Below are 144,179 nucleotides of genomic sequence, written 5' to 3'. Positions count from 1 at the left end.
CCTGGCTGTCTATCTTCTGCCTGACCCCTGAAGCGACGCCTGCGGCTACGATTGCGTCGCTGGGGTTTTTTGTCACTATCATCTGCAATTGCAAAGTTGACCATGAACTATTTCTGATGATAAAATAAATAAATAAATTCTTCAGTTGCAGCATGGGGGATTTAAAAATAGCTTCTGTTACAGACACAGGCTAAACAAAACAGGCTGAAAGAAAAACATTACTTTATACCAAAAGCATACACAATAACACAAAAGCTAGTTTACTTTTTGCTCCTGGCTCATTAAAACATTTAGGCATATGCTTAATGACCTCAGATTTCATTTATTTAATAAGTACCCATGTCAAATTGTAGCCACATAACCCAAGAAAGAAGAGGGTTTGATTTTGGTGGTGTTCCCCCCCCCCCCCCCAGTATTAACAAACAGATTGTATTCTTGTCCCAGTAAGTATCAAAAGAATTTACCAAGGGAAAGTACTTAAGCAGAAGCTGGGTAGAGACAAACTGACTGCTACTTAAGCAGCTTTCTTACACTGAGACAGATTACCCAGGACAAAACAGAACACTGATCCAAAAGTACTCTTTGCATGAAAAACAACAGTACTAATGGCAAACAAATAGGCTAGCCTTGGGTGTCTCGTCAGACAGTTTCTACAAAAAAGAGGCACATGCAAATACTAGTGGAGCTCAGCGAACAGATTCGTTCCACAGCAGAGTCGTGGAAGAAGTCTTTAATCAGACAGCAAACTTTAACGGAACAATGACTTGTCACTAACAAAAATGAATGTTTGTTTCACTACACTTACATGGACAACCATTTCTGCTTAGCGTGTTCTGGGACTATTATCCAACTGTTTACATACCTAAACCATTCTCATTAACAGAAGCTGTATCAGACTCTGTCATCCCATCCATAAGAACAGCATCTTCATCAGTCCTTCGTCGACGCGACCTCCTGCGGCGGTTACTACTGTGGTGAGATTCACTAGCATCAGTGTCCACAGTCTGGTCTGACTCTGTGTTATCAAGCAAGCTGTAAGGGTTGCTGTCCGGATCTTTAAGCACTGAACAAACAAAAAGAAGTTTAGGCCTAAGATGCTGCCATTGCATCTAATTTAATTTGCAGGCTGACTCACACCTGCATGTGAAAGTTTCATTACAGAGCAACCTTACAACAAGGTTTAATACACAGAACTACAGTATTTATGATTTCATGCTAGTTCCTCTAGGACTCCAAACCCAGCAGTTAAGGCACCACAACAGGCATTTGTACCAGTTCATCACAAAGACTTTGAAGGTGACACTTAAAGAACTTTTACTCAAAGCTGTGAAATGTGTAAAATACACCTTTTGCTTCACAGCAGCATGGGACTTCAGACACTACTGAAGTAGTAGGAATTATCACAGTAAATTCTGATAAAGCATAGGGAAACTTCCATCCTGTGATCTCTTCTGTATTTAAGCATAAGCTTAACACAGATCAGCCATAGGTAGTAACATGCCCAAGATTTATAAAATGTGGTAATATATGATTATAATATGTGTAGCAGAGGAAGGAAAGGAAGATCACTGTGAGCAGAAGATAAAAATCTAATAACATAGCGTATGACTGAAAACTATTGTACAGCTCTACTGAAATCCAATACATTAAGATAATAACACAAAAATGGAGTATTTTAAAATACTAGTTCTACAGGAAATTGCCAGGCACAAGGACTAAGCTCAAGATACATGTGAAACACAGTACCAGAGCTAATGGATGACTTCCCACCACGAGGTCCACCGCGCCCACGCCCTCCAGACACACTCCGTCCTCGTCCTCCAGGACGTCGTCTGTTGTCACGCTGGTGTCTGCTTTCTCTGTCATCTTCTCCTGCCAAGGACCAGTCACTAAGTTCATCTTTTCTCTCAGATTCTGTTTCAGAGGGATTAGAGAGCTCAGAGTTTGTACCTTGTACAGGAAGGAAAGAAAATTGGAAATCAATATGAAATTTGGCACTCTTTCTAGTTGCATATCCTCACAGAAATCTTCCAACCAGCATGGCTGGTTACATATATCTACAATACAGATGAAATACATAAATACAGAATAGTAATATAAACTTCTAAAAGCATATAAGAACATATATAATTTTATACTATATACACTCACATATAAAAATATATGCACATATGAACTATATAGAGCAAAAGTTACCCAAGTTCTAACATTTGTTTGTAACAACATGCAAAATAAAGGCTCAAAGACTACCAGACTGTAACTTCCGTACACAGATAAGCCAAGGATGAAATGGTGTTCCCTCTCTTTGTGTCGCACTGCAGGCATTTGGTTGCTATTTCTAGGCAACTGCTCTAAAATTCCCAGGCACAACTTTGCCACCTTAGAGCGGATGGCTGTTGCTTAGCAACCTCTTCTGCCTGTTGGGATGCTGCCTTGAACAACTGAACCATTTGTATTCAACAGCATCTGGAATATCTTGCCCCCCTGAGGTAACGAAACCCACACAGCCTTACACTACTTGAAAATTCAACATCCACCATTCATTTAAAGCACCCAGGAACACCCAAATAACCGTTCTGGAGTAAAGACACATAGACCCAGATGTTCCTAACCTGCAGTTCTTGCCTTTCTTTTTTCCTTTGGGGGTGGGGAGAGGGAGGGGAGAGAGTTTTTCCAAGTCTGTGTGTACATAAACAGCTTTCATTGCAGTTTAATCAAACAATTCTTAGGGAAGGAGGAAAAAAATGACATTACAAACATCAGCATTATCATCAGAATAAACCTGACCAGCATGGCACAGTCCTGGAAGCTAGAGCCAGTGACAGACTGTAAATTCCAAAAGGTGGTGGTGTCTGATTTTGTAACAGAAGTGAGCTACAGTAGATGATCAAGAGTAATTTACTGTATTAAACAGACAGTTTTTCTCCCCCTTTGTTTACTGGAACACCTATATTTCTTTGTGAAATGTGTCTATATTGAAATGCAAACTGTCACCATTTGGGGAGCTGCTGGTGACTGAAAAGGGGACACAAACACCTCTAGGGCACTGAACAGCTGTGCCACCTTAATCTAAAAATCTATCGGAAAATTTCTTGAATAAATAAGTGACTTTGGTTTACTTTTCAAAAACAAATCCATGAGATGGCCATGCTCACAGACAAGCTTTTTTTCCTCCCCCTCAATTAGAACAGATAATGCTAATTCCAGATTTATTTTTTAATTTGTGTCTCCTGAGGAGTATCTTTCTCTCCAGCTTTGTATGATGTAACTACTACTGTTAAAGGACAAGATCTTACCAGAGTCTGGTTTGTTCAGTTTTTCAATTTAAAACTTAACTTCAACAAGAACATAAATCTAATGAGGTAGTTTGAGCTTTACGAAAAAGTAAAATGGCCACTCTACATTTTCAACCCTACCTTCACTCAACTATGCTGAGCACAAAATCTAGAGATAGTTCTGGATTCCAAAGTATTGCGAGGACTCACTCAGTAGATGCTGAAGGAAACTCACCGTAACCAGACGTGTAATTGGGGCCTCTGCGGCCTCTCCCCCTTCCACTGTAGGATCTGGAACCTTGCACAGACGAGAGGGTGCTCTCATCAGTCGTATAACCCTTTTCTTTTTCAGGAACTCTAGCAGAAGAGGGTCTGAAACCCATACCAATCTGACGCAACTGCTCATCAATCTGGAGCCTTTCCAGTCTTAGTTGTTCTACCTCCTACAGGAAAGGAAACAAAATCAATTGCTGATAAAGAAACATTCTTCTCCTTAGCAAAATACCAGTCATCCTGAAAGCCAGTGTGTGTGTGGGAAAGTTACACCACTTTGAAGGTGACTACACATAGTGGAATTGAGGTATGAGTTCTGCAGCCTGAGTTTTGGAAGAACCTAAAACCTTTCTGTTACACCACAACACAGAAAGACTGTTTTAAAGACTATTATTACTTTCCTTAACTATACTTCACCACATTTTCATAGAATGGTTTGGGCTGGAAAGGACCTTAAGATCATCTAGTTCCAACCCACCTGCCATGGGCAGGGATGCCTCACCCTAAACTATGTTGCCCAAGGCTCTGTCCAACCTGGCCGTGAACACTACCAGGGATGGAGCATTCAGAACTTCGGGCAATTTTTCCTTTTATCTAACCTGAACTTCCTTGTTTAAATTCAAACCCATTACTCCTTGTCCTATCACGACAATCCCTGATGAAGAGTCTCTCTCCAGCATCCTTGTAGGCCTCATTCAGGCTTAACACTTAAATTAATTACAGAAAAAAAAAGAAAAAAAAGGCAAACTATCAAAGTAACATGATTCTAATTCACTTTCTTTCTCTTAAGTCACTGCCACACCTCCAACACATCTAAATGCATAATTGTTCTAAATGGTCCCTAGTATGAGTGTGTCACACTAGAAATTCCATCCTACCCCAACAAAGTGTTAACTTCAGAACAAGAGAACACTAGCATAGACAAAAAAAATTTGCTTATCACTTCCTCAAACCCACTTACACCAGTGTTCTTTACAATCCAATCCTTTCAACACCAACAATACTATGTAACCACAATAACGTACTTACAGGCCTATATAATACCTCTGAGCATGGGGTGGGTTCAAGGCACCGAACCTTAAATTTCAATATACCAATCGTTTTATCAGTTTATCAATGCAAATCCCACTGAAGTCAAAGCTGTTGACCTAAAATTCTGTTACTCAACTGAAGTTTCCTCTACAGAACATTTCTTCTGAAATACACTTACCTTTAGATACGCGATGTGGTATTCTAAGAGAACTTGGACATTTCCAATGCTTTCTTTAGTACCAACAAATACAAACGGTACCATTCCCTACAGAAACAAAATGTCAAATCTTATTTTCAGGAAGAAAGTAATCATCAAAACAATGTTTTCTGTTCAAATTACATAGGGGGGAAAGGGGGGAGGGTGGAAGTCTGTTTAAATTATGAAAGTGAGCTAAATAAGCCCAGACAGTAATTGAATCTTGGGCTGCCAAAATGCACTAGAAATAGCTCAGACTGGGGTGATGGTAAAGGCTTATACATTAAGGACAAGACTGCCCAGCTTTCCCAACAACCTATTTTGGCAGCTGAGGTAACTTGACATACAGTGTTTATATTCCCCCAGGTAACACAACTGCTACACGGATTTATCCCAGGAGCTGTTAAGTGCACCCAGTGTTTACCAAGAAGTATAAAGTTGGTTTAATCAGCCACTGGACAAGATGAAGCACCTGTAGAAGATTTTATCGTATGTTCTCATAGATTTAAAATATGTGAACACTATTAACGTTATCAAAGCCAAATTAGTTGTGCAGCTGAAGTACATACAGGAGAGAAGATTCAAAAAAAGTCTTGCTTCAGCAGCAAAAAAACCCTTTCTATTTCATATAAAATTTACAAGATGCTAGTCTGGAAAAAAAAATAAAAAATCAAAACTGCTTTATCTATATCCACAGAACGGTTAGAAAACTGTTTTTGTTAAAACAATCTGTCCCTAAAAGTACCTAAATCCCAGACATCATGTGTTTCTAACATGGACATCACCACCATTAGAGGTTGGCCACTATGTTTTTATTGTTAATAAAAAGACTGCATGGGTCATGAAGGCTGTACTTATAAACTGCATAATGATGCAGAGATGAAACACTGACCCCTCTCTGAAGCCATAAAGAAGCACTTTAAGTAACATAAGTCACATTCCAGAAACTCTCACTTTCTGCATACATTCTGCTACGTGTTCTTTGTTATAAGATTCAGTGCGACTGGTTTCGAAAGTAAAAACCTAATCATAGGAAGAAAGAACAAAGTACTTACATCTTCACGGGGCAGTTTATTTTCATTATCTCCTTCAATTCTCACCCTGACGACTCCAGATTTGTCTACAATCTCCTGAATCACTTTTCCATTTTTTCCAATAACTTTTCCTTCAGAGGGCAAGAATGGTTAATTTTGCACCCATAGGCAAAGTATTTTAATGGATTTCTTGATACTTTAAGTTACGTATATGATAACGGTAACAATCACTTGACTCTCCTTTACTATTCACTCAGTTTCAAATGTTTGCACTACCTTACATACACAAAAAAAACTAAAGAAAACCCACACTGTGCCAGAAGAGACAGAAACTTCCCAAACGAAGCCGTGTATACATACATATATATACACACACACTGTTATACACAGTTATATTCTATGCATATATATGCATAGAATGACAATGATTGGTGAAGATCACCACTACACAAGTTTCAGACAGAACTAGACCAAGAGTAAATGACACCAGAGTTTTGCAAATACTTACTTTAAATTTATGTATCAAAATTATTTGCCACCCCCGACTTCACATGTACCCTCACTCAATCTTTCTTGACATTTTGACAGGCATATACAACATGTTTGTTGGGAGTCTCTATAATTATTATTTTTTAAAAAAGGAGTAAAAAAGTATGTAATTATTTCCTGAAAGTTTCTTTTGCCTTTACAACAAAGGAGTACTGCTCATACTTCCCGTATTACCTTTAGAATAATTATTCTGAGATCATGAGTGGGATCTAAACCAAAAGGTTCTTCAGAACTTATGTTTAAATCTCAAAAAAAAAAAGTGACTCCTTTGCTCCCTTACTAGAAGTTTTTAGCTCTTCCTTAAAGTTATGAGGACATATTTCTTCATTCCAGCTACAGATATCTGGCACTTAAAAAATATTTGTTTAAAGGGAGCTACAACTTCTGAAAAAAGGGTCTAACAGCCAAAAGTGCGTGACAGAATTCGCTGTAAGGAATGTTCTTTACAGCAGATATCAACATGATATAAAATGCAAACAGCATTAAAAAAAAAAAAAAAAATCACTTCTTTTCCTCAACAGTTCTAACAGTTCAGCAGATTTATCTTTTTTTCTTAAAAAACACAACCCAACTAATCATTCTGTGTGCCTGCAATTTTGTTTAGCACAGGTCTAACTAGGTCTGCTGGATGAGATTACAGAGAAAGTGTTCCTATACAAACTAACAATTAATTTGCTGAACATGAAAACAAGCTTTATCATTAGGCAGATGAGAAAATCAGAGTTGCATCAGATAATTTGCAGAAGTCCTATTAAAAAGACCCAAACCAACAAAACCCTACACCTTAACTTGCTCAAGCTGTAAAACTTTTAAAGTCTACTTTTCAGGAGTTTGCACATGAATTGTTTAAATTACAATAGTCTATATAATATGCAAGCTCCAAGCCCAAACCCATAGGAGGTTAAAGCACAGGTTTTAATTTCTCCTTTGGATAAGCCAAGCTGTTGAATCAGGTACAACACCTGCACTCTTAATACTGCCTTCATGCCGGCATTGCCTGGGAGATGGTAATGTCAAGCAGCCAGATCCAATGTAACAAGCAGACCAGGAGAAGGAAGGAAATGGAAAATGTATACTGGGAAGACTGGACTAGGGGAGGCATATTTTCTCTTCGAGGGGAATAAGACGAACCTCATCTTTAGGCAGCTTATAACATAGAAGATACCATAATATGCACTTACAAGTTTCAGGAAGTTATACCTTCATCAAGCTAAAGCATACAGAGAAAAATGCCCCTTTTTAGATTTTGGATAAGGCTGGTAAGCATCGCTGCTTGACACAGCAGCTTGACACCATCCAACCACAAGCTCTAACCACCTCAGCCCAGGAGAGAGCAGTAACATGAGGACTGTCTTGTGTCATTCTTGTGCCTCAACCGCAGTACGTCCATATTACATTTTGGAATTTAGTTTCAGCACTTCCAAGTAGTCAATTTAGCGACCCCCCCCCCCTTTTTTTTTTAACTAGAATGTGAACTTCAAATATTACCACTGAAGTCGATAGTACAAGTCTGTAATCAAACCATCTTAAGTGCCAAAATCCCGACAAAGTCTTATCCAATAACAATATATGTAGTTTCTTAGTAATTCCCTGATACATACTGTTTTAAAAGATCAATCACTTTCTATTTAAAAGGACTTTGACACTGGCATCTAAATCTTTGCAGAGTCATGACAATTAGGCTCCCTTCCCCCAAGTTTTTAAGTGTCAGCAGGATTACATACCAACAAGATTTCTGGGAACTTGAATAAAATCCTCCACAAATTCCAAGTAACTTCTAGCCTTTTTTACTGCATCAGCAGTCTGGAAATGAATTAAAAAAGTTTATTTGTGAATATAATATGTTAAAAATAAAGCCTTGCTGAACAGCTGCAAGGCTTCAAAACATCAAGCTTATTTTCAAAAAGAGAGGAACAGAGACAAGATTAATCTAACTTTGACCCGTTAAAAAATGAGTAAGATTCCAAGAGACAAAATTCATTAGGAAAGCATCAGTAATACATAGAACATTTTTCCATATTATTTCAAGATATTTTAAAATATTATCTGCAATTTCTCATGAATAAACCCCAGATGTAAAATATCTTATGGATATATCTTGAAGCAGTTTCCCTAGACATTGATGGGGAAAAACCAGCTAATTTTACTCTTTTTCACCAAAATCAAGACAATTTTCAAATCTGAAATCCATTTATAAAACCCAGTACTTATTACAAAGATTTTGCACTGAAAAGGAAGAAATTTGTAAGTGGTCCTACCAGAGTTCACAGAAACTTCAGCTTACAAGAATACTATGTTAACAGAAACTTTAGATCATGTATCTCATTTCATCTGACTTCACAGTGAATGAGTAGTTACATGGCTATGACAGATGAGGAAACCATAAAACTCTAGTTTAATCTCTGCATTTTCCTCAAAACTGCTTTGGAAGCACTCAGTTTTTCCTCCACAGAAACTGGGCTACCATCAGTACTGTCTGCAATGTAAATGTGTCTTGCAATTTTAAAGATTTTAAGCATGCAATACGCTATTATCCAGAACATGAAGAAAAACGGTGAAGGAGAAAATGAATTTTAGGCTCATTTGTCTCTTGACAGTGTCTGAAGATTATGTCACCTCATAAAGATAAGACACTTCCAAGGTTGAAGGACAAGCTCTGCACAGAACTTCACAGGCTCACTGTAAGCAGTGACTAGCTTTACAGCCTTTTCCATAAGCAAAGTGTACTGATTTTTCAGAATACCCTAAATGAACAGCCATTACAAGCTCTTTCCTCTATGAAGTTTCTGTTCTTCAGTATTGAAGAGGACAGAAAGAAACAAAAAAAAAAATCAGTCACAGAGCCTTTACTATAGCAGACAGATCCATTTTGCACTCGTCTTAATACCAAGTACTGCTTGCAAATACACATTAATCCTCAGTGAATAAACACTGAGAAAGTGTCAAATGCAGCTACTCCTGTAAATTTGCACACACTTACAAGGCTTGCCCACCTCTACCATCAGGAAAGATGGAGGAAAACTACAGAAAGGTTAAGAGGCTATGTTCAGAGTACGGAGCTCAACGGGAGAACTTGCCAGCAGTCAGGAAACTTCAAAGGAGCAACAGCACTGGTAAAAGTATTGGAGTGTACTGATAGGGCACACCAAGACTGCTTAGGGCTGGCTACAGATAGGAAGTTTTCCATTTTCTCTACAAAATTTTTCTTCTTCTGTTTCTCTCCCATCTTATACCTGACATAAAACTAAGCCTGAATAACCAGCACCTTCAGACAAACACTCTCTTCTAACTGCAGGGAAATGACACTAGTGCAACCTGAACTCCACAAGGGTTGCCAAAATGGTGTACTGCACTTAGAAATCTGTCGTAATCATACCACCTCTACATGCAAGTAATATTACAACCAAGGCACTCTCCTCCCAGAATGCTGGTTTCTGGCCACAGCTCATCTACAATATTTCCCAAGACAGACAGCATCATTCATTAGTGGGGAGAACTCCTATAGATGTTCTCTAACAGCTTTATTATTAAATGACAGAAATTAACTGACAGTTAATTGATGCTCTACAGATGCTGAAAGAAGAAACAAAGTTTCAAATCAGCAACAGCGGAAGTGCAGAATTAAGGAACAAGTATCAGCATCTGGTCAGTAATGAAAGATTTGATCACAGTTTCCATTTTACGCTCATGCCTCAGCCCTTTCATCTACCATTTTTTAGGTAATACGTGAAATAAAGAGTACCACCAGCTCTGGCACCTTTCAACCAAATTAGGGAAGTTTCAGAAGAACAAAAAATTTATAAACCTCTACTTCTAGCAGAGGCCAAATGACAGCAAAAGAAACAGTTGAATTAGATTTCAAGATAACGATACAAGAAATCAAACATTGAAAACAGATGAACAGGAAGTCCTTGCAGGGAGCAGAGGTTATGCTGCATACTCACAGTAACTGCTAAATGCTACAGACTTCAAAACACATTAGCATTTTTTTCACCTTCAATGATCTCTACAAATGGGACACAATCAACTCAAGAGTTCACAACGTCCTGCCTCAGAGGCATGTTCATCAATTCTTTCCAAAATAAAGACGAAGGAACAGCAACTGCTTTCACAAAAGCAGAGTGAGGATGACAAAACAAACAACTGCAAGGAACAAACTGCAGGATGACAAAATAAACAAACTGCACTTTGCCACAAGCACTCTGAATTTTTTGTGCAACCTGTAGGACTCATTCACACACCAGCATGAGAAGACTGCATACAAAGCTGATTTAGACAACATATTCTCAGCTTCTCCCAGTCAATTCAGAAAAGGTAAAGAAAAATAATTTATCTCTCTCTAAAAATTAGTGTGCACATGGATTAAGACCTCAAAGGATTCCAGTTACTAGTAGCTACTTTTCTAATTTTGTATTACAGTCCACATGTTTATCCATGCTCTGGTTACTTCATATAGTAGCCCATATAATCAAGCCATGTCCACATTGCTATATAGATCTTTAATAGAAGGATTAAATGCAGGGTATTTTTTCAAACTCAGCATTATACCTACCATTTCTGTAGCAAGACAGCTCTAAATGAGTGTGAAATGAGAACTGTATGGCTGCAAGTTTTAGTGAAAATGTTTTGTAACAGCCACTAGCATAGATCTAGTGGCTACACGCTGGTGGAGGGCACTGTGTTACAAACTGTGGACCTGCCTCAGGAGTTTCACACCAGTTCCTGAGACAAGATTTCAAAAGCCTCTTCAAAGTCTTGGAAGCTCTTTTAGACCTTCCCAAACAGAAAAATAAAACTACCTGGGGGAATCATCTGACAAAGTTTTATCCCCATGCAGATAAAGACAAAGTCCTCCTAAGTCACAGTAGAGAACACGCTGTTTCCATGGTGATAACAAGTTTTTCTTCAAGAAAAGAAAACACTTACTGGTCTCCTATGAAACTGACCTAATGAACGCTCCAAAGGGAAAAAGAGTTTTCTTGTTTTCTCCAAATGGAAAATAAGGAGTAACAGTCTCCTGAAAAAGCCATGATAGATAGGATCTTGCTCTCCTTCTATCCAAAGGGATGGTTATCATACAGTTAAGTACCTTCAAAATGGTGTAAGAAGCACAAAGCTCAAGTGAAGAACTGCATGAGAACTGAATGCAATTCAATTTTGCCTGTAACAAAGTTCTAGAGAGACTTTCCTGTTTCTGATATAACTCTACCCTCTCTGAGGAAGGGGAAGATCTCAGACAGCAATTCACTGTCCAAGTTCTGAAGTTTGCAGCACTGTGGTATTAAGCAGCAGTTTAGGCAGAACAGAAGGGTCTTGAAACCAAAGTGGTCTTGACCAGACAGGAGAAAAGCATGAGCAGCATCCTGTACAGTTTAGCTTCCTTCTAATCACACAGACTTTCAATGTTCTTAAAAATTTGTACCTTTGTTCCTTCCCCTCAAAGATTCTGTCCCTGAGACTGAATTTTTATTTGTATAAAAAAATATTAGTTACGGAGTTCCTCAGACCCTGACTATAATGTCAAGGACACTGGATCACTACTCCCACATGTCAGCCTAAAATTGTCTGCCCATGTATGCAGCCATGAGGGCCTGGCTGCTTGCCAACTTGAAAAGAGGAAAAAAGGAGTGGACAAGCATACCCAAATTCTGAAGCCCTCATCACATGGAATATTTAGGTTGCATGGCTTTTGTAGAAGCAGCTATCACTTCTAGGAAGGACAAGGCTGGATGTGTCTAAAGGCGTTTTTATTTAGGGCCATCTGCTATTTATAATCACTGGTCTGCACTACTGTAAGAGGCTGGTGACAGTCATAACCTTTCCATAGGTTTCAGCATCACATCCTTCATATTAAAGAGGTTGAAACTGGAATACACTAGACATTCTACTGCATTTAAACTTGCCTGAATCCTCTTCAAGAACTATGTGTAGTACTAGATCAAAGGATCTGTTGTCACCCTGGTACCCTGGAAGTGTTTTAAGGTTTCCAAAAAAACAAAGAAAAAAACACCCAACCGCACAAACCAACTCAAACAAAAAAAAACAACACCAAAAAAAACCCTAAAACAACAAACAAAAAAAAACGTAACTTCCTTTGATCCTTGCATCAAAACCAGGACCTACTACTGACATGCACACAGCATAATTCTATTTCAGGAATCTGTGGTCTTGAAGACAACCAAGGATTTCTGAAGGTGTTAACACCAGGTTAACACTCAGGTGTTAGTGACACCTATGGAGTTAGTAACATGGGATAAAAACCCTCAAACTGTTCTGACAATGCCCTGGTGACTTCTGCCTCCTACATGGATCACTCTTTTGGTCTAAACACCAGGAACATTTTAAGGCACTTGGGAGATTTAAAGCACATCAGATAAGAGTCATACAAATGGAATTAACTTTGAGCAAAACAGTATTATATTGCCAAAGCCAGCATTAAATTGCCAAAACAAAAAGGGTTAGAAGCAGCAGATAGAGGCTTTAACACCTATGTCTAGGTCAGAGGAGCAGACAACACACAGCAACACACACATGAACTTGAAAGGGGGGGTAGGCGAGAACCAACAAGAGCAGCATACACATCTGAAGGGGGACAGAAAAAGGGAATGAAAAAAATATCTGCAATCAAGTAAAGTAGCAGCAATACTTCCGCCAGGTTGACTGAGATGTACAGTGCAGCTGCCACAGAATTTGTGCAACAGCACATGGAGTGATTAAGACAGTACACATCATTGCAGTGGTGACCCGTGTAAGAAGTCTTGTATTTCAAATATACACAGTACAAGCAGCCATACTGTGAACATCTATATAGACACTCAGATAACTATCAGCTATTTCCAGTTCTTAATTCATAAATATACCTCTCACCACTTAAAGCAGATACAGAGCAAAATGCTCACCAGATTCATATAAAGTTTCCCCTTACCTCTCCATAGATTCTGAAAGTACCAGTATTCTCCTCAAGTTCAATGGCAGTAACTCCTGGAACCTTTCTGGCTTGTTGTATGTTACTGCCATGAGTTCCTATAGCAAGTCCCATTAAATCTTCTCTGACTACAAACTCCTCATGAAATGCTGCAGCAAGCTGCTTTGTGCACTGAAGGGAAAACAAAATAAGATTCATCCACATGCACTCTGTGTGACATACAGTTGTGTACTCAGTTTCAAGTAACAAGAATTACAAGCTATGGCTTACTTCTAAGTGTTTTGTAGCTTCTTCATTTCTCGACATAAGCATAAGTTTGGTGCGAATGCTGCGCAAATGCATGTCACTCAATATATTCACTCTCTTCACTGTTGCTTCACTGGCAGACTGCAGAAGAGAAAGAGCGTTAACTTTCATTTTTTAAGGAAGTTCACATTTAGAGGATATATCATGAACCAGTTTAAACTAAATCATACACGATCTAAATTTCCAGCACTTACATAGACGTTATTCTTCCTCAAAACAAAGCACAAGAAACTCAGCACCATCTCCACAAACCAACAATTTCCTTTTCTCACTCACAGAATATTTTAATCTGAAGATTTTGCTGCTGGATATACATGGTGACTCTTTCTCCTTTATGATCCCCCCCCCAAAATATTCTACCATATATATGTTACTCGCTGTCTGAATGACACAGCTAAAAAGATAAGCAAGGAAAATCTTTGAGCACAAGGTTCAAATGGGTAAGATTAAGTAAACAGAACTCTGAAGAGAAATTAATGCTGGAAAAATTCTATGTAGTAAGAGAAAACCATCACAGAAGCATCTAAGTGAACAAATCCTTAAAGGCTATGCTAAACTGGTCCAGGTCTTCACAGGGAAACACAGCTGTAGGTGGAAGCGCACAGGATAATACAGTACAGGGGGAAAGCTACTGGTCCAGAGCAAAGGAACGCAGAGTTAGCTTTGAGCCACCCTCACAAATCAGTGAAACGTCACTCAGTCATAAAAATGAGACTGAAAGCTGCTTCTAAATTTAGACTGTATGCAATGCAGTATTTGTAGCCCTTCCAAAAGGCCTGCCCCCAAAGATTAAAAATGTAGACGTATCTACTTATATTAGATTTCTCACAATTTACATAACTTGACAAGCTAAACCTTTTTCCATATGGATATACAGCTGGCTATATACGTCCCATAAATGAAAATTCATGCAACATTTACACATAAATAATAACTTACGAGTATTATTAGTTGAGCAGTTTCAGCATGATAAAAAATTCGACATGCTCCCACAGCTTTCTTGAAATCTTTATGCGCATTTTCATTAGCACACCTAAGAAGACAAAATGATTGCTATTTCTATAAGCTGCATCTAAACAGAAGGTGTACTATTAAAAATGTTTCAGCAGACTTCAGAAACTGGAAAATACCCATTCTCCTTAACATGGTTGCAGAGGATATTTCTCTGTGAACTGTATGCCAGCATGGTTATTTGGCAAGTCTCAGTATCAGAGGCTCCCTGTGAGCGTATCACCTGTACAAGACTAAAGCAAGACCTGAAGCTCCTGTCTCAAAACTTCGTTTTTGTCCTCACCCCAAAGGCTCAGACTCCAGTCAGTAGTTTTTAAACCAGCTACTGCAGTGTCACAGCCACCCTCAAGTTTCTCATGTACCTGTACACTGGTCTCAAATATAAGCCAAGCAGGGTTCCTCCCCCACAAATACAGTAAATGCCTTATTAAAAGGTACAGAGCTACTCACGCATCTCGCAGATCTTCAGGAACATCCACTGTGCACTTGAAAAACGTGTTCTTTTTGACAGTTTTATTTTGATTCACAGGTCGGAGTCGTTCATAAGTGACAATTTCATTGTAAGTGGCATCACAAGCAGCATATTCAATGACATAAAACTATGGAAGAATATAATTTTTATTTTAACTTAAATAAGGAGCAACAAAGACATAGTAACATTACCAGCATCGCCAAGAAAGTACACGACAAATACATAGACTAGAACATAAATCTGAGTTGATGCAATACTACAGCTCTACATAAATGAACCTGGATATACTTCAGTACCCATTTGATACCTCAGTGAGAGCAGGGCAGCATATCAATGTAATTTCAGTCCCCAACAAAAGCATCTTTGACTGATTTGCCTCATGCCCATTCCTCTTCAAATTCATAATTTAGTCCAGTTCAAGTTCCAAAGTTCAAAGTATTTGCAAGAGCTCTAATACTAAAAAAATACCTAACAGAAAAGCAAATTTAACTCATTCTTCACAGAAACATCTGCTCTGCCGATAGTTCAAACAGAACCCCCCCCAAAAAACACAAACCCCAAAACCCCCAAAAAAACAAAACAAAAAAAACCACAACCCCCAAAAGCACCAGGAGAAACCCCAATACACTGATACAATGGACTAACTACCTGTTAATCATGCAAGGTCAAAAGGACAATAAAACCTCAATGTTTTTGATACACACTATCCCAAATTGAGGAAGGCAAGAAAATTAAGAAGATTTAACAGGCACCAATAATCTACTCCTAGACTTCCATTTCACATACAAGCATAAAAAAGCTTGTGGGCACAGTATCCCCAAAGCCCAGCTCTGTATTAGGGATGCAGCCTTGTCCTATCTTCCCTTCCAGCTAGATGCTATTTAGGAGTGCAGCAGTACTTTCTTCTCTTCCTCCCTGAAAACTGGGATCTGGTTTTGTTAACACACTTAATTTACTCCAGTGTCAGGAAAAAGTAAATCACTAAGGTCATGACATACCTTCTCACCTGCTATTTTCCAATTTTAAGCTCAAGTTTAGCTTAGGTATAGAATCACAGAACCACAATGGTTTGGATTAGGAAAAGACCTTAAGATCATCCTGTTCTAACACCACTGCCGTGGGCAGGGACACCTCACACTAGACTACGTCACCCAATGCTCTGTCCATCCTGACCTGGAACACTGCCAGGGATGAAGCATTTACCACTTACTTCTTTAGGCAACCTGTTCCAGTGCCTCATCACCCTCACAGTAAAGAACCTGTACCTATTCCTTACATCTAATCTGAACTTTTGCTGTTTAAGCCCATTTCCCCTTGTCCTATCATTACAGTCATTGATGAAGAGTCCCTCCCCAGCATCCTTGTAGGCCCCCTTCACATACTGGAAGGCTGCTATGAGCTCTCCACGCAGCCTTCCCTTCTCCAGGCTGAAGAGCCCCAATTACCATCCTAATCATATAAAGCTGCTTTGGAACTTATCACAAAACAAGTAATAATAATGAAAAATAAATACTAAACAGACTAAATTTAAGAGAACTACCAATATATGCTTAAAAAGATTAGCTGCTATAGTGAAAGATAAATCTGATTATCAGAACAATCACAAAGCTAACAGTCATTAAACATATGGGTTATTTGTGAATTTCACATTTGAGGGGGAAAACTGAGTATTTTTTCCCAATGAACCATGTTAAAGACTGTACAAAGAAGCAAAAATTGAAGTGAGAGGTTTTGTGGGGGACAATACCACAAAACAGATAATCTGGCAATGCTGTATAAAGACACCAGCCATCTAAAAACAATTCCCCCCCCCCATCAAAATACTCGAAAATTAAGATACGGATACAATGGAATTTAAACTCAGAATTTTAAAAAAATTCTCTTCAGGCTTTTCTCTAAAATAAGTAGCACTGAAAGGTAACTGATGGTAAAATTCAAAATTCCTGTGACATGCAAGAGAAGCGGATTAGCTCCAAACGTCTCCTTTTCTCTCATTCTCTTAACAAGCTGTTCATCCAAAGATCAAGACACTGATAACTGTTTACCTTGCCCCTACAGAACTCAACAGCAGCGACTATTTGTTGTCAGTTTTTTAAAATCATATCAGAAATAGGACATTTTTTTTTCCTTAACCCTGTTTACTTTCAATTTAGTAATCTCATACAGAAAAAGCACTGAAAGACAGTATCTTTCCTACTATTAAGTTAAATCCTCTTGCTGTCATTTAAAAAAGTAAAGCTTTAGTAAGACTATGAGACACTGCCATAGCTCTATTTAAGTGGCTAAATCTACAAGTTACTTTGCAGCTGCAACTAACAGTCAACAGGAAAATTTAAACTTTGACCTATGTATAAAGCAAACCAACTAACCCCTGTCTTTATGCTACACTCAGTAGAAACACACAAAAAAGAACCTACAGCAACACAGAGATAACTACAGTATGCTTAATTTTTGAAGTTTAAAAATACTTCAACCACAGGTGAAGTGCAATGCTTTACTTAATTTTTAGCATCAAGTTCAAGTCACAAAGCAGGATTGTTAGAAGCCCTGTTCTTCTGCATGCATACAGTCCCCCAAGCAGTTAAAACTACTAATCATGGAAGCGACTTGCTCAGCTATAAAAACACAACCCCTCAGCTGTGTAATGCAGCACGGGTCATTGCAAAGCCATCTCAGGTTACAACTCTTGTCACGGTTTTGTACTTGTAGTACTTCCGTCATAGTCCTTCCACCACAAAGCCCTTTCATATTTAATGTATTTAACACAACGGCATGAAATCACTAGGTTTTAAAATAATTTACCTCTCCTTTCATCATTCGAACTTTTGCCAGCCACCAACCACAGGGCTCTTGGTCATTTGCCCGAGAGTAAACCTGAAAATGAAAACATTAAGAAACATTGACAGCAAATACACAATTCACTTTGCCAGCACAAACAATGAAGAATGAACACTGCAACTTGTTCAATTTTCATTAAAATGGCACGGTATTCTCCACAAAAGTAACTTTTGTATTAATTACCCAGGCACATGCTTCTTGCATAACTTTTTATTATTTTGAACCATGAGAAGGATTGTGACTTCATTTGCATACACCACTGGTAATTCAACAGAAATTTCTAGAGGAAACCTTGGCTCAACACTTACTTTGGAGCACTTCCTCACTAAATTCAGACATTGTCTTCACACTGAAGGTTCACACATAAAAGTAACTCAACAATTAAGACTTTTGTTTCGTCCTTGGCTTGCTTGATATATCTAGGGCTACTGAAATGAAGTAAGTTACCATATGACTACATATTCAATTTTTAACAAACCCTACCAAGTTAATGCAAGATCAGATACAGAACAGATGACTTTTGAAACTTTCCTCATCTTCTCTAAGTTTCATTTTCTCCTTATAGACTTCTAACAGGGCAAAGTAATTAGAACGCAGACTAAATAAGAAACTTTGTAGAAGTAAGGAGATAGAAAGCAATCCTTTACATTTAACCTCTCACAAGGACAACAAACAGCAGGTACTTAACCAAAAAAACCCAGCACCTGTACTACACTGTTGAAGAAATAATTAGCCAGTACCTATAAAGGAATCCTAAATAAGCCCATTACTTTGATTTTAAGAACAAGTAAAACAAAAAGCAGAACTTACACTAATTACTAAAGATAGCTACACTGACAGACTAATAAAACCATTACTGGACACATGTTCCATTTTAAATCTTCACTTTGGTAACGTACTTAAAATTGCCATCACCACTGTAATGGACTATCAATTACCTATCAGGAGAGCTCATTAGGCAAACTCACCTCCACTTCATCTCCTTCACCAATGTCTTTCTTGATATCAGGGGGGGGTGGTAATCGGACTTCATTAAAGGGTACCTGGCGCTCTGGTTGCCAACTGGAAGTTGAAGAAGAGACATTACACATTATTTCTTGTTTTTTTTTGTCATTCTCTCAGTTTTGTGTTAGAACTCTGAGTTCTCACTCACGCTATCCATATAATCAAGTCTCTTTCCTCATACGCAAGCTTTACACACAAAAGAACAATTCTGTCAACAAAAATAGTATCTGGGAAGTTATTTACTGACAATATTTTTAAATTAACTGAAAACTCTTGACTGGGTTCACTAAATGGCTTTCATAAAACCTCAGTAAGAAGACTGTTAGATGATGCATTTACATGTCTACTGTTCAAATCTTAACACCTTTATACAGACTTAAGCTTATCTTTGCAGGGCAAATGGGTTCATCCATTTTACCCAGGTCATAAAGGTATCTTTGCACAGGATTCATCCAATTCTTCACCTCAATATTTCAACTGCTTATCATGAATGTTTCAAGTGCATCATGAAAATCTGACTCTGATTGTTAACAAAATTTTGCATTTCTACCCACAAACTCGTATTTTTTGTATTGAGGCATCTGGCATCCCGATGCAGTTAAAAATTTATCTTTATAGCTGCTTATCAGTAGCAATTATTACTAGGCATATAAAACTTATACTTTACCTTCCTGCACCTAAAGGCTATTTCTTTTATTGTAGCTAGCTCTACAAAGCATTTTACTTGTAGAAAGGTGTATTTTAGGCACATTTTACAAAGACTACTGGAGCAATCCATACCCTCTGTGGTCTCCTGTAAATCCTTTTCCTTCTATTCTGTAAATGTCACAGGACACCATCAGCTGTTCCTCACTTCTTAAGTCAGAAACCCATCAAAGACTCTACACAGGTTAAAATAAAACCAGGGGAAAAAACACCCCTCAAAGAAACATACTGATTTAGAGCATCTGAGGGACTTTAACAATTATCTATTAAAACATTTCGATGTCCACCATTTATGCCCACTTTGAAGTTCGCATCAGGTACAGACAGCATCCAGAACCAACTTGAAATAAGGATTACTGCAAGTAATTGGTCTTGCTTACTCCCAATACATGCAGACACAGCAGCATACATTAGTGGAATAAGTCTCAGCATTAAGAGCAAAGGGTGTTTCTCTACGAGACGGATACATTTGTGTTTCCTCTGAGAAGACAGCTTATGCTCAAGTACCTTACTTAATAAAAACATGAGGTATCCATATAGCTTTGCTCTAGCCATCATTATACACTATTTTTCTTTTAGCTATAGTGCAACTTTGAAAAACAAGAAAAAAACATGAAGATTACGGATAGCTTTTGTTGAAGTTGGAAGGTATTTTGGCCATAAAATGTTATTTAAATCTCATTCTATTTCTCAGAAATGGTGAATGAGGCTGGCAAAAACCACTTGCAATTCAGTTGCCGTTGTTGCAACAGTAATGGTCAAACCTCAGGGTTTGGCCCTTTCTTTCCCCCTTCCTGCATTTGTGAAGTTATTACACTCATAGATGCAAACACAAACAGCAAGACTTGACAAAATCCATTTCTTCAATTATTCAATTATATTTACATAACTGAAGTTATGTAAAACTTCAGTTTAGAAACAGCACAATAATCATAACTGAACAACAGGATCAAAAATGTTGCAACCTCAAATGAGCCTTGAGAAGTCAGAGCCTTCTCAAGAATTTCAACTGTGGCTTGTAGTTAAAGATGGTGCAAATGGGAGTGTAAATACAGTTATGAACTGCCCACAATGAGATTGAAAAGACTCTGTACCTTCAATAAAATCTGCCTGAAGTTGTAGTAGGCTGAATTTGGTTCCATCTCTAATCATCTAAAGGAACTGCATCCACTACAAGTAGATGAATAATGACTTACCCCTATCAGCTGCAAGATGTTTTGGTATTTTTTAATAAAATAGTGGAAAAGTGGACAAAAGGCTCAGTTCTCCAAATATGAGGACCCACAGTTTTGATGTCAAAAAAGACCAAAACTGGAGTATCTCACTGCTGAAATGCAAAACAGGATGTTTTAAGAAATGACTTCTAACTGGCTACAAACTACCTACTAAGGGATGTGACAGAACTTATGCTTAATGGATTATCCCAAATATCTGGCATAAATTACACAAAAAGGGAGCTGCATGCTTCTTACAAGAGAGAAGTCTTTCTTCCAATATGGCTGCTTCAAATTCCCATGGGCCTATATGAAATTGCACCTGAAGATCCAATTTTCTGTTTTACACCGTAATAGAAGTTTCCAGTTCCTGAGGCTTCTGCATTCATTCTCACCTGCTTACCTGCAAAAAACATCTCTTCAAAGAACCTCTGGGCAGATGTCCTTGATAAACTACAGCTATGGCCACAAAATCATCATTATCAGTCTGTGGCAGTACACCAACTTTGGCAACCTTACAATAATTGTAACTAAAGACTGGTTAATGAGAAGAAAATGCAAACTGATCATTTAGTCTGCCTTTAGCAGAGCTGATGTTTTAACTTGTTTAGTGCTGATCACTATCTAACAGAATGATACACTCAGGACACACCACTTTCACCAGCTTCAGTTCTACTAAAGCCTTAATGAATTTAACTTGGTAAACATAATAATTTTTCAGACTTACATCACAGAATAATTTGGCTAGAAACATATACACATTCCTGGTAAGACATATTTTTGGTCAAAACGCTATGTATATTGTAGCTCACTGTTTTTGGAACATGCCTGCTGACAGACTTTCTGTAAAACACATGGATACTAAACACTAGAAACATATGTGCCAACAATAAGATCCCTGCTGTGAACCACAGGCACTTCTTTTAGCTTACTTGGTTTCTGATGTGAAAGTATATACTTTGAAGGCAAAGAGCTTTCTACCTTGAAGAAAAACAATATGAATTTGAATACAAAACTGAAGATATCTCTTCAGGCCATGGATGGGATGAAAGACCCAATTTGCTTTTTCTGTTTGTTGGGTTTTGGGGTGGGGGTATGAAAACCTAAGAGACAGTACTAACAAACTTCCATAATAACCTCAGTTAAGCGTTAGCACAGATTATGGTTGTCAACTCATTCTCTAACTGTTTTTCATTAAAGAAGGGCTAGAAAACACAGGTTAGAAAGAAACAAAGGCTGGATTTACAGGGTAAACCCTAGGATTACTTCCCCCCTCCTGGGACTTATTTTTATACATATATATATATATATACACACACACACATACATACACCCCCTAGGATTATATATTCAGGATTATAAAACACTGTTTATAAACACACGCTCACACACTCCCTAGTATTACCTTTATTACCCAGCAATCTTTCTTGAAGAAGGGCTCAAAGACTAACCTACAGTTTGGCACTAGCAGAGTTTTGTAACAATTTCCACATCAAAAGCAGACACATTTTTAGGATCTCCACCTAGCAACTGGAAGGGAAACAGGAAAGAGGATGTAGCTCCCAAAATAATCTTCCAGGTAATCCATGAACACTCAACAACAGGTATTCATTTATACTTTACCAGCCCATGCATTATCTTTGGCTTGCCACTACAAGTTCCTAGTAGGACTGCTGTGATTATGTATTAAATGAAGAGGGCCTCATGGATAATTCTTTCTCCAGATTTGCACTCATTTCCCACCAAAAAAAAAAAAAAAAAATCTGATCTTCACACTAGATATGCACATTTCAGTTAAAAACAAAAAGCAATCACTGTCAGGATGCTTCTACTTCTCTCCGGTTGAGAACACTGATCAGTATTCCTCAGATCAGACATGTAGAGAACTGTTCATTTAACAGAAGTATTTTGGTACGTTGCTTTAGTTTAGTATGTTTTTCTGCTTTAGCATAAGAGTGGCAGGTCTCTGCCACCTGACTATTATTTTAATTAAATTTAGCCATCACATATACAGGCATCAGTAATAATACCAGAAAATGTAAAGGATTAAGTAACTGATGAGCTGAATTCTTAGACAGTGATTCCAGAAGAGACTGTGAGCTGTAATAGTGAATAGTGAGTCCATACAACTGTACCTGTCTTATGAAATCTACTTCCTGCTGATGTCAAGACCAAAAAAGCCCCATCAAAACCAGAAACCCAAAATAAAAACCTAACACTAAAATGATTTTTCTTTATACTTACTTGTTTTCAAATACCACTGTGAGCGAGTCCTCATGAACATCTTTGATAAATCCCTAAAACAAAAAAAGTTTTGTTGTAAGAATGCATGCACATTTAAGACAAGGCAGCAATTTCAATACAGCCTGAAAATAAGCCAAACAGCAGACCACCATTAATGCTATGGTTCCAATCCAGCAAAGTTCCAAGGCACAAAGCCACTGTTCACATAAGGATGGCAATATTCTTAGTTGGCTATTCGAAGAAATACACAGGGATGCTGTGTATTTCTTAGTGCACAGGGATTTTTTCAATGACTGCTCAAATCAAGCCAGCACATTTACAACTGAAAAATCACTATCAGAAGTCATAATTTTATCTACAGGTGTGCACAACTGTTTTATAGGAACAAAATGAGATCTAGGCCTAGGGCCATTAGTACAACTCACCATACAATGTGAAATAGCTGTGCATAGCACTACTTGTTTTATACGTGTTCTTAACACAAAACTTAATCCCAAAAAACTCTGGTTCCTTTACAACAGTGTGACAGCAACTCTGGGTAAAATATGGCAATAGAGGCTGCCACAGAGCCGATTATGGTATCTGAAGTATCAAAACTGCATGAGGACAAATACCTGTAGGACCTCACAGGAAAACAAGGAGAATACAGTATTTCATGAGTTTTTTTGTGTCACATTATTAGGATCTCAGGAACAATTGATGGGAAATCTCTTGAAAAAGAAAGGTCTTCTTTGGGGGCTCTGCTTGGTGTCAAAACACTAAGGACAAATAACCTAAAAGATACAGTTGTACTTAAGTGCCAATACAGAAATTAACTTCCTGCATCACTTGGTTAAGGAAGGCAAGCATGTTGCAAAAAAAAAAAAAAAAAAAAAAAAAAAAAAGCAGATAAAGACATGAAAGACCTTTCAAACTACTCCCTCCTGTTTTTGCTACTGCCTGGTCTTTGCCCAAGCAGAAATCAAGGAAGACCCTGCAGTTTTAAGGGAGTAAGAGAGTTGCATAGATATGTTAGGAGAAGTTGCAAGAAATCTGCTGAATGGTTTATATCCACTTAAGAAGCTGCCAGCTGAGGAGGACAAAGAATGCATCTACTGTGCAAGGAGCAGCCAGCCCACAGAGGTATCGTATGTCAACTCAGAGAGAGAGAAACTTTGACACAAGAGATCCCTCAATGTGACTATGGTCAGTAAAGGACCCCATACTGATGGCAGGTTGCAAAAGGCCTATATAAACAAACCTTCTACCTCAACTCGTAATCGGGAAATGCTGTGAAAGCATTTGCTCAAACCCCACTTTTCTTGTCCCTGAGGTTCACTGAAAGCCATCTGCCAGCAACACAGAAGACTGGAGAACAGAAGGCTGCGTGGAGTCTTCATAGCAGCCTTCCAGTATCTGAAGGGGTGCCACAGGGGTGCTGGGGAGGGACTATTCATTAGGGACTGTAGTGATAGGACAAGGGGTAACAGGTGAAAACTTAAAACAGGGGAAGTTTAGATTGGATATAAGGAAGAAATTCTTTACTGTTAGGGTGGTGAGGCACTGGAATGGGTTGCCCAAGGAAGTTGTGAATGCTCCATCCCTGGCGGTGTTTAAGGCCAGGCTGGACAGAGCCTTGGGTGACACAGTCTAATGGAAGGTGTCCCTGCCCATGCCAGGGGGGTTGGAACTAGATGATCTTAAGGTCCTTTCCAACCCTAACTATTCTATGACTCTATGGTTCAAGCAGAAAGCATACTGGCAACCCTGAACAAAGCAGGTCACAGCAAATCTCTTTCTTCGAAAGGTAAACAACTGAAACAGCAATAAAATACACCTGTCATCAGGAACTTTTCAATTTCAAGGAAGTTTCTGGATAGGTAAACTGGACAGGAATACTGAAGTTACCTGTACTACTTACTTACAAAATGCTGCTGCCTGAAGTGTGTGCTAGCTATCAGTGATAAAACAGAACTCTTACTAAATTTAGGATACTGATGTCCTCTTTAAACACGCTCCAACATGGGGATGAATTAACATGGCATAAAGTGCAGATAATAAGAGTTGCTCTACTAAAATTCATTCAAAAACTGTCCAGGGACAAAACACCCAAGTCACAGCACTGTGCAACAAGTTCACGCAGTACAACATTCCACCAAATGACAACTTACCAACAGAAAGCAGTATTTACAGAAGGAGATCTAACTACTTACTATGGACAACCATTTATCTGCATTCCAAGAGTCTGTGAGTCAGTATTAGTCTTTGCCTCTTTATGCTGCTTTATTTCATCACTGAACTCTACCTCTTATTTACGTTATTATACGCTCCCACAGTCCTCAACACGCCAGGGGGCAGAATACGTATTTCATTTCTAAGGTCAGCCTACAGTAGCTAAAAACTTATTCTGCAGATCTGAACTGTTATCTTTGTTAAAAAAAAACAGAACTTCAGAATCAAGAGATATTCAAAATAGGGTACCATAAACCATCTGAAAAACATTCAGAACATAATGCTCTGCAGAGTTTAGAAAATCCTGAATACATTGAGTAGCTGCCAGTTTCATTAGTAAGACAAAAGAAGTGGAAAAACAGAATCCCAACCACACTGACTTTCCAAGATTTCAGACAACTGATCCACTACTAAAAAAGTCACGTTTTCAGTGTAATGGTACAAACAGGTTCAGTATTTACAACTGATTGCAAGCCAACTTCCTGCTGAAGAGTGGGAAAGCTTAAATGGAAAACTAATGCAGAGATATGACTAGCAGCAGACTAACAGCAGACACTGCACATCATCAGCTGCACAAACAGAAACACTGAACACTTTTCAATAAAATTGAAAGCATAAATTCTGATAGCCTGTACATTTTAAACTACCATGTGGGTTTCGGGAACTGCTTCACAACAAGAAGTCTTTCAGCATGCGTGCTGCTCTTCCCATATGAGAACATAATGCAGACACATGGCTGGCAGACCTGTATGCAGTAACTTGCTTGGAATTATCTGAATAGTGTTTTCAACTAGCATTCTCAAACTCTCTCACTCCACAGTATTTATGTATGAAAAACACTCCAGTGTTTATGAGGTATGCACTCAGGGTCACAAATGGACATATGTAAAGCATTAAATAAAATTACATAAATCAAATAATTATACTGTTGTAAGCCCTGAAAAAAGTCTGATCACATTCTAATTGTACAAAGAAAAGACTAATAGTGAAGGAGTAACATAAAGTAAAAATTCCCAAGTATAATTCTTCCTTTTATCACCGATTCTTACGCACAGCTGTAGAGAAAATCTTATTTCCCGTAACTGAAGCACAGGAGTCTATAAAGTATTACAGATTATATGGTTCATTTGTAAGACAGCTAGAAATAAACAGAATTCAATATAAACTTTAAATAGTTTTATAAGAAACTGTTCATTATTGCCAAGAAATATGCCCAAAGTATAATCAAAACATCTGTCAAAAGTGAAAATCCCCTACATACTACTTCCCTACTTACAACCCTGACCTTTACTATACACATTATCATCTGTTACAACTCCGAGATAAAAACAGAGAAATAGATGTCATGCATGTCAGGATGAGATTTAGTGTAATTTTGAAAGTATTCCAAGAGCCTAGGAGTTGGGTTTTTGGTTTTTTTTGCTTGTTTGTTTCGGTTTTGTTGGTGTTATTTTTTTGTGGTTGGTGTTTTTGTTTTTTTTTTGGGTTTGGTTTGTTTTGGTTTTTTTTGAAGCCTTTACAAAACCCTGTGACATTAAGATATCTCGCAATACCAAGCAGACTTACAATATTTGTAACATCCCCTTAATATCCCAGTTTTCAGCTAGGAGTTTTGAAGGAGTTCTTTAACCGTGAGGCAACCTATATAAATAGATCTGTACTCAAAGCTAGCCGTGTCTGATACTGTATCAAAACATTTTCTACTAAATTAAGCAATGATGCATCATCTTTAACTTTTGCTCGAATGAACAAGGTACTCCATTACTGAAATTTAGCAATGTTGCCTAAGATAGATAATGCAAATATCTAAGTTTGAAATAGTCTATGTTCCTTACACATCATTCCATATACCCTAAATTCCAAAGGGAGGTGACGAGGCAGAGCTAACAAACCACCGAACACATCATCAATACACTGGCATCAAAACCACAGTGATGAACTGTGTTACCAGGAAGCTAGTTTACACAAAACCTGTGTTTTTACTCATACAAAACTGTTGAGGGCATGAAGAGAAGAAAAACTGACATGACTTCACCTTGCCAGACCTCCAGTTTGGACTGTCCAGATATCAGTGTCAGTCATTTGGTTTATGCTGTGAGCTGGATCTCTGCAAGTCCATGTATGCCCTGCTTGCTGCAGCCAAGCTCATAAGGCAGACAAGACACTACACTGTACTACAGGCTATTAATGTCATGCTGGCTCACAGACACTTTAGTTCAGACCTGTCTCTGCCACTCACTGGGCAGAAGCCAGGCTCCCAACACCAGCACCTGTAACATGAGGGCTTATCACTAGGACTCTTGCCCAGGTTTGGGATCAGAGATTTTGCAAACCTAACACAGGACCACAGTGTTTTAAGTATGAACAAAAGGACAGGAAACCATGAATGGACCAAAATGACTACAGTTGAGACTTTATCTCACTCTCCTTTTTACCTGGATTTTGCTTATGGATTTACGATCTGCTGATAACATAAACGGATCAAGACTTACTGACATGCCCTTACAGTGAACTGTATGTCTCTGTGCACAGAGAGACACATACTTTTTTTCTCTCTAAATCCAGTTCCAGGCAAAGTCACAAAATCCATATAATAGGCAAAAGCAAACCAAGCTCCCTTTTCATCCTGCTTGCTTAAGTTTATCTGACCCCAAAGTAGGATGGCTGAGGCAAAAAAAATGAAATGTTATTTTAATGGCAAACATTCTTCCCATGATAGCTACTGAGTCACAAACACCTGCATGCTAAAAACTATATTAAGATCACCTTACCTACTACTAAGCAAATTTCAAACAGTAAATGCTTTGGCATCTGGTATGATGGACTGTTTCTGAATGAGTGATATAAAGGTCAAGAAACCCATATCCAATTACCAACCCTTTCACAAGTAAGGAAGATTAGTATTTTTAATTAACAGTCATATAAGTGCTTCATGTAACAACACATGAAATAATTATTGTTAAGGGATGTACCACATGCCGATTCCCCTAGGAAATAATAATAATAATAATAATAATAAAAAGCAAATACAGGCAACTTGTAAATAATTAAATCACTGGAAAAAAAGATGACTTCATAAAGTACTATTTTCATTACAAGTCATTAGCTGCACCTGCTTATACAAGGAACTGAAAAGAAAGCAGGTCTAGCTTGCCACAAAACATACTACAAGTATGTATCAGGTAACAAAGAAATCCTGAACTATTATATCAATTTTAACAACCACAGTTTAATTTATGACATTACTGCGTAGTTCCACACACAGCCATAATTATAATTTGTAAATTCAAGGGTCCTTATGACAGACAGTTACGCAAGAGCTTCAGTGCTGAATCCCCTGGTTTAGGCTTAGTCATGAAAGCCTAAATGACTCACATTACTTATACTGCTTTCTTCATATACATATTCCCAAAGGGCAAAACTTCTGAAAGACACCCTCCACTGATGATGTACATCAGCAGTCAATTATTGCAGCCTGTGGCATCTCCCTTTTACCAGCCTAAAAGGGGCAAGTAAACGGCTTATCAACAGTAGTAATGACTACGCATACTTTCTGCACTAGTCTATACAACTTTCAAGAGATCAGGCACAATTTTAAAACATCTGAAATCTCCCACCATTAGGTCTAGATATAATAAATAAGTGCTGACCACTGTAAGAGATATCTTTGAAGAAAATAAAATAAAAAAAAAAAGGCAAGAAAAAAGAAAAAAGTCATTCCAGCTACCACGTTTCCTGGTGCAGTAACTGGGTCCAAACAGCTGTGGAAGCTACACTCTTAATGACAGTTTCCCACCTTAATAACCACCAAGTTAAAAAACATTCAGGAGAATTCAATGTTGTTTTCAGAGTCACTAATGAAAACACGTAAGAAAAATTGGAACACTATTATATTTTCGTAGGGATGCACAAACTTTTTCTTACACCAAATAGCTCATCATGTTTTGACACTGTACACACGGAGAAATGCTGTGTGCTGCTCTTTCATCATTCCTCCCTTAGCAATATTTTGGCTAGTCTCTACCTTGAGACTGATGCCAACTCCTACTACCAGCACTTCAGTTAGTCCTGTTATCAGGACTGCACCTCTTGAAAGAGGAACATACCAAGAAGGAAACACTTCAGAACCTGTGAACTGAAATATTCACATTTTTATCTATTTTATGCTCCGACATAATCTACACAGCTACAATTCTAGAACAGAGAGAACGCAAGTGCATGCAACACACAAGTCAAGTTTTCAGCACCTCTGAGTCCCTACAATGAAAAACACACTGGATTTTTCAGAGGACATTATATGGTGTTCAATGTATGTACCTTGGTATCATTTTATTGTAAGGCCCAACCTGCTTCATGTAAGCTGACATCTGAACTCATGAATAATGTGCAGAACAGGGCTCTAATCTGCATACAAGTGGGCATATGCAGGCTGAAATACTGGACAGAACAGACATGTTTGTCTTATTCTTGCCCAGAGCTGCACAGACAACCTTCACATCTGGCAGGACCAGAGGCAATGGGCACAAATTGAAACACAGGAGGTCCTGTATGAACTTGCCTAGAGCTGCAGATGCCCTTCACAACTGGTAGGACCAGAAGCAATGGACACAAATATACAGGAGATCCTGTATGAATGTCAGGAAACACTATTTATTTATTTTTACCAAGAGGGTGACTGAGCACAGGCTGTCCAGGGAGGCTGTAGTCTCCATCCTCAGATACTCAAAAGCCATCTGGGCATGGTCCCGGGCAACCGGTTCTAGGTGGCCCTGCTTGAGTAGGAGTGTGGACAGGATGACCTTCCACAGTCTCTGCCAACCTCAACCATCTGTGATTCTGTGAATTACTTAATGATCTTAATGACACAGATAACCCTCATCCTGAAAACACTGCAGCCATGCCAAGATAAGGCTGGGAGTATTCAACTTTCACTTTCCCCAACCCACTTAGAGGCCAAACAAATCCAGATATTTTTAGCCATTTCACGTTAAGAAGAAATAGCAATTTAAAAAAATAAAATCCTAAAGATAAAAAAAATAAACCTGCAATCTAGCACTCACCTAGAAAACATCAACCATTCTGCCCTCAGGAAGTCCTAACCACACTTTTAATATATACAAATCCTTAACTGCTAGGGTTCATCAACCCTGTCCATTCTCCTCCCTGTTCCACAGCACAAACCTCACCTTTTTTTTTTCAAAAGACCATAACCACTCTGAACCACATCAGTGCCATCTGTTCCCTAAAGGCAGTGGGTGCTCAACATGATATATGCAAAGTCTTCTGAGCTGCAGGGAGTGGCTAAACACAGGCTCTCCTGTACACTCATTGCAAACCTGAGATAAAATACAAGGTAAATGCTGTCCTGTTCTCTGGATTATATTCCTTAAAAAAAAAACAAAAACAAAAACAAAACACACAAGCCCCTGAACAAACAATGATGCAAAACCCAAACAAACATCCCCCCCCCCCCCCCCCCCCCCCCCCCCCATTAAAAAAAAAACACAACAAAACAACAAACCAACCAACCCTTAAACTGGCTTGGAGATTTATAAATAAAGGGTTAAATTTAGATCATAATATTTTTTGTACAGGACAGAACATAAAAAGGTTAACTTGGGGTGTCTGCCACAACAACAGTTACTGTCTGCCAGTTTATGCATCATGAAAAATGTATTTAGACTTTTCATGTGTTCTAATAAAGAACATAATTTTTCTTACTAATTTATAACTACCTTTTATACATATAAATACACATACAAAAAATTCCCTGTTAAAACTGAATTTTACTAAAATGAAGAATTATTATAGGAACAAGAGAACCTATAAAGAACCTAATTTATGATGGTCCTATCTCTAATAACTAAAGACCCCACTATAATGTTCCAACAGATTTAATAACTACATTTATTCTACCACAGCTAAATTGCAGATCATATTAATGTCATTAAAAAAAAAATCTGACATGTAATTGTTTACACAATTATCTGGGATTTATCTCTGTTGGCATAGCAGGATCCTTCTCATCTCATTTACTGGCAGGTATCCTGTGCTAATGAATCTGAATGCAGGCTGTTCTGAGGACAAACCTCAAATTTCATCCTATCATACAAATTCTGCTTTTCAGAAAACTTCTGCCACCTTCTTTCTATACAGTGACACGGGGCTTAGACAAGATGAACCAAATCCCGTTATCTTACAAATGCTATTATCAATGCAATGCTATCAGTGTCCAAAATAGGGTACTTTCTAAGTAAGACTGACACACATCCCTCCTTTACCTCAGAAACTTTAAACAGAAAGTTACTAGTGGTGTCATGTAGTTCCAAAATGTGCATATATCCTCTGCCTACCTCAACTGTGAGACTCACAAAATGGAGTCACTCATTGTATGTAGCTCACAAGAATACCCTTCTGAAACTGTGTTTGGTTTATTATGTTCTCATTTGTTGGGGGGTTCTGTGGGTTTTCCCTGCCCCTTCACATTAACAGTGGATCACTGAGTTGGGGCTTTGGTCACTATGGGCCCGATCACGATAAACTCACTTTATTCCCCAGGAAGATGCCATCACTGGACTTACACCCCATTTCATTGATTTGAAAGCCATTAATGCCACCTCGAAGTAAAATTTTTGCTTTTGTTACTGGTCACAGGGCTAAAGCCACATGATAGTCTTGATCAAAGCCTGACAATTTTCACTCACTTTGACGGAGACACCATCATTGCAGATTTTAAGTCTGGCTTACTGTAATAAATCCTCTGCACAGACCCCTGCAGTCCAAGAATTCAGTACACCTTCTGAAAATCCCATAGTCTCATGTTTCTCTTAAGCAGAAGAGGCAAACAATGCACGGTTTATAAAAAAATCGCAAGGTAAAAAATGGAAAGCTAGGAAGAGTGTCTCCAAAATCTGGGCTTTCTAATGGGAAGGCAAAAGAAAAAAAAAAAAAAATTCTGTTTGGAGCATCCCAGTCTAAATATGAAAGATTCCGACGTTGGTTTCTGTGTATTTCAAGTCCAATTAAAAATGCATCCAATTTACAAAATATAAAATCTACTGATTTTGGTAAAAACTTAAGAGGTTTACCTCTTAAGGGGATATAGCTTACCCCATTACATTCTTTCCTCATAACAGGATCTCCTATTGGTCTCTTTTAATAGACAGCCAGTTGAAAGAACTAACTCCTGAAGTCAGCTGGTTACAATCCCTTAAACACCAACTGCCTTTACATACTGTACAATTACCACATGACTTCCAAGCCAAATCCACAGCTGCACACAGAAAATTCAGGCAGAAAATGAGGGGAGAAGGAAAAAAAAAAAAAAAAAAGACCCCCTATCCCACCCCCCCCCCCCCCAGCATAATGCTGCATGTGCAATAGCACACTGTGTAAGCGGTTAGGCACAATACCTAGAGAGAGTCCTGAGATTAATACTCCCAGATCATAGCTACTCTGCATGCTCACAATACTGTCTGGAATCAGCCCTCCTGGAAAGGAAGACAGAAGGCTATTGCCATAAAAAGAGCTAGGATTCTTAAATATCTGAAGCCAGGCTTAGGGCAAAATGACTGACGGGCAACAGCTGAGAGTATATTGCATTGATCCTGTAACATCCTGACATTCCAGGGAGGGTGATGGCGAAGGAAGCTTTCCGATGACATAAATAAACTGGAAATCTTTAAGATTTAAAATATTTTAGAATTATTATTATTATCGGCTCAGTTCAGCTCATCCCACCCAGAGCCCGTACTTCGTCCAAAAATACCCTCCCCACGCCCACCCGCACTTTCCAAAATGAAGTCTGAGCGAATCCCGGTGCCGTGCATCTGCTCTCCCCCGGCCTACCCAGCGCTCTCCCTCTCCGACACACGAACCTCCCCTGAGATGAGCACTTATCAGCCCTCCTCGTCCCCACCTTCCCCAGCCTCCGCCGCCCCTCTCCATCCATCCCCGCCGCCCCTCGGCCCCCTCCACTCACGCCGAACCCCCCCCCCCGCTCCTCTTCCGGAGCCCCCTCCCCTACCGCCTGCACCAAACCCAGACACCGTCCCTCAACGCCCTTCCCCCCTCACCTTCCCCTCCTCCGCGGCCGGGCGCAGGGGCCTCCCCCCCCGGCCGCTGCCGGCCACCCGCCTGCGGCCAGGTGCTGCGGCCGCCCCCCGCGCTACCCGAACCGCACCGGGCCCGCCGCCACACCCTCCCCAAGCCGATACCTTGTAGAAGGCCCCGTTAGAGCCGCGCACTTCCACCGTCAGCTCCTCCATGTTCAGAGCGCAAAGGACGCCGGGACGTGCTTCTAGAAACTGTCACCACGGGGGGGAGCGCTGCCGGACTCCCCCTCCGCCCGCTCCCTGTGGGCTTGGGGCTGCTCCGGCCCCGCCCCGCCCCGCCCCGCCCCCCCCTCCCCTCCTTCCCCCGCGGCGCGCGGTAGGTCTGCCCACGCTGCGGGCAGGAAGGGGGGAGCTTACTGCAGGCGAAGCGGGGCGTTCCCTGCGGGTAGTGCTGCCGGTCGCCGTCGCCTCCCCCCGCCGCGGCCGGTGGCAGTGGGAGCTGCCGGCTGTCGCTGGCACTCCGCTGGTGGCCGGCTCGGTGGCTGAGGGGGATAGTTGTTCGCCCGCACTGAGGAGCAGGTGGTCCGGTAGTCTCGTCCAGGCCCCTCGGGAGGCGCCAGTTTGTGCTAATGGAGGAAGTGGCGGCGCTGGCGCTGCAGGCCGTAGCGCTGCAGGGAAAACGCAGTGGTTTTTTTGTTTTGTCTTTGTGATTGCTTTGTGTTGTTTTTTTTTTTTAAATGATTCAAAAGACCGTGCCTTAGGAGACACCTTCCGTTCCCGAACTGCCTCAGGCGGCCTGGCGCGTCGCCCGGTACAATGAAGATGGTGCCTGTCATTCACCCGTGCACCCTGTTTTCATGTTGGCGTTACTCTGCTGCCTTTGTCCCTCCTGTGCTCCGGCCTGCTCCCCCTTTCCGCGCTCGATCACACACCAGCTGCTCCTCACGGGCCCGGCGCAGTGGCGAATCCCTCATCTGGAGACTGCTCGCTCTTCCTTCATGGACTGCTGCAAAGAGGAAAAGGCAAAACCTCATAGAATGACTTTGCTATTCGATGACCCTCACAACACAGCAGTTCCCGGTTTTGCTATGAGGTCAATGTTCACATAAGCTTAGTCATGCAGAGCTTGATGAAAGGCCTGTATCTTTGCCAAGTTGCATATATATGTATTTTTTTTAGTAGCATCAAATATCAATAACAGTACTTTCAAATGCCCTTTTTACTGATCTTTCCTATTAGATGTCAGCCCCAAATGAAGAGGGGTACATCATTTTATTTTACCCATCAAATGTTCTCATTTTTAAGTTTTTCCATGCTAATCCCCCATTGCAGCTTTTTTTTGCCAGTATTAGCCATGTCTGTCAGAGGGATTTCGAATAATGCAAGCCTAAAAGTTTTGGGAAAGCTGGATACTGAGCAAATGTGTCACAGCTGAGGGAAAGATGGGTTCAACATTGTCGGGCTCACTTGCATGCTGCTGGCTAACCCCCGCGTGTCAGATGGCAAGCAGGCAACTCTTCGACCATTTATACACTGTGCTCGTATTATCCAATGAATAATGTGAGGGTGTCGGGGTGAGCTGGGAGGGTTCTTTTGGGGAAGAACTGCAGGCCGTACATGGAGCTGAAGTTACAGGCTTTGTGGACAGTAGAGCCTTGTGCCAATGTGCTGAAGCATGAAGGGAAATGAGAAACAAATTAATTGGGGAAAAAAACCAATAGGCCCTGCTTGTTCCAAAGAACACCATGTTTTTCCACTCAATAACTCATGTTTTTGTTTGGCTGTGAGGTGGCGTTTATAAAAAAAAGCGATTATGTGATCTACTGTTTTCCTATGCTTTGCGAATGAATATTCTTGTTCTTGCATAGTATTTATTCCACAGGAATGTTGGAGGGTATCATTTATTGTATATATTGTTTAAACCTTTAGAAATTACCCACAATTTATTCTTTTAATGGTGCCTAGGCCATGTATAAGTAAGAGAGCCCTTATTGCAGAATGGTAGATTCCCCCTTTCCTATTGGCTCAGAGCTTTCCAAGATAAAATATGAAACCTGACAATATGAAGCAGTCGTACTACAAAAAAATCTATGCCAAAAAATTTTCATTGCCTCAAGATGGAATAGTCATAGGGTCATTTATTCAGCTTCCAAGACACACACTGTCAATATCAACTGTTAAAAAGGGGTGTTCAGGTGTTTTGTTTTAAAAAAAGAAAACACACAAAAAAAGAACCACAAAACCAAGCTGTGTACGAGTTGTTGTCACCAGTGGTAAAACCAGAACACATTAACAAGAGGACTTCAGAACTGTGTGAAGTGACTGGGTGTCCACATCTGCAAAATGGGGCACAGCTCTGGTTAGTAATGATAACGAGAACTGGCTTGAGCCAACACAATCTGCATCTGAATTTGCCTGATAAAATTTGTTTTTCTGGAAGTGTGCACATGATAGTAGTTAAAAGGGCAGGGTTGTTTACAGATTAATACTGAGGCAGATTGCTATAGCTAGGTGAAAACAGGTAGAAGAGGGTTATTATTAGGTTGGGGGCCATAATTGTAGCACACCTGTGAGACTGGTGAGGATGAATCTGTTTTATATTTCACTTAATGTAAAATTAGAAGTAACTACTAAATTTAACTAAGTATTTACCGAGATAAGAAATGGGAGGTTCCTTTCTCTACTCAGCTTCAGGAACTCAGAAGTCTTCCTCTGATCGTAGCTAGTTACAACTTCTTTCACAAGACTGCGTAAGGTGGTTATTTTCTAGTTTTTATTTGCAACACCCACAGTGAAACTGCCACCTACATTTCATAGAGCAGTTCTGGTCAGGGAGATACTATGAGTAAGTCTAGTTGAACCAGTCTCTGTCCTCTTGAAACTATTCAGCAGTGCCGGAGGAGAGCAAGCTTCATCATGCCAGAAGGACAGTAAGCAAGAAATAGTAGGATTCTGTATCCTTGGGGGTCATTGTTTGGAATGAGCAGGAAAAGGGTTTGCTTATTCAAGTGAGCAAAAAGGGTAAAGGTTTAAAACACTGGACGATTAGGATTGTTGTCTTCAAATACAACAAGGCACACAGAAAGGGTAATTACCAATGAGAGACTAAGGCTAGAAAAGACAGAAAACAGGAGTAGCAGAAAGATATATAATAGCAAATATTAATATTTGCTATACAAAGATATATAATATAATTTGCTATATAAATTTGCTATATAAATATAATTGGCTATAAAAATATGCTATATAAATATAAAAATTACATGCTATATAAATAAATATATTTTGCTATTAAAAGTTATATAATAGCATATATATAATAGCAAAAATACCTATACCAAATAGGTATAGGCTGACCATTAATAAATTTAGTCTTGAAATGGAAGGTCGAGGAAGCTTTGGGAGCGGCCTTTCAAGCCTGCATACTTTTAGGATGAAAAAAGCATTTATGATGGTGATACATCATGAGCAATATAAACCATATTTTGAAGTAGGAGACTTTGAAAGTATTGATTCCAACAAATAAACAATCAAACCCCACCCCTGTCCTTCCAGATGCCATTGTCTAAAATTCAGGAAGTATGTGGACAAACTGGAGAGGGTTCAGGAGAAAGCCACAAACACAGGGATTGAAAATGTGGCTTACAGTGAAGCAATATCATAGCAGAGTTTTAATATTTTGCAAGAATGATTTTTGGCCAGAATTTGCAAGTACCAAGTTAAGAGAAAAAATACAAATGTCTCTAGATTCCTATCACCTGCAGTTTTTAAATTAAGATTTGATATTCCTTGGTTCATACAAAAATGAATTAATGGAAATATTATCATATCATCTGTGTAACTGTAGATCAGTATGGAGTTGTCCTACTGGGACCTTCTGACATCAGACTCTCTTAATATTCATCTTATCCACAAACACACAAATTTTAGCCATTTTCAGGGACTTGAGCAGGAGCGAGACAACTACAGAATCAACAGCGTAACTCCTCAAAATAGCAATGAATGATGAAGCTGTGCAAAAATTGATAGCCCTCTTAAACTGCTGATAGGCTGAGAGCTTTTTCTGGGGAGGGAGGGGGGGAGGAAAAAAAACAATGTAGTTTTAAACTAATCAGTCACCTGCCAGGTAACTCAGTATCTTTGCTGATACCAAACCAAGGAGTATCACTGTGTTTTACTGAACATATTGCCCACCCTTCAGAAAAGTAACACACCCCCCCCCCCCCCCAGAAGCATACTTCCTTAGCACATTTGGTAAAAAATAATTAGTCAAAAATCAAGGCCAGTTAAATTAAAACTTGTGCATTTACTCGCAAACGCAGAGTATGATAACCTGGGTCTTTCATTCCATTCAGCAAAGGGAAATGCTGACACTTAGCAACTTGTGCCATAAAAAAGAAAATAATAAAAATTAATCTAGCTTCACCTTTGAGTAAAAACCTCTTCTGTTCAGTTGCTCATTCTGAAAATTTGGCAGGAGCCTCATAGCTATGAGATATCCATCCAGACACTTCCAGCCTTAGCAGAAGCTTCAGCAACTGGCAGCACTTACACCCTCTCTATATTACTGCGCATCCTTAATCCTCAGTGCAGACAAGCAACACAGATGAATATTAGAATGATATTACTAGATAAGTTCATACTGGCCTCATGTCTTATCAAATGATGAAACTACATTACAATTCAGGAAAAGTCATGAATAATCGGTTTGAAAAAGTACATGCTTCTGAGTGTGGGGGGTTTACTCATTTACGTGTATGTTTTCTTTGCTCCACATGTACTTGGGTAGAGGAAGGAAGTTTGTGAGACTTATCAGTTCAAATAGACTTGTGCAAGTAGAGCAAAGGACCTAATAGTTTGTAGCACAACACTGGTGTTAAGGCATATGGTCTTAATAATGATTGTCCTCATGGGTTGCCACTGTATAAAGGGCCAATGGTTTATTGTTAAAATTGAAAGAACACTCCAAAAGAAAAACCTGTGTTTTGTTTTATTTTGTTCTTCACTGTGATTTTTGCACTACTTGAATATTGAGCTGAAGAAGAATCTCTACCAATTTCCAGCAGCCTTTTACAAATGCATTCCTGACCTTTAAAAATGAATGAATATTTGTCTGGAGGTTAGCTGAACTGAGTGTGCCATACCCAGATACATGTGCATGCACTGTAAGCAGACACCACTTCCGAAAATAGGATCCACAAAAGGTGTTGCTAAGTGAGTGTATGTAAAAACATTTTTGTGCAGTGCAGCTTAAAACCTTCTGTCTGGTATAGAAATCAGAGAAAGAAAAAAATCACAAGTGTTCCTATTATTGTATATTAACCTTTGTAGTTATTTACACATTCCTTGAAAGGGAAAATATTTGGAGCTAGTTCATTTTTTTGTATTATGGCTGATAACACATTTAGTTTTGTGTCCAGAACTTAAAAGGTTTCACAGCTAGGGGGTTAAAAACCTGCTGTGTTTAGAAGGATAAAGTGTTAATAATCCACAATAGGTGTTTAATATTATATTCTATTTTCTGTTAATACAGACTAAAAAAGAAAGTCACTGAGCTAATTAAATTAAGGAAGACATCAACAACCAATATTAAAGGAAAATTCTGTTTGACTATAGTCTGTATTTATGCTGAAGTAATGGTAGAATCATAGAATAGTTAGGGTTGGAAAGGACCTTAAGAACATCTATTTCCAACCCCCCTGCCATGGGCAGGGACACCTCACACTAAACCATGTCACCCAAGGCTCTGTCCAGTCTGGCCTTGAACACCACCAGGGATGGAGCATTCACAGCTTCCCTGGGCCACCTATTCCAGTGCCTCACCACCCTTACAGTAAAGAACTTCCTCCTTATATCCAGTCTAAACTTCCCCTGTTGAAGTTTTAACCTGTTACCCCTTGTCCTATCATTGCAGTCCCTAATAAATAGTCCATCCTCAGCATCCTTACAGGCCTCCTTCAGATACTGGACGGCTGCTATGAGGTCTCCACACAGCCTTCTCTTCTGCAGGCTGAACAGCCCCAGCTTTCTCAGCCTGTCTTCATATGGGAGGTGCTCCAGTCCCCTCATGGCCCTTCTCTGGACTTGCTCCCACAGTTCCATGTCCTTTTTATGTTGAGGACACCAGAACTGCACACAATACTCCAGGTGAGGTCTCACAAGAGCGGAATAGAGGGGCACGATCCTTTGACCTGCTGGTCATGGTCCTTTTGATGCAGCCCAGGATACGGTTGGCTTTCTGGGCTGTGAGCGCACACTGCTGGCTCATGTTAAGTTTCTCATCCACCAATACCCCCAAGTCCTTCTCCACAGAGCTGCTCTGAATCTCTTCTCTGCCCAACCTGTAGCTGTGCCTGGGATTGCTCCGACCCAGGTGTAGGACCTTGCACTTGGCATGGTTAAACTTCATAAGGTTGGCATCAGCCCACCTCACAAGCGTGTTAGGGTCCCTCTGGATAGCATTCCTTCCCTCCAGCATATCAACCAAACCACACAGCTTGGTGTCATCGGCAAACCTGCTGAAGGCACACTCAATCCCACTGTCCATGACAAAGATGTTGAACAAGACCGGTCCCAACACCGATCCCTGAGGGACACCACTCGTTACTGGTCTCCAGCTGGACATTGAGCCATTGACCACAACTCTTTGTGTGCAGCCATCCAGCCAGTTCTTTGTCCACCGAGTGGTCCATCTATCAAACTGATGTCTCCAATTTAGAGACAAGGATGTCGTGTGGGACAGTGTCGAACGCTTTGCACAAGTCCAGGTAGATGACGCCAACTGCGCTACTCCTGTCCAGTAGTTCTGTAGCCCCATCATAGAAGACCACCAAATTGGTTAGACTGGTCAAATTAATGATGAGTAATACGATTCAGGTTTCATTTGTTCAAAGTCCACAAGATAATGTACATGGTCAGGAAAAGAAAAATATACATCCAGGCAAGAGACTACTGTGTGCAAACCATTTCACACTGAATGACAACAAATGAACCCTATTTTTTCATGCTGGATGACCTGGCTTATGATTACTTGGCTGGTGTTCCTCTTTCTCAGTAGCAGCACAGGAAAGTAAGCAAAATAAAAGTTTGATGTCATTCTAAAAGCAGAGAGAAGCACTAGGCAATGCCTGCTGTAAGTGCAATGTTCATTCTGGCACAATGCAAAGAAACTGCAAAATCATTTCACTGAAATTTTAATGAACTAAACTGAGAACACTGCTGTTTAATGGACTTTATGCAATGGTCTGAAGCTCATACAGTCACAACACAACTTTTCATGGGGTTCGGTTGGGTTGATAATTTTCATTATCACTTTGCATCTGCATCTTTTGAATTCATATGGATGCAGCTGACCAAAAATAACCTTGTGCTTGTCTTAGTTCCAAGCCAGGAAGTGAAATGTGCTGAGCATCAGAGAGGAACCTGATAGTGTGAAGTCATGGCGAAGTTATGGTGTGGAAAGGCCTGTCATAGTACTAGCTTTAGATATCCAAGCCTAGAATTTATCATCTCCAAGAGTTATATCCTTCCTATTATTGTTGTCACTCACACAAACTCAGATAGTGTCTTCTAAATACTTTTAATGGAAACCAGTAAAGAAGAGTATTTTTTACTCTGTTGCTGAACCAGTTTTCATACTTGTTTGATCCTCAGAGGAGCTAGACCACCTTTGTTTTGACTTGACACCTGAGTCAACTTTTAGTGAGTCATGTAAAGAGATATCTGGATTTCTAGTGCTGAACTGGACCAGAGCGGGGTTTCAGGTAATGTAGATTTCTGTGATACAGATTACTAGCTATTTCTTACAAACATTAAATGAAGCCATTTAATTGTTGGATCTGAGTGTTACTATGTAATTCTTAAAGTTGGAGCCTACTCTAAAAAGCATTGAAGTCCTGAGCATGATTGGTGAGAGACAGTGGACAGTGGGCAGGCATGTTGCTGTCATAAATACATGATCACAGGCATAGGAATTTAGTGCCACAAAACATCAACAAAAAAAAAGCACTTAAAGGTATATCTGAAATAGAACAGGGGTGCACATCAATCCACATGAAGAAATGCAATATGGAAGAGCAAGGGGGTAGGAAGATGTTAGCAATGCATCTGTGTGAAACTGTAAGTAAACAAACTGAAAAGCTTATTTCTGATGCTATAGGATTACCTGATATAATCTAAAACACAGTATAATTCATTTCAAGAAGAGATTGGTTGTCAGCTCAACGTACTTTGCTGTCAAGAGTTTCAAAAGCAGGTCTCTGTCTTGCCACACTTTACTTTTTGAAGGCCCCAGTAAAGCAAAGTACTTAGGCAGGTATTTTATTTAGTATCTCAATGGAAGGTGTCCTGGGTTCAGGTGTCACTGCTCACCAGAGACTGAAGCCGTAGATCTCATGGGACGATCAGTCTTGGCCCTTGCTCCCCTCTTCAGTTCACTCACCTGTTCCTCCAAAGCTGAAGTAGGTTTTCCATCCCACTTTGTCATGTCTTCTCTCTGATCCAGCACGTAAAACCATAGGGTACCCTGTGGCGTATACCTCCTGTATCTCCTCTCTTGAACAATAGGACACCTTTTGTTAATAGCTGAGACGTGTGTTGGTACACGTGAGGAGCTGGATAAATCAGATAGATCGTCCCTCAATTGTTGGAGCCCCACCAAAAAGAACTGTCGTGGTTTAAACCCAGTCAGGTAACTTGTTCACTCACTCCCAGTGAGTGGTGCCGAGCTGACAACAATCGGGGGCCCCTCCCCCCCCGCCCCCCCCCCGGGGCTCTCCCCTTCCCCGCTCCCGGAGGAACGGGGAGGAGGATCGAAGGAGTGCAACTCCTACGGGTTGAGACAAGAACAGTCCAGCAACCAATGTACAACACAAATCACCACCGCTACTATCAACTACAACAATGATAAGGGAAAATAACAAGGGAAGAGAATACGATACCACCGGCCAAGAAAACGAGTTCCACCCGGAAGCCCGTGTCCTTCTGGGTACCTCCCAGTTACCCCCCACCCCGGGCATGACGTGCTGTGGTATGGAATACCTCCCTGGCTAGCCCGGGTCAGGCGCCCCATCTCTGCTTCCTCACAGCTTCCCCTCCTCCCTGGCAGAGCATGAGCCTCACAAAGTCCTTGGTCAGGGTAAACATCACTTAGCAACAACCGAAAACATCGGCTTCACCAACACTGTTCCCAGGCTGGAAGTCAAAACACAGCGCTGCACCAGCTACCACAAAGGAAAAACATGACTGCTACTGCTGAACCCAGGACAGAAGGGAATGACTTTAAATAGTTGCCTTAATCTGCGCTCTTCAAGAAAGGATAGAGTTGAGAAGAAAGTTTTCTGCTAATTTGTTGCAGAACAGTAATGTAAAACATTCTGTATACACATATTTTCAGGCTCCTCTGAAAAGTCCCACCAATATATATATATTTTATATATATATGGGGGTTTTGTGTATATGGCTCTTAGACAAATATATAAAGAAACTGCAGATAAATACAGTCTCAATGCCCTAGGGTCAAAGATAAGCATTTCACAGATGAAGTACAAAGAATATTTCAACATCTCAACATCAGTTGTTTTCCTCAAATGGATTGTATTCAACTTCATCAAAAAATCAGGGAACCTTTCCTATTACTTTAGTAATAGGCACTGTCTTTAAGAGATTAAATACTAAAAATAAGGGATTAAACATGCACATTGCGATGTTTGCAAGACAGCTAGTAACTGACAGCACATAAATATACACTACGTGAAGCCCTACTTTACCGTTCGATACAACGAGGAAGTATGGAACAGATAGCATTTTAGTGAAATGGTTTATCAAGAAGTTAAAATATTAAAAAGTTTTCTGTGGCTTTTGTGATTGCTCTTTCAACTGAGATGACCTTCCTCTGGTTCATGTGTACCAGTTGTATCACAAATGCCATTGAAGAGGGTGGGATAAAATCTGGACTTGCCTTTTTCTTTTTTCCATCTTTCTAAAAACACTGTTCCATTAATAGCATAGTATTTTCCCAGACTGCTTATCTGCTGAGATGAGAAAGGAAACGTACGAAGCTACTTTAGTAATAACGTGGACAGTTCTGATAAATACAACAAAACTGATCATCCTTTTGATCTAGTCAATGATATAATTGCACAAGTGTTCAGGACATCATGTCTTCGGCATAATGCTGCTTCCTTTTTTTCAGTTGTTTGATACCCTGATACAAAATGCTGTAGGCTGTCTGGCATATTAGACACTGCAGTTCCTGTTTTCACCAGTGATTCCTTGCCACAAGACATAATCTGAGCACTAAACCCAGGGTATTTTAACCTGCTGTTTTCTGCAACTTTATATGCTCAGTTGTTCTCTCCTGTCCCAGTGGAGTTAAGCCTCCAGCTCCTCTGTTCACCATTTAAAATGCTGCTTTAGATGGTGGCAAAGAGGTGGCTAATCGTCAGAAATGCAAATCATCATGGAAATTCAAATTCAAATCTGTTGCTGATTTGGAGCAGGAATTTAATCACAGTTCTTTTACTGTCTGAACTGTGTGAGCATGTCTGTACCACACAGTCAGTGTCCAGTCAAGATACTGGACTAAGCTCTGAATGAAGTAGTATTTCCGTGGGAAGCAGCATAGCCACACAATTTACTGTTGCATTCACGCTAAGATACCCTGCCTTTCAGCAAGGTACTTAGCCTCTCTGGAATGCCAAAGCAGCATGAGCAAGGTATTTCCAATGCCCAAGGGAGCTTGTTCTGACATCTTTGTATGTTGGCACATGGTGAAGTATGGGGATAATTCCATCTTTTTCTGTTAAAGCTGTTTCATTTCCCAGGAGTGTTCACAAAGCTACAGAGCGTGTGATAATCATAGTTTAGATTTTGATCCAGCGAATCCTTGCATACTGGTAACAATCACAAATACAATGGCTTTTTCTGCATAAAATAAAAGCAGGCTTTTCCAAATGAGCTTGCAGGACTGGAAACTGAAAACAATCTCAAGTTCCACTTTATTTAACCATTTTGAAAAACCTTTAATTCATATGACACATGTTTTAAGAATCGAACATTTTCATAACATGAAATTACATTTTATTTTAAATTAAAATGTTTTCTAAATGCATGACAGTAAAGGCTGATGCCTTAGCTACCCATGCTTGTTCCTCTGAGAAAATAAAAGACTCAAATACCCTACATTCCACACTCTAGAGCAATTTAGGTCTCCTTAGAGATCACAGTTTGAACTACAAATGCAATAAGGGCTGCATCCTGCTGTAACTGAAATCCTTCCTAAGTCTACTTCTGCTTTTCAATCTCTCTAATTTTTCATTAGATCAAGAGTCACACATTTTTGTTGGCAGTAAAGCAATTCCAATTTGAACTGCCTTCTGTCTTCAATAGGAATTTTCCCAAAGTGCAGAAATAAAAATGTAAAACTTTGCTATGTTTCATTACTTTCATTCTTTTGAACATTGCTTCTCTGAAAGCTCTGTGTGAAATTATTAGAAGACAGGTTTTGAAATGCTTGTGAAAGTAGATGCATATATGGGACTCAAAGGGCCTTATTTAAAAAAGAAATTTGCCAGTTACCGAGATCTCTGGTTGGTTGTGCCCATTCAAGGATACAGAATCCATCATTCGTATGATTATTTTTACATCTGAACTTTTTTTTATACTAGATAGACTTGAAACTTTCAGGGTCATTTGCCCAGCATGTAGTTGAATGTCCTGTGCTATAGATTCCAATTAGCAAGACCATGTTCAATGGTCCTACACCACCAATGCTGTCTAACTGCTTTCCACTTGGCTTTATATGTTTCTTCTTTGTTGCAGCTGCAACCAGGTCTATCTACCCTTTGATAGAAAAATTTCAATTACCCCAGGGAGAAGCTTTTAGCTTTATTAAGCATTGAAGTCTACACATTTGTTCTTCTGTTGAAGAGCAGTTCAAAAGGAGAGTTTCTGAGGAAGTAATCTGATAAATTAGGAAAAATCTTGTGGACTTTCACTGCTAATGTTTTCCTGTAATCGGAGCCTAAGAATCTGCCAACTCAATGCACTGTTAAGCATTTCTTTAACACTTTTAGTCCCTGACAGATGTTTCCTATGCTTTACAAGTAAATGGCTCTTCAGTGTTTTTTGAGACTGCTGTGCTCTCAGCATAAAATTGATGTCACAGAAGGCTGGATAGCTGTGCTCTAGCCTTGATAGATAGTCACAGAAAACTGTTCCCATCTGGTAGCTTTGTATTGGCCTCTGAGTAAACTAATGATTTCTTTTCTTAGATGGTAGGTGTCAGCTCGTCACCTCCTTGTTGCCAAAAGTAACCTTGGTTATCTAAGAAAAAGCAAGGACTGCATAGACCAGATCTCTAATCTGCCCTGACTCTGTTGTGACTGGCCTTGCAGGGGACTGGGGTGGCCAAGCAACGTGGAAGAAACCAAGCAATAGCACTGTTGTAAGTCACATCTCTTTGTAGAGAAAAAAAAAGGAGCTACTCTTCCTAATGCTGTCAGTCGTGTATTTTACTTAATTGGTGGGCTCATTTACACAAGTAAATAATGTTGTCATTTATGCTTTTTAATGTTTGAAAATTCCAGAGAAGTTTCATGTCACTGGTTTGAAATCAAATCTTTCATTATTGTCTCTATCTTGCAAATTAATTTATTTCTGTATTTGAAGTCCTAAATGCCTCTTGAGAGAGCTGAACATACAGTCTAACAATCTATCCATAAAGAGCAATCATGAGTTACATATTTAAAGAAGATAATCCTTCAGTTGTGTGGAAATCCTGTCACTCTTGCTTTTCTGTTTAAGCTTCATATGATAAAGCCTTTCTTTCATTTTTTGGAAAAGTTTTGGTTCTTCCTCACTCATCCCTGTTGTGTGGCACAGGAAGATGGCACATTAAATCGAGTCTGTGAAAACAGTGCACAAGTAAATGAAATTAATATTACCAAATTAGAAGAACACTAGAGTTCGTGGATGAAATATATTTTTCTAGGAATCCTCAAGAGAGAATGAGGAGAAAATAAGTAACCATAGACACAGTCCTCCAAACTTATAGTCCCACCTAAGTCTGAAGATGGGCATGCCTTATTTTTGAGCACTGTTGAGTAACAGCCACTATCAGTTTCACAGGTAGCAGAATTTACATAAGCAAATCTCATCTGGCTAAATACTGACCTATAAACATACATATTATAATCTGTTATTAACACACAAGATTATATTGTCGTAATAAATCAAAATATTACAACCATGGAGTTTGAATGCATTATAACTTGTCATTTCTGTGCATCCATCATAAGGCCAATATGCCACCTCCATCTCTCTTAAAAGACACATACATCCTCTACCGTCCCTCTGGATTGAAGCATTTAGCTTTTTTCTCAGCAACTCAACTAACACTACTCCCACTAGAACCAAAACAAAACTGAAAACTAAGAAAGAAAGTCCCCTCTTTGCTCTATTTTAGGAAAACAGTGCAGTAAAAATATTAGGACAGAGAAAAAATAATTAAGATTACAGAAATTCTGTATCAAAGTCCACAGAAGGACTCCTGTTGACATCAAAGATAATGAAATTACACATCATGCTTGATTTTCTACATATTCTTCACTGCAGAGTCCACTTCCTGTCAATGATTCTGCATGAAATTCAAGCAGTTTAAAAGCAAAGGATGTACTTCTCATACCACTGCATTTGAAAAAGCTGCAAACCCAGACCTGACACCATAACCTTGGTATGAAATCGTACTTAGAGCTTGTGTTTCCAGTGTTTAATTGTGTTGTGCATATGTAATGTTACAGGCTTCCAGTCAGTTGGGACCTCTGCATTACAAATTTCAACTTGCATCGTCTAACCAGCTTCATTCAGTACGTTTGTACACTTATGATTACATGAAACTTGGTAAACAATAAACAATTCTGTTGACAGGACAAAAAAAAAGTGGAAAAATTGCTGTTGCACTCTTTCACTAGGTTGGGTCTGGATAAAGTAACTGAGGTAAAATGCAGTTTGAAGGTAGTAGGTAAGGCTGAACATAAAGAAAGGGTTAACTTGTTTGTGAAAGAAAAAAAAAAAACGTTTCTCTGCCTCTCCCTTACTGGAATAGAAATCATATGATAAATCAAATACCCAGTCTTAAGTTGATACTCTCCATTTTCTGAAGAGTCTGGCAATATTGTCTGGTGACATTTTCACATGTAACCTTTCAAGAGAAAACTTGGTAAGCTGAAAAGGGAATACAGTCCTTTTGAAGCTGCATTGGGCTCGGGTGCCAAGTCACTGTTCCAAAGTTCAAGGTGTATCTTGCTGAATCAGTCATTGCTAATACTGATATTTACAACATTAAGGGAGAGAAAGTACTGGAGGAAAGTCTTGAAGGTGCCAGACAGAGAGATGTCTACATTAAGACTTACACTGAATCATTAACTTTTAGTTATTAACAAAACCAAACTAAGAATCTGCGTACTCAGCTGAGAATGTCATTGGTGGAGCTCTTCAGGCGTCAGAGACAACAGATGCCTGAAGTATGAAATGCTGAGATTTTTTTTTTTCTCCTACATTTGAGCTCTTCAGTTCAAAACTTACTCATAGGTGGTTTCTAAATAAGCCATGGAATTTTTGACGTTTCCATCAGTGTAAGATCTATTGGAATTTCTGGGATTTGGGGTGACTTAGTGCTGCCTGTGTGCATTGAGAGGAGAGGATTTTTTTTTTTTTTTTTAAATTTCAAATCCACTAAGCGGAAACCATAATGTTCATTAATGCTGAACCCAAGCTGTGAAGTTCAGCAGAATATGGACTGAAGAAGATCACCACCTTAGTCATGGTACATCTGACCTGTAGCTGGAGAAGGCCAACTTCATTCTCCCTCTGTGAAAGTAAACACTACAGTCCATTGTGGTCTGGCAGACAAATCTTCTGCTGGAATTGGTCTATAAGGTATTACCATCCAAGTTCCAGCTTTTCCCCTTCCCTCACCAGACATTCTACCTACTTCTTCCTTCTCCCTTCTGCAGCAGCCTTCTGGAGAAAATTAGGTCTAGCAGCAAGGATTTTCAGGGGAAATGAAAGCTGATTGGCAAAGAGAAGTATTGCTGCTTATGTTGTGGAGGTGATTTTAAAGTGTTCATGAGATGATCAGTGTGCTGCCTTTGCCTTTATCTGGAGGCTGAAGGCTGATTGGACGGGTTAGGGCAGGAGAGCTGCTGCCTGGTGAAAGTGGATTTGACTGCTGTATGAAAGACAGCTGCTTGCTGGGAGAGGGGACATGGACTGCAGCTGGAGGCAGGAGGAGGGGGTATAGGTTACAGGGCTTTGTAAAGTGGAGATCCAACTCACATCCACCAAGTCTGCACATCTCTGCTTTGTATGGTCACACAATGGCAAAAGAACAGCTGAAGAAGACTTCAAATGAGCGGAACAGCTCTATCTGAAACTTTATGCTGATCAATACAACACATTATTTGTTCCAGCACAGTGATTTCACCCAGATGGTACTTCCTCTTCCTGCTACAATGATTTATAATTTTTTTATAATGCTTGAGTAACTCTTATTTCATGGATTTCTAATAAAAGATCCTGTCATAATCATCTATACTTGGGGACAGTTTAGATTACTTCCAGAAAAGTCCTCCTTCACATGCTATTAAACAAAGATCTCTTTTTTAAAATCAAATATTAGTTATTGATCACCCTGTTCTTAGTGATATTTCCAAGGCACTAACATTAGAGAATGTCTACAAGAGGCAGATCAAGGTGCTGGGGAATCACTTTCTTTAGGATTCTGGTTACCCAGTGTAGCCTACAGTGAAGACTATGAAGGGAGAGGGTAGGGCTGTGTGTTAGAAATCATAGGAATTGTCTACTGTCCTGGGTTCAGCAGTAGCAGTCATTTTTTCTCCTTCTTAATACCTGGTGCAGTGCTGTGTTTTTGACTTTCAGCCTGGGAACAGCGCTGATAACACCGATGTTTTTAGTTGGTGTTCAGTAATGTTTAGTCTGACCAAGGACTTTCTGAGTCTCATGCTCTGCCAGGGAGGAGGGGAAGCTGGGAGGAAGCAGAGACAGGACACCTGAGCCAAACTAGCCAAAGAGGTATTCCATACCACAGCACGTCATGCCCAGGATGTAGAACTGGGGGCAATTACCCAGAAGGGCTAGATCACTGCTGGGTGGGGCAAGTGTCGTGGTTTAAACATGACTGCTACTGCTGAACCCAGGACAGCGAGTTACCGGTCTGTGGGTGGTGAGCGGTTGTGTTCTCTTCCCTTGTTATTTCCCTTATCATTATTATTGGTGGTAGCAGCAGTGGTTTGTGTTATACCTTAGTTACAGGACTGTTCTTATCTCAACCCGTGGGAGTTACATTCGTTCGATTCTCCTTCCCATCCCTCTGTGGGAGTGGGGGGAGGGAAGAAAGGTGTGGGAGAGCGGACTGCATGGTTCTGATTTACGGCCTGGGCTTAAAACACGACATCTACAAAGCATTAAAAAAAAAAAAAAAAAAAAAAAAAAAAAGGAAAAAGTGCTGGAGAACACTTCAAAGAAGAAAGAAGACCAGTTTCTGTGTCAGTCTCAGCCAGTGATTTTCAGCATCTTCAGTTATCATCTCATTTCAGTAAATTAAGACACCTCTATGGTTAATCATTATAGTAGTTCACAAAGCAAGGAGTAATTTATGTGTCTGGCTAATGATGGTATCTCACAGGCTAAGAGGACCACTTCAATGAAGTGGCATTGTATCAACAAGCCGGGTACTGATTGCACAGGCAGAAAATGTTTGCGTCTTAGTGCATTTTTTCCTCTCTGAAGAAAAACATACATTCTGTCGCCTTCTTGTGTCATTCCGCTTCCTGTATTACTCCACTTCAAGATATTCTTTCTAGAACATGTCTTCAGTCCTTTCTCTGTACAACTAAACAGTAGTTTTAGTTAACTTACTGTATAACTAAACAGTAGGTTAGACAGTAGGTAAGTATATTGTAGTTTCAGGCACAGGAACTCCCCTCTAAAGAAATATTCAGAGCCACTGCAATAAAGAGGAAATAAAAAGATGAACCCTGCTGATTAGTCTCTTGCAGTATATCGCTGCTATTTAGCTGACAAATTAAATGGTGGACAGAAAATAGCACTACTACTATTACTATATATATATTAATATTACTATGGAGAAGGCAGCAGCAGTTGTTGCCCTCATCTGAACAGCAGCATTAGCTGGCACCAGCTAATGGGATCTCTACTGTCAAGAGCTGTCCGAGCCTTGAAAGAATCTATTCAGAGCAGAGAAGGAACAGAGGGACGTTACCCAGGTGAAGGATACAACGCCCTTACTTTCACTGTGCTTTTTCATCCCACCAGTAGAACAGCTTTGTCTGTGAATCTAGCTACAGCATGGAGGGAGTAGAAGAGAGAATGTGCACATACACGTCTTGCAAAATTAATGCCACAGTGTTAAGTTCAACAGGAATCTAATTTTAATAGGAAAAAATACTATTTCCATGGAATCACTGTGTCTCTGGAACAAACTCCCCAGCAGGTACTTGTACCTGCAGGACAAATGGCTAAGCTATGCCTAATTCTCAGAAAACTCTGATCCTATGCACACCACTGGCTGCAACCATGAAGTTACATAGGACTGCCAAAGACATAAAGCTTGTAGCATGCTTCATAGTCCACATGGTATTCACCAGAAAATAGCAACCTCAGAACATCTAATTGCAGAGCTTTAGCACGGACTGCTATTTTCTGATGAATACCAGAATCATTGGGTTCTGAGGAAAGGCTGTAGTGAGCAGCACAGTACCCACACCAACACTTGGTTCTGAGATTACTTCACTTCTTCTTCCAAGAGACTGTTAAGAATAGAGAACAGAAGAGTTGCAGATTTTTTGCAGTCTTCAGTATCTGCTTTTTCTTTATCTACTTTTATCGCTGTTTTTCATTGATGAAGAACATACAAAATATTTTTAATTTAATTTAGGATTTGAAAATGCAGTTTGGCCTGTTCATTACAAGCAACTGAAGTTTATCTGGGAAAAGTGCCAGAAAACTTTCAAATAGTTTTAAGTAGTCTGAAACAACAGTTTGATAACCTTACTTCTGAGAAAAGGATGGTATTAGCCACCATAGAGGAACTTTTGTTTGTTGGCTTTCCCCTGTCAGAATATTAATCCTGAATTACAGATTTCAGCAGATGGAATTCTTTAGGGCTTATAATCAAATAGCTCATCATGAATTAGAGTTTACTGTTAGTCTTTGGAAATGATCTGATTATTTAATTCCAATCTGATATATCAATTGATAACAAATACCTATTTAGATAACAAAATATTTCAGTTATTATTCCCTCAGTAAGTGGACTCAACTTTCTCTTCAACTTAATACTGGTAATACCAGCTCAGTTTTAGTTTCCTGCTTTGTTTTCTTTTCCTAGAAAGATTGAATAATTTCTAAAACAAAATACCAAAATATTCAAGTAGTTTTTCTTTTTCCCCAGTAAGCAGCACAGACCATCTTGAGCGTGTATTAAGTGATCAAGGAGAAACCTTGTAATTAGTGTTTGGTTCTCTCACATGGTCCTGCTCATAGATCATATTAACAGGTCACAGTGAGTCATCCCCCGCAGCATACAGATTTATACCTGTTGAACAAGGCACACTCTGTGAATGTATCAAAGAAATCACCTCCATAATGTGACTCTACCATGGTATTGGGCAACAATCTGTGTAACTTCACCTGGCAGGTAATGATTTGAATACGAAGGTGTTACTGGACTGCTTGAGCTTTTAATCCAGTTGGGACCTTGTCTCTAACAGTAGAGGAAGAAGCAGGGGAGCTGAGGTTATGTGGTTCCACCTTCAGTCCCTCTTGCTTCTACCTCCAGAGCAGCCTTCTGCTCTGCTGGCACCTGTGATGCTTTCTATGCAAACAGTATTCAAAATAGGTTTTACTATAACTTTGTATAGAAGTCTCACAGTCAAGCAAGTGAATTCACCTCAAAGTCCTCTGACCCAGACTTACGTATGAAGTCCTTGTGAACTGATATACACAAAACACTGGTACTTTAAAGACTGCATATATTACTGTTACTGCCTTCCCCTGCAAAAGCTGTATATTCTCCTAACAGACAAAAGCAAGATCCATGACAAGTAAGCACTGGCACAGATTTTTAAGGATCAGTATTCTGCACCCAGCTGGAGACGTGCTGTGATTTATGTCTTCTGCGCATCGGTTCTCCATTAGTAAAACATGGACAGTTGTAAACCTGCTAAAACGTAGCCTTAGTTCAGAAGTGATTTATCTCTAATTGTACATGATATTTAACCATCATTGTTAGTTTTTTTCTTCTTTTGTGGTGGGAAAGTGCGTACAGGAAATTGCATTTCCACCTCTCCAACTTTAACCTCTAAAAAGGGGCTGCATATTTGGACACAGCATGAATAAAATTAATCTTATTTTTCCGTATTTTGTGATGATGCTGCCATCTAGAGTGTAAAAGTAATACTGTGTCCAGAAACACCATCAGCAGTATTTAATTAATGGATTTTGTATTAACAGCAAGTATAATCACAATAATACATTTTCTCTATTTTGTTCCACTGCCGCCACCTAGAGTTATAAAACAAGTATATTATTTTTCTAACTAAAGCTATTTGATTAGTGGCTCTTTATATTTGTGGGTGATACCTTACTTTTCCACCATTTTCTCATTGCTTTGGCTTGTCTCTTTGTCCTGAATGTCAGTATAACCCAAGTACTGCATCTACTGTTCTGTTTTAAAAAATTAATGAAGTGGTTAAGCCAAATAATTAAACTGTTGTGATTTTAGGTTTTTAAAGGTCATCTTTAAATAAGAAAATATCTTAGGTGAGCCTAACATTTTTTTTGCTGGTTGCAGGACATCATTCATAATAAAAATTGGACTTAATATTCATGTGAGACCCCCTAATCAGAGTTAATAGGAAAAAAAAAAAAGGCTGCCATTGTCATTAACAATGACAGAGAGCTGCTGTTACTCCTGTAAAAAACCCCAAGATTTTACAGAATCCTTTTTTTTTTTTTTTTTTTTTTTTTTTTGTGTGGCACAGAAAGCAACACACATGTCTTGGGGACTGTAAAACAATCAATAAAAGAAAATAATGAATAATAGGTTACCAAACCTGCAGTCACTGGTGCATGTGACCTCCTTGTATATTTGAAGGTTCAAAAGAAGTCTCCTTTGATGCCTAGTAGGTAACTACAGAAGTTCCTGGAAGAAATCCTAGGCATTCTTGTTCTTTTAGCCTATTTAATTTTTAGACAGCTTTGGATGACTGCACTGGAGGTAACAGCAACCCTCCAAGATCAAACATCCACCAACTCTTTACCTGGATTGTTCCTTCTTCTTTGCTGATGTAATCACTTTCATTATCCCTCTTCAGGTGGCCTCAACAGCTTACTTTGTTGGGAATCCTTAGCTTGTCATGTCTAGTGGAAACAGTAGCACTTTCTATATCTTTGTTTGACAGCTCTATTACAGTGCCTCAAAACTCAGGAATTTAATACATAGGCCTCCTCAATATCTCTAATGGCAAAATTCATGAAAAAAAAAAAAAAACACCAAACCCTTTTCTTGGACTTTGATCACACAACTTTCTCTAGCTGGCTGTTCTTGGTTCCTAGTTCCTCTAGCTGTGCCCCTTGCCTTCTTTCACCTACCTATGAAGTAAAGCCAATGTCCTGGTTTTGTCTTTTCAAACTATCTTTATGAAAACTAGTCATAGCTCTTGTCACAATGGCTTCACCTTAATAGCAACATGAAAGTCACACATGCTTCTGTATATCCTCCAAATAGCTCACCCCAGGAAAACTGCTGCAGATAACACAGGTAGCCAAATCAAGCAAGGTTTTATTCTCAGGTTGGTGTCATTTGTCTTTATGATTGTAACATGGAAAATTTTGAATAATACATCCAATCTGTTCTGCAGTTTCTCAAAGAATGTCCTAGACATAAATGCATAGGTATTTACAGATTTAAGCAGAATCAAATGAGAAAGAAAGCTAAACAGGGGATATATGAAGCTCAGATACAGAGCTGGCAGAACAGAAACTACAATTTGATCTGTTATTGTCTACCAATCAAAGCTATTAACAGCATGTAGCGTAACAACAAAATATCTCACCTCTGCTTGTCTTCTCATTGTAGAAATAAAAGAATTAATAATGGCATGAAAGATATGTCTGGAGGAAAGAGCCACAAGAGTCCAACATGTATAAAGGATGAAGAGGGAATGGTCTGGGGATAGAAAGTGCCCCTGTGAAGCTGGAAGGAAGGACTCACAATTGGCAATGTCTGAGCATTGGGAGAGCACCCACAGTGTCTGACACAATGTAGGAAAGGAGTGCTTCAGGGCATTCCTGAAAATTTAATGGAATGGGAAAGTGGCAGATAGGACTTTGGCAAGCTAGATGGACAGATAGCAATTGCTTAGTGTAAGGAAAGGCCTAAAAAGCAGTCTCTTGAAGTATTCATCACCATGAATAGTGATTACTGGGGTTTTTTTTCAACAGTGAGCTTATTATTACTTGAGTAGATATCTGAATTTATTCAATAACTATTATTTTAACCACTTAGCTTTCTTTTGATGTTAAAGGTTCAGTACAATGGATTTTATATCAATGTGTTACCTTTTGCTAAAAGCACACAAAGAACAAAGTGCTTAAGAGATTTAAGAAAAGCGTTAGCATCCCGATCAGCAGACAAGGTCTACCCAATACACGATAGTTTGATTCTGCAGCCTGCTCTTCAATCCAAATTCACATGGGGATCCCTGTTGCATTGTTTCAAGTGCTATTTTCATCTCCTAATGTGATTCAGAATGGTTTAGACTTAAGAGTTCCCATTCTGTTTACATTATTAAACAAGCACAGCTTTTTCTTTTGACAGTAAGTGGTCAGGCTCATAATGCCTCTAGTAATTATCTTCACTGAATACCAATATTTATTTTGAAATTTACATCCAGGAACTAATCAGGTACAAAATCCTGCTTTGAAAATATATTTAGAGTCTGAGAGAGAACTGCTCCCATGTGATCACAGCTTTGTCCTTGAGCTGTTTGGTCATATATGCGTGTTTGCTCTTATACTGTAACATTTTTTTCCTGAGTGGTAGGCATTTGCATTATATAAGCAAGTCATACAAAGTGGAGAAAGGTAGTACAATTTATTAGAACAAATGCTATAAATGGGATAATGACAAGCTTTTCAGTGCATATCTCTGTCTTCAGGTTTGAAATAGACACAGCAAAATTTAAGCTGGGGTTTAATACAGTTATACTATCAGCTACTTCTTAGCTACACATGCTTCTTCTGTGGAGCCATTTTGAAGTGTTTTACAGTTATCCTACATTTATGAGAACCAATTTATCCTACCTTTTAAGCTTTTGCTAACTCTGTTTTCTCTAGTTCTGCCAAGGTATGTATTTCTAATGAATGCAATTCAATTCAAGTCTGTATCTGTTTGCTAACACTATAATTTGGAAAGAAGAATTTCTCAGTAGCTCTCAAAATATTGAGTCAGTTTACTGCAGCATTTTTTTTGGCCCCTTTATTCTTTTACCAGAAACATTTGATCAGGTCAACCTCACATTATAGAGATTCATTAGCTGTGGTCTGAACCATAATGGTTGATGATCCAATCCAACTGTTTAGTATAAAGAAAAAGTATTTTTGCCAAGTTACATTGTGGACCAAAGGAGCCTTTAAAAACCACTGTACAGCAAGGAAAAAAAAAAAACAACAAACCTGCCCCCCTGGGATTACTTCAGTACTTTATTCCATGACTGACTGTTGAAAAAGACACTGTTGACTGGAATGTGCTGAAATGTAGCCACTGAACTAAAGAATCACAATCATCCATCCTTTCTCCAGATCCATAAATGTTTAAACTGCAGCAGCCTCCAGAGAATGAACCAGCGCATGTGCTCCACTTGTCTTACCTGTGAGGCAGTGTAATACATAGGCTGAGCTTTAGGCAGAATGTTAGGCATCTGAAGAACTTCAAAGTGTGTACAGCTTTGGGATACACATCTCCAGTGTTAGATAGCAGCTACACGGAGCATCTGAGGAAATTCTGGTAAAGTCCCATTTTAAAAACAAATCCCTCTGTAAATCTCTTTCCACAATAAATAGATTATAAATTCCACCTAAGAATTTTCATCAAAGTAACAAGTCACAGCTTGTACCCCAGAGTTTACCAGAATTGCACATCTTTGGTCTTTACTGTTGAGATTGTTTCGCAGAGAAGAGCAAATTTTAACAGCAGGCAGAACGTGTGTGTGGGGTCAGTATCCACATTCACTTTGAATAAACAGCTAGTCTCCAAAAGAAGGCCTTTCCTGGTTTATTGCAGTATTCAAAACTTTGGATTTTGAATTAAATGTCTCAGTTTTACTATATAGGGTCTTAGTGTGTACAGGGCGACTTCCAGTTCCAATCTTCCAGCTATCTTGAGGTTTAAAAGAACTAAAAAAAAAAAAAAAACAACCCCAAAACAGAATGGAGTTTTTTCTATCTAGCAAAAAATAGTCAGTCAACTCCAACTCCAGGTATAGGCAAACTCTTTTAATTTATTCATAAATCCAGTCTAAAACATCTAAAACATTAGCTGTAGAACTGTATCATGCTGGTCTCCCTTAATAGTTCTGGCAAGATGAAAGCAGAATTTTGTACACCACTTCCAGCAAGCCCATAATTTACCCTCATATTGCAGGACTAAATTACAGAGACCAGGAAATGCATATATTTATCAAATAGCATTAATGTTAATTTTTATTGTTTGGCCACTGCTTTATTTCTAAAGCAGGCCACTAACAGACTTGTGGTTGTCCAAGCATTATTACATATTCTAGCAATAGCCAGGAATGCAAAGTATCAGTCTGGAAAGCTAACTACCATCTAAAAGCAATGGTTGGTAGATATAGTACAACCCTCAAATTTCTTCCTCTATTAAATTAAATAGACGGTGCTACTTTTCCCTATTGCCCATTTCTTTTTTTTTTTTTGTGTGTGTGTCTGATTTCATCAAAACAAAGCTGAATTTGCAAAATCACAGCGATTTCCATGGCAACAGATAGTGATGTTATGATGCCCACCGGGGGAGCAAACAAAACAAGTGAACAAACTGTCAGGATAAGGAAGAAGTAGGAGCACTTTATAACCATAAAGATGCATTTCTAAAATCACTGCTGTTTGATACTATATCCATTTCATAGCCCTCCATGACCACTTTTCTCCCCCCAGCCATAATTCTTTACAGAAATTAAGACCATGAGTTAAAGGGATGACCTAATACACAGTAAAGTCAATGGAAAGTCTGACACCGTTTTCTTGGGAACTGGACTGGACAAGAGAGCAGGCCACTGTGAGTGTGATGTAGGTAAGCGTTATTATTCTTGTTTAAAGGGGGTATAAAATAACTTGCTGCCTTGACATTAATCTAGCAGCATGTACTAGACCTTTGAAAGATTTATCATAGGACTGTTAAATGACAGAATTCTTGTCCTATTTTTTTACTAAATTGTAATCTAACATTCTACTTACTCCAGATTTGCATATGCCCAATAGGATGAATTATACTTAGAAACTGAGTTTCTATTTACTTTAGCAGAGACAATCCTTTTCAGTATTATTACAGGGTCAAATTTAAAATTTCATTTTAAGTTCAAAATCAAACCAGTGGAGTTCAAAAAAATTAGGATAGACACAACAACAAAAAAGAGGGGAAAATGAATTCTGCTTCATTATATTAGCAAGTTGACTATAATGTTATTTCTAGAAATATAAATATTACTTCTATACAAATATATATTAAATATATATATATCAGTTCTGCTGCCACTGAAGCCAATGGAGATTTTGTTTCAATTATCCACACTGTCAGGTTTATATTTTAAAAAAACATTTTATTATAAAGAGATATATATTTTAAAAGTGCCCCTTTGATAAATGGCAGCAGCAGAATGGGATCTTTGAAAAAGGTCTTTGAAGCATGCAGTTTTATAAGCTCAGTGCCTTCAGAAGCTTCTAAAGTAGTTATAGACAAATGGAGACAGCTAAGGCTTTGCACGCTTTCTTCAAACATAAGTGAGTGACTAACATAAAATTCTAGTGGCCATTAAAACTTCAAAGGAGAAGTATGACCTGAATATTACTTGTCACAGTACAGGATTTGTTACTGGAAGATCTGATCAACTTTTTAAATTATAGTATCTCTACCAAATACCAGGATCATAACTTAAATTATTCTGCCTTAAATAATATTTAATACCTGAGATTTCAGTTATGATACCAGTGAAAGCAAGCTCTAGCTGTATGGTCATAGGATGCTGGCTCCCCCTCCTTGCTTTCAGCTACATCTTGTCTCTATCTCGCTGAAGCTGCTGTCCTCATAATTTATTCTACCTTCTTCCTGCCTCTCACGATCTGCCCAGAAGGCCTTTCCTTCTGCTGCAGGCAATAAAACTGTCCTCTATTCTTGCAAATTCCTCTTCACAACTTGGTTTTCCCCCCAGTATTTCTTGAGCTATGACCAAACTTTCTAGCCGTCCTACAATCATACAAATACTTACGACAATCAATCAAGAAGATAAGAAGTCGCTGTTAACAATTCATCTATTGGTTATCTATCCCCATCAGAATTGTGGCAACTGTTTGTGTGAATAGATAAGCCTTTGAAAAAAATCTAGTGAACTAGTAGTCTTGAATATATTTATTATCCCATTCTTTGTCTGCTCGATGTCATCCGTTCTCAGGTCCTATTGTATCTCTCTTAGATGAAACCATTCAGAAATAAGTAGAGAATTTGAATGACTGACCTTTATATATAGAGAGAAGGAAGACAATTGGGTCTTTTTCTTTAGGTCTCAGAACTAATATAACTTTTTATAGATCCTCTGCTTATGGATGAAAAAATATTACCTGTATTTTATCCTATCTTGGGCTTTTGAGCTAACTGTTGTGAAGTTATTTGGACAACTTATTTGTAAGCATAGGGTTGGATAATTGAGTCCAAAAGTTATTGCTTACTACATATCCAGAAATACAAAACAACAACAAAAAAAAGTAATATGGGAATGCTTATTACTCATCTGGATTGACCATTTAGATTGACCAGTCACAGGGAGTGGAAATATCAAACAAAATGTACAGTGATTGCTACTGAGGGTGATACTTGGTAGAAAACAATCTAGAAACCACTGCACAGCCAAAACGAACTTCTACAGAATCTGCATACTTTCACATTTTTCATTGTTTAGAAAAGTTACATGACCTATGGTTTTAGCTGGGCTAGAGTTAATTTTCTTCATAGTAGCAAGTATGCAGCTGTCTTTTGGATTTGTGCTGGAAACAGAGTTGACACTTCAGGGATGTTTTAGTTACTGCTGAGCAGTGCTCACAGAATCAAGGCCTTTTCTGCTTCTTACCCCACCCCAACAATGAGGAGGCGGGGGGGGGGGGGGAGTGGCACAAGTTTTTGGGAGGGGACACAGCCAGGATGGCTGACCCTGACTGACCCAAGGGATATTCCACACTGTATGATGTCATGCTCAGTATTTAAATCAGGGGGAAAGGGGGTATGCTCAGAGCAATGTCATTTTGTCCTCCCAAGTAACTGTTATACATAGAATCATAGAATCATAGAATGGTTAGGGTTGGAAAGGACCTTAAGATCCTCTAGTTCCAACCCCCTGCCATGGGCAGGGACACCACACACTAAAACATGTCACATGATGGAGCCCTGCTGTCCTGGAGATGGCTGAACACCTGCCTTACCATGGGAAGTGGTGAATTAATTCCTTGCTTTGCTTTGCATGTGCACACAGCTTTCACTTTACTTATTAAGCTGCCTTTATCTCAACCCAGTTTTCTCACTTTCACCCGTCCAATTCTCTCCCCTGTCCCACTGGGGGGCAGTAGGTGAGCAGCTCTGTGATACTTAATTGGCAGCTGGGGTTAAGCTATGAAAGTTGCATAAACTGTTTTAGAGAAATCTCTTAGGAAGCCGAAAATACAGGATACATAAGTGGTTTTGAAGAAGAATTTGAAGGCTTGTTTTTGCAGATTTTTGTTCCATTATTGTAGGAAGCTGTCAAGGTCAGCAGAGGGCTGAAAAAAGTTTTGAAATCTGCAATTCCCAGAAAATGTAAACAGTCTTTAGAAAAATATATGACCCTTCTCTCTTCAAATGAATTCTTAGCCATGCCCATTAGATGTAAGAAGCCTTTTAGCTTGCCAGAATTATCTGCAGGAAAGTCAGTCACAGTTCTTCTAGCTACCATCAATGATAAATGGACGTATTTCTCTTATTGCTTTAGTTAGGAAGGTTCTCTATAATTAGAATTCAAATGCAGGTGCAATGGCATGAGTCCCTAAAGCTGATAATGAGTAGAAAAAAATAGTTGAGATGAAACACTCAGAATACCAAGCTTTTCCACTATTGTTTTAATATATATTGATCACAGCAGAAAGATGACCGAATTCAATCAGATGTAATGTAAAGTGAGCATTAATTATGTTAAACATGTAATGAAATAGTATTATAACTTTGAAATATTGTTTAAAATTGTACAATGTGTAAGTCCTGGTTATTACAGTGACATGAAATAGTCCTTAAAACCAAGCTGCAAGATTCATGTCCATTAATCCAAAACCACCAGAACACAAATAATACTCGGTAAAGAACTGAGTCACTAAACTCACATTCTTAGCAGATTTTTTTTTCTTTTTTTTTAAGGGAAAAAAGAAAACAAAGAAACAGCAACCAACCAAACAAACAAAAACAAGACCCCACCAAAATTCATGTTGGCAATTCCATGAGACAAAAGCAACAACTAGCAGCTTAGGGAAGCAACTACAAGTAATCTCTGAAAAGTACTTTTATGGGACAAAATACGACGAAGTCAACCCCTGTGACTAAGTTGTCTGAGTGTTCCTAAGTGAGAGGTGGGAAAGGACTCCATAATCAAGGAGGATTTCTTGCCTTTGTAACTGTATTTTCAATTTTGCAGTCAAGAAGTTTACCATTTCCAGTGCTAGAACTTCTGCATAAATTTAGATAAAACTGGCAATCATGGAAACTGTTCCTCTAGAGGAAACCACAAATCTCTAAAAATTAATCAGAAGTGAGCTTAATCGCCCTTATTGTATTCTGCTATTCTGCCAAGATGTAGTTTCATGGCTCTTATTTACAAATGTCATTTTCAATGCAAACCTGCTATAGTGAATATAAATCAGTGGTCTAGTAAAAAGAATACAGCAACCAAATGGATGACAGGTTGACTGTCCTAAGTTACATAAAGACAGCAAGGCTGTCTTCAAACTTTTTAAAAGTTTCTTTAACTTTTTAAAAGAAAAGTTAGCAAAAATACCCTAATAAATTACTGAGGATGAAGAGAATTTTGCATGTAGTGGAAACTCTTGCTATTGCTCAACTGGATTTGTTTTATGAAAGTGCAGCTCTACGTACACATATGAATTATAAATTAGTTTACAGCATTTTCACAATTCCTCCATGATGACATATTTGGAGCAACCTTCAGACTAGTCCAGCACCAAGTGCTAAGAACATAAAAATTGCCATTCTAGACTAAATCAAAGGTGTTTTCTGTAGTTCTTCTGATAGTGGCCAACAGCAAAAGTTTAGAGAATAGTGAGGATAGGGCCAATACAAAGGCAAATTCCCCTCAGAATGGTGATTGGTTATCTCTAAAAAAAACACTTGGAGAATTGGAAGACAAAGGAAATGTACACTCTGCTTATTCACCAAATGTAGGCTCAAAAGAAGGTACTAATATCCATGCAATTGGGTGATTATACACTTACATTAAAGGTAGTAAAATGCCAATACTAAACTCACGAAAACAAATCAACAGCCAGTAACAGTAAACTTTTGCAGAACAGGCTTTTAAATTATTAATTCTTCAAGGTGTCTGTTTTCCTGACGACACGATTTCTGTCATGCTTTTTTGGTTTTATTGTTCTACAGATAGCTCCCAGGGCCTGATCTCCTGAAAGCTTTTTCCTGAATGTTGGCTATAGAGCTGGGAGCACAGAAGTGAGAAGTATTCCAATCTTCAAGAATTAGCTACAGGCTTACTCCCAAATTCCAGTTACCTCTCTGGATATTGGAGGATCATAGGAATTGCTATAGAGTAACCTCTGAACTTTTCCTTCCCCTCTGCCTTCTCCAGTTACCACAATACACTGCCCAGTAGCATGTTTCATTGGATGTCCTGAACAGGCACTTGCCAAATCTGTGTCTGTCTCAGGGAATAAGTGCACTGAAATTTTATGGAACAGGTAACATACCTCCAAACTATGGTTTTCCAAAGGATCTCCAAAGAGAAAAATCAAGGGACACCACCTGTTATCTGGGCCTCAGATTCATCCAATCTGTGGCCCTTTACACCTCCTTCCTTCTCAACATAAGAACCCAAGAAGAGGAGAAATAGAAATAGGAGAAATAGAGAGAAACATTTCATTGGCAGCATCTCTTTACGAGAAACAAGAATTTTTGATCTTATGAATGTAATACATCCTAAATTAATGAGTTATTAGGAATCAACTATTGGTTTCAAGTGTCTACTGAGAGTTACTGTTTTAATAACAATAGCAAAACTTCATTTAAAAAAAAAATCTAGGAATAACTGTGTTATTTCTATCATTCCCCACTTGATACACCTATTTATGTCCTTCTTCTCATGCCTGAAGAACAAGAAGAACCTCCACAAATCTCTGTAATTAAAGAAATTTTCTATGGAGATTAGTACTTTCAGATACACAAAGAGTTACCCTCCTTTCTTTCAGTATTTTTTTCAAACATTTCAGCATTCATTTAGCAAAAATATATAGACACGTATCATGGGTGTTATATTTATATATGCATGCACATATAGAGACACAAATTCATAGTTACGTAAACATACATACATGTAAATATACATACATATAGATAGATATACAGAGATTGCTTGAGATGCTTGCTTGGGCTATGCACAGTAGCTTGTGTTGATGTATAATGAAGCACCACTAGACAGAACAGTCACTTGTGGCAGGTAGCTAAGAAATTTCAATAAAGTAAACTCTCAGTATTATCAAAATTATACATTTGGGGCTGTTAGCATGGCCTAGAAAAAGATGAGGACAGGCTCATCTCATTAAATGAGAAGAAATAGTGGAATTAGCTTGAATCTAATTATAAGCCACACTATCTAATGTAAAAACATGACTGTTTTTTCACTCCCATTCATTTTGGCTAGTAATTAGTTTTGGCCTCTAAAATGCCACCCTTTAATCATCCAAACACAGATGTGATTTGCCGTGCAATTTAATCTTGCTTTAATGAAGAACTAATGGACGCATCGCAAATTACTTTCCCTGTTGGAGAAAAATTCTATTTCCTGCTTTTCAAAAGATCAAGAGTATCTTGTGATAATAGCCCAAGCGGCCCTGGCAGCCTCGTCGCACAGAGCAAACAAGCTCTTTTACTCAACTCCCAATTCAATGGAGAAAAAGAGGCTACAATTAGCAACAAAGCAGGGGAAACGCGGCATTACAGCCGAATCACTTTCTGCAGCTCAACCCCCAGCAACCACTGCCTTGTTAGAGCCAGGTCTAAAGTGTCAGGAGCGAACAATGTGCTGTGATAAATTACTCTCTTCAAACAGCTGCACTGCTAATTTTCAATTATACACACAAATGGCTCTCAGATTGGAAGAAAATGGAGTGCATGGGGAGAACAGTAGTAGATTTCTATGTTTGTTTGGTGGTGAGTGTGGAGGCGGGAGAGTGACATCCTGAAAAGAAAGCTGTAGCATGTGGAGTTGGTATTTCAACACCAGATGATAAACCCTCCCAAATCTTACAGAACCTTGTGGCTTCCTTTTCACATCTCTGCTAGGCTGATGGAGAGAAAGACACAGAACCAGTTAGATCCATTTTTAGAGTAAAAAGTGTTGACTATTGGCCACATCAGTAGCTTTGGCAGCAGGTGCAAAAACAGCTGAACAACTTGAAGACGCAACTTCAGATCCCAGAAAAACTGATTCCTTTCTCAGCTTTTCAACAGAAAAGCAGTGAATTCCAAGTACTTCTTTAAATGGGAGATGTGCTGAAGTACGCATGTCCTAAAGTAACTCATGATTCTGTGTGAACACTGATTGTATGACGTGTTTGGTGGCAGTACCAGTTTCCCCACGATGAAAGTAAAACTCATTGCCATACAATCAACTACTGTACCACATCCTGATGCTGTTGGATTCAGATGACAAATTCTATAAAATCTGAGAAAAGGTGGTAGTGCAAATGATTAGGAGTTTTGTCTAGCTCACAATTCCTATTTGTAAGCAATTGGGATAAAAAGACAATATGAAGGTAAAATTAGGATTATTGTAAACAAAATGTGGCTCAGCTTCAATAAATTACAAAGAACTGACAGTGAATCAAGGCCAGGCTGGATGGGGCTTTGAGAAACCTGGTCTAGTGGAAGGTGTCCTTGCCTGTGGCAATGGGGTTGGAACTAGAGGATCTTTAAGGTCTCTTCCAAACCTAAACCATTCTATGATTCTATGATTTGTTTTTACTTGCCTTAAAAACCTTCAGAGCCCCATTGAAGTTAACAGGTATATCTGAATGTGGCACAATATAATAACATATTCATTGATGCTTCATCGCTATTTGTTTACTAATAAATGGGAAAGGAGTAACACAACTCTACAAAATCAACCAGCTTGCACTGTGGCAGAACAATCAGTTCAGTACAAGTTTTGCAAAAAAAACGAGAAATGTGGCTGGTTTTCCTTGCATTGTTTTGCTTGACCTTAATTTTGATAAATGACAGCACTGGGTGGTGGGAGCGGAGGAACAGCTGATTTATAATTTTTTTAACTATCCAAATGGAGAGAACTCTTAAAACCAGCTTTCTTTAAGATTTGATACTCAGATACCGTGATTTGATTGTTGCTATCAAATATAATGTCCAGAAAGTAAACATTTCAAATCCTTTCACAATCTTGGGCAATTTTTACATTTTCATAAAGCTAGACAGAAAAAGAAAGCTTGTTTGCTGGTGGAAGTAGGTAATCTACAATTTGAAAATGGCAGTACATTACCTAAACCAATTACAAGATTCCTGAAGTTCTTTATTTGTAGTGCTATGTTGGCTAGTCACCAAAAATGGCTACTGAGCACAGCCCTCACACAAGCACAGGAGGGAGAGGAACCCAGTGTGTACAGAGAAACGTGCAAAGGTAGATTCTCAACAACTGTAAGTTACTGTAGTTCCTTTGTGTTCATTATGAAGCAAAAGCAATGTGATTTACATCCTTTAAAGTTCTGGTTCATAGTATTTTCTCTTTGCACACCTTCATTAGCTTCATACTAACCCTAAGTTCAGAGTGGATTTTGGAACAGATTGTATGGTAATTGCAGTCCACAGTATCCCTGAAACAGTTAAATATGACATATGCTATTAAAATGTTTACAGGAAGGGCTGGCAAAGTCATCGGATTTGTTTTATAAATAGCTATCATTTCAAATGAAATGGGCCAAAAAAATCTAGTTGATTTTAATACTTTCCAGCCTAGCTTTTTTTCTACTTCCAATAAATGCTAACATTGTGTCTCCTAATTATAAAGTGCATTACCATACAAAAAGGATTATTTTTAAATTTAAAAATGCCAGTCACAATTTAAAATTACTTTTCTCAAAAAATGGCTCCTCAGAGAAGCTAAAGAGAGAAGAGAAAGTAAGGGGGGGGGAATTGGAATGAGATGGGGGAGAGAGGATGCAATATTGAATTGTAACAAGACACTTTTATTTTTTTGCTGAAGTGGGATTTCACTCCTTCTAGTTTATAATCATTACAGAAATTTAAACCTCAAACCATTTCAGTCCAAGCTTATACTAAGCTTGTTAGTGGTTTCTGATGCTGCATATGATAGTGCTACAGCATTACCATAAATCAGCAGAATTAACTATGATCTTCAGAAGCATGCCTGAAAGTGGGTGACAGAAGTCTGCAATTTGGTGCTCTGAATATTATGATAACATTCTATATTAAATGTTTATAATCTACTTAGAGCTGAGCTTCAAGTATATTTTATATTTGTGCTGTTCCCAATATTAGAAATCATGAGCTATTACGGTTTTCCATGCCTAGGTTGTTTGTAATATCCACAATTAAAGAAAATATAAAGACATAAGGTGAGCAAGTTGGTTTTCCTACCAATGCAACGTTATTAATATTAAGAAGTTAAAGTTTACCTACAGGTTTGAAAATTTAAATGCACCTTGCAATAAATATACCTTAGTCCTTTCCATTCATATATAAAATAATCTACAGCACTGACCGGATTTCAGAAACTCCATCCTAATACAATTTACAAACTCTGTGCTGGTGTCGGAGATACAGACTCAATTTTCCTTCCAGTCTGCGTAAAAGTAACATATCTAAATTATTTATCTAAGAGTAAATAATGATGATGATTTCCAGAGAATAAAATCACAAACTCAACAGTTTTGATAGCCGGTACAGAAATCAAGGTTGCCACATTGCACAAAGAAATGATCCTAAACAAGCATGATCCAAAATTTTTAAAAAATAGCACTGCCTGTATTAGGTGGGGAATCCCATTTCTTCCCTGTTCCCATTCCTATCCTTCCAACTTAAGAATAAAGAATTGAAGTAGGTAGTATTCTGCATAAATATATAACTGCAATTGGCTACAGGAGAACAGGAGTAGATGTGCTTTTATGAGTACATCTATTGATGAATACAATAGTCCCACTGCGTAAACAGTCTTGAGAGACAATGAACTATATCCTCACTAACAATATATCTCTGTGCATCCTAGTACCTACAAAATTCAACCTGCAAAAGTAGGTTGAATTTGTACTAGCTGGTAATCTAACTTCCAAATAATTCTGAGCATGGGCTAGAAAACAATGCTGGTTTTCTTGTTGAAAATTATAGTTAAGAGCAGTTTACTTCAGAATTAGACTACCAGGAACATGAACTAAGTAGGTGAACCTGCATTTTTTTATTTTTTTTCTTTTCCTGAAAGGACCACATTCAAACAAACATCAGCAGGCTGAACTTGCTGTGCAAGTTATCAGACATGCAAGGTGGGATGAGGACACCTGCCAAATTTTATTGTGTAACAAGATGATTTAATTCTAATTTTAGAGAAGTTTTATAATTAATGACAAGAAAAGCAGAAGCTAACAACTTCACTGTTTCTGCACCATCTTTAGGCCCCAAATTGGCTACCATCTACAGAGAAAATGGCAAACAGAACCAAACCACTATCTCTATAGCATATAACTAGATGATAATAAAGTCCTTTCCAACCCTAACTATTCTATGATTCTATCTTCTCATGTGTGCCTGGATTATTACCACCCTGTCCTCAAACTCTTACACACAGCTCACAAGGTAGGTGACTAGACCAAAGGAGAATAAGGAGTATGTCATACTTGGGGCTGCTCTTAAAGGTTGCTCTTTCAGAGCACTGTAGGGCGGCAACCAGGAGGCTCACTGACTCATTCAAGTAAGCACATTCAGTTAGCTCGCACTGAACTATTCAATATGCAGAAGGCTTTTGATGATCTCAGAAATGACCTTACATTGCTGCTGAAAAGACACAAAGAACAAGACAACATATTTTTTTAAATATGGAAAAATGGGAATCAAAGGAAAATACATCAGAAAATTGAAAAGCAGTATTCAATGTCTTGGGTGGATGGCTGCTGAAAAGGAAATGATCTTCTCCAAAGATTGCTTCACAGTTTCTAACAAGGCACTAAAACCTATTGCTCTGCTGTGTAAATGCTGGTTGTGCAAGCCAGAGCTGCCTGGAGACAGCCTAGCCAGCTTTTCAGTCTGTCTCAATCCTCTTGTTCTTTCACACAGGCACAACCCACTCTTGACTCTAACACTTGTGAAATTTTGTCTAAACTTTGCGACTTATAGTATTAAATATAAGCCAAAATAAATCCATGTATCTGCCTGGTCCATGAATCTTCAAGATGAATTATGCTTGAAAATAGGGACAAACTGATACAGAAACATCTGTGGATGAAGTTTTCACACATACGTATCATAAAGTGAAAAGGCACTGTGTGCCTCCTCCATCCTTACACAAGTAGGGCTTGTAAGCAGTGTATTTCATATTTTGTCTACTCAATATACTCTTTTCTCTCCCAGCCCAGATTTCCTGCCTCTGCCATACAGTCTCCAATTGAAAATGCATACAGACGCCTATGACTTCTCCCCAAATGGTCTGGCTTTTCTCTTTCTAGAGCCATACACTAAAAAATCATGTTGATTTTGCTGTGGTTCAGTACCATTACAATTAGCAAATGAGCTTGAAGGTGCAGCTTTGCCACTGTTTAGAATGAGCTACAGCAATGAGGAAACAACTGCAGCCTATAATTAAAACCATGGCAGGTAAAAGACAAGAAAATGCAACATGTTCTTTCATTACTTTAGTTTCCATTTAGACTATTTTGAAGGCTCCTTACATTGGTTTTACTCAGAAGAAACTGAAGTGTAGATGAACACTCCAGCAAGTTGGTTTGCTGTAAGTTTTATTAGAGCTTTTAAGTTTCTTTAAGCTGCAGCATTTTCCAGGTGAAGGACGAAAGCAGGGATTTACCCTCACAACATCCACTGAAGTATTTTTTGTGCTAGTATGAAGACTACAAATTAGCATTTTGTGATGTTCCTGAAATTAGAAGCACCATGAACTAACCATTTTATGATATTTGTGCTTTGCTTCATAATGCATTCTCCACAGATGAATCAAAGGGCCAAATGCAATTGCTGTTGCGAGATAATAAAGCATGAAGTGGAGCGTTTGGAATTAAATTTACATAAGACGAAAGATGGTGAGAAAGTTTATGATGACAGCAACAATAGGTGAGCATACTGTGGTGCTGGCTTCTCAGAAACTGCCAAACAAAATACCGCATCATAAGCATGAATAATTAAAGCAGTATCTGCGGATTCAATCAATTTAAAAAGGAAGAAGAAAAGTTTTCCGATATTTTTCTGAGATTTATGATGAGAGCTATGTCTAGGACCTATATCAGAATTATTTCCTCCAGATAGTCTCATAATACTGTTTAACTTGCTGGGTTTTTGTTTGCCTCTCTCTTAAGGATGTGTTTTATAGTTAGCAGAAGGGCTGTTGGATTAACCTAGGCAGAATCCTGCACAATGCTTCTGGATTTGGGTGAACCAAAAATGAAAGTAGCCTTTCATTTTCCACCTTTCTACTCTGTAAGTTAAACAGCCTTGTGTTCCTGACCCTGCTCTACAGCTCCACAAAGTCACTGGAAGGAGCTAGCTCCTACCTTGCAGAATACAGTCATTGCAATTGCATCATAATACGATACAGGGATTTCTGCCTGTCCCATTGCTCAACACTCTGTGAGCCTCCAGAGTGAAAAAGCACACAGTAATAAATAGTATCATTCACATTTCCAAAATACCTCACAGACACTAATAAATTAGTATCCCTCTTACTTTCTATCTCACCCTGCTAGGACCTGGGGGAAACTGAGGCATGGAGAAATGAAAATGTTTCAATACCAGCTTTTGTTTTCTGGAACACATGAGGCTTCTAGTTTCACGGAATTTTACATGTCTGCAGTTTTAAGCTGAAATTATTTTCAAGGCATGTGTATACTCAGGCCTTTTAAGGGCATGGCTGGTTAGGCACAGAAAGTTAGACATTCCTTCCAAAAACAGATGACACCACACTCCCTACTACCCCTGCCTGGTGTCACATGCCACTTTGGTGGAAGAGACAAGACAAATTCAAGGCTTCTTAACTCTTACATCTATTTAGCCATAAAACTTACTTAAAATAGACATTATCTAGGAATTATACTTTTTAGTTCCATTCCTAGATCATGCTGTAGCCATATTCCAAAGAAGAGGAAACCATAAAGACCATAGCAAGACATTCTCTCAAAGAGGACAGCATCTGTATAATGGCCAGCGTGAGGTCTTACCAGCCCAGGTTCAGTGGCTGGTGTCAGCTGTAGGAATCATGGCAAATTTCAGAAATTAAACATTAAATAGTACCAGTTACCACATGCTCAGTTTTTCTTAAGCGAGCAGCACTGAATTTTCTAGAGCATGAAATGAAGTATATGTAATTGCAGGCAGTGAGTGAGTATTTCTCCCCTCCCCTGCATGTGCTGAACCGCTGCTGACTGGGGATGGCATGCAAGTACCGATGAGAGAAGGGGATGAGACGAACTCACACTTCCAAGGGGTTTGGAAAAACACTCTATGTTCAAATCACATATAAGCTCAATAGTGAGAGGTTTTTGGCCTTAATGTTGTTATCTGTTACCATCCTGTGCATAGTGTCACTAGAGGGTGGGCACCATAAGAGCTCATCATAACACAGTTTATAACCTCTAAGTACTCAGTTAAAAAGGCAAGGGTTTCCTTTGGCTGATGAGAAAAAAGGTAGACTTTCACTTGTTTTTACCCTGTGCCCAGGTTATACAACCTTAAAGACAAAGCCTCACATCTTATTCATGAAGGTCTCACTGAATTTCACAACACTCTGAAGTTGGAAAATATCTTCAAATGTATGTTTCTTAAAGAGATTAGAAAGCAGAACTCTAGTTAGCTTTTGTCTGTCTGTTTTGCTGAGGGTGTTATTCTAAGAGCATGCAGGAGATGAATGATCAACACTGAAAACCTTGACGCTTCTTTAAATGTCTTATTTTCATTTTTTAAGAAATATGACAGCAAGAATTAGTACTGGATCTTCTATTTAAATAATGGTAGTCATGTTGAAATGACAACAAACATCATTACATTTACATGCACATTTATGTAGACAAAAATTGTCATTACTTATTTTGGTGGAACATTTTATAATTTGCCCTATAAACAAATAAAATCTGTATAAGCTGTTTTTAGCCTTCAGCAGTATGTCAACACAAGCAACTTAGAGCTAGACTTACTGACACTTACCTCCTTCCATTTTTAAAAAGCTTAAGATTAAAAATACAGTATTTATTTTTCAGTTTTTAACAGTACAATGAAAATAATTCCTGATTGCTGGCTGCAAATAAAAAGCAAATTGTTGAATGCCCTCAGATGTTGTATATTTAAATTAAAATGGGGGAAAATAAAGACATATCCATGTGTGTTTTGACTTTAATGTTCAAACTAAGGAGGAAATAAGATATGAAAAAAATGAGATGCAAACCAAGAAAAAAAAACCACCACACCTTCTTTTAGTCCGTTTGCAAAGAAAAAATATTGTAATATTCTTCCACCATATTATTTACTTCCTCTGTTCTCACTTCTGTCTTTTATCTATGCTCTAATTGCTGTTATAATCAACTTAAATACTTTGTGCTACTCTATGGAAATTTTATGGTTAAGGCCAGAAGTGCTAATGCATTTGGTATACATATCTGTTAATCATCAAAGGTAAACCATAGAACCAAAGAACTGTAGAATAGTTTGGGCTGGAAGGGACCTGAAAGATCGTCTATTTCTAACCCTCCTGCCATGGTTAGGGACACCTTCCACTAGACCACGTTGCTTAAAGCCCTGTCTGACATGGCCTTGAACACTGCCAGGCATGAAGCAGCCACAGCTTCTCCAGGCAATCTGTTCCAATGTCACACTACTCTGACAGTAAAGAATTTCTTCCTAATATATAGTTTAAATCTACCTTCTTTTGGTGTAAAGCCATTCCCCCTTGTCCTATCCCTACATGCCCTTATAAAATGTCCCTCTCCAGCTTTCTTCTAGGCCCCCTTTAATTACTGAAAGGCTGCTACAAAATGGGAATATTGTATAGCAAAAAGTATTTCCTAGCATTGAAGGAGCTGAAGTGTTTTTTTCTGAGTTACTTGTTTGAATGTGCAAATGGATAATGTCAGAAGACTTAGGAAGTGTCTGGGCAGATTATGGAATAGCAGGGAAGAATTGCATGTGTACTGTGCAAATCTTCCATAATTAATATCGGATTTAAAACAAAGATTTAAAAAAAAAAATCAGCTAATTAAGCTATAGAAGACAGTACAGGAACAAACTTGCTATTATATTTGGTTTGTCCTGAATTTTTTTTATGGATAGATTTCTTGGATCAGCTTTCCAATAGAGAATGTGGGAGCAGAGAATCTAACTTACTGTAAGGTGGATTTCAGACATTCCTGATCAGAAGTATGTGACACATCTGTGACTGCAACAAACAGATTTACTGGTCTAAGATGCTCCAGATAGTCTTACCCTAAGTTTCTATTCTAGCTGTCAGCATCATATAAAAATTAGCAGTGGTCAGATAATTTAGACAAGTAGGTACAAGATGACATAGAATGGAGAGGGGCTGATCTGGAATGAGAACATACTTGTCGTTACATTTCAGCTCTCCCATAATAGCAGGAGCCAGATCTCAGCAGAGGGCGGCAAAATGTCTTTTTACCTAGGTACAGAAGTTTTTTAATTTTTTTTTTTTTATATTTCTTCAATTATTTCTTCTTTCTCTTTTACATGTTTGCTAACAGTGGCAAGCAAGGGAAGGGCTTTATGAACCAGAGTGTGTAGAGTCCTGCAATCTATCTGCCTGAATGTAACCTTTGGAATTCTAATCATTATAATTTAATACACCAGCAGAATCCATGTCACATCTGAGTCAAACTCTGTCCCTGATTGTGTTGAGCAAAGAAAATCTACTGACTACAAAACATTTTGCATTTGCCTCAGTATGGCCAAGAGAAAAGCACTCACGGTTCTCTTTAATATCAAATCTGTTTTCAATATTAGTTACATTGGCTCAAACTCTGCTTTTTAAGTACACATTATATACCCGGATTAGCTTTGCTGAAGTAAACATAGTTATTCTACATTCGTACCCATGCAGTTTACCTGAGGATTTTATTTTCCTGTTTCTTAGGGCTTTTATTAGTCAAGATAGCCCTGTAAAAGTACTGAATATGGAGGACAATATAAAATTTGCTATCAAAGTAAACCAATAAAAAAGTCATGTAATATAAAAAAGTCATGTCAGTGTGACATACATGAGTGCTGATATAAGAAAGTGAATAAGCATCTGAAGAACAGATGGACAGTCACCTCACATGGGTCAAGGTTACAAACGACTACTACTTCTGTCATATTGTTGGGTCACTGTTATTGGCTCCAACAACACAGTCATATCTTCCCTCTTTTTTGAAATTCAAATGTAAACAAAATGTATTACCAACTACAAAGTTAGCAGTACAAACTAATACAACCCATTAAAGGAGTAGTTACTACTAACTCATGGTAGCTCTTACTATTGCTTCTTGAATTAAAAAAAAATAAAATGGAAAGTTTTCCTTTGAGGAAAACTACCTAGCTGTTCCTTCATCCTCATTGTAACACATGATATAATATTATATGAGGTATGGATATAACATAGTCCTTTATTCTTCCTCCTTGCCTCACAGAAAGATACTGTGTGGCAAATGCCATTTATTGTTAAACAACATGTAAGAGAGCAAAAAGGCCTTTCACAGGATGTACCTTTGGATATCATAATTAAAAGAAAAAACATAGTTTTATGATGTAAGAAAAGGAAAGCAATATTTGGTTAACTTAAATAATTGTATCATATTTGTTGCTGCTTTCAAATACTTTGAATATTTTCATAGATTCCAAATATATTTCTGTTAATAGTGAAAATATGGCAAGTAGAGAAATAGGTGGTTTGCTTCTTCTCATTTAGATCAGAATAACATTGATAAAACATTTATTTACTTTTAGTGCTGTTTTCTTCATAAAGTTCTAGCTTCTCTCAAGGTGATACAGGTGATAAGGCAGGCACATACATTAGATACAGTATCAGTGGGTGAAATAACATGAGGAATAATTTAAGCAGAAGCTTTTTTCTTTGGTCTTGGGGAATGGTGAGGGAAACCTAAAACTAAAACATATTCTCATCAGGAAAAAGAAACCCAATAATTTAAAAGCTCGTAATAAATGAAAACAATTTACTTGTGGCAGTGTTCTTAAGTGCCACAAACTCTTCTGCTTCTGCCGCTACATTCCCTAATGATATTACTGCATATAGCACATCTCATCTAATCTGTTAGTAAAATCCTAAAGTCACTTATGTCAGTCTCTAATGCAAGCCAAATGAGTCTTCCCTGTAATAAGAAGCTTCACAGAATTAGTTTTCGTTTTGCAGAAAATTGCCATTGGGGCTGGCACTTTTATCTAAAAATTTCACTCGTGCATAAGCAAAAAACTCATATATTATTTGGTTACATTCCATCAGTATGAGAAATAACATTGTGAGAATTCTATGCATGCTAATGATATATAGAAATCCACCTGCTTTCAGATAAAATGAGTTTAATTTTCTGTTGCCCACTGCCTGGTTGGCCTTTCATAAATTACTTATGCACAGCTATTATTAAAATAGAGGGAAAGCAAATTAGAAAGTCCTCATATCTCTCCACTGGATTTAACCAAGGCAGGGCTGTGACAGCTAGAGTCAGCGTTTTTGAAAAAATTCTGCTCTCTTGAAAAATTTTGCATCTCTATACAATTCTATGCCACTGTTGTAAACGTTCTGACCTGCCTTCTTACCAAATTAACCTAAATCCTTTCTATTTTTCAACATTAATGGAATCCTCTAGAGTCCTGCTGATATATATTAAAATATATTTATTGGTTAATTTGAATTCCAGCATTTTGTACCTCATTCCCCAGTACTTCTGTTATATCTGAACAGCTTGGAGCTTTAGCATTAGAAACTTACAAATTAAGATAAATACATCTGACAATTATCAGATCAAAACAACTTAACTTTCATTGGAATATATGATTGCGAATTTCCCTTCCTGATGAAAGAGAAAATGAGGACTGTCAGCTTGAAACAGTTAATTGGATTTGAAAGTACTGTGCATTTCAGCAATTGGTGCAGCTTTTGGTTGGTCAATGACTACTTGACCTACTGGTTTTCCAACAGACAATTGGTTTTCATTTCTTGAGGGTCTTTTAAGTCCATAGTTCATGGTGACTTTAAGTTTAATTTTCTGTTAATGATATTATTTTGCTCTTTTAAGATAAAACTTTCTTGTGATGTGCTGAGCAACAGTGGCAATCCCATTACTGTGAGGAAGGACACCTTCTCAAATTGCATTCTTTTACTATTGCTTGCATAGTTATGCTATTTCTAAATGTAATTTTAACACTTTGGGTTTGTATTTCATGTGCATTTAAACTGATAGCCACTTTGCTCCTTGAAAAAAATTACAAATATAAAGAAAAAACAAAACAAATCAAAAAGCCATTGTGGTCACCTGCCCAGTAAAGCTCCCTTTTAAGTAACTGAGTCCCAATTCTAATCAGCTACTGTTTAATGCCTTCCATTTCAGTAGACTGACTCCTGATTAGAAGTGGTGTGGGTTAGCTTGGGCCAAGGACATGCCCTACAGGTTTCAGGCTCAATCTCTCTATTTTCAAGCCCATTAAATTTGCATCCATACCATATAATGGAGCATTAAGCCAGTACACGCAGCAGGCAATTTTCTAATGCTAACAACAATTTTGTCCATAGCTGACATCCTCAGTGCTTTGCTAAACCCAGCCAATCAGTGCTGGCACTAAGAAGTCTCTCCAGTTCTCATACTAAAGCAGCTTTCCTAACAACTTAAAGCAATTATTTCAGAGGAGTTTTTCACTAAATTTACATAAAATGCATATTTATTTGTTATCTGCCTTGCATTCTCAGAGGGGACTAGAGACATACAGTGCTGGCCAGCTTTCAGGCTGTTATTTCATATGTGTGCTGCAAATCTAACAGCTACCTGCCACCAAAGGGGGCCATCCTGCTCTTACTCTACTGCCATTGCACCAGCTCCCACAGTGAGGCAGTTCACAGAAGTAAACTAGAAAAAAACCATCCACTTTTTTTGTAAGGTTAATTTTCTGGTAGTTGAGGTTCCTTAAATGGTTTATCAGGAGGCTGAATAAATGCCAGAGTGGGGTAACAGAAGCAGAGAGAGCATACAGCCATCAATGAGAAGGGGGAGCAAGCAGCTATTAGACTGACCTCGGTATGATATGAAACCAGTTTCCCTAGCTCTCCTCATCAAATTTAAATTCCACTGAAGAACAAATGGTTTCTTAATGAGGTATTTCAAATGTCCATCCATGAAAGAAAGCTCTGCATAGATAGGAGAATGAAAAATTATTATCACTAGGTCTAAAACTAGACATTGCAAAGAAACTGCAGATCTCTGAAAATCTGCTGGAACCAAAGCTAGAAGTCTGAGTTCTTTATATATTTCAGTGAAGAAAAAGAGAATTGGTTGAATAGTTTATGTAAATTTGGTTTCTGTGTCTTAATTTCATGACACTGAGTAGGAGGTGCTCAGCAAGAGGTTGCTGGTCTCTCCTAAGGAACAAGGGGTAGGACAAGAGGAAATGGCCTCAAGCAGCGCCATGGGAGGTTTAGACTCCATGTTAGGAACATTTCCTTCCCCCAAAGGGTGATCAGGCATTGGAACAGGTTGCTCAGGGAAGTGGTGGAGTCACCATCCCTGGAAGTGTTCCCAAATCATGCAGATGAGGCCCTTAGTGACAAGGTTTAGTGGTGGCTTTGGCAGTGCTAGGGAACTGTTGGACTTGATCTTGAAGGTCTTTTCCAACCTGGTTGATTCCATGACTCCATTGGGTTCTGTCTGTGGCAAGTGGCACAGAGTAGTGACGTGGCTTTGGTAGTTTTCTGGACTTGGCCAGCTTGCTCTCTGGTTATGTAATCACCCAGGCCAGCACTCAAGATCTAAAAGAGTTTTAAGCCACTTCTATGCATGGACATCAGAAATACTGTCTGTGGAGAATGAGAATGGGTCTACCTTTGTTGGCAGAGAAAAAAGAAATTTAACCATTTCAGTTTTACTCATATCAGTAACTTTTGCCTCATTCAGGGTAATCATGTGAGAAAAGCCAACTCAGTTGCAAAAGTGCAACTAAGAACAACTTCTGGTCACTGGACTCATGTGTTTATCATCCGTAAAGTAATTCAGAAGTCTTTAGTGCTTCCTTATGCTCAGTAGTCATTGCTAATGCAGAGACTGGTCCTATTCAGTAATTCACATTACCAAATATGTAGCTCTATATAACTGCGATAAGTCAGACATACTTTGTGCAAGTTTTGTTATCAATCTTAAAAAAAATTTACTTGGATAGTAATTGCAATGAAAATGCAAACCATTGCACATGGTTTTCACTCAATTCCTGGCAAAGTATTTTTTAAACTGACTGAAGTCCTAATATGGAATATCCTCATTTCCTTTCCCTATTAGTTTTAGAACATAAACATTTTCTCTCATTTCTTTCAGTTCTGTTACCTAATAAAGAGGATAGGTGGCTAACTGATTAAACACAGATTAGACAGTTTTTAGGAATATTAAAAACATTTAAAAACTCATTACTCAGCTTCTCTAAAATCAGTCATTGTTTTAGCTATATGTATCATTCATAGCTACAACTACTGTTAAATTTTTCCCTGGTTTTGTGACTTTTAGACCGTACTTCCTTTGTAGTCTCCGAAGTTAAAACTCTGAGTCCATTTCCCTCCACCCTCAGTAAAAATTTAAATTATCATAAATTCATGTGAATCCAGGAATATTCTTCAATGGAAAATATAAGTTGCAAAATTTGTGATTAAATTGGAAAAAGTAGTAGGTAGGATGTAACACAGAGTTTCACACACAAAATTGCATGTTTGTATGCTTGAATAAATTGAAATGCAATGTACTGAAAATACAGAACACTGCTATCCACAATATCTGATTATTCCTTGCAGTTTCCTATCCCTCCTGGCAATTCAGTATCTGTAAATCTCACCATATGTTTTCAAGTATCTTACCCTACACAATCAAGGCCTAAACAGTTCATCTTCAGGTCTTAATGGTACACACATAACACAAAGGCTTTAGACACAGTGATACAAATTACCTGTGATGAAGTATTGTAATTTATGACTTATGGGTGCACATAGGCATTCTGGACAGGACCCCATTATGAAAGATGTTAGACAAATGTAGAAAATAAAAGGTCATTCTTCCTGTCAAAAGTCTGCAATTGAAATAATACAAGTTATAGATGTATCTGTGAACATAACACAATATGCTACATAAACAGACTGTGAGAAATCCATAGACTAAAATACATTTCCCTAAACAAATGACAGGTAATTTTGAACATTAATGAGCAATTGCATTAAAAAGAATTTAAAACCTCTGCCTCCAAATTGCTCTTGAACACAACAATTTAAGTATTCACTTTATGTAACTTACCTGGATGCAGCAGACAGCACTAAGTGAAAGCCTGCCATGAATTAAAATAGGTTCTGAACATATGAAACACCAAAACCTATGACTTCTATGCCCTTTCAAGTTCAGAATGTCCTGTGCACTAGTAAAGGACATCCTGTACTATAAGGCTGCTGGAATGCTATAATTAAAGGTCTGTCAGAGTTTCCATTAAATCCCTGATTTTCAGGGTTTAATTAATAATAACAGTGAAAATTAATGTGAGTAGAATTAAACCCACTGTCATAGCTTTACTGCATATTAATTCCTGATTTTAAGTCTCTAAAACATGTAGCCAGCTTCCTCTCTTCAGGCAAAACTCCTGTCACAGGGGAAACCTCTTTCAATATAAAATTCATTATAGGAGAAAGTGGATATTTGTTTCCTATAAGAACACAGAAAATGTGATCAGGCTCTGAAACACCTATAGCATTTACATGATAAGATAAATGAATGTTTCAGAAAGTCAAGAAATACTGGAATGCATAAAGTTTTGGGAGAAATGTATTAAGTACACATGTGTGTTAAGTTAACACACTTATGTTAACACAAATGTGTTAAGTTCAAACTCATACACCATAAACCCAGTGAACATCCATGACTCCTCAGTAAATTCTTTCCCATCAATCAACTCAATGTATGTTTATTCATTTATCTTTGAAATATTAGTATTTTTAATTACTTCTATTTTTTTCTAAGAAAGAACTAAAAGGTTGGCCCCATAATGGAAGATGGAGAACATATGGAAGTATGGGGAAGTGGGCATTCCCTGGAAATATGCGAGCAAATCAGATGTTCTGTTACTGAAACAAAGGCTACTGGCATTTTAGATTTGGGTGCAAATAATTTGGAACACAGAACACTCCCTGAAAATAAGCACCGGTATCTCACCATACAACCCAAGTAAATTTAATCTTTCATATAAAGGGATCAAATAAAACTAACTCTGTGTGGAAGTCTAGAGAGGGACCTGGCAGAATACTAGGGGATATTCAGTTCTCTTCAAAGTAAATAGTATTACAGCTGAAAATGTGAAAGCATGAAATTTTCTCAACACTGCTGTGAGAAACAGACCCAGAAATACCAGACATATGCAAAATACTATAGTAAAGGGTGGAGACAGTACATTCAGAAATTGTGAAAAATGTTAAGAATACTTCGTTTCACATAAAAGCAGGTATTATAAAATACACACAAGAAGTCCAGATTCCAAACTAATAGGTGTCATTATTTTCTCTTACATTAAAAACCTATCACACACTTACAGGTTAATAGAAAAAAAAAGGTTCAATACTATTTGCTGGTAGGACTGCTAAGTAGGTCAAGTGAGTTCACAAGTAAACACCTTCATGTTATACAGAAAAGTGGGTATTTATATGGTTAAAGAAACCTATGCTGTCATACTACTAATTAAAAATTCACATTGTCATGTATAATAATATAAATAATAAGATGAAAGCAAATCAAAGATATTATAATCTGTTTTCAGTAAAGCTGGATACATTTGCACAACATCTCAAAAAGTGCACTAGAAAGGAGGCAATCAAAAAACGCATGCTGCTTCTATTGTGATCTTTCATCAGTACTGTCTTGATACCTAAATGTGGGGATCCACTCAGTAAAAGACAGAGTCTTTGATCTGGAGACCTTAAAAACTAAACAGATAATGTGGACAAGATGTTGGAAATTAAAGAATTATCATAGCTTTATCAGTCTAGAATTGAGGCTATAGTTCCAAAGCAACCTAAACCAGAAATGTGACTGCCAGGCCCTGCCTGTGTCCTCCCCACTCTATGGGCTTCCTAGGCTACTTGCTGAGCTGCTCTAGTCCACTATTCCAGAAAAAAACTGTCCCTTCACAACTGAGCATTCTTTTGCAAGGCTAAGGTACTAACATAGATCAGTAAAGGAACTGACAAATACCCATGGCAACAAGTGACACAGATGTGTGGCCAGGTTGGGAAGGATGAAGGAGAAGGACTCCTGCTTCAGGACAAGTCAAACATAGGGATAAAGTCATTCATCCAAATTGACTTAGAAATTCTATGGCATGCATCACATAATTTTTCTATAATGAGAATAAGTAGCTATAAACAGATCCTGAATAAATTTAGGATAGACATTTCAGAGACTTTTTAATCCCTAGAGCACCAAAAGTTTGCACAGCCATCCTGTGAGGTTAATAAGAGCAAAAATCATAAGGAGATTTTAGATGGAGCTTTGCATTATATGAGATGGTTGACAGAGATGATAAAGGGTTACAACTTGAAAACTCAAAAGTGTCCTTTCAATTCTATGCATTTTGAAATGGCTCAACTAATTCATAAGTAAGAGAAGCGGAAAAAAAGCTCCTTTAAGTACACTGTATTGGAGGAAGTTAAATCAAATGAATGCCAACACTAAAATCAGGAAAAATATATGAATCTAATTCTGCAACCCTTAGGAGCCCAGGATAGTACTCTTTATGATTTACTAACGTCAATATAAACCAGTATACAAAAAACAGCCTCTTGATAGAGAAAAACTACCAAGCAAAAAAGAGTAATCTGTACTATTAATCTGGAGTATGTCTTGCTCTGCTTCCATACTCTCTCAGAGTTTAAAGAATTAAAAGACCAAACCAAAACTGCATGGGGACATAGTCTGCTGAAATCCATGTCACAGTAAACAAGGAATCTGTCAAACAAAACTGACAAAGCCATAACCGTCTGTGTATATCTATTGCTGAGCTATGAGCTCTTGTGTTCGATTTAAGCTAAGCATCACACCATCCACTTTCTCCTCTCTCATCTTCTCCAATGCTGAAGTCACACGACAAACATCTGGTAATCAAAGCAAAATCGTGAACTGGGTAATTTCTATTTGGACGTTACTTTTTGGCTCTACTTATTCCTGCAGCTGGAGCATTTCCTTCCAGGAGCTCTATGCTGTTTTGTGAGCAAAGCTGGCAAAGTGCCACAAATTTATGAGAAACTTTGAGGGGGCTTAGTGTTAAAGACTTTTACTTTCAAATCAGTACAGCTTGAATCAATAACACTGCTACTAAATGTAAACAGGCATAATAGAAATTTTACAAAGCAAAACCATTTATATGTAACATCAAAACCAGCACAAGGTCCCTGCTCCATAAGAGTGCAAATCACAATTAAAATAAGGCTAGAGAGAAAAACAAGATTACTTGCGACGATTTGCTGCAAAGTTCACTATACTATTTTCTTGGTAATGAACTTTAGTCATATTGTCATGTACTTCAGGCTTCATCAACAGTGCTACACTGCAAAAAATATATGATTTTAGCACACAGGGACAAGGGTGAAAAAGGAAAAAGAAAAGCACATATTATTACTTGATTTTATGCAAGTAGTAAATCATAAAATTATTATTTTACTATAAACTGAATTTATGTTTCTAATGCATACTAAATATGGAATCACAAGTCCTTCACTGGATTTCAAGTTCCTAACTTTCATAGTTTTAGATTCAATACAGTAGGCTTTTTGTTTTATTTCACTTCCATAACAGCAGACAAAATAGAATATGTCTATTTCTTCTTTTTTTTAATAAAGACCAAGAAGAGATAAGACTTTTTAAAATAAAGTTTGAGAAAACGTCTTGCTCTGTCCAACCACAAATTCCAAAAAACAAAAAGAAAGGGAAAAAGATGGAGGGTGCTGCTGGAAGAATGAACATGTCTTCAGGTACATGGAATAGTGGCTAATTCTGTGGTAAGATTTTGCTTCCATCAGAAATAATAAATGGGAAAAGATTACTAAATACATTTCCGCTCTAAAGGGCAGAAAGCAGTTTCGGGTGTGTCACATTGTAACAATCTGTATTTTTTGGGCTTGCCATTATTTACAGTATCTTAATTACATTAGTCAAAAAAAAAAAACAAAAAAAAAAAAAAAAACAAAAAAACCCCCCACCTTCTGTTCCCTCTCAAGTCACTTCAATGTGCTCTCAAGACCAGATGTACTATTCATATAAGCATGGCTTCAGGCATACCCAGAGAAAGCCCGATGATAAAGTGTATGCAGTGCCTTAGTATGCTGGAAGACACTCCAAACATGACCTGCACACATTGTCTGTTGGCACTTCATATGCCATGAATGGGAGGTAAAAAGCTCAGAAAGCACATCATGCTCCCTGGCTGCTCTGCATGTGCTTTTTAAGAGCTGTACACACTAACAGCAACTGGTTGAATAGGTACAAGCAATTTTCTCTTGGCTTTGGCACATGTATAAAACTATGGCCCCAATTAAAGAATTTATTGATCAGGCCAGGTTACAGAAGCTGTAGCACACAATAGCCACGTTTTGTGGCTCAAAATGCCATGTGATGTAACAATTACAGTATTACACAGTTCTCAGTCCCTTTCCTCTTACATTTAGACTCTAGCTGCTTCTGCTCATACAGTTGCTCTTCTCAAGTCCATGGCTATGCTTTTGAAATAGCAGGAGTAACTGGACATGGAGGAAGAGAACAGCTACTTCTGCCACAGGTCTTGCAAAGAACTTGCTCGGAATTCTTCAAGAAAACTGTTTCTAAGAATTAAAACTTTTCACACGAGTTTACCAATTTTAGTGAAACTTTCAGAGGGAAAAGTATCTCAAGTCAAAGACAGGATTTCCGACCAAGGTCAGAAAAAGAGGCCTGGCCAACATCCTGGGATATACATACTAGCCTGGAATGTCAAAGAAAACATCCAGCGAACCTGAGGCAGTGTTTGGAAAGTTGCAAATGCAACATTGTACTTACTCAAATACCTATATTTTCTAGATTGTTACCAGTACGGAAGCTGCTTGGGTGCATAAGACTCCTGGATGTTGACTCAAGTTACGACCTTTACAACATGAATGCTGTCACAGCATTCATAAAGAGCCATCTTTCCTGTGCAGGTCGGAAGTACAGAGCTGGATGAAAGCCCAGTATGCCTATAAACCTCAGTCTTAGGGAACATGTAAATAGGAGCTTATCATGAGCATAGAGAAGCAACAACTGGAACGTTGCCTAAGGACTGTGGAAATTGCTCTCACAATATCTATTTGATAATGAAGTTACACCAATGACTTCAGTGAAATTATCCTTATTTTACACAGGGGTCAGAGAAAAGTGAAGAAGCCTAAACTGTAAAAACCTACCTTGTACATCTTATCACGCAAATTAAATTAAAAACCCCCATGGAAATAGTCCAAAGAACTTTCTCTGCATGTGGCTGTAAGTCACTTAAATCACTCACTCAGACAGTATAATGGCCATTATTTTTCACTTGGCCAGTTCATATTGTGACACCAGGAGAAAGACAGTGTGTCAAGTTTTTGTCTGCAGTGTCTAATTTTTCACCACACTGCTCCTGCCCTCCCTCCATTGTGTCAGGAGTGCATTAGGTGTTGGAAGGGCAAGGAGAGACTCAACCAGTGGATGGAGAGGCTGTAGTAGGGGAACTGAATAGTAGGCAGCCTGTGGAGTCTGAGAGGCTGTGCTGTTTCTCTTTATGGCTGATACGTATCTATGTCCCCATACCGTATTACATGGAAGGGATTAGAAAAAGGATTTCTGATGTTTCAGCTGACATGTCAGGAGAGATCATTTCATGCAACTATGTTGCAACCTAAATTCAAATATTCTGCCTTTTAAAAGGATTGTATATAGTTTCATCTGTACTCTTCGGCTCAGAACCGTATTCTGCAGTGACTGATACTGCAATGAAATGCACTTCAAAGGGCCTGATTCATAGGTAATGTTTTGTATCTGTAGGTGCACTTTACTCACTTCTCAGTGACATAAATCACTACATGAAATAGGAATAAGTGTTAAAATAGCTCCAAAATCTACGTGTATCGCAGTTTGTAAGTTTGGAAGTTCCTTTGCAAATAAAAGAATCAAACAGTGTGGTGAGGGTTTTTTTTTTGGTTTTTGGTTGGTTGCTTGGTTTGCTTTGTTTTTTAACCAATGCCAAGAAAATAAATAAAGTAACAGAAAAATAACGGGAAGTGCAAGGTATCAAAGCCACAGACTATAAATATAAATAATACTGCTGCACATAAATCTTAAACAGCTTACTGCAACTACTAGTGTAACTTTACAGTATTTACAAGTTTAATCTTTTAAAAGAAAATTACAGGATCATAATATCAAACAAGTTTTGCTTGCCCAAAGTGCTAGGCAGTAAAGAAAACCAAGCTCCTTCTCCCTTCCAAAAGTCTAAAACCCTTTGATTTATGCCATTATTTTATAACATGGCCATGTAATGACCTTGTTCAACAGAACAAATACATTGAAGAGAAGCCCAGTTTGGGCCTGCAATTACATACCTGCTTACACATTAGAATGTTTTTGTCAGAAACATAAGCTCCATCTCATTATGTTGCAGCTTCCAGCTTCACTAACCCATAAATAGATACTGTTTGCAGTAAAGGGACCATGCACATGTTTATATGACATACAACAAAAGACCTTGGTTCTCTAGAGGACATTCCTGTCACTTTCCCTTCTGTGGCTCCCCAAGCAAAAGCTGTTGCCTTGACAACTCTGTGGCATTCTCTGGCTCCATATATGCTGGTAGGAGGAAGGCCAATTTCCTTCCACAGAAAAGAACTGCTAAGAAATAAACAATTAAAAACTGTTATGATTCCCTCAGTACTGCCAAAATGGGAAAGAAAATGAAGACTCTTATTACAGACACAGGATTTTGTAAGCCAGAAGCAGAAGAATTCAAGCACTGAGGATTCATAGCAAAAGTGGGATACGGAAGAAATTGCAGTTACTTGAGACCAGCAAAACACTGGGAATGGCAATGGCTAAGGTCAGGCTAAGGTTCTTCTCTTTGATCAGCTTCCTATAATTGTAAGGCCACTCGCCTTTCATGGCATTGCCCTTGCTTTACCATTATAAGCTTTATAAAGAAAGTGATAAATAACAATAAAATTATAAAAACAATATTAAAAATTAAAAAGGATCATTTTCTCATTTCTACTAACCTTTCATATAGCATCTCATAATAGTAAGTAAAGACTAAATTTCTTTATCTCAAATTTTTGTTTCTTTTTTGAGTGCCACTCTTTGAGTGTATTTATGAAGGAAAAAAGAGAAAACTGATGGTCAGTAAAGGGATCACTGTCACTGCACTCCACTAGAAAGAAAAATAGAGATATTGTTTATATGTAACACAGAGAAAACCACAAGCATGCTGCCTTGAAGCTTTCGTCTTTTCTGTATCCTTTAACCAACCTGGGGACTATCCAGCTGTGAAGTATTCAGCTCTGTACCAAAATTCTCACCACATTCATTAGGAAAATAATATTCATTGAAAGTCAAAGCTTGTACGTAGAAAGACAGATATGCTCTTGTAATCTTTAATTTCCTCATTACCTTAAGAAAGTACATTGGCTTTTGGCATTTCTGTCTTATCAAACCTTCTCCTCCTTTAAAGACTAGTGAAAGCTCAAGCTGTCTGTATCGGCAGTAGATATCTAATGATAACAGGTGATGCAGAATCATAGAATCATAGAATAGTTAGGGTTGGAAAGGACCTTAAGATCATCAAGTTCCAACCCCCCTGCCATGGGCAGGGACACCTCCCACTAAATCATGCCACCCAAAGATCTGTCCAACCTGGCCTTGAACACCACCAGGGATGGAGCAAGGATGTGTCCTTTATCAAAATAAAATTATTTTGGAAAGTATTCATTAGTAATTAGAGTTGGATTTTCAGAGTCAATAGAAGCTAAAATACAGGAGAAGCTACTCACAATTTCATGATGCTCATAGAATCTGTAATAAAAAGCAATGGACTATGTATTCCAAAGAGACTGCAGTATATCAACAGACATGTCTGCAAAAACACCTAACACCGCTGAAGCGCTAGCATGTATTTTGTTTACTGTATTTTATTCAAGGAAAGGATAAACAAAAGCTAGTGTAGTGACACCTCAGCTGACAGTTAAATTTAACATGCAACCATGTATGGCCAGGCTTCATAACACACCAACCTGCTAGTCAAACTAACAGTATTTCTATTTTAAGTTAAATGGAAGGGGATTAGGGAAGGAAAACTCCCTCTATTGACCACTGACATTGTTTATTACATAAAAGGTGATTGCTTAAAGAAAATTCCATCTCCTTTTGCTCCAGAAAATGTCTTGGTTTGCTGTTAACCCTTCTCCCATTAACAGTGTAGCCACATATACACCACTTCTCACAGAGGCATAGAGAGCCTTTTGCATGATTGAGGGCAAGAACTTTGTAATGTGCTACCTTTATCTGTCATATTTTGGTCTACAGCAGTAAATTTTGTATGCTTATACTGACTACTCCTGGAAGTATGGTAAAGATGTGGCTTTTTATAAAAAGATAAGGTACACAGAAATGGTATCTAAAGAAAATACGGTAATAGAAGAGAACAGGCTCAAACAACAATGAACAGCTCACAGTCAAATCCCAAAGCTTTAGAAGATTTCAGGCTGTGTCGATAGAGTACAAATCCACCATGGATCAAATTATTCACCCATTTACTGTGGTCCCTCGCTTGGCATGGCAATTAGTTCAACTGTGGAAGGCTACTTGAGTACATTCACAATCCCTATATATTCTCTGCAGCACAAATGGACTTTGGAAAGGAAGAACTAGATACAGGCTACCCTATGTAAACAAAATAACAATTACTTTCATACAGATATTACAGTTGTGTCTGAAAATAAAATGCGAGTAAAAACAATCTAATCTACTTTGCACTCTGAGCAATGTGAGGCAAGTCGTTTAACCTCTTTATGCCTCTGTTTTGTCATCTTTAAAACAGGGATCATGCTACTTCCTTTATGAGACTCACTGCCTAGTTTTTGGACCTGATAGTGTCATGAATTTTCCTGTTATGTGTAAGATACATGTGGAGCTGGGAAATTCTATGTACCCTTGTAAGACAATGCTCTCTCATTAGGCCATCTTAACATGCAAAAACCTGATCTGCCAAGCAAAATGTTATGTTAGCAAAAACTCACTTAGGCAAAACAATATCCACAAATAGCAGAAAAACAGATCTGATCTTTAACACATTCTTGAGGAACAAACCTGAGCAGACTGATGATAAAAATTAATGTCATTGGGTAGGCCTGATCTGCAGGAAGAAATTTTTCCATTCTTTAAAGAAACAAGGAGAAGAAAATTCCTATTTTTAAAATTATGATTTGAAATGGCTGTTAGAAAAATTATGAAAACCAAAATTATTTTACCTTGTTTTCCCACCAGTTCTGACTCACAGTTACATGACACAGTTTTTAAAGTTTACAGTAAAATGCTGCAAATCCTGTAGTAATGAAAGATAGTTTGTATATGCATAAATAAAATGCTTTATACTTAGCCGTAAGTCTCAGTCTCTTCCCCAAAACTGTTTAAAGTAATTTTGGTTACAATTAGCAGCCCCTCAGAACATAATTATTCTATGACTGGCAATTTTGCAGTAAAGACTCCTGTCCTGTCAGATGGATTTTAAACAGAAAGGTCATTTTGGATAATAATCTCTATGATTTTATCTCCCTCTCCCCCACAAAGTTAAAAGCTTGAGTTAAGACATGATGTCTTACGGGAAAGGAACATGTTTTCTTCTAGTGTTTTAGAAATGTACTATAACCTTGACCTACACAAATAACTTCTGGAGGCAAAAGTGCAGTTTTGTTTCTCAGAGTAAGTCCTTGGCTTTACTGTGAAATTCCTCAGAAGGCTGCTGATCATAGCATCAAACGAAAAGGTGATTTTTAACAAGTTTTGTGCTTGAGTCTGTAGGATTTGCTCATCTAAAGCACAGTGCTGCTTTTTCTTTTGCATTTGCTTGCTTCCACTCAGTGTAAGCAGGTCCTTGGTAACCTTTCAGCTGACTAGTGTCAATGATAATAACAATACATTTTTATTTTTAGAACACTCAAATCTAAAGGCAAGTTAGCTCTGCACATGTGTGCATGCACACACAAATGTAAGTAATATCTGAATGCTTCCAAAGGACAACAAGTCCTTTTGGAATAGTAATGAATAGAGAAATCATCTTGTGCCCTGCATGAGATAGGTGCATTTCAAAATTTTCCTGTATAGCTTCCATGAAAATTGGCCCCTAAGCAAGGGTGTGAGTCATTGATGAATACAGCTCTAAGGCTTCATGCTGTGCAGCAAGAGCTGTAAAAGGCATTAGAGGAACACAGGGGAGGAGGAGGAGAGAGAGAGGGGGTTAGGAGGTTATTAAATAAAACCTAGTAATGGTTTTACATGAACATTTTCTGAACAGTGTTTTGAAAACGTACATCCTAACCCACTGGGCACCATTCAGACTGCTGGCTGCAGTGCCCTCTGTTGGCTGATGCTCAAGGTGGCTGTATAGAACCTTCGCTGCTGACATAAAATAAGCTTTTGTCTATACTTAAAGGGATTTGTTGTTACAGCTACCCTAGCAGATTCTCAGTGAAAACTCACATTGTACAAGTAAAACCAATTGCCTTATGCTGGCATGCCTTACAGTAATTTTCCAAATTAATCTTGCAGATAAAGGATGTTTTTTCTCCTCTGTACACATATCCATGGCACAAAAGCCCATGCCCACAGCACTGTGCCATCAAAAATCACAGCCTTTACCAGCACAACTATGCAAAAAGTATAGGATGGGCCAAAGAGAAACCTATTGGTGACAAATCTAAACTTCCTCAAACTTCAGAGGTATTTGATTTTGGCTCGTATTTGTCTTCTTTTTCCCTAAGACCAATGTTTTAAAATTGGTGTCACTTTATATCATTCACTGGTTATCCATAGTCTTTGTATAACTGACAACACATCATATTATGAGCAATTTCCCTTTTTATGCAACCATGTTTCTACTATCCAAGTCAGGAGATCCAGGTTTCAACAAAGGCATTAGATTTTTAGTCAATACTTCAGTCACTGTCATGCCAGATTCTCTATCCTTCAGATTTCCTGAATGTTCTGATCTCATACTCACCTGTGCGGTCCCCTCAATCTCTCTTCCCATTTTCACTTCTTCCATTGTGTTAGCAGTCTTAGTGCACGCATCTGAAAGAAAAGATACAATGTGTCCCATTACATCCCATTATCAAACACCCTGTGACTTACAGAGGAGAAGGTTCATATGGGAAACTTATTATAAACAGTGATTAAATGACACTAACTGCCTATACTGGGCTAGCTACAAATAATCAAATAACCCTTTAAATGAGCCTTTTTTTGGAAGACGGCTTAGATGTACAGACAGGGAAAAATGTTTTACTGTATTTTGGATAACAGAAGTATCACTTGTTAGAAAGCCAACCATAATTAGAATGTTTATTTTCACACAGATAACCATTTAAGGAGCTTGGGCATAAACAAACAAACAAAAAAAGATTTATTCTTTTGCACAAGAGGAGCTATAAGTCTTTTGGCCAGAAACTGCAGTTTTATATTTATGTAATTTGAACGAATGGGTGCAGTGGTCTACATAATTGAAAATTCAACCCAAAAGGAACATTAACAGAGGAAAATAGTTTGTCATGTTACCATTACTTTTGTTTCTTTAACAGCTTTAAAACTAACATATATAATTTAGAAAAAAACAAAAAAAAACCGAAAAAACAACAAAAAACCCTACATCTTTGTGTGTATATATACATACACATATATTTAAGAATGGGAATTATATATTCCCTTTTAACCAAGTGTGAATAACTGGTGTTGTTTAAAAAAAAACCAAAACAAACAAACAAAAAAAAACAGAACAAAACCCAACAAACCCAAAACAAAACCCCCAGCAAAACCACCCTGAAATACACAGGCATGCAGCACCATCTGCTGGATTAGCCTGTCTGTCAAACATTTAGGCATTTACAGAATACATTACCACAGGCAGAAGCGAAAAGCTATACCAACAAAAGCATAACATGGAGATTTGTTTAGTAAGGCTCAGGCAAGAGAAATCAAGAGGTGTAGAATTTCCATGAAAATTATAAAGTAATACTTTTTACTTATATAACACTATACTTTTTGGGGCGCCATGTATAAACACAACATTCACAAAACCATGAACAGAGGCACCTAACAACCACAAAAATTCAAAAGTTTGGTATGTGTTTTAAATAGCTTAATCAAGATTGATTTAATTTGGTTTCTTGTATGTATGTGTCATGATACATGACTATAAATTACCATTTTTTCCACTGGATGCCTGTCTTTCTTAGTGAATAGGTCTGACTGCTCACCCAGTAACAAAGAGCTATCCAATAATTTGCTGTCTTCTTCTCAGGCACTACGTGGTCTCGTTATTTAACAAACAAGCTCTGTGTGGATAATACAAGATTATCAGGTGCTCATCACTGCAATGCCACATTGTATTACAGACATTAATTTAAAATCCCTGCAAATTGAGTTGCATTTATTTTTCAGTGAGTAAATAGAGGTCCTTATTTTGGGTAGGAAAACAAGAGGGCCCTAATATGTACACAGCAATGTGCCATTGTAATCTCTGCTGTCTTTCTAGTAGCTTGTAGTGTCTTTGGAATTCAACCTTTTCATTCAGCCAGATCACCTAACTGCACTCTGCAATACCTAGCTCTTGGTACGCTATCCTCCAGCAGGTCAAAAAGCACAGTACTTAGCAGGCAATCCTTTCACCTGACACCTTCCAAACAGCTGAAGCTTCTGTCTTGTTATCACACCAATGCATCACCTCTGCACTGATCCCTTTTGTGCTTATTCCCATCTCTGATACAGTGCTGAGAGCTGCAGGTCCTAAGAATTTATTTTGAAAAGCCATCTGTCTACACGTCAATCTTCTAGAAGTCTCCTCCACATGTACTAGAATCAAGAACACATCTATCTTAAGAAGCCCGATTTTTCTGCCTACAGAAATTTCCCTTCTTCTCAATGCCCATATATCCCAGCTATCTTTTATCCTCCTGCAGCTGACCATCTTTGTCTTGTCCATGCTGGTAGCATAGGTAAATCATTCCACATTCCTCTGGAGAAAACTACATTTTCTTGCCAAGCTTGCTTATTCAAAAATATTATTCAGCACATCTTAGAACTGTCCATAGCCCACGGTGCCATGTAAGACAACAGAGGCAAAAAATATCTTCCACATGACCTCTGTATTTGTTTCACAGGTGGCTGGAGGCTCTGACCCGCTACCATTCCTCTATTTTTAAGAAAACAGATTGTTCTCAGATTGTTCTTTTTCTGTCAATGCTGTTAAGAATAGCTTCAGACTTTTCTCAGGGGAATGATCAGTGAAGTGACCAACAAAGACCAGCAATAATCTGCACAATACTGAAAGTTGCTATTTTGGAGCACCCTCATCAGGTCTTCCACAGTTCTTCACTTTTCTTCTCTGGAAATCTTATTCCATAACACATGCAGGTATCTAGCAAGATCAATGCCTGCTGCTGCGGTCAGTGTTTCAACTTTTCCATAATCCTGTGTTTTGTTACAAACCTCACCTTGCACCTCCAAACCACACCCCAATCATTTGTCAGTGCGTATTGCCGTTTTGCTCAGCACTTTTTAATCATGCTTTGCTTGATTCGTTTAATGTCTTTTCAGACACTTCAGCCAGACAGTGCGGTAAAGAGTTACCCACAGAGGGTTCCTGAAGTAAGATTATGCGTCCTGTCAAGGCCGGCATGCTTTTCTCCATCTTATCAGTGATGGAACTCAAAGGCACAGTATAATTTACAACCCAGAAGTACAAATAGGTTCAAAAAAAGTAACAGCCAAGGTTGCAAAGGTTATAGCATAAATGTTGATGGTCACCTGGATGCAATCTCTGGCTCAGGGAACCTCCCTGTTGGTCGTTAGGGCATAATGCCAGAGGCCTATTCACAAACAGGGCATGTCCCACATATGATCCTAGAAATCGGCTATTAAGTGTTATCAGAGCAGGTGAACTACTCTGCCTGCTCTGACCCCAGGTTTGATACAGCTGCGGCGCAAGCTGGCGCGGAGACACTCGAGTCGCTGGGTCTGATGCCTTCCACCTCACCACGCTTACAAGCGGCTGCCGGCAAGGCCATCGTGTTCAGACATGTCTGGTAACCCTGCTAACAACAGTCCTGCTCAGGAGCGGATATATAGGCGCTCAGACCAGCCGCTTCAAACTTACCTAACTTGCCGTAGCAATCCCTCACTGAGGAGCTGCCAACGGCTGGCGCGAAACAGGGCGGGGCGGGAGGCGGCCTCCTCCGCGGGCACTTCCCGTTTGCTCGGCCACGGGGGCTTGCCGTTGCTAAGGGGACGGGCAACGCCAGGCGCGGCGCGGGCCAGCCGCGCTTCACCAGTGCCTGGCGGTGGCCATGGACAGCATTAGCAGTCACTCCACCGCCTCAGTGCTGGCTGAGCTCTGCTGGGACGATGGCTACGCCGTCCCCGTTGCCAACACGGAGAACAGGGCCCTGGAGAACGAAGTGAGAGCGGGCCTGAGGCCGGGGGAGGGAAGAGGCATTCACCTCCAGCCAGCAGCTCCAGAGTGCTGCTCCCACCGCACCGGCCTCTCGGCTGAAGGGGGTAGCGACGCCCTGTCCCTGTCTTCCCGCCTCGGGGCGCGGGGCGGCACGGAACCCTCCCCACCACTGCCGGGGTGCGGGGCCCGGGGAGGAGGGAGGGAGGGAGGGAGGGAGGGGGGGGGGCGAGTTAAAGCCCATGAGCTCTGCGAAGGGAACGGGGGGCGATGAGCTAGTCTTAGAACGTGGGACCCGCGTGCCTGCAGACCGTGTGCCGCGGGACCCTGTCCTGTCTTCGGCGAGGGGCAGCGTTCTGAGCGTCCCGCCCGCCCTCATGAGGCTGGCGAGGGCCTGTGGAGCCAGGAATGCAGCTTTCCTTAGCAGAGCCGGGCATGTTCTGAAATCCCGCATTTCACAGCGTTGGGGGAACCTAGTGCACAGTTCTTATGTTTTGAGATTAGTAATTGTAATGACTATTTTTAAGTAGATGCAGGTAACCAGCACTCAACTAAAAATATTTGACAATTCTAACCCTTAAATAGCTACAGAAGATGCAAAAAGAAAAGCTAAACCTGCAAAATGAGTTGACCAACTTTGAAGAACGTATAGGAGCAATGACATCCCACTTGAAAAATGTGAGACAAGAGTTCAGCCTCACTCAGGTAAATTGCTACCTGTAGCAGATGCATTTTATCAGGCAGACTTGTAACCTGAGTATCTTTATATGCTGGTTTCCCTATGTATTTTGCCAGCCTTATTAGAGCTTTGTCAGGCCTTTATTCCAGACTCCTAAAGGAAACAAACTGTATATCTCAATGCTATTACTTGATGGTCATTAAAAGGACCATCCAAGATCAAATGCACCTAGAAGAAAGCTAAGAAGGATACATTTTAGAATTTGTTTATGAACGGGAATTTTTGTAGATGCTAAGAAAACAATTGATGAAAGAAAATGAAACATCAGTGTAAGGGGACAAAATAGATTTAGAATGTTTATAATGGTCAAGACTTAACTGTGAAGTATTAGTGAAGGCTTAATTTGTGGACATGAAAAATGAAGTCACATAAAGTCTAGTCTTACACTGAGTTAATTGGCCAAAATGGGTGATTTAGGGAATTTTATTTGTTGTGGGTTTTTTTTAATATATATATATACTTTTTGTTTATTGTGAAATTATAACTGTATTATTCTCTAGTCTCTTTACAAAGCCAGAGAGAATGAGATTGAAACTGAAAATCACTTTAAAGCCCTTGCTGAGAGAGAACATGGACGTCTCAAAAGTGAGATTAAACGACTGGAAGATGAGATAGTTTCCTTAAGAGTAAAGAAAAACAGTCATGAAGTAAGGTTTTAAAGTTTTGCAAGATAACACCAGTATTGAAATTAGATTTTATAATTTGTCCTCACTTGCACTTACAGAAATAATGTAACTCAAGTATTGCTAATTATAATTAAAAGCTATAAACAATAATAAATGATCTAGGTGTGCTTTTCCTTACATAGGCAAGTAGAGTAACACTGACTAACTCCATGCATAGACTGGTCAAGACTTAGCAAATATGAGCTAGGTATTGAAAGACTTCTGGTTTTGGTGTTCTAAATGCCAGATACACAGCCACACATCTATATTGTTAAGACTCGCAGGTATTTTCTTTATGGTTTAGAAAAGGCATTTTTGATGGCAAATCATCTTTGCATAAAATAAACTTGGGGCATGATTTCAGCATAAAAAAATTGCTTTAGGCAAACTACAAAAAAGTAATTCTATTGAATTACAGTTGCTTTTCTGTTTAATGGAACTGTTCCATTTCCTTTCCATGAATAATTTGTGTTTATTTTTTTATTTGCTGGCTATCTTCTCATTATGTCTCTTCTCATTATGTCTGTTTGTAATCTCCAGTCTCTCAGAATGGGTAGCAGGATTAAGATATCCTTGTATACAGCTGGATCCTGATTCTACAAATTTGTGTCAGGAAGTCTCTTCAGAGTCATGTGGGGCCACCTGTAAATTCATATGCAGGGTAAAGGATCTAAGAACTGAGGCTTAGTTTGTGAGGGAGAAATTTTTACTCTATGATGCCTCAGATCAGTTCATTATGTGGAATAAATATCTCACATATATGTATATCTTGCCAGAGGCTGACTTTCTTGTTTAAAATTATTTGCATTTTAAGTTTGTGGTAACTTACTGTCTTCTTTTTTTTTTAAGACCCAAATGTCTATTTGCTAATAGACATCCCCAAGTATAATACACATTTAACAAAAAAAGAAAAAGCTAGCAATACTGTTGACAAGATGTGTGTAAACTTTTTACAGTACCTTGAGCTGTTTGTTTCAGTTACTATTCAAAGAATATTAGATATTTAATATTAAATCCTTTTCTCCAATTTTATTAGAATACTATAAATAAAACCACTAAGAAGTTGGAAAACTTGAAACAACAGATGAACTGTGATGAGGAAGTTCTGGAGAACTGGATAAAGGAATCAAATCGTAAAGATAATGATGCCATCACAATCCAGAAGTATGCACAAAAAGATGAAGGGAAACTAGGAGTAAGTAGCAATGACAGTGATTTTCAGAAACAAGAGAAAGAACCATTTTAGTATTTGCAGACCTTGTTACGTTATCTAGTCTAGTAAGATTGAGACAAGATTTTGTACAACAGCGCTTTTAAACTGGTTTCCGCTTAGCTCAACAGGGCAATTCTATAGGAGGCTCATTTTAGAGGTCAAAGAGAACAAGTTTTATAAAAGATGGAAGGCATAATTAAAGGCATTAATTTGTTCATCTGGGTAAAATTAAAGGGGTTTTTGTTTGTTTGTTTTGTTTTATGAAAAAATGCGCAAATAAATAATAAAGTGTGAAAACAGTGCTACTGAATTGGTCATTAAAATGCATGCCAAACATGAGCAGATAATGTAGCTTTTCCCATTTGAAATGAACTTGTTAATGTTATTGAGAGCAAAGTACACCTACTTCAGTAAATCTACCTGGAATAAGGAAAAATGGTATCAATAGATACTCCACTCACAATTTCAGACTTTATATGGGTCAGTGCTCAAGTATATTTTTAATTTCGAGATAGGTAGGTAACCCGGGTTAATATTCTTTTGAGTCTTTACGTATAGGGAGGAGAACTTTTATTTTTACTAATTAAGTACTGAATTCCAAATCTTTAGCTTACACATACAGTTTCACTGATGCCATTTACATTAGCAAGTGGCACAACATAGGAAGAAGAGTAAAGCAAAACAGCTGATGCAGAGATTGCCACATACACATTTACACACAGTGTAGGGTTACTTTGGCCTTGCTGCTGTCTGATCCTCAAAAATGTAGGAGGCTAGATTCTCAGGTGTTTGTTCTCTAAAATACAATAAACTGATGCCTCAATATTCATCCCAAACTGTACTAGAGCCTTAAAAATTTATAAGTTGTTATATATTTGTTTTCAAATACATAAACTAGATGCTCTTAAGGTCCTTTCCAACCCTAAACATTCTATGAATTTATGATTATATTTTCATTTCCTTTTATTTTAGGCATTAATTCTTCAAGTAGACAAGTTGACCATGCAAGCAAATCAGAAGCGCAAAGCTCTTGATAATGAACTTACAGAAACCATAACAGCACAGGTTAGCGCTTAATGTTCTTGAAGATACCTTGTTACACATGAAATGTTTAACATCAGAAATAATGGGGGTGCTTTCTTATAAACAGATAGAGCTTGACAAGACAGCTGAAGATTTTCGCAGAGTTCATCAAGAAAGGCAAGAAGTCATCAGGCAGTGGGAGAATGCAATACAACAGATGCAAAAAAGAGATCAACAGATTGATCACTGTGCTTTGGTAAAACTGCTGTCACTGATTCCTATCTGTGTATCAGCCTGCTTTTGTGTCTATGATATTGTTAAGACTTTTGCTCTTCACACATAAACTGGTTGGTTGTTTTAGATGTTCAGTGGTTTCTTTGTGTCTACCTCTATTGTATCGAGGTGTTCCAAAGTTCAGGTATTACTGAAATATATTCAAAATTTATTTTGAAAGCAGTATCTCTCAGTGTAAGTAACGGTGCTCTGCTCAATACTATGCAAGCTTTAATTTTTTTATCTCAAGGTTGTTGGAAAATGCAATGCATGCCATTATCATCTTTGATTTAAGAAGCAACAAGATGGAATGCTGTTTGTAGAGATTAAGGACAGTCAGCTGCAAGAGGGGGATTCTTTGTCTGGGCTGCAATATTAGAAAGAAAACAGAATGCTTGGAATGGAAGGAATTGGCATTTCTAACTCTGTGAACAAATGCCTGACTAACATTTATGTCAAAATTATGGTAAATAATCACGTTGAGGTTAAAAATTGGTCCTTGCATACATTCTGCAAATGGGGAGAAGCAACACCACTCTTCTAAGCAAAAAAAGATCTTATTTGGATCTTTTAGTTAGTATGAATTAGTTTTGATTTCTAAAATATATAGTCTTCATTGGTTTTGTCAGTACCTTGTGCACAGATGGTACAATGGCAAGAGGTACAAATGAAGTATATTTTGTTCTGGATTTGTCAAGAGAAGTGTGAGCTCCTCTGAAAGTTCTGCTGGGCAATAGGACAGATGGACCAGAAAAAGCCTAAAGGATCAGTGCAGAGGAAAAAAATATATTAATATGGGTTCGAAAGTAACAATGGCTTTTTTTTTTGAAGACGGAAAAATTATAACCAAATTTACAAGAAGAGTCTACTTAAATCTTTTGCTTCGCTAGTATGATATTTTTCTTCTTAAAAAAGATCAGCTTTAAGTTGCTCATGTGGGTATTACATATACCTTGAACAGAATCAGAATGGTTTAAACATGAATTAAGATATAATGCTAAAGAAATGTAATAGTAGAAAATGAGAAGCCAGAATAAATGCTACCAAGCAGAAAATATAACTGCCTAATTTAGCAGAAATATTTTGGATTCCATAGTATTTCAGATCAGAAGACTTCTGCAAAGAACAAATGGCAAACAGATAGTAAATAAAACCCCAAACAAACAAACAGCACTTCCCAACAGAAAAGCCCCAGCTCTGGCCAAACTTCTGTACATTAGTAGTCCACAGAATACTCCTACTGATGCTTTTGTGAACAGTTTTGGTGTGGGTTTTTTTTGTTTGTTTTGTTTTGTTTTTTTTACATAATAACTACATTATGATTTGCCCAGTAGCTGATTTTTGACTTAACCTTTCATAGTACACAGTTCTCACTGAGCTGTAAATCTGTCAGCTAACCTAAGTGTCACTACTGTTGCTAATTTTGCGGAGCTTGTTGGGGTTTTTTTCCCTACTCAATGAAAAATAATTTTTATTTCATACAAGTTTATAGTGTTAGGGCTTCTTGAAATTATGGGACTATTTTGGAACTTTCCAGTCCAAGCCACTTGTAGTATTTTGTGTTGTGATGTATTAGTAGAATGATGTAATTTAAGAATGATGTGATAACTGGGCTGTCTCATGCAAAGAGTAGTCTTCATATCAATCTTCTGGTTGTATCCTTTATTAACGTTTTACATCTTAACTAAGGCAACAAATCTGAAATGTTTTTATCCTGATAGCTAATAGCAGAGATAAAACAGGAGATCAGAAAAAAAGAAATGGTGCTGAAAGAAAAGACTGCCTTTTTGGTAAATGAAACCCTTAATAATATGGAATATGAAAAGAAAATTTCTTCTGCTGAACGGGAAGCTACCAGCCTCCGACATGAGTATCAAACTCAGGATACTTACAGGGTTAAGCTGCAGGATGAGGTAAGGATAACCAAACTGTTCACAAAACCAGACTGAAACTGTAACTTTCGACAAGATGGAGGAAATACAGGAATAGGGTTTGCTTTTCTCTGGTTTTAGACTTGACCCTTAATAATTCAACAAAATGCTTGCACTTCTCAGTTTAGTCATGATTATTGGAGTCTGAACCCTCAACTTAATCCTTTCATTGATAGTGGTGAAGAGATTAGCTTGTATTCTCTGCTGTATTGGTATAGAATGCATGAATATTCTCTTAAATGGGGTAACTCTTAAATACTAAAGATGGATGTGTGTCTTGCCTTTAGCATACATAGACTGCAGTATTGTATAAGGATGAGAGAAACCTTTTCTGGATACTAAACAATTCCTATACAGTCCTCTCAAAAGTGAGTGTTGATGGCCCTTGTAGACAAGTTAAAATTATTGGTGGAAAAAAAAAAAACCAAACATTTTCACATGGCTTTCTAATCAAGAGGCAGTAGGATAGGGCTGCCCTGTGAACAAGATATACTTGATGTTGTCCATATGTTGTTGCTTATATTTAACCTGCACTTAAAGCTAGAACTGAGCTGCAATGCTTAATTGCTTAAATTAGAAGTAACTGCTTAAAATAGAAGTATTTCTAAGAAGTAATTCAAGTTTCATGGCTCTGTTGAGAAGGGATATGCTTGTATTGCCTGAGTAAGTTTTCTCTTAACAAGAAAAGCAAGATTGGCAATTAACAGACAAACAACACACCCTACCTACCCCCCCCCGCATCTTTAACTTTGAATAGCTCTTTCTGTAGCAGGTGGTTCATAAAATGATATCCTAATGAAATTGTAGCTAGCTCAAACAAGGTGTGTGGGCTGCTAGATTACCCTCTAATTCATGCAAACTTGAGGCTTCACAGAATTGGTAGGTTTTCATCTTCCAAATGTGAGATTTTTGCTTGAAGTTTTTTTCCACAATCAATACTATCTAATGTGATAATGAGAACAGACTCCTGTTATTAGGTGTTAAAACATTTGTGGCATGCAAGTGAGAAACAAGGAAAGAAACAGACTTGCAGTTCAGCTGACAATTTATGACCTTCCAATTTCTCATGCTGGTACAGAGGGAGACCTGCTAGATATACTTGATCAGGTTTCTTCATCTGTGAAAGTGAAAACAATTACAATGTTAAGTGATACTATAAAGATGAATGAGCTACTGATTGTAAAGTATTCGTATCCTGTTCAATGAGCGCATGCTGTAATGTATTTTTTACCAAATTAAATGTCTGTGTATGTCACAGTGTTCCATTATCTTAATCAAAATAATGATACGTGCCCAATAAGGTTTGAATTAGTAGCATTGATTAGATATAGAAGTTATTCCATATTAACAAACAACTTCTCAAAGTCAGATGTGCTCTATAAAACCACGGTGCCACTTATGCAGATGCTGCTAAACAAGAATTGCAGCCCACAGCACCTTCATAATTCATTCTATATTCTTAATATTTTGTGCTAGTATTCAGATTGTGCAACTTAGTCTTTTGAGTTTACTAGCTGTGCCTATTTACAGCACCTCAAAATTAGCAGCACTTCTCATTTGGAAAACACTGTTAAAAGGGAATACTTTTCAATAAATAGGTCCCTTACAAGTTTAAATATCCTAATGTGTACCAAAGTACGTAAGAGCTTGATTGCTCCCTTTTGTAATTTATTAGCTGAATACTTTGAAATCCACTGTGGACAAAACTGCTTCTGATCTGGAGTCTTTGAGAACACAAATAACCAATCTGAAGAAAGAAATTCAAAAAAAACAAGCCAGGTAAGAAGCAGACCTTTAAAAATATAATTTGTAAGGGTTAGCACTATAATCAAATCCTTGAGCTAGCAGAGAACCTTAAATCATGTTGATGATTAAAGCCTCCAACTTTTTGGTTACTTCAAGTCCTGCATAGTTTCTGGCAATACTCCTGGTTGTCCTTGCTATTAAAAGGTGTAGAAAAAATCTGTTAGGGCCTTGGTTACCACTGATTCCTGTTCAGCCTACTTTATTAGGTAACTGCTCAGCAATGTATGCTGCTTGATTTTGTCAGTGTGTATATGCTATGTACATTGAACTTGATAAACCATGTAATTTTCTTTAGATTGAGCTTTCTTAATGAAAAAAATGCAAGTCTTTCCAATAAACTGAAGCTTGTGAGTGAGGAGACACTCAGTTCAGAAGACAAAGCTTTGAGGATGGAAGAAATACTAAAGGAAGAAGAAAAAGTTGTCAAGGTAAAATGTTTTTCCTGGTTTCTGCAAATGAGAATTCATTTGAATTTGCAAGCTCTATCTAGAACAAACAATTTGGATTAAAATGAAATGTAAGTATTAATATGACGTGTAGCTATTTCATCAAACGATGAGCTAATGTGCATGTAGTCACCGTCCTTGGAAGTGTTCACAAGCTGTGTAGATGAGGCCCTCTGTGCCATGGGCTAGTGGTGGCCTTGGCAGTGCTGGGGTAAGGGTTGGGCTGGATGATCTTAAAGGTCTTTTCCAACCTGTTTTATTCTATGATTCTATGTAGATACATCGGTATCTCTGCCAGGAGCACTCTGGAGCAAAATAAGTGATCCTAGTAATTCAGAAGACTGTGTCCCCACATATGAACACAGGATACCGAGCTGTCACTGTACAAATCAGATATAAACCCAATATTCTGACTACATCAGTGTACCTCTGACATCAACTAAAAGCGACTTACAACTTCTTGTCCTGATTGACATAAAAGTTACTTACTGGAATGTGGCAAATTTTGCTATATAGTAATATCTTCTGCTTTGAAACAATATTAAAAAAATCAAAATTTTTGTATTTTGCTTGGCTCTTTCTGGGAGTTCATGTCTCTAAGCATTCTGTTTTATGGACTGCTGAGGAGCAATGGTCCTTGCGTTTCTATGAGTTTCCTGTCAATAAGGTTATTAAGGTTGAGAATATTCTCAGGATGACTTTTCAGTAACCTTACCACTGAAAACTTCTTGGCTTCAGTAAAATACCACCAAAATTTATTAACCTGCAAAGAGCTATGATATTTGCAAACCAGGATGCAAAAGACTTTTTTTCTTTTATTTTTTTCTTTTAAATCTTTTAAGCAGATTTGGCTGCCTAGTCCCATCTTTGCTACTTGAATTCTACTACATGATACTCCGATCCATCTAATTTATTGTGGACTATTAAATTACTCACTTTAGATTTTATTTTCATATGAATAAAGATTTTGATCTGGGAAGTGGCACGTACAGCTGTAATACGGTGACTTTTTAACATATGTAATAATACTTTTTTTAATTCAAAACCCACTTCTTATGTCACAAATTAAGTATAGGAATAAAAATATCCTAATTCATCATCATCTGATGAACTGCAAAGGGCTTTTGAATAAATGCAATATTGTAATGCAATCATCTGAAACTCCCTGCATTTCCAAAAATTTTTCTACTGGTTTTGTTACTTTGCTACTAATTCTCCTAAAATATTTTACTTTTTACATTTTTATTTATTTTTTTTTTAAACACTATGCTGGACAACTTAGTATCAGATATGCTAAAACATTTTTTTTTATTACTGTAGAATGCCCACGTTAAACTAGTGTGACAGCAGGTCCTCCCATGCAAGTGACAACAAAGCTGTATCTGTGCATACCACTGTATGTTCTTCACCCCTCTCCCCCACCTTGTTCTGGTTTTCCTATAACATCTATGTGAAATAATCCCTTGCAATAGATTGCTATTTTTCAAACTTTTTCACTTGACAAGCATTACCTGTACATTTTAAGTACACTTACAGAAACTAGAGAGGGGATGTCTTTCCTTTACAGTTTCTTAAATTACAGGCCTTACTTTACTGGTTTTGATTTTCAGATAATTTGAAAATAAGTTGTAATGATATAACAAAATAGATTGAAAATGAAAACCTTACTTGCTTCTCCTTAAGACTGTTACGAGGGTGGCTAAACCATTAGCAGTTTCTTTACTTGTGTCTGTGGCAGATAACCTAAGATGACATTGAGCTTGGCAGCTCCACAGCTTCAGGGTAATATTTTAACTAGGATGAACTGTTCCAGAACAATGTCTGAAATGTATTACTCAGAATCATGCCTTCTATCACCATTAGACACACATGGCTATTTGCTGCATCTATTAATTTACTGTGAAGAGATATTTACAGGAACAATGTGTATGAAATGTCACCGTTTTGCACTTTAGTTCTGTGATACTTCCCCTTCTTCAATCTCTGCCAAAACAATGTTGAACAGTGAAGCTTACTGAGTATCTTATCTCTAGTACATGAATTTAGATATGCAAGAAAGACAATTAAATGAAGGTTTATGATTCAGTTTTAGTATACAAATTAATCAGTCACTAGCTTCTCAAAAACAGCTCAGAATTGGGCACATGCATAAAAACAGTTTACTTCTGAAATTAAATTCATGTGTTCAGGCATGATCCAAAGCCCACTGACAGTAGTATTAAATGCTACAGGCTGTAATGATTTCATATTAAACTCGCACCTGCTTTTTACTTCCTGAGTTTTGGATTTGGAATTAGAATGCGATTATGAACTCTTAGAGGAGGAGTTATCTTTTGCTGTTACTAAAGCCAGCAAGATGGTTCACAAATAGATTGCACAATGCATACATACAAAATCAAGATTAAGCACAATTTTAATCTATGTAAACCAGTGAATTTTAAGGTGTTTTGCTTTATTAATTTAAATGTGCATTTTCAAACTCTACCAGACTTCAGCAAAATGTAAATGAGACTTTCAAAACAGGATTGTGATGCCACATCACTTGTCTTAGAGATGTGCCTTACAGGAGACTAGCATGCTGAACGGTTTGAGCTCTGGAAGGTCTTCAGTTATTTGCAGGAAGGAGTGAAAGGAAGGGGGGGAAGAGGAAAGTTGCCTTCTTTGCTAGGGTTATAAAAAGAAAATAATCTCCATTTACTTGGTTTTCAATACCTTTCAGGTTACCTGAAATGTTCATCATTCTCTCACTGCAACAGACCCTACTAAAACATTATTGACTGATTCAGATGTTAATGACAACTTACCTCTGAGAATAAGGAAGTGATTTTAAAATGTGTAATTAATTAAAAAAAGAATATTTCCACTTAGATAAACACACATATATACATACATACGCACTCATATACACAGAGTTATGTTTTAATAAACCATTGAAAGCTTTGTATTGCATTTTTCCAAATATTCATGTATACTTGTAGTAGTAAGGAGGGGTTTTTTTGAAAGGAGGGCAGAGTTTACTTTTCTGAATAGCTGAAAAGAATAGCATTCTGTAACAGGGAGGAAAAAAAAAAAAAAGTTATGCAATAGTAGGGAAAGATCCAAGTGAAAAAACAAATAAGGTTATTTTCTCTGTAAGTCTAAGACTTTTCTGGTCAACTATTTTGAAGATCTTCCATTTTCATGTTAATGGATATAGTACTGAAATTCTTAAATCTATTAAACAAGATTAATAACAGCAAGTAATTCCTCAGAAATTACTTTTGATGTGATTAAGTACTTTCTACAATCTAATGATTAATTTGTCACCAGGAAAAAGACAAAGAAATAAACCAGTTAAAAGATCTGCTTTTCAAGAAGACTCAAGAGTTTAAGGGGCATAAGGATAAGGAGAAGTGTGTTCTAGCAGAAATTGAAGCAAGTCGGTCATCACTTAAAAAACTTAAGAGCCAACTGCACAGACTTGATGCAGATGCATTAAACCAACAAGAAATAATATATAACCAGGTAAAATGTTAACATATTTTCATGCTATGATTTTTTTCTTTGGTCTAATGAGAATAAGTTGGTTGAGCTCTGTAGTGTCTGTCAATATCTTGGCATTTTGGAAAAGATATGCAATATAATTTGAAGTCTGCTTTTATTTCTGTCTCTAGATGTATGGATATGGAAATAACTGAAACTTGCTACAGTACTGCCTATGTTATGTGCTTCTATTTCTTTATTTTTTGAATCTGCTGCTTTTCCTACTAATTTCTCAAATCAGCTCCTTACTTTGATCCTTCTGAATCACAGACACCTCAGGGTACGTTTTTAAAGCAATACAAGAGGTACATGCCAAAATCCTGTTATTTCCTAATTGGATTTTGTGCATATTTCCTATGCACGACTTTGAAAATTTGCTCTTTTATCTCAGCATCCACTGGTAACAGCAAGATGGCAACTCTACTATAAGCTTCCCTTCAGCAGACTGTGCTGAGTGTGCTTTGTTACTCTCCTAGAAGATTACTCCTGAACCATCACTGCACATCAGTCACCTAAGAATGTTTTGCTAAGAAGGTCTATAAGCCATAAATTATTATAGAAACAATAGCCTAATTGGGTGACTGTCTTAAAGCCAATATTTTGATCCAACTTTATATCCAGTGTTTTAGCTTTGCAGGAAGGCTATAACTGCTTATCTCACACTATTAATTCTCTTAAAAATTATTTTAACAGGATTTTTATATTCAGCAAGTACAGAGGCGGCTGTCACGGTTAGAAGGGGAGCTTAATACAGATGAAAAACAAGTTTTGGAAGCAAAAGTTGCTGAACTTAAGAAAATTTTAGAAGAAAAGAAAAACACATATGATGTTTTACATGTACAGTACAAGAAACTTAAGGTAACTTCCTTAAAACATCAGGTTGATTGTGTAACATCTAGAAACCTCAGTGAATTAAGCAGTTTGGGTCTTTTAATTAATAACTTGTTATTAGATTAAAAGATATCTGAACTTAGTTTTCCACACAATGGTTACACAATGTTTCCTATACCTTCCAGAAAAATAGCTCATTACTGCACAACTGAGACACCTTAGCATGAAGACAAGCATTGAAATATTGACAGCAAGCTTAGCATTTCAAGATGTGACTGACTGCTTGCATGTGTCTTGAGTTTGTTAGGACCATGTAGAAATAGGAGGATGTTATGCTGTGATGTTACTATTTACTTTCATTTTTTTTCATAAAATGATAAGTATATTGCATTTAAAATTGTACAAAGCAACATTACTGAATTGAAGAAATAGTCTTTGAGTTACATGATCCCATCCTGACATGTAATTCAGAAACATTATTTTTCTGTCTTTATTTCCATGTGAGAATTTTACATGTACATGCGTGTGCTCTGGTTTTACATTATCCAGTGACCATTATTAATTCTCTAAAAATGCACTTAGCTCTCTTACTTCCCTTTCCTCCCTCCCTGCCTTGCCTCCCTCCCTCCCTTACTTTTCTGCATTTCTTCTGTAGCCAGTTTGTAATTTATTTTTATAAGGAATGTATTTTTTTATCAGCTACACTTTGCCACATTTAGAAACCTCTTTTCGAAGAGAAACCATACCAAGATAAAAATCAGGTTTTTAAAAAACTACTTATAGGTAAGTCCTTGAAGATGAGATCCATGCAATAACAACATTTAATGTTGGGCAGCTAATGCCCATGCTTCAGTTTTCATAAGATGCAAAATATGAGCAATATAATCAAATACTGAAACACACCTCTGGAGTATTATGAAAGTCAAATGGTTTTGAAGATGAACTATGAATATCAAAGTCATAGTCAGACATACCAGGAGTTTGTTTAGTTTTTTTTATCCAGACCAAAGTACATGATTATATTAGAATTGCCCCATTGGTTGAAAGATCTGTATTGTATAAATAACAATTACTACGCTCCAAATAAAACAAGCAATGACATTAATATTGCAACAGCACTTAGCACGAAGACTGCAATGCTCTAGTCAGCAGCATATGGACACAAGGAGATGATAGTTCCTGGTTCCAGGACTTAAAAAAATATTTCATTTAAAATTAACTAGCGGCTTTTGGTGCAACCTGCATTTACTGTAATAAATTAAACATAATTTACTTGGAAACAGAATGATGTCCATTTCCTCAAGAGAGCAGTGGATAAGACAGGAGAAGAAGCAAGCAGTATGATGAGCAAGATAAATGACCTAAATCTTTTCAATGACAGATCAGATCAGGAGTTAAAAAAAGCTAAAGCCATCAAGCAGGTACAGTATTACTTTGCAACTTATACAGGACACATTTTTGCAAAACACACAAACTCGTGACTTGATCTGCAGGCTGTTCTCTGCCTCCCACAGTGTTACATCATGATCTCTGTAAGAACCCTCTTTGTAGTTTTTTAACTTGCACATTCATTTCTAAACTTTGAATCATTTTTCTCACTATTATCTTCCTAAGCCAAGTGTTGCTTCCTCTCTGTATGCAGCATAGTTTTTGTTTGGGTTGTAAATTTTATCACACATTACATATGTCACAATATCCAGTGGTGTGTTCTGTTTTGGTTTTGTTGTTGTTGGTTTTGGTTTGGTTGCTGTTTTGTTGTTTGTTTGTTTTGGTTGGGTTTGTTTTGTTTTTTTTTTTGAGAAACAATTGCCTTTAAAGTAGAAAATATTCAAGGATGCCTTTACCTAGCACTGAATTTTAATTCTTAATCTGTGATGCCAACTAATAAATTTGGCTTGGGTTTGTTATTAAATTGCGAGGGTTTTTTCCAAGAGATTGTTTGGATCTGTCTATATTCCAATCTAAGGAATTAGAAAGAAAATGGAAGTCCTTCTCCACATATTTTGATAAACATAAAAGCTCAGTCCCAATCCTCGAATTACTTCATATTTATTCTGCAATAGGCTCTGGTCTTACTAAATGGAGCACTAAAGTAGTAGAAAAATAGAGGGTCTAAGTAGCAGGGGTAAGAGTTTTGCTATCAGCTGAACTGGTGTACTTGCTCCTCAATGAAAACTCTCTTTCCCTAACCCAGAACTTTTCTTGGGGATAAAATTCAGGGGAACAAAACAAAGCTAATGGCATAGAAGATCTTGGAGGGAAAAAAAAAATGGTAGAATTTGGGATTCTTAAGAGACTTAAAAAAATTATTTCAAGTGTTTGTATGCTAATGGAGTTCACCACTGGCTGCTTTTCATAAGCTTTGGTATATATACATTTTCTTATGTAACAACACAACTTGTAGACCTACAGGATCTAGAATGGATTCCATAACAGGTTCAAGTGAGAGATTAACTGCTTCAGAAAGTTCTTTGCAAGTTCTACTGAATTTCTTTGAAATCACCTAAACTGAAAGTAAGTTGTAGACGGAAAGGTCTAAAAACCCAAAACTGAGTCTGAATTAGAAAGTCTGATGAATTCATATAAAACCATCTTACCCCCTATTGCACTCACCATGTAAACTGACAGAAAATGAGAAAGTGAGAATATTTCTAAATGCAAAGCAAAACGACTCTTACAGTTGTATATATATTAAAGATAAAATAATGGATGCCTTTTAAAAAAATTATTAACTGTTAGAAATCTTAATTAAAAATTTTGAATCCTTTATGGCATTTATTAGGAGATGATGGTTGAAGATAATCTCTTAAAGCTGGAATTGAACCGTCTTCAAGATATTCTGTGTAATAAGTCAGAGAAAGTTCTAACACTGGAAAAACAAAAACTGGAGCTAAAGAAAGCCATAGCAGAAAGAACTGAGGAAATTAAGATTCATAAGGCAATGATGGATTCTCAGATGAGACTTGTGGATCAGGAACGGCAACGCATAAGGTAATTATTCTCACGTAAATTTAACTTGTAATTTTTCTTGAATACTTTTCATATGGGGACTTACTGAAAAAAATTTTACCCAATTTCACCAATGGAAGAAATTGAAGATGAAATAAATCTTGCTCAGTTACTGAGACAGTTGAGGCTAATAAGAGATTCTGTCTCTGAAATCCAGCTTTAACCAGTTAGTGAACAAGAGATTACTGTTTATTCTGTTAGTGAAGATCCTTTACAGTACTGAGAGGAAACCTCACCTGCAGATATCTTTTTAAAGTAAATGTCATATGTGTGTGACCATTTTTTTCTTAAATAATTGGGATATGCGCAATCATGTCTGGAGGTACGACAAAGTATCTCAAACAGAAAAGTTGATTTTTAAAGAGGGTTTATTCCCAACTGCTTAATAAAATTGTAATTTCTTTGACTTACGCAGTAAGTCTTTTTGTTTTGGGTGGTTTGGGGATTTGATTTGTTTCTTCCTTGTAACAAATGTGCTCTCTCCCTTATGTGTTTTGTATAACAAAATTAAATGTTGTGACTCATGTATGTACCCTCTTGTAATGCAACCACATATGAAATAACTTTTCCCTTCTGTAACAATCAGTTCAAAGTATCTGGCACAGTTTTAGCTCCGAAATCCCAGTATCTCTATCCAACCAAAAATCAGCACGTCAGCAGCTGAACTGCTGAAATCTGGCAGGCTTTTTATTCATCCCTCTGCTAACCCCACCCCACACAACAGGAAATTAGAGTGATTTAGTGTGACTGAAGCTTAACTGCTCAGCAAGAGTGCAGAGTGTGTGGTGCTTTTTCCTTTGATAATTACACAGCTAATTGATACTTCCATGTAATTTGATTTGGGGTTGTTGCCTACTGTTGCTTATGCTCATCTAATAGCAGCAATATTAAGATAACATCAGCAGGGGGCAGCTTGTGCAGCTGTAGGTTTAGATGCCAAACCTCTAAAAATTTTCGAGCAGGGCTGTGGCACAGCCTCCCAGGATGCAGTGATATGAAAATAAATTTGACTTTGCTCAGAACTGCAACAGAAGTGCGAGTAACCAGAAAAACGGATGACTGTACCTGGGAGAACACAGCAACAAGAGCCAGGAGCAGCACAACTGCTGCCCTGCTTGCCTCCTGGTATGTGGGCAGGCTGCTGGAATTTAAATTGTGGTAAGAACTGTCCACAAAACACTACTAGGCAAACAATTTCTCAACCCATTTAACTTTTTTTCTTCCTGAAAACAAATCAGTGCTGAATTTCAAGATCGCCTAAATAAAATTTATAAACTAAGATGCAGATACGAAGTTCTTACTATTGTTATGACGCCACCTGAAGGAGAAGAGGAGAAAAGTCAAACCTACTATGTAATTAAGGTATTTTATTAATGTAATTCATTATCATTCAAGCATTTAAGCTATAGATTTCCTTTGGCTATAGATTTCCTTTGTTACAAAGACAACCTCCTTGCCTACTGCTTACTTTCACTCTGGTTTTTGTTATCTGACACTGTTATTTAAATGATACAGCAATTTCACATGAGTCTCCGTGGAGCCCTAATTTTGAGTAGTTTGAAAATTTTCATTTCGGTGATCATTAATTTACATTAGGACACAAGAAGTACTGGGCATGTGGTTATCCAGTATAAACTGAAAACAAGTTTACCACTGTCTCACATTTAAATTATTCTATGCTTCAGATTTAGTTTCAGCTATTTATTATACTATATGGTATTTCTACCTTGAAGAATGTCAGCTTTCCTCTTTTACTTCTCACTTATGCATACTTAGGCTTTCCACTAGGGAAAAAAGTCTTTATCCATAATGCTATACTCCAGTTCTGGAATGAGAATATATTATTTTTGATCTTCACAAATTCTCTGATTTCCTCTTAAAGCAAAATGCTTCTAGCTGTGGTCTTGGCTGTGAAATTGATCCTTTTCTCATTCTTAAGTGTTAAATTTCATAATGATGGTATTTGTGCTATTGTGAGATGCAGCACAGCATAAGACCCTCTTTAAAACCCTTGTGGTCACTGGGGGTGTACATCCTCCACAGCTTTGGAGGTTTTTCACCCTATCAGATTTTTTGAGGGGTTACAGAAAATACTTCCCGTCCCCAACTGGGTGTGTTTCTTCAACCTCTCTGATCAGATGAGGACTTTCAAGTGAGTAATTCCCAGAAAAACTGGATGACTTAACACTCGCTCAGTGGTTTTCTGTAGCATACAATCCCAACTCTTGGATTTTGTGGGCAGAGGAAACAGATGTGAAGCACGTGATGCAGTTCACATCAGCAGTGCAAACCATGGAAACCGCTTTGTACACCATGCGGATACTGCTAATCAGGACCTTATGAGCTTAGACAGGGAGGCAGATACCTGTAATGAAATGCATATGGATGAAATACCTCAAAGAACTCCCAGTGCTGTGAATAACTACTCCTTCCAATTACCTAGTAACTCAAATCTCAGGTCAAGACTGACAACAAAGCCCCATATCTAACTTGGATTGTTTCCCTAATATTGCAGGTATTTTTTTTTCTGTATAATTATCCTCATATTTTCAATATGTGTGCAGTCACCTAAAATATCAGTTTTATTTTCAGGCTGCACAGGAAAAGGAAGCACTGCAACGTGAAGGTGATGATTTAGATGCAAAAATCTGCAAAGCTGAGAAAGAAATTGTAGCTCTGGAAAACACTTTGTGCATACTTAATAACTGCAACAGCAAATACCGAAACTCTTTCAAGGAAGTCAGTGAGACAAGTATGTAAAGCATAAATTGATATTTGCTTTGTGAGTTACAGGCAATGGTACATAGTAGGGAAATTCCATGGCGCAAAAGAATGAATCATAGAGAGACTAAACTGATAGTAGCAAAAGGGAGTATAATTCACACACTACTGTGAAGAGTTCAGAAGAATAAGCACAGAAGAAAGTGCAAGCAAGGTGTGATTAACTAATATTTACATTCTTCTATCCAATTTATGTGAAAATCTAAGCCTGTATAAATTTTGTTGAATAGTGGAATTGTGGAACAGTCAGAAGAGACAAAGCACAACAATGACTACAGGTAGGGTGGGGCAAGTCATTACTTGGGAGAAGTGCCTGCTTGAAACACGCAGGTCTAGTGGATAAAACTTTGCATAGCACAAAAGGCACTACTTTCTCTGTAGTGCTGCATCACACACAGCTAATTCAAATTACAGAAGCAGGACAAGCTGTGCCACTGCTTGCCTTTCTGTAGCAGACTGAGCCAGCCTGTGCACAGAACTGTACCCAGAGTAATTATACTGACAGTTTAGGTATGTGTGCTCTATCTAGCAATGAAGACTGATCCCTTAGCTGCATTATCACTGCCTCTGGTTTTTCACAGGGAAGGGTGTGGAAAAAACAGTAACCCGTCATGTGGGAAAATCAGAACAGAAAAACTTAAACTGCATCATTTTAGTGTAGTGTTCAGCAGGTTTTAAAATATGGACTACCTAACTACAAGTTTTTGCATATTGGAAAATCCTCAGAAGTCTTAAAAATATCCTCATCTGTTGTTTTTGTGCCACTTAGAATTCATAATCTTGCTGTCAGTGGAACTTCCTTTGTTTAGTGTGTAAAAAGCATGAGAAATTACATAAACTTAATTCTTGAGAATGCTTCTTTAACTTTTGTGCCCTCTGCTGGCTCTAGAAACATCAGTTCTTAAATCATTCTCATGAAGCCAGTTACTTTTTCACAATGATTTGGAATTAGCAGTAGAGTATTTAAAAAAACCTTAAACGTCAAGGTTTCTGCAATACTATCAACACTAACATAGTAATGTTCAGTGATGCAGTTACTTTAGAGTGTATCTTAATTTAAAGTGAAATACAACTGTATACACAGCTTGTTCAACAATAATATTGCCTTGTTGCTTGGAATCACAGGTGAGGAATATGAGGAAAAATTGAAACTAGAGGAGGAGAAAAGGGCTGCTGATGAAAAACACAGATACAAACGAAGACAGATCAAGGAACTTAAGGAAAAACTCCAGGTAAAATACAAGTAGAAGTTCCAGTTAGACAAGGCTGCAGCATGTAGCTAAATCCATGCAAGCCATCCTATTGAAACAACAGGATATTGTTGTTTATATTCTATGCTCTGTATGAATGGATACGATTTTTTAAGAAGGTTCTACCTCTCCCTTCAAAAACAAAGTGCTTATTTAATCACAACGTAACTTAAGACTTTTTATTCACACACAGCTGGAAGTTGCAAAATCCCAGATAAATGCTGATAGTGTTCTGTTCTGGCATCCAAGAAAGCAGTTGTATTTTTGTGTAGCACACACCACTATATTGCATCATCCTGTCAAGTACTGCAGAGATTCAAATCCACACACCTTGTGTCCTCTGGCATCCATGTCCCAGGATTTTTCTAGGAGAACACATTCTGGTTTATTAGCATTTAAGGTGCTTCAGTTTAAAGAGAATTAATTTAGCTTCGGAAAAGCTAGCTGGCTCTTAACTTAGAAGGCCGAGCATTAGATTCAGGTAAAGGATAGCTTGTGCTCCAGCTCCACATAAAGCACTTACTCTTGGCTCCCCTTGTTATCAAAAAGCCCACTTGTCCTTTAAAAAAGAACAACACTTAACTCTGATATGTGACATTTTAGTTACAATTTTTTAAGGCACATGAAATTAAAGGCACCTTGCAATATCCCACATGGTTATTCTAACGTCAGTCTTCTCTCTACTTCCTGAATCAGTGGCTGCGCATCAACATTCTTATTGCTTATTATACCACCATAGGACATACACCTTACTTAAGAAATAACATCTCTTAAAAAGAAGGACACATCTTCAGCAGGGAATAAGTCTTAGGATATAATGAGGTGTGTTAAGACATAACTTTTGCTTTTTTCCTTTATTTTATATTACTTTATTATTTCCTTTCCCCTCTCCCTTTTTTTCTTTTCTTTTTTTTTAAAAGCACAGAGCTGTTCTTTTGGAGTGGATGTTATTCATTCATGGTAAGGTGGTACTGTGTGATTCTTTAAAGATATGTAAATTCCCTGGTAGTCTCTTTATCCAAGTATTTATCCACTGAAGTCTGACAGGCAGAAATTTTTGAGTTATCCTTAGTACTAACTGCTTGGGCTACATTTAGAAACAAGTAGTGTAAGGTCTGGTATCAGTACAAGGTAATACAAAAAGTGAGAGGGTATGACACTGCTTTATAAACTCAAACTACTGTTCAAATGAATTTGCAGACCATGGAGAAAAGTTTTGATATGGTACTGAAGCAGGAGGCCCTCTTCCAGGAGCAAAAGAAGGAAAAACAAGCTCTTGTTTTGCAACTGAACAAAGACATAGAAGAACAGAAGCCAAAACTTGAAAGGGTTATAAAACAGGTTTGTATAGTCATTAATGACAGCTTCTGACTTTATATTGATAGACGTAAGTACAGTTAAACCCACAGAATTTAAACTTGGGCTTCTGAAAAAGCGTTGCATTTTCATAATAGCAAAACTTTAAAAATATTTGTTAAAAGTGTTCCAGGCTATCCAGGGAAATTCAGTCGCAGAAGAAAACTAAAACGGAAACACAGGACGAAAAAGACATTGATCTTCGTGAACTGAAAAGCTTCAACAGAACCATCGACAAATTGCTAGCCAGCGTTCTAGAAGCAAATCCTGATTTAACCATGCCCTTTCAAATATACTTCCAGCAGGTGAGCTTTCCTGTTAACTGACACCAAGATCTTCAGTGATAGCTCTACTGAACTGATGACGAATGTCTTTCAAGGGCAACTCTCTGGTGTCCTCAACATAAAAAGGACATGGAACTGTTGGAACAAGTCCAGAGAAGGGCCACGAGGATGATCAGGGGACTGGAGCACCTCCCGTATGAAGACAGGCTGAGGAAGTTGGGGCTGTTCAGCCTGGAGAAGAGAAGGCTGCGTGGAGACCACATAGCAGCCTTCCAGTATCTGAAGGGGCCCTATAGGGGTGCTGGAGAGGGACCCTTCATTAGGGACTGTAGTGATAGCACAAGGGGTAACGGGTTAAAACTTAAACAGGGGAAGTTTAGATTGGATATAAGAAGGAAATTATTTCCTGTTAGGGTGGTGAGGCACTGGAATAGGTTGCCCAGGGCGGTTGTGAATGCTCCATCTCTGGCAGTGTTCAAGGCCAGGTTGGACGAGGCCTTGGGTGATATGATTTAGCGTCAGGTGTCCCTGCCCACAGCAGGGGGGTTGTAACTAGATGATCTTAAAGTCCTTTCCAACCCTAATTATTCTATGATTCTAACTCTTAAAGTCAACAATAAACTATATTTAACAGTAAAACAGGAGAAAGTGCTCATCTCCTTATAACATCTCTTCAAATGAGAAAGATTATAAACCCTGCTGGTATACCCATGCTTACCATACAACCATTATGTCAACTATTTTTCTTTTTTTTCTTTCCTAATTTTCTAGTCCAATTTAGAGCTTCCTGCAATTGCTTCTGCTGGTGGTAGTCAAGGTTCTCAATCACCATTCTCACAAAGCTCGCTAGCTTCTCTCCGGTAAGTGCCAGCAATGGGGTTTCTGTTTGGGTTTTCATGTAAGTTCAAGTTTAAACCAGCTGAACTAGTGTCTAAATGACAGAATTCCCCACTCCTTAAGACCTTCTCAATTTTCTACTTTCTGAGCACTCTATAAAAACTTTCTCCTTATTTTTCTAGCACACAGTTTACTTCAGCATCCACCAGTTTAAAACAGTAATTACAGAATAATTACATTTACTTTTGCTAACTGTGCTCTAATTAAAAAATTGTTTCACATGATAAAAGCACAAGTTTGAGCTCCAGCCACATTCTGCACTTTCTAGTGTAAGCTCCTTTTCCTAGTTAAATAGCAAAGATGGATACATATGCTTTTACCAATACCATTTTCCCCTATTCAACATCTATGCAAATAACAGTGCATGTAACATGCTGAATTGGTTATGATCGAACATTCTCACAGGGTACTTAAGCAATTAGTGCTGATGTCTACTAAGATTCTTGGTTGGGGATCTTGCCTGGAGTAAACACTGCTGTTGGGCGGCTTTGTTGTAAGTTACCATTAGAAGCTCTATTTGAGATGTGGGGATTTCTGGACACTGATGAGTAAATGTTTGTGTTTCAGATCCTCCAGAAGCACAAGTTCAGGCACTAGTCAGACTTCATCTCTCAAAGTCATAGATCTGTGCTTGCCTATTGACTCTTCTGCAGAAGCAGCTGCTGTTGGTACCCAGCCATCCAGCAGAGCTAGCACCTCTGATATTTGTAAAGGCAAAAGAAAGTCTTAAGTAACCTTTTGAAGGTCGTAGTAAAGGCTTCAGACTACTTAAGGCTTCTTAATTGATTAATCTGTAACTTAACTTTTCTATGACTGTATACTAGCAATCTTAGCATTAATTTCTATCAGAAATATATGTTTTATCTTTATTCTACAGTATGTAATAATCTAGGAGAAATGTTAAGCATATGTTTTATATAATAAATTAACCTTTACATTACTCTCTCATTTTGCTGTTTGAGAACTAAAGAACTTTAAAACCCTCCAAGATGCCTTTTCATCCTTACAATGAAAAGGAGTTACATTAAAGCCATCAATTTTTGTACACTAGTATGTTCACTGCTGTCAAAATAGTTTTATATTACAACAACCCAGAAAAGAAACTGTATGCTTCAAGCTAAGACATGACATGACTATGTCAAGGTTGATCTTAACTAAGCTATGTTAGTATTTCAGAACTGTACTTTTTCTATTAAAAAAATTACAGAGTACCTTTTCTGCAACTGACCTATAACTACGGCATTACTTGGAAAACTCTCCGTTGAAGTACAGTGAGCATTGCATAGCGTACCAGGTATTATTAGCTCCTTACCATGTCCTGCCAATTATCTCTGCAGATGTCATTGTAAACTGAGCACAATTTTTTTCTACAAGCAATGCAACAGTTAGGATAATAGGAAAAGGAAATACCTAACAGCAAAAAAAAACAAAAACCCCCAAACACAACCCAAACCCCAAAGGCCCACACCTGAACAATAAACACAGTTCTAAAACACTTCTACCTCAGCTGGGGGTTCTTCACATTACTTAGAAAAGATGTTTGATGCATTTAAGAATGCAATACAGTTGCCTTCACAGCCACTGAAGGTTCTGTGCATATATATATATATATATATACACATATACACACAGCATGTATGAGCAGTGCACCGGTATGAAACATCCCAGCAACACTCACAAAAAAGGAAGACACAAAATTAAGAAGAATTAAGAAAATTTAATGAGCAAATGAACTATATACATTGATGGCACATGACTTTTATTCAGTTATCCTCTTTCTATAGCTTAACTTTGATAACAAAATACCAACAGTCAATAGTACCCCAGGGGACAAGAAAAACCAAACACACCCCATCTGTTATTAAAGTGCATATTTGATGTTTGTTGCAGCTAACTGCAGTCCAGGGGTATTAAAGGACTTCAACCCATCAGGAAATATTGTGCAGGAGCATCCCAAATTAAAAGCATTGGAAACTTAGATTTTAAGAAATAACTGTTTTTATGGAAGATATCCTTACATCTCTTTCCACCATACAATCTTGCTTTAAGAATTCTCTGACATTCTGCAAGACAGAACAAATTCTGCCTTTCTATTTTTATTTACATTTCCTCAAGAACTACTCGAATGAAAGTTTAACTACACTCATGACTAGTGTTTTCTTAGGTACTTCACTCTTTCTTCTGCTTACTTCCTTTCTCCCTCTCAAACTCAGCTATTTGATTGAATATGTTAATTAAGTTCTGCGGCAGGTTTCTTTTAATGCCACTGTCTGTTTGCCCTGTGCCCTCTAAAGAGGTTTCCTCATCTGGTTCTTTTGTTTTACTATTCTCCTCAGAACTTCTCCTACTCTTATACTCACTTTCATTTTTATGTTTACTTAACACATGCCCATCCCTATCGTAGCTTTTATCACCTTCATGGAAGCTGGTGCTAGAATATGATCTGCATTTTTCCGCTGACTTTCCATAATAGTCAGACCCTGCTGGAGACATGTAATACCTCTTGTGACCTGAGCCATGTTTTTTAAATGGCTCTTTTCTCCCCTCTACATCCCTTTCTGATCTCCTACAATAATGCATACTGGGTTTATCATATGACTTACGATATGAACCTGAGGAACCCCTCCAACTAGAGGAAAATCGATCTGTTTCACCATAATTTTCAGTTTTGCTACTGCTTGGCAGTGTTCTGGAGCTACTAAAAGAATCTCTTGAAGCTTCAGACCTACCTCCAAAAGTGTCTTCATCATCACCTGAAGTCCTTGAAAAAGAACGGTGTGTGTCTTTCTCTTTTACTTCTGGTTTTGGACACACTAAGCTGTCCTGCCTTTCCAGCAGTTTCTCCACTTCAAAACTTCGGTTAAGAAAGGAAGCAGAGGTATCAGCTGGAGGTGAATAACACTCCTCTTTCCTAATCTGATCTTTATAATGGGAAAAAGCTCTAGATGAGTATTTTTTGGAGCTACGGGAAGACTCAGATCTCTTCTGACGCTTTTTCCTACGTTTCTTGTGATCAGAGGAAGAGGAGGAAGAAGAAATTGATACATCTGATGAAGATTCACTTGATGATGATGAGGAAGAGGAGGAAGTTGAAACTTTCCTTTTCTTCTTCAACCTAAAAAACATAATTAATCTGTGAGATCATCTTCATTATTGGGCAAAAATTAGATCTAGAAAGCAAATCTGTACTTCCCAGAGTTTGGCTGAGCCGGGACTGTAAGGCATGAATGGAAACTAAGCCTGACAATTTCAAATATCATTTCTTTATAAAAAATTTAAATTAAATCCAATGATCAATTTATCATCAAAATCTTTCCAGGTTTAATATGGCATTACACTCTGCAAATACTTCACATTGCCAAGTATTTTTTAAATAACTTCCTCACTGTAAATATGTCAAGTATTTTTTAAACAACTTTACCTTTAATGACTATGTATATTCATTAAAGGCTATATGCACTAAAGGACACTACCCACAAACAAAAAAATTCTGGAGGAAAAGCAGTCTACCTAGGGAGAAATTACCTAGAAGCTTACTAGGTACTTACTAGGACATTCTGTTTGGAAATGGATCGTTCATTGTTCTATCTGCACATACTGCCACGTAATCAGTATACCGAATATAACAAAGTTACCTTTTTTCTTCTTTTAAGAGCTTACGCAATTTCTCTGCACTTGTTTCTACTTTCTTTTCTTTCTGTCTCTCTTCTTTGGCAGCTTGTTTCTCCCTCATTTCCAAAGATTTCTTTTATGAACCCAAGCATCATAAAAAAAAAAATTACATTAAAAATGTTAACACAGGTATTTTCCACATGTCCCCAACCCCATTCAAATGTATGTTTACACCAGGGATGTTTTACCAGAATTCCCAGACCAAGTATTAACATTAGTCACAAATTTGGTATTGGCCATTGTGATAATCAGGTTTACATTAAGGACCATATTGCAGTTTTTATTCCATTAAAAAGTACATTTGACCAACCATTGCAGTGGTACCCATGATCCAGTATACCGTGAAGCATGAAGCCCAGAAAGTACAGATAGAATATGCCAGAAAACACATTATTACCAACACGGAGAAAACAAAACCAACCAAACAAAAAAAACAAAACAACCAAACCCCAAGAGAGAGAAAGGTTTTAGGGAAAGTATCATTATTGTAATATTGTAGTTTACAAGTAAAACACGGCAGAATTTTAAAATGTATTTAAGTTGGCCATGTTTGAATACAAACCGTTTGGTAACAATTTCACAGACCAGTTTGATGCATAGTTTATGTAAGAAATCATGTTCCAAGGGTTTGTGGGTGATGAGCAGCACCAGATGTCACATACAGCAACAACGGTCCAATTCGGAAGAAAATGCATTGGAGAAAAACACATAATCAGTATTACAGGAAAACATACTCCAGTGTTGCTTTAGCCATTCTCGCACAAAAGATTCAGACTTATGTATGAAAATACAGGTAAATGCACAAGAGCATCTCATCAGATGAATAATCCTTAAACTACGTAAGCCTGTTACAGATCAGATATCTGCACTACACAGCCCTGAAGAGGGGCTCTATTCATATTAAGAGTGAACAGAAAGTCTGACTGCTTTCAAAACTTAGCAACACTCTGAACAGATATTGTAAAGGAAATCCTTAACTGCAGTTAAGGCTATGCAAACATTTTTTGTTGGTTTGCAGGCTATCATGGTAGCTTTTATTTGGTGCTTCAATGACCCATTTCACTAGGAAACCCTAAAAGACTGTAAAATTAATCTCCTACTTGCTAAGGATAGTCTTTATCTTAATGGAGACTGACACCTTTTTCTAAAGAAGCCAAGTGTCTCAAGTACTGTGCAACAACTTATCTATGATGTAGTTCAGCTTAATTAAAGAGATTGTCATATCTCCTCTTCCCCTTTCTTTCAAAACACTCTGTTAGCATTATGGCTCCACCAACTGAAGAAGTGTTGATTAAGGCCATCTACCTCAGTCTATGTACTTGTTATACACAGAACCATAGAACAAAACAAGCCTGCTCCTCAGTGCTCTATTTTACACTTTGATCCTCTGTGAAAGTCACAGGAGGTAAATAAAAGAAAAACAATTTTAACTCAGATTAGCGGACAGACCCACCAGGGCTCACCTGGGAACCATGCTGCATGCGAGAAGTGAGAAAATAAACCAAAAACAGACAGCAGAGGGCAGTCAAAACTGCCCACTCTCCACCTCCTGCTGTTTTCCTTTAAATTACATCTTCATTTCCCCTCTCCCGTGATCGTCCTGTGGGTTAGCTTTGGCTGATGTTACTCTATATTTTCACAATTACTCCAAATCACAAGGATTTGGCCAGTAAGATGGTATGAAATGTTTATTTGGCTTGCTCAAGTTTACACTTTCTCTGTTTATATTCACATAATGTTATCATTTAATAGTATTAATCATGCTTGTATGATGGAATATTCTTATCCTTGCTTTAGCTGACAGGGTTAACAGGCTTTGCTCTTTCCCTGTCTCCACTATTTGGCATTTCTTTACTATCCAGTTCAGAACAGTGAAGTCATCAAGGGGTACCTTCTTCTGATAGGTACAGCCATAATGCTTACTGTAAAAGATATACTTTAAAGAAGGGAAGCAGACAAACCACGACCTTAAACTCACCATGTTCAAAAGATCTAATATGATTTTTGATGTTTATTGTCACTGAGAGCACTATATGAAGAGAAAGTAAAGAATCACCTGTATATGCTTACGGAGTTTTGTTAAGGCCTCTTCTGCTTCCTGAAAAGTCTCATCCAAACTTAATGCTTTCTTATAATAACTCTCAGCATTTACTAGTTTGTCTTCCTCTTCCAACCTGAAATTCAAGTGATAATAGTATACAGTTAAGCCACAGAATTTGTATTTTTTTTCTTATTTTTAGGACTACCTTTCTTATTTGCACTATGACAATACCACTGCATCCTTCCAGCACCATATCACTCACCTTAGCCCACCTCAGTACAAAAGTAAAACAGTATTTCTGACACATTATTATCTCTTAAAGTAGTAAACCGGTGTTTTCTGACCTATTATTACCTCCAAATCATCAGTAATACTATTCTTGGACATGTCAATTCCAGTTTCAAAAATATTGTCCGTTTCTTCTCAACACAGGGCTTAAAAGAAATCTATTTGCTAAATATTCAAAAGTAAATTTTTTTGTTACAGAGTTTAACCAATATTTCAGTAGAGTAAAAGAACACGATTTTGTTACAAATACTTTCTTAAAGAACCAAACAAACCGCATTCACAAACATCTCCTCCAGCCCCTCCAAACAGGAAAAAAAAAAAAAAAAAAGCCCCAAACCACCCCAAAACAAACCAACCCTAAAAAGCCAAACAAACAAATAAAAAAAATAAAAAAATAAAAAACCATAGCCTGTTGGAATGTATTCACACATTTGACAAGACTCTTCAAGTCCGGTATCCTACTAGTGAAAGTGTAACAAGGATTAAACCTCAAATATTTTGCCAGGATTTTAACTGGACCAGAGGAGAAAGTATAAACTGACTGCATGAGCAGGTGTGATTTCCAACAAACATTTTTTATTTTTTTTAAACCCAGCCAGGAGGGAAAGATGCCATTCTGTGTCCTAACTAGAACAGTATTCAAAAAATATTGAGAAAAATTGTCAACAACCAAATGAAAACACTTACTGCCCGCCTCTTTCCACAAGAGTCTGACAGAGGTATTTTCTTGCATTTCTATGGGTAGGACAGTTTTCTAAAGCAATTTCAAAGTCACCTATGGCTTTGTTCAGACTTCCTTTTGTTGCATACCTAGAACAACAGACAAGTTGCGCAGATTTTAGTGTTGTTTCTCTTTCGCAAAGTAGAAAATTCAGTGAAACAAGCAGACTTACAGAGCTCCACGTGCTACCAAAGCTTCAACATTCTCTGGATCAAATTCCAAAGCTTTGTTGTACTCATTCATGGCTTCCACATGGTGCCCATCCTTAAAATAATCAACCCCTGCCTTCACACTGGAGAAAAGGATTTAGAAAACATCATGTACAGTTAGTCTGTGCAGATTTCATACTGTTAATTGCTCACAAATCATGGTTCCAAACAAGTGACAGGTAATAAAACTTGACCTGGTTATCATGTACTTAACACTGGCATTTCAGATTATGTGATAGAGTGGAGAGCATTTCTGCAGACAGCGCTACTATGTTACACTGTTTTTCATTTATAGAGTGAATACTTGAGCACTTCTCTGCACAAAACTCTGGCTGTGACCTGGAACAGGCTTAATTATATCCAGAGTTAAAAGTCACCATTAAGCCAACGACACAAGGCAAAATGGATAGATGGTACACACTGAAACCAGCTCATCTCAAACTCAACTATTTAAGGTTCAAGTAATATGAGCTGTAAAATCTTTCTTCTACAATTCCTAAGAGATTAATTGCTTCTTTTATTGGAAGAGAACCAATTTCAGAACTTTTCGTAATAACTTTTTTAAAAATTAAAATTTGTATTTAACATTACAAGCAGTTTTTCAGCAACTAATCAAAGTTGCAAACTACTTATTTTACAAAAAACACTGCTTTCCTAGCACAGAACCCAGAAATTCTGAGATTTCAGTTTTTGGTTTGGGATTTTTTTGGACCTGGTGGATTCAAAACAAGTTTTTCCACAAAAGATACACATTTTGAGGAGAATAGTCTCTGTTCTGCCTCCTTCACCCTGTAGAGCATGCCCACATACAGATGTACAGCTTAAAAGCAATAGCATGTATCTAGAGCTGCTGTTCCAAATGCAGCAGGGAAATACATTTACCTTTTAAAAGGCAGCATAGTGTGCTTATTAAATCTACAGTCTGAGGCCCAAATGTTATGACAAGCAGTAATAAGTCATTCAACACTCAATTTTAAAATGGAAAACTGTGTACCTGGTATTGTCTAAAATCCTAGTCACATCTCATCAATAGGCCAGCACATTGCAGATGTTCCAGGGAATACTCATTTTAACCTGACAAATATTTTGGAAGTTAATCTTGAAACTTTATCTATCATGTACCCATTTAGCAGTTAGGGCTACTTTCAAGAAGTTCTTCCTGGTTACATCACTACACAGGTGCTGGAAACAGTGGTTCAATGTGTATTTTCTTTTAAGAAATATAACCTGTAACCTACTAACAATAAGCTCTGACAAGAGAAAGTATTACATACCATTTCAAGGCCCATGATTCAGACTGCTTTTTCCTCAAGGCAGGGGCAAAATCTTCTTCATTGAAATTTTTACTTTAAGGAAAAAGCAAACAAAACCATCAAGTTGAAGTTCTGAGTCTACAAAATGAAACTTACAACACGTAATGCAGTTCAAATAAACTGAAATACTATTTACACATTGCTTTATCGCTCTCCCTCAGTCAGGAACATTCTTCTGTATTTCTGAAACCAGCTTTTCCCAATCTATCCTAGAAGTGCTGAATCAAACTAGTACATCTGCAGCACGTTTAACAAAAACATATTCACCCCTGCTTTGGGACCTAATATATATCACTAGATATGTTTGAATCATATTTTATGAAAGCAGATGTATTACTAAAATAAATACTGTGAGTAAACATCTGACAGAAGACTCTAAAACTTAAATATCCTGCACTTCAATCCAAAGATACTGACAAGATCTGAGCAATAAATTCCTAAGGTATTTGGTATCAAACATTACATGTCATAAGGTGTCTTGCTTATTCAGAGCAATAGAATTTCAAATGTAAGTTTCTTACTCTAGAAGAGTCTGCTTTTAAATATTTAAGGACATGTAAGCTGCAGTCATGCAAATCAAAATGGAAAAGGTTTAAGTATAAGTGTTCTGGTCTATCTCAATGGAGTAGAATAATCTTCACGAAGCTATAGGATAGGAACAATGTAAAGATCACTTACATTTGAAGACTTCTTAGCAAAGACGGTGGATTTGATTCATTTATTCCTAGTTTTTCTGCTAAATATTCAACTAATGATGGATTACCAAATCCTGGGGAACGATGCAAAACCTCTTCAAAGGTCTCTGCTGTATTAGCAACTTCCATGCTTCGCCTTAAAAAAAACCCAGAAACACAAACCACAAAAAACCCACTGATGTACGCTAGCAAAACCTCACAGATACTCAATTTCATGATGTTTATGTATATAATAAAAACGCCTATATTGATATTTATCACTGCTCACAACTTGTTCCATTTTACAGGCATATATTTTTCTACAATTTAGCAACTCTTGTATCTTTGAGCCTAAGCTAACTTCTGAAACCTATTTTGGCACGTATCTAGGTATCTCCAGGACATAAAAAATTCTACAAAAATTGTAGAGAATCCTGTGTCTTCCTATTTTCTACGGGTAATTTTTAAATTTTAAAAACTTCATATTCCAGTATCCCAAGGTTCTTGTTTCTTTTGGTTTTTGGGGTTAGTTTGTTTGTTGTGGTGTTTTGCTAACACAGTCCCACAGTGACAGATACCTTGCTCTGCTTTTTGCTTTCCTTACATTTTGGGAAAGATGCTCAAAGACCAACCACAGCTGACATATCCAGAAACAAGTATGTTATAGAGACAAACAGCAAAAATCCTGTAATCATCCGATTAAATCAGAAAAAACATCAAGTTTTAAGAACAGTTTGTCAAAAACGTTCTTCAAATACACTGAATATACCTAGCAAGTACAGCTGAATAGCATGTTCTTACTTATAATGTAGTGGGAAGTCATCAGAAGTAATTACACCTAGTTTTGTCTTGCAAAGATGGGGTGGAAGAAGAGAGCTGTAAAGTGACACCGCGAGCTTCTCGTGGTAACGATCAACATCCTTGACGACAGCTATATAAACAGTGAAAGACAGTTACAGAAATGTCTCAAAAACTGAAAGAGATTCCTGACAAATTCTACAGCTACTTGCCTCGAATAAGGTCTCCAGTTTGATAATAAGATAAAGGATCTCCATAGCTGCTTTGAGAAGGCACATCTCTCAAAGGACAAAGAGCCTACAATAGAATAATGTAGGAATATCATAAACAAACCCAAAAGTTGAGATATTTTTGTCCCCAAGATTATGCCAAAACATGATTATTTAATTTTAATGCACATCAGAGCCATGATAGTTAAAAGCACATCTTGGTTCAAGTAAAAAATTATGCACTCATAAATTACAAACCACTCAGACGTAGTATGCACTGAGTATGGAGCATAAAAAGAAGCATTTGCTGTCTCAGCAACGCACCATAAGCTATTCACAAATTCAGATGCCACCCACCATCGCAAAGCTCATTTTCACCTTCCACTTCACATACCACTCCATTAAAAAACACGAGACAACTAATACATTAAAAAGTTATTATTTATCAACAATAAAATACTGATCAAAGCTGTATCTTACAGTGATTTGTAAATCTGAAATTTCCCGTATGAAACGACTTCCCAGACAAATCAACACCATGAAAAAGCCGAATTCGCGAATAGAAGTAATCTTCCCGATCACGATATCGCCACGGTCAATGTCATGAAAAAATAATCCTCTCCTCTCTTCCCTGGGAACCTCCATGAACCGTTCCAGGGGTGGCATAACAGCGTAATAGTCTGCAACACACAACACAGTTGTGAAACAACTAAGCTATAACCTGAGAACATAAAATACTTCACATGTTAAAACCGCATTTTTTAAACATGCAAAATTTAGCTTATTTGTAACAGGCTGTTTGTGTGCAGCCTACAAAAAGCACAGCAAAAACTGTCACCCTGTTTTCAGCAATGCCGATTTTCAGGGCAGGGTCCCCACACACAAACAGCACCGTTCCCGTGAGCCAGCTTACCTTCATTTTCTTCAATCGTTTCGGAGAGAGGCCCGCTGGGTCTCCACGAGTGGGCAAAAAGGAGATCAGCTTTTTTGGCAATGAAGCGCTTTATCTCGGTGTCAAGACTCGTCCTCTCCTTGCTAGGAGGAGGAGAACCCCGTGAGAACCACTCCGCGGCACCTCACAGCTCGCTCCCCCATCCGCACCGCCCCGGCACCCCTTACCATGCTGCCGGCGGTTGCTGGGCGCCGCGTGGCTGTTCGAAGACGGTCCCCGGCGGCGGCAGCAGCCCGCGGAAGTCAGGGTTGTCCTGCTGCTCAGCGCGGAGCAGCGAGAGCAGCTCAGGACCATGGTAGTTGAGCACCTGACGCAGCAGCTCCCGGTCCATGCCGCCGCCACCCCGCCCGGAACAGGAACCGCAGCCTGACACGGTAGTAGTAAGCAACGCGCATGCGCTGGGCTCGGCGTCGCGGCCAAGAGCGGGGCTGTGAGCGGGTGGCCGCCGCGCCCCCTGGGCAGTAGGAGGACCGTTTGCGGGGCCGGTCTCGGTCTCCAGGGTCCACTGCCTGTATTGAAAAATGAAAGACAGCAATGAAAAGTAAAGTGTACAAATTACACAGATGGCCGGCGGCTACGGAACAGCTCGGCAGTGCCGAGGGAACCGCCGCAGGGACCGGTGCGAGGGCCCCGAACGGCCCTTCGCGCCGCGGCCATGTCGGGAGAGGGCGCTGCGACCCCGTCACTCCCAGCCGAGGCGGAGCATTCGGCGTCCGTGGTGCCCACCGCTGTCTTGTGCGCCGGAGGTGGGGCCCAGACACAGATGTGGAGGAGGAAAAAGCGGTGCTCCCTCACCAGTGTATCTCCTTCTGAGAAGGCGCAGCTCAGGTGCTTCCGCCGGCATATTTTCTTCTGCACGTTAGCTGAAGTGTGTTTGTTTAAGAAGAGATTCTCCAGAACTGAGGAACGGCGCTCAAGAAATTCTCAATTAGTTGTCAGTTCTTAAATGTCTTCACTAAGTTACAACAAAGAGAATAAATGAAAGAGTGTTGCAGAAACCACTGTGGTGTGGGGCGGGAACGTCACTCTGGAAGTGGTGGGTGCTCACCTCAGAAACAAACCACTGTGATACTCATAATGCTCTTCCCTTGAAGTGTCCATCTAACAGGCTTTCCATCAGAAATTCATACAGGTGAAATGAAGAAATGTGCTGGCAAGAGATATGCTGGCTTTGTTTGTCAGAATAGCTGTACTGAAACGAAGAGAGGAAATAGGCAGTTACCTCAGGAAAAGATTATGGGCTGAGATTACAACTGAGCCATTAAAATAGGCCTAACACAAGATACAATGGTTCAGTTTACCAGCACTAACTTTAAAGACATTTAACTCAGGAGGTTCTTCATGCTAATCACCTCTTCTAGCTAATGGAAAAAAAGTGCTTTAAACCAGCTGGAATTAATTCAAGTCTTTTAGAAAGATCACAATTCTTCAGTCTCCAAGAATAATTTGTCCCTGGCATTGCATTTAATAATTTAAAAAGGGGGTGCGGAAACCCACTGTAAACGGCATAATGTCACTTCTACCCTCAGTACAGTGTTGCAGAAAAAAATAGCTATCTGGCTGTCAGCAGATCAGTGACATAAACTCCTCTAGGAAGCAGCATGACTGAGAGGGCAAGGATCACATCAAAGACACTGGTCTCAGAAGCTCAGGTCAAAGCTGGCAGGGATATCACTGGTACTGCAGACTTGGGGAAGACACTAGAAGGGCAAATTTATATTTTATTTTCATTTCATGTCCCCTACTTTAATATAACCAAAGATAAAGGAGGCATAACACTTACTATGTACCAAACAGCTGTCAGGATTTTGATTTAAAATCTTCCTGTTCTCTGTAAGATGAGGTGTGTACTTAGATTTCTGGTTACTATGGTGGAAAAAACCCATGAACACTAAATAGAAAGTTCTAAACAGTAAGACTGATTAGAGACAGATTGACATGGAAAGGTTAATGCATCTGCATAGAATCAGTGCAGAAATGGAGCCTTTTCTGGATGAATCACACTGCAAGTGCAATGTCCTGAGCTGTGTTACACAACTGCTAATAATGGCAGTTTAATTTGGGGAAATAGTATTTTAAGGAAAAGTTAATTTGTATTACTTAGCAAATACAAAGAGCTAGTAATAAAAAAGTTGTTTGAAGCACAATCTTTTGTGTAAGCATTTCTTCAGCCTAATGTGTAGACACACACACAATGTACAAGTAAGACATTATGAATAAATGTGTAAAATGTGTTATGAGTTCTGGACTTAAAATCCCCAAAATCATGGTGAAAGCTGAACAACCTATAATTATGGACTCTTCTTACAGACATTTCCTTCTATGAGTAGAAAATCAATTGCATTTTAGGATTATATCATGTTAATACACAGAATATAGATTAGTTGCCCCAGAACATGAGAGTTAGCTTCATATTTAAAGTGATCCTTTCTTTAACTGGGCACAGCAGATTCTGAAGTTACCTTCATCAAACAAACTCCAAATTATTCCATCTTCAGAAGCAGCTTTGCCAGAGCCAGGTATGTGAGCATGCTATTGTAATTTTCAGGTTACAGTAATGAACTCAGAAGCAAAGCAAGGTTACGGCATATTGTGCATTGCTTCACCTCACTCAGGGCACACAAACTTCTGCCATCATGTTCTCTATCAGGATACTGCCTTGAGTTTCCACTGTACTTTTAAAAATATCTTTGCATATTTTCATTAGTGGATTCCCTCCCCCCCCCCCCATTGTTTTATGTCACTTACTCAATAGGAAATATTTTTTATAAAAGGATATAGCAGTGACCACAGTTCAGGCATGGATAATGCTAAATGGAGCAGCATGGAATAAAGCCAGTGGTATATACACAGCTTAAGAGACCCCAAGGCCTGAAGAGAGAGCATGCTCCATATGCTATGATGTCATTAATCCTCTGTTCCATCGACTTCATTCCATATGCTAAATAAAGAAGGTGAGCGGGAAGTGTCCTGATTCTTCAGGAGAAAGTGATACAAGTCAACATACTGCCCTACTCAAAGAAGAGCATTCCAGACGCTCTAAAACCAGACATGTCTGAGTGAGTTTGATGCAAATTTTCTGACATTTTAGGTTAATGCATGATAAAAGGCAGCTCCCAAAATCTATCATGCAGCCTGTAACTCACACAGTATAAAGCTTATGAATTTCAGCCAAGGTGGCTTTGAACCCAGGGTCAGACCCATAGTGATAGGGCCCCTGAACAATGCAAAAGCTGAGAGGTGTGACAGAATTTTAGAGGGGATATGTGTAATACTAAGCAGATTTTCATCAAAGTTCAGTAAGCACAGTTATAATGCAACAAGGTCAAGCTGCTTTTCAAATGTTGCCATATATCCAGTATCAGTGGTAAAGCTTACAAGAAAATTGCATGGAGGAAAGGATTTTGTGTCAAGAGACACATTTTATCACTGACAAAAAGATTTGCTCCTCCAAGATCATGCTTGTCAAAGTATTATTTTTTGCAGAGTTTTGGCAGATTTGAGATAAATTTTAGCCTATTGCAAATAGGAGCAAAATGTTCAACTAAATATGTGGGCAAGAAAGATGAAACCAATAGTACTAATGACAATTAACATGAAGAGCTATACTTTCAGCTGTGTTGTTAGATTTTTGGCAAAATGTGCCAAAACCACTCCTGCTGCCCAGACTTTCTGTTAATATAGAAAGCAGCAAAAGGATTGTTTGAAGATGACATGATATCCAAGATACTATTTTGGCTCAAAAGCAATGAAGGGGCAAACTATTTGCTAGGCAGCTAGCCTCTCTACTTTGAGGAAAACATTATATGCAAGCATAATCACCAAATACGATAGAGGAGGTGTGAAAACATCACAGACTTGTGGTGATGGAACATCCTAAGCCTAATCAGGCATTTCCCCTTTTAACAAGTTATCATTATGTCCAACTTTGGCATGGTCTGTGAGAGAATGCAGTTTCACTGACATGTAGACTCACCTGAAGATAAGCTGATTAATTGCTTATGGTGTCATGGGCCTTTGCACTTCTCAGATTTCTGGAAATGTGTAGACAAAGAATAGTCGGATGCATGTAATAAGTATGCAAGGACAGACTATGGAAACTGCTCGGGCTCTGAAATCAACAATTAGAGCCTATTGCAATACAGCAGAAATAACAGTTAAGAAATGTCAACTGAGATTTCTGGGATTTCTGTCAGCCTGCAGGCAGCGGCACTGCTGAGCCTTTGTACGGCTCTGAGGATTACTGCTTGTGCACTTAGTGCAGCATTTTGTGCCTGCAGGTTAGTAACAACTCTTTGTTTCCGATGAGACTGAAAATGTTACTGGAGAAAACATTAGCATTGATTTTATTTATTTTTTTTTTTTACCTATGTATGAAAAAACAGGCTGTTGCGAATGAAGGTTTGCTTATTTGACAGGAATACCAGTCAGGCAACTTGGTAATCCTGACACAGACAATATGTATACACCCACCTGTACAACTTGCAACATATCTAGAAATACTGCCTACAGAGCAAATTCCTATGATACGTGAAAGACTCAGCAGAAAGTACGCCAAGCAGACAGGTTTTTGTAGTTTTTTTATGAATTTTCCAGCTTCTAACAATCCACAGACTGGCAGTATCAACTGCTATATAGCAAGGGAGAGACATCCTGGTTTTAAGTTTTAGAGTAAGTCATTGCAACTTGCAGTCAGCATCACAACTTTCCAGTCAGCAAAGTAGATTATTACTTATAACCCAAAATTATATTTTCAGCACGTAGCAAAACACAGTAAGAATATTTAATTTCAAGTCTGCAAGCACTACAAGATATGTAAGTATGCAGCTACTCTCAATTATTAAATTTCTTATCCATAGTATACCACTATTCATGTTTTCATTGTTAAATTCTTTCTCCAGCATCTGTTGCCTTTCTAAATTGTCTTGTCAAATATGAACTTTCCAGAGATGTTCGAAGAAGTCTTTAAAGTGTTTTGAAGATCTAAACCACTTGGAATTCTTCTATTCCTGGTAAAACAGCCTACTTCTTTTTGTATCTCATGGTAAATTGCTCTAACACTCCTTTTGCACAGCATGTGTAATGAATATTGCCTAAAGAGCAATTAACAAATATCAGAAGTTGTTCATTGCTTGCAATGAACCAGACATGTAACCATTGTCAAAAATAAAATAGCAGTCCCTTAATTTCATCAAAATTTGTCACTGTTTAAAGTATATTAATATGAAAAAGTTGAAACTATTTTAATTAACTCGTAAGGAGTTAAACAGCTGGCAACTTCACAATATAGATTAATTTGTTTCCTCCAATTTAATGCATGAGCACATCTTTATTTAAAACAGATCAAATGTATCAAAAACAGAGTTTTGTCCTAGGCAGGTGAAACTTCCGTTAAAGTTGATAAGCTGAGCTGGTGTGATATGATTTCCAATTAATTTTTATCTTAATAAGAATTGTCTGGAAATACAGTGATTAACAAATAATCTTGCAAATAGAAAGTAAAGTTAATTACAGTATTATCTGGATGGTATAATTCCAGTAACTAACAGCCGGAAGTAGTGACTTGATTTTCTATAGGTTCTCATCTTATTAAGATAGTTGAATTCAAATACATAATCACAGGAAACAGAAGCTCTGAAACAAATTAAAATATAAAACAGAAACAAGAGGAGGTAGCTTGAAATGTGAAAAAAGTACTTCTGTGAAAGAAAGATGTGTATGTATGCAGGTAACAATCACCAACCTAAGAACAGAAGTATGGGACCCATGTCAAAAGTACAGCAAGAGCCAGAATTTCTCTTAAAAAAAAATTAAAATAAAACTTCTAATATTGTGTCCCAAATCAAATGCAGAGACAAACTGAAATGTATTCCATTCATCTCTATTTTGTAGCATATTCTGTGACACTGATACTAAATTCTGTTTTTAAAGTTATTGGCAGCTTAGGTCAGAGAATGATGCCTCAGAAGGTTTCAGAAAATGTAAAAATAAGACATGTAAATACCTTTACAAATTATGCCTAAGAAAGGATGATAATTCATACCATAAATGAAGTTCTTACTTCATTTGTAAATGCAAACTTTTCCATGCAAATGGAATTGTTTGGTGTCACAACTAAATACAGATGTAGTTCTGGGCTGAGCTGACCGTGAGTAAGGAATAAACATACAAATTTAAAATACTGGTGTTTAAAACCCTCCTCTTCTAATTATGATGATCTGATCCTCCTAAAACTGGCAAATATATACATGAGGGACTGTGTGTACATGTGTAGGAGAACAGTAAGTGGGAGAAAGAAATCCAGATTTTTCCATCTGTACATAATGACATAATGTTAACACACTATAAAAAAGCCATCAACAAAATCCTTATAAGCACAATTCAGTCTGGTCAAGTTCTAATCTGTATCTTCACAGGCAGTGAAAGTTAGTCAAACCTCCAATACAACGTTTCCTTAAATTGAGAAGTTAGAAGGAAATGATGTAGCACTTTCAAATACTGTAATGCTTGGTTAATGCTAGATAGCACACATACAATCAAAAGTTTAAACAGAAGGTTAGTGGTGTGGGAGAAGGTTGGTGCTAAAAAGTAGCACTTCAAGCAGATGTGGTTGAACTGTCTCGTTGGCTCCCACCGCCAGAATGTGCCTCTGAGAAATTTAAGTGACAGCTAGGGAAATAGGGAAATAGGTTATTGTCAGGTCTTTAAATACACTGTTCCATTATTTTTTAGCTTTCACTTCTCTACTTTGGGTTTTAATCTCATAATGCAAATTTAGCACTTTGCTTCACTAAAATTGAAGGCAGAAAATGTCTTCCATTTGTTAGGAGTGATCATAAATTACATCTGAAAAATACAAGGAACTGTTTTTCATTAAAATCAGTGGATTTCAATAACGTACAGCATCCAAACAGTATTTTGGGTCCTGCAACCCAGAAGAGGGTTAGAAATTTCAAAATGTGAGAAGGGTTAGGGTTAGTCCCTAGACTACAAAAAATGTTTTGGCACTGAGTGCAAAGGTAAAAGTCTTCCCTAACAAGAGCTAGCAGCGCCTTTTTTATAAGGCGTGAACAGCAGAGAAATGATGTACAGTATCAGATGCTCAGAAACTAAGGTCTTTGACAAATCATTTGTTGCAAAGTGCTGTCAAAGAAAAAACCAACCCAACAACGATTGCACAGGGAAATTATAGGGAAAAAGTACATTAAGATACCTAGTATCTTCAGTATGGCTAAATAGAGGTATCAAAATATATCAAGGACTACAGAATATAACAAGGGCTATGATGAAGTTGCAGACTCTGAGTAGTAGTAGGTTCCTGATGGTACCTAAAATGGGCTATAACCCTCTGTATTCTACTTCAGAAATTGCATTTTGCACAGCTAGGAGCTGAAACAGTTATTTGGTCTCTTTAAGAGCTATGCTAGAAGCCAAAAAGAGCAGGAGGAAGCAGCAGCTTGGCTAGCGTGAGATACAAATATTTTTAATTTTTTTTTCCATAGGAAAAACATATTATTGCCTTCATGCTTTAAAATAATGATCATAGAGAAGAAAAATACATTGTAAAGTGTTAGAAGAGCACAAGAGCTGTTTAGCTTCACTGATACCAGAATGGAAATGAAAACACTTCTTTGTAATTTAGCTGGACAAAAGGAAAGTCATTACTAGAAAAAAAAAAATCTGTAGATTCCTGAGGTAAAAAATGATACAGCATAAAAAGTTTACATTTTCAGTAGGGAGCATCCTTTGGTGCATCAAGCTGTCATGCAGCTTAGCAGCATGACACATTTTAGTGATTAAATTCCAGCTCCCTGGCAAAACCCAAACCAACCAAATTTCAGTGGATTTTTTCAGTGGAGAAAACTACTGTTCTCTTATCTTGTACAGTGGCTCTCACAGCTGAAGAGACACAGCTGCAGGATGGTAGAAATTAAAGTCTCTCAGCAGGTGAACTGTAGTTCAAACATACCACTTCACAGGGTATAGCTCTCTGCCTTCAGTCTCACTCGTCTGTTTGGGTAAAACATAGCATTACTTAAAAATTTGTCTTCAGTTGTTAACTATGCAGTATGATGGACCTTGGAAAGCAATTATTATGGCAGTCCGTATATTTTATTTTGATCCGACCCCCCCCAAGCCAAGCAGAGTTAACCCAGTTACTCAGGTATATGAAATCAGTAGAGTGACAAACTGTCAACAGAGCATCAAGGGCCACCTGCATATGGAAAGTGAGCTGGGTGGTGAGCACGACAGGGAGGCTGTTGTGAGCAGTGACCTCACCAAGGAGCCAGGATCAGTAAGTCAGCATCACCATCAGGGCTGGGGACAACAATCAGGGTGAGATACAGCCCACTGATCTCCCAGTGAGTCCTCAGTGTTGAGGCAGCCGCAAGCCAGAAAGACCAGCCAGTGGGCTTGGGTCTAGGTGCACATCTGGAGGTCAGAGCTTGGTGAAGACACAGTTGTGACATAGCTACAAAGTAACATGGGGAAAGCAATAGTAAACAGCTTAAAAGCAACTCCCAAGCTAGGCATGCCCTCGGTTGAAGTTTTCCTCTCAGTAGTTCTTGTCAGCAAAGGATTTGATCTTGGACTTAGCCCACTAAACCCTTTAACTCAGCCAGCTGAACTCCAGAAGGGCATATACACAAGGCTCTGGCACAAACTCAGGATTTGCACTTTGACCAATGCAAAAGCAGTTGTAACATATTGGTACAGTTCCATTTCATCATGCAGGTGCCTCATATGTGACTTATCAGCCAGTCTGAAAAGCAGTTATCTGTATTTCTTGAAATGTTCACACTTTATTATGCATCAGCTTGTTCAGCATTACTGGTTCCACCAATATGTTGCCATCTGAAAAGCCAGTTTAGGCTTACATTAAATGGTATAAAAAATCATTATGTTTTGGGGTCACTTAGTATTGTTTATCCACCTTTGTTTTCTTCATAATGTTTGCAGTTCTGAACAGATCACATTCAGCAGTTGACCACGAAAAATATTCTCCTTAGATCAAACAACGCTACTGGGAGTTCAGCGCAAGAGCTGCCGTCACACAGGGGCTGATGCAATGCACACACTGACGCTTGACAGCGATAGTGATTATCCCATAGTTTAATAACATGTTAATCATGTCAGAGTCATTAGTCACTCCCGGGCCCACACTGTACTCCCATACTGACATTAAAAAACCACCCAAACAAAACGCATAAGAGGGCATTTCTAGAGGGCAGAACACACTTGGAAAACTAAAAGGATCCTGTCAGTGAAAATGGTCTCTTTATCTATCCTAGAAAACAAAGCCAACAGAAAGGTGGTTTACTTTTGTGCTACTTCATGCTAGTTACCCCAAATGACTTGGGATATACTTGCATAGACTTTTATTTACTAAATTTAATAATCATGTGAATGTAAAAGTGTAACTTACTCTTGGCATCGTATGCACACACTGTGGTACATCAGCAAAAACTTCCCCCACACCAGTATCTTACTGAGTTCCAGATGGTCCTCTGGGAAATCTGTCTTTGATTCATCTTTAGGTGAGACGCAAAATGGTTACTTCTGACAGAGGTGTCAGTTCCAGGTGCAGCAGTAGTCTTTATTATATTTTTATCTGGATCATCTGTGATTTGAGGTCACAACTACTTTCACATGTGCTACCAAACAGTCCAGAGGCTTTTAATTTTGTCTGAACAATGAATACTATGGGAGGTTGTAATGGACAGTAACTGTTTGATTTGGGCATTCTCAGTCTGTGAATATTCCTTAAAAGTGTGTCTGAGTTTGATGCACCCATCTACCCCAAGGAGAGACTGCTCTTTTCAATGGAAGCAGCTGAGCCTATTTGGTTAAGATGGTCCCACTGGCACAATATGACAAAAGAAGAATGAGAAAATCACAAAAAAAAGGAGCTTTGCCTGTAGCCCAAGCAAAGACAGTGAGACACTTAGTGCTCACATGAAGAGAATTCCTAAGGATCAGAACAGAAAGTCATTGAGTTTTCAAAAAGTAAATCTAGAAAGAAAGACACAATCTGAAAACTGACAAACAGCAAAGACAGACATTATTTTTTAAATTTGTGCTCACTTCAGAGTTGGTTATAGATAGAGAATTTACTTACTGTAATTTATATTGTAATACAACCTTATGCGTTTATAAATCTTTTGAGGGTACTCACTCAATGTGGATCTATACAGACTCATCTTGGAGGTCAGACTGGTCCCAGGTCCTGTCATGGGTCAGAACTGCATTTGTTGGGAGTCTGTTCTGCCCCAGCCAAGCACTAACAGCCAGCACAGTCCCTGCTACGTAAGGCACATACAAAATGCACTGCCATTAATGGAAGCTCATGAGAAGGTCAATGTCCTGATGCTAATGGAAATAAATTAGTTGCCCAAATACATTTAGTCAAGACTTTGAGCAAGTCTTCTAGCAATGAGGTTTGAATAGTACCCTGGGAAAATTTTACACTGTATATTCATTTCTGTATCAGAGTTTTTATTTTAGTAATTCAGCCTAAATTTTAATTTCTTCCTTCTGCCTCAGAACATTCTAAGTAATTCCTCGTTCTTATTGCTGTTCATCCCATTTGTAGACTGTTGGCAAATTCTTCGATTCCCAATCACTTGGCCTTCTTTTCACCATCCTAAGAATGTTGGTCCATTCTACACTTCCCTCTTTTGTCTGTTAAAAAATCCCTCAGTAGTTATTTCTGCTGTACACTGAAAGACCTTCAATTTGTTTGTTGTAATGAGCTATCTACAAATGCATGTATGCTTCTGTTAGAGTTGTATGGAGATGAACAATTACCTCCTTATTCATGTTGCATGAGCACAAGCATTCCACCCATTTCTCAGTCCTTCACATTACTGCTTTCCAGATTTGTCTGTCATAGTAACTATGTACAACTTGAATTATTTTTCCTGAGATACATCAGCTGGCATTTTTCCAGCTTGAATCCAATGTTTGTCACATTTCATCAAGTTTTTAAGACCTCCAAGAAACAGACTATTCGTTTCCCAGTTGCTTTCTATCCTTTTTTTTTTTCATGACTCATCCAGAGCATGTCCAAAGCACAGTAGCGAGGTTTCATTAACATGTGAGTGACTTCTTTGTCTAGGTTATTAGTGACTATATTTTCCCAGAAGCTACCAGTGATCTCTACTGTACCTTGTTTAAATCCAGCATTCACCCATTTATCAAATAATCTTAATGTTACTCTTGACTCACCATTAGCTTTAGGAAATGAGTGTTTGGTTTACATTAAAAGGAATCATAACAATTGAATCATATTCCAGGAAAGGAGACAATTGCAATCTTGGTGTATATATGCACAGATATATATATGATTCACTGCACAGATTATAATTTTATATCTAATACTCAAAATTATTTCAATCATTTTCTAGTAATATAGTACCTACTGCAGCAACTGCTGCTGGCAACAACAGCTCATGCAGGCTTGCAGCTGTAGCCATTATCATAATACATTATGCAACCATAGTATAAACTGCCCTGGATGGTAAACTGAAATCATCAAGAATTCCTAATAACAAAATCCGTCTCAGTAGTCATAGAATTACTTTTTTTTTTTTTTTTTAAATTTTTATGTACAAAAGAAGCCTGAAAGTCTGTATGAGGGAGTTATTCTTAGATCAGTTGTCTGTTGAGAAGAAATTTTCCTTCTGCATTCCTGCCAGAGCAAATGAGATGCCTGTGAGCTATTTGGAAGCAGAGCTTATAGCCACCTGCATCTTTCTGGCCTTAGTCTAATTTCTATTTTAGATTTAGACAAATAAGACATCATGTAGCAAAATCCTACTGTTCAGGGCTAACAGCACCTGCTAAAAAACATCTGGTTACTGCTATATAGCTAGAGCTCAGAATCTTTTCTTTTCTGTCTCATGTCTCAAGCTTGTCCTCACAGATGGTCACAGAATAGAAGAAAATCCTCCCTTTTTGTGACCCTTGTATAATCCTATTGATTTAGCCTGTGTTAAACCAAGTTAACTTCAATTTACCCTTTAAAGATTTGTTTCTCTCAAAGTTAATAAACCTATGCTAACCATTATAGTTCTAGCTATTATTTATTTTTTCCAAACCACACTGAGAAAACTGAATAGTGATCTCCTATGCTGTGCCTCTAAGTGATGCAGCACAGAAATCCCAGCCCACAGCATGGCAAGCCCTGGTGGCTTACACTGAGCTGGAGACAGCTGCAATGACGCTGGTGGACTGTGCAGCTGCTTCTACGATATGACCACACTTGGTGATACATGTGGCTGGTACCCAGTCCCCTCAAGAACACCTGCCTTATGGCTTGCTAGGGGATTCAACTTCAGTTTGATCAGCTTCCTGGGCTGTGACATAATTCAGGATCAACACATCAAATACAGACTGATCTATGGTATAGCTTTCAACTTTGATATATCTTTTACACAAAAATCATGCAGGCAGCTCTCTCTGGCAACAGGCACACCATTAGGGGAACCCATCACTGCTGCTGACCAGCATTAGGACATTCAGAATTGTACACAGTACTGAGCTCTACAGCAACGAAGCTGCTTTGGTGTGGTGCCAAATCTTAGGTAATAACACCAGCTTCACTGGCTGACTCATTAGTTCAGGAACATTGCATTAGAGAAGTCACACTGCTCTCAATTTCACTGTGTGGTGTAGCTGTGCCCTTCAAAACGCCTGGGTATGGGAAGTTCTCTCCTGGCTGGCACCTTCTTCTGCTGTTGTATGTATTTTGGTCAGATGTAACAACAGAGCCTACAGATCTCATCACATACAAGACAAAAGAAATCAGCAGAGATCAGGATATATGACAGCATAAGCTTTAAGTCTCTGGACAAAGCATATGTTTAAGTGATATATTGAACAGGGATGAATTACTGAGGAATGGACTTTGCATTCTCTTGTGATTATCCCCTGAATGTATTTTGCAGTTTTCTGGAACCTCCTCAAAAATGCTGAAATATCCATGAATAATGAAAACTATGTCACTCTCCACAAGTTTTCTGATGATATTGATATAGGAAGGTCAGAATTTCAAGATAGCAAACACTACTGAAGTCACAGCACTTAGGGCAGCAGTGATTTTTGCCCAAATGCATTAGACCACAATTATGCTTTTCAAAACATTTACAGGAAACTGTGCCCATGCCTAATGACACATAATTTGGTGTTCCTTTCTATATAACCTGAATGTCCTCCCTAAAATCCAGTTCCAGTGGATATCTGTATCACCTGTAAATTTTTCAGCTAGCAGTTATATCAGGTCATCTCTGAATTTGAGGCCTGTGTCTTAGAGAAAAAAAAAATATTTGAGAAAAGATAATCTCAGAAATATGGTATTAGGTGGCAAAGCAGGGCTTAAATTTATCACACTGTGGCCTCCATGTTACCCATATATCAGCTAAAGCAAAAATTTTCAAAGAAAAACAAATACCTTACTATAGATCTTGTACCAGTAGTATTTTAATTAGATTTGTAGCAAAGAGAAAGCCTATTATATAATTTCTGATTGACTGAAAAATAGCTTCAAATACAAATGATAAGAAGCAGGTTAGAGCAGGGCATAGTGCCTGGAGATTTTACCAGGCAGCAGACCAAACAGCTGAACTCTTGACAGACTCTGCAGCTTTCCCTTGCCTGCTGTTTACTGGAACAGTGAATTCAGGAACCATTTGTGAGTCACTGGCTAGTTCATCTTCACAGACTATTAATGTCATGTCTGAACTTTCAAATGTCACAATGAAAACAGTTAACATAAAAAAAAAAAAAATCCAGCTCAGAAGTTTCCTGTTTCTCAAAGAATAATTTCATTGTGCTTTTCTGAAAGGTTTTTGGAATATGCATTTCAGGTGATTGACAGGCCTATGTATGACGTAAGTTTGGGTGGAAAAAAAGTCTGTGTTAAAATATGATGTTACAGTTATTCCTCCACTGAATAAATATTTTTATCATGATCAAACATCAAATGCAAAGTGCCATTTCCTGAGTGTTTGCTGAGGGCTCTTAAATTCTCTTTTATTGAGAAAATTAGTGTCATTTCCCACAGTTCCACAGGGAACTAATGCATTTTACTCCAGAGAGAAGAACAAGGATCCAAAGCTCTATGGACATATATTTTTAAAATAATTTTACTCATTGATTTGTGCCTTAATGAGTCCATGATTCAGAACAGCCTTTTGTGTGCCTCAACAATGAAGGTATCAGCCAGTGACATTTATAAATCTACTATTAATTGCACATGCTTGTATGCCTGGGCTTTAATTCATAATGCTTTGGATCACATATCTAACAAGCTCCAAAATAAACATACCAAAGATGAGGAGCAGGGGAAATCATCATATAGGAATAAAGAGCTAGGCATTCTCCTGGCTGCCAGCCCTCCAAGGGTCTGCTGGTTGATCAGTGAAGCCTAAAGCTGAGAAAGGTTACCTGCAACACTACTGCTGCTATTCTTGTTCCATCTAGTGTCACCAGGGCACTATTTATCTCCAGAACAGTCTTGTTAATGCTGGCTCCCCAGCTGTGAAAAGCATGCAAATATGCAAACAAGAGCTCCTCTCTTGCTCGTGAGCAAACTCTTAACAGTAGCCCAGCTCCTCAGATCTAATTATAGTCAAAAATTCCCTCTCCACTGGCTGTGAAGTGGGATGGACGAAATCTACCTGACCCAGAGCCAGAATGTGACTGAGATTATTGCCTGTTGGAGACACAGAATATAATTTTCCTATAGGTACTTTAATCTCTGTTGTTTTTTTTTTTGTTGTTGTTTCTTTGTGGTTTGTTTTTTTTTTTCTTTTTGTTAGTCTGCATCTTTAAAAATATTATCAATGCAAAAGAGGCTTTTTTTTATCATTAGATGCTTCTCAGGGCAGCACACGGTCTGACCTTCTGTACAGAGCCATAAACTGGAATTAAATTACAGTTAAGGGAGGTGAGAGCTTTGGACTTTTCAGGAAACCTTTGTATACATTAAATCCCCAAAGAAATGTATACATTCATAATGAAAATAATTATATATGAAAAATATTGTATATGAAAAAAAGAATCTTGTACATCCCCAAACTGCCCTGTTTAATTTAAGTCTCTTTTTATCTCTTTGAATTAAATCCAAACTGTTCTTATTATCAGGATGGAGGCATTGCACAAAACAAATTCCTATAAAAACAGTACTGTTCTCATTCAGCACTTGCAATCAGTAGGTCTCAAAGTAATATAGAGAAGTGTGATCATCCTCAATTTCTAGATTAGTAAATTGAGGTACATACAGGTGAAAGCACTTGCCTAAAATCCTCCAGTGGATCAGAAATCTCAGTGAAAAGAGCAGACTTCAGTCTTTGTAGTAGCCTGATGTATCGAAGAATTCCAAAGAGGCATCACTAATATCCAGGTCCATTCATAACCTGAAAATGAAATTCAGATTTCTGAAGTACCCAAATACTCAAAAAAGGCATCTGGTATTTCCACTGAAAGTTACCCTCCTTAACTAGGAAGGGGAACCTAATGTGCTAGGTATGTTCTTTAAAAATAGTAAATATTAGTGTTTGTCTTGAAGAGATAAAACTATAGTCCTTTTTGTTCTCAAAAATTCTTTCTTAATTCTTAAGAGTTTCACAATTTTGGCTCCCATGCTATTAATTACATAGCTATTTCTTAAAGTTATCAAGTAACAGCTGACTCAGAGATCAAAGCCTATAAAAATAACAGGGGGTGCTGGGAAGGAGTTGTATTCTTTTTAGTATATTCCTGTGGTTTTGATTAAACTAAACAGAGAATCACATTAAGCAGAGACTAAATTTAGTATTCAGCAGACAAATAGAAAAATAATCTCCTCTAATTTACTGGAGACATAAGTCTATGTTTATCTGCTTTCTGTCTCTCATCTCCATTTTTTCCTACAAAATGTTCATTATATATGTGCAAACTGAATGTGTTCAGGGATGTTCAAGTTGAGAATCTAGCCCCCCCTAAACTGATCAGGGTCACAACTGCTTTTGCATTACCTTCTCCATTATGTTCTTAGTTGCCAACTTTCATAACCACCAAAGCATGGCTGCAGCAGCACAATGATCAAAGGTCTTCACCAAATACTGGAGAGTAGTTGTTAATGTAGATAAGTCCATGTTGCTTTTGTGAATAGAAGCATTACCTCTGTTCATAAATCCACAGAGGGCAGAATATAGTGCTTAGGTATATGTCATATAGCTTAGGCAAGTGTCCAGAAGGCCATTGTCATATACGTTTGAAGTAGAAAAAAAAAGCCTTCATATGACTACTCAGATTCACCTAAATAGAAAATTGACTGCCAAGCAGATAAAATAGCCTTTTTAAGGCTGTATTACTTTCCAGTGCTAAATATTCTCAAGTGAATCGTTATAGGTATCATTACATTTTTTGGTGCACATCAGAAGATTATATTGAGGAAGTGGCATTCAAATAAGATCAAACAGATTCCCTACCAGTATAATTACATCAAAACAAAAGATTTCACATATCCTATTACTTTGTGAGAAGACTGGCTTGTTGCTAACTAGATGAAAATTTTTCTAACAATTTCACATAAAATAAAAAAATAAGCCTGAGTGGGCTAAAAGAAATTGAAGTTTTTCTGCACTAGTTTAATCATATTATTCATAGTTTAAATTATACCTGTGCAATTCTATAGTAAAAATAAGGCTGTAAATAAGTATGTTTATTAAAACCATGGAAGAATGAATGGAATAACATCATTAAAATTAAACATGTGGTCCAGTGCAAAGTATACACATCCATCAGGCTTCATTAAAAAAGTAACCTATTCCTAAAGTTAAAAACACAAACATGGTCAAGGTCCCTGTCATTCTTATAAAAGCTGAAAGTCTGAAGACTTCACAGTTAGAAAAATAAAGAGAGGCTCAATTTTGTGGTATTAGACCAAAGCAGTAATTCTTGCAGAAACTCTTTTTTTTGGGGACACACACACACACACACAAAAATAAAAACTCTCAAAACCCACCCCCCCCAAAAAAAAAACCAAACCACCACAAAACCAAAACACACCCTCCCCCAACAGTTTTATAATGAAAATAGAAAATTTAACCTCTCCTGAGAATCCTGTTATTCTAATCTTAAATTGGTTTGCATTATTATTATTATTATTATTATTATTATTGTTGTTGTTGTTGTTGTTGTTGAAAACTATGGGAAGTTTGACTTTTTATTTACTGAGAAGCAGCTACCTGACCCATCTCCATGAGACTGCCCAGACCAGCAGGATTTCAGGCCAGTTCGGTTTGTTCCCAAGAACGCAGGAGTTCTTTCAGCACATGGGACAAGATGGGGAATCCTGTGGGATGTGCCCAGCAGCACAGCATGTGGCACAGGATGAGTCCTACCTGTGTAGAGCAAACAGCAGAGGCCCCACTCAATGCATTGGGATGCGGTGGTGATGTGCAGACAGGGGCTAGAGTCCTGCCACAGTGCTGTGAATACGTCACTTATTTTTTTAGCATTGGCTTGAAAAGGGAGGCATGGATAGTTGTGTATGCTGGCATGCAGAATGGATATTTGTTCTGTGCCTTCAATTCAGGGGAAAAAACTAGCTGGGCAAAGGCTGAGCTCTGTCCTGGGCAATGCAGGATATGGGATCCAACAGCTACACTTAGGTAGGGTGCCCAAGACTGGACATATTTCCCTCTCTTGCCTGATACATGGGGAGGGTGTTGCTATAGTACACAGTCCGGCCAAAAGTTTAATTTTTACATTACCACCATTTTCCAAAGGAAACATATTCCTCCAGAAAATTCCCAATGAGCTTTTATTATGTGTTCACATTGAAATGCCAGCACAGCCACATGCATTTTTCTAATATAATTTTATCTATGCACCCAAATTCTCCCTTTTCCATTTGAAATCTCCTCCTCTCCTGTCCTGAATTAGGCTGTGGCAGTTGTTACACAACACTGCAGTCAGTGCCCTTTTGCCTTCTTACAGGCTTTTGTAAGCGATAGATTACCCATTTATAGTTAGATAGCTACTCGCTTCTAAAGGACATAATTCTGCTTTTACAGTCCCCTTAACTGTGAGACACTGCATAGAAAATACATAAGTGGTGAACAAATTGGGAGAAAGACA

The 144,179-nt window shown here is 38.1% G+C and overlaps 3 protein-coding genes across 12 annotated transcripts in view; 1 reads left to right on the top strand and 2 right to left on the bottom strand.

Annotated features, from left to right (window-relative positions):
* Positions 1-33,662, bottom strand: part of FXR1 (FMR1 autosomal homolog 1) — a 38,240-nt gene extending 4,578 nt beyond the window's left edge. Inside the window, exons 1-15 of one of the 2 annotated variants that reach the window (XM_062602936.1) lie at positions 33,507-33,662; positions 23,080-23,132; positions 18,880-18,973; positions 17,876-17,947; positions 15,052-15,200; positions 14,530-14,623; positions 13,555-13,671; positions 13,285-13,455; positions 8,084-8,162; positions 5,832-5,941; positions 4,759-4,845; positions 3,511-3,718; positions 1,747-1,950; positions 863-1,063; positions 2-82 (exon numbers count right to left, since the gene is read on the bottom strand). In XM_062602936.1, the coding sequence (XP_062458920.1) occupies positions 2-82; positions 863-1,063; positions 1,747-1,950; positions 3,511-3,718; positions 4,759-4,845; positions 5,832-5,941; positions 8,084-8,162; positions 13,285-13,455; positions 13,555-13,671; positions 14,530-14,623; positions 15,052-15,200; positions 17,876-17,947; positions 18,880-18,973; positions 23,080-23,132; positions 33,507-33,557 (1,771 nt within the window). In that variant the 5' untranslated portion in view covers positions 33,558-33,662. The remainder of the gene's footprint in view (position 1; positions 83-862; positions 1,064-1,746; positions 1,951-3,510; positions 3,719-4,758; positions 4,846-5,831; positions 5,942-8,083; positions 8,163-13,284; positions 13,456-13,554; positions 13,672-14,529; positions 14,624-15,051; positions 15,201-17,875; positions 17,948-18,879; positions 18,974-23,079; positions 23,133-33,506) is intronic. The other variant, XM_062602937.1, reaches the window with a different exon arrangement.
* Positions 33,663-87,638: 53,976 nt separating this feature from the next.
* TTC14 (tetratricopeptide repeat domain 14) lies at positions 87,639-126,511 on the bottom strand. Of its 4 annotated transcripts, XM_062602933.1 has the most exons (15): positions 126,218-126,511; positions 126,012-126,133; positions 125,579-125,778; positions 125,102-125,186; positions 124,893-125,022; positions 124,096-124,248; positions 123,379-123,450; positions 122,068-122,187; positions 121,862-121,984; positions 120,902-121,019; positions 118,809-118,918; positions 117,903-118,288; positions 89,704-89,774; positions 87,795-87,863; positions 87,639-87,689 (listed from the first exon to the last, which is right to left on the bottom strand). In XM_062602933.1, the coding sequence occupies exons 1-15, from the start codon at positions 126,379-126,381 to the stop codon at positions 87,660-87,662; spliced, it is 1,953 nt and encodes a 650-aa protein (XP_062458917.1). In that variant the 5' UTR covers positions 126,382-126,511; the 3' UTR covers positions 87,639-87,659. The 4 variants fall into 4 exon arrangements, with proteins under 4 accessions (XP_062458917.1, XP_062458919.1, XP_062458918.1 ...); XM_062602935.1 differs by lacking the exon at positions 87,795-87,863 and having other exon boundaries at positions 87,645-87,689; positions 126,218-126,509; XM_062602934.1 differs by lacking the exons at positions 87,639-87,689; positions 87,795-87,863; positions 89,704-89,774 and adding an exon at positions 112,712-113,195 and having other exon boundaries at positions 126,218-126,509.
* Positions 92,919-116,113, top strand: CCDC39 (coiled-coil domain 39 molecular ruler complex subunit). Of its 6 annotated transcripts, XM_062602926.1 has the most exons (20): positions 92,919-93,154; positions 93,733-93,852; positions 94,387-94,533; positions 95,588-95,746; positions 96,737-96,829; positions 96,915-97,043; positions 98,782-98,973; positions 100,667-100,770; positions 101,093-101,225; positions 104,553-104,747; positions 105,459-105,623; positions 106,880-107,017; positions 108,379-108,587; positions 109,844-109,967; positions 111,198-111,357; positions 112,512-112,618; positions 113,837-113,977; positions 114,118-114,297; positions 115,048-115,136; positions 115,741-116,113. In XM_062602926.1, the coding sequence occupies exons 1-20, from the start codon at positions 93,044-93,046 to the stop codon at positions 115,901-115,903; spliced, it is 2,859 nt and encodes a 952-aa protein (XP_062458910.1). In that variant the 5' UTR covers positions 92,919-93,043; the 3' UTR covers positions 115,904-116,113. The 6 variants fall into 6 exon arrangements, 5 of the variants coding, with proteins under 5 accessions (XP_062458910.1, XP_062458911.1, XP_062458912.1 ...); XM_062602927.1 differs by lacking the exon at positions 106,880-107,017; XM_062602928.1 differs by lacking the exon at positions 114,118-114,297.
* Positions 126,512-144,179: the final 17,668 nt, after the last annotated feature.

Source organism: Pezoporus occidentalis, unplaced genomic scaffold (genome assembly GCF_034315485.1).
Source record: "Pezoporus occidentalis ecotype Australia unplaced genomic scaffold, CSIRO_AGI_Poc_V1 ctg8, whole genome shotgun sequence".
Lineage (NCBI taxonomy): Eukaryota > Metazoa > Chordata > Aves > Psittaciformes > Psittacidae > Pezoporus > Pezoporus occidentalis.
The sequence above is the reverse complement of the archived record's forward strand: the minus strand, read 5'-3'. Positions and strand labels throughout refer to the sequence as shown.

Excerpts from the sequence above, each read along its gene's own strand:
- CCDC39 (XM_062602926.1), top strand. The coding sequence starts at position 93,044 with ATGGACAGCATTAGCAGTCACTCCACCGCCTCAGTGCTGGCTGAGCTC. Across the intron at positions 104,748-105,458 it reads AAGAAATAATATATAACCAG|GATTTTTATATTCAGCAAGT; the intron begins GTAAAATGTTAA and ends TTATTTTAACAG. Across the intron at positions 112,619-113,836 it reads AACTTAAGGAAAAACTCCAG|ACCATGGAGAAAAGTTTTGA; the intron begins GTAAAATACAAG and ends ATGAATTTGCAG.
- TTC14 (XM_062602932.1), bottom strand. The coding sequence starts at position 126,381 with ATGGACCGGGAGCTGCTGCGTCAGGTGCTCAACTACCATGGTCCTGAG. Across the intron at positions 125,187-125,578 it reads TTTCAGATTTACAAATCACT|GCTCTTTGTCCTTTGAGAGA; the intron begins GTAAGATACAGC and ends ATTCTATTGTAG. Across the intron at positions 122,188-123,378 it reads GAATCATGGGCCTTGAAATG|TGTGAAGGCAGGGGTTGATT; the intron begins GTATGTAATACT and ends CCTTTTCTCCAG.